The 141,403-nt window shown below is 53.5% G+C and overlaps 2 protein-coding genes and 5 non-coding genes across 8 annotated transcripts; all 7 read right to left on the bottom strand.

Annotated features, from left to right (window-relative positions):
• Nucleotides 1-42,008: 42,008 nt before the first annotated feature.
• On the bottom strand, nt 42,009-65,341 carry PDGFB (platelet derived growth factor subunit B). Of its 2 annotated transcripts, none has more exons than XM_032646681.1 (7): nt 65,209-65,341; nt 56,326-56,422; nt 53,905-53,994; nt 52,176-52,381; nt 50,632-50,773; nt 46,760-46,913; nt 42,009-46,379 (listed from the first exon to the last, which is right to left on the bottom strand). In XM_032646681.1, the coding sequence occupies exons 1-6, from the start codon at nt 65,269-65,271 to the stop codon at nt 46,786-46,788; spliced, it is 726 nt and encodes a 241-aa protein (XP_032502572.1). In that variant the 5' UTR covers nt 65,272-65,341; the 3' UTR covers nt 42,009-46,379; nt 46,760-46,785. The 2 variants fall into 2 exon arrangements, with proteins under 2 accessions (XP_032502572.1, XP_032502573.1); XM_032646682.1 differs by having other exon boundaries at nt 44,771-46,379; nt 46,760-46,910.
• A 54,352-nt stretch (nt 65,342-119,693) lies between these two features.
• On the bottom strand, nt 119,694-119,823 carry LOC116761404. The gene has a single exon (XR_004351975.1). It is a non-coding gene; the product is annotated as a small nucleolar RNA SNORA2/SNORA34 family (small nucleolar RNA).
• Nucleotides 119,824-122,431: 2,608 nt separating this feature from the next.
• Nucleotides 122,432-129,776, bottom strand: RPL3 (ribosomal protein L3). The gene is made up of 10 exons (XM_032646325.1): nt 129,620-129,776; nt 127,939-128,131; nt 126,961-127,129; nt 126,282-126,417; nt 125,045-125,231; nt 124,382-124,542; nt 123,739-123,840; nt 123,230-123,325; nt 122,784-122,903; nt 122,432-122,532 (listed from the first exon to the last, which is right to left on the bottom strand). The coding sequence occupies exons 1-10, from the start codon at nt 129,620-129,622 to the stop codon at nt 122,488-122,490; spliced, it is 1,212 nt and encodes a 403-aa protein (XP_032502216.1). The 5' UTR covers nt 129,623-129,776; the 3' UTR covers nt 122,432-122,487.
• Nucleotides 123,448-123,541, bottom strand: LOC116761416. The gene has a single exon (XR_004351984.1). It is a non-coding gene; the product is annotated as a small nucleolar RNA U83B (small nucleolar RNA).
• Nucleotides 124,893-124,985, bottom strand: LOC116761417. Its single transcript, XR_004351985.1, has one exon. It is a non-coding gene; the product is annotated as a small nucleolar RNA U83B (small nucleolar RNA).
• On the bottom strand, nt 126,418-126,472 carry LOC116761424. Its single transcript, XR_004351991.1, has one exon. It is a non-coding gene; the product is annotated as a small nucleolar RNA U82P (small nucleolar RNA).
• Nucleotides 129,072-129,136, bottom strand: LOC116761396. The gene has a single exon (XR_004351967.1). It is a non-coding gene; the product is annotated as a small nucleolar RNA SNORD43 (small nucleolar RNA).
• Nucleotides 129,777-141,403: the final 11,627 nt, after the last annotated feature.

Below are 141,403 nucleotides of genomic sequence, written 5' to 3'. Positions count from 1 at the left end.
ACTTGATATCATCAGTCTTTTCCATTTTAGCTATTTATTGCATGTATACTGATGGAATGTAGAGAATTTGTGTTTCTCTAATGACTATTGATATTGAGCATCTTTTCATGTGCTTTTTAAAATTTTTTATTTATTTATTTTTGGCTGTCAGGTCTTAGTTGCAGCACACAGGCTCCTCTCTAGTTGTGGTGCGTGGGCTCAGTAGTTGTGGCATGTGGGCTTAGTTGCCCTGTGGCATGTGGGATCTTAGTTCTCTGACCAGGGATCAAACCCGCGTCCCCTACATTGGAAGGGAGATTCTTAACCACTGGACCACAAGGGAGGTCCCCTCATATGCTTATTTGCCATTCACATATCCTCTTCGGTAAAATGTGTTTTCAAATATTTTGCCCATTTTAAAAACCAGGTTGTTTGTCTTCTTATTTTCAAGTTATAAGAATTCTTTAAATATTCCAACTCCTTCATGAGATGTATGTTTTGCAAATATTTTCTCCCAGACTGTGGCTTGTCTTTCAATTTTCTTAATGGTGTCTTTCAAAGAACAAAAGCTTTTACATTTAGGTATATGATTCATTATGAGTTAATTTTTGTATATGATATGAGGTAAGGATCAGGTTCACTGTTTTCCATATGGTTACCCATCTTGTCAATTTCTACCAAAAAAAACTGTTAGAATTTTTATTTAGATTATTTTGAATCTGTAGTTCAATTTGGAAATGACTGACATCTTAACAATATTGAATTTTCCAATCATGAAAAAGTTATAACTCTCCATTTAACAATATTTAATGCTTAGTTCTCATTTGATTTTTTTAAACAATGTTGAAATTGTCAACAATGTTCTGTAGTTTCACAGGTGCAGTTGCTACCTATCTTTGTCAGAATTATCCCTAAGTGTTTCATGCTGCTGTAAGTGGTATTTTAAATTTCCAACTGTTCATGACTAGTATATATAACTAAATTTAATTTTTTTATATTGACCTGTATCCTACAACATTGCTAAACTCACTTATTAGTTCTATTAGCTTTTTTAAAATTCCATCAAGTTTTCTATGTAGATGTTCATGTCTGTGAATAAAGACAGTTGTCTTTCATTTCCAGTCTGTATGCCTTTTTTTTTCTTGCCTTATTGCACTGGCTAAGACATCCAGTACAATGTTGACTAGAAGTATTAAGAGCAGACATCTTTACCTTTTTCCTGATCTTAGGGAGAAAGCACTCAGATTTTTTCATAGACACCCTTTATTAGACTGGGAAAGTTTTCTTCTATTCAAAAGTGTTGAATTTTGTCAAATGCTTTTTCTGCATCTATTGGGATGATCATATGGTGTTCTTTGTTTAGTTAATCAATATGGTGAATTAACATTTGATTTTTAAATCAATAATAAAGTTAAATATATTTTTAATAAAAAATGCATATTCTCAGACCCTGAGGGGTGTCCCAGACCCTCCTTCTGACTCACCTCCCACCCATCTCTCAATGCCATCTCCCAACCCCTGTGGTCACCACCACCACCCTCCCTCCCAGACCAAGCCACCAGCACCTCTCACTTCAGTCCCTGACACCTCTTCCATCTGGCACTTGTAGCCTGAGTGACCCTGTCATTCCCTACTAACCACTTGTGATATTGTGATTATAATAAGAAATGTATATTTGGTTTTCCCATTTCTGGCACAGAACTCCTAAAACCCTTGGAATTTCCTAAGTGAGAAGAGTGATAAAGGTGTCTTGAGGGCTTCCCTGGTGGCACAGTGGTTGAGAGTCCGCCTGCTGATGCAGGGGACGCAGGTTCGTGCCCCGGTCTGGGAAGATCCCACATGCCGCGGAGCGGCTAGGCCCGTGAGCCATGGCCGCCGAGCCTGCACGTCCAGAGCCTGTGCTCCGCAGCGGGAGAGGCCACAACAGTGAGAGGCCTGCGGACCGCAAAAATAAATAAATAAATAAAAATTTAAAAAGGTGTCTTGATATTCATAACAAACCCCTTTCAACCACATCTGAGTTTGTGTTAATAAGGTGACTTTCGGAAAGCGACTAAGGGTAGGGGCTGGTTCAAGGGAACCAACCAGATGCTTAGAGCATTGGAGCTTTCAGCTCCAAGGTGAGGAGAAGGGCTGAAGTTTGAATCAATAGTCAGCGGCAAATGATTTAACCAACCATGCCTATGTAATGAAGCCTCCATAAAAACCCAAAAGGAGGGGGTTCAGAGAGCTTCTGGCTTGGTGAACACCTGGAGGTCTTGGGAGAATGGTACTCCCCGAGAGAGTGTGGAAGCTCCACACCCCTTCCCCATACCTTGCCCTATGCATCTCTTCCATCTGGCTGTTATCTGGTAGGTAAGCTGTTTTCCTTAGTTCTGTGAGCTGCTCTAGCAACTTAATCAAACCCAAAGAAGGGGTTGTGGGAATCTCCAATTTGTAGCTGGTGGCACAGAAGCACAGGTGACAACTTTGACTTATGATTGGCTTCCAAAGTGGGGGAGGGGGCAGGGATGGCTGGCCCTGTGGGACTGAGCCCTTAACCTATGAGATTTGACACTATCCCCAGGTAGAATTGATTGTTTGGTGGTGTTGGAAAAACATACCGGACCACCATTCAATGGCTCTCAGCTCAAGGCCTCCATACTCTGCATATGCTGTTCCCTTCATGACTTTTTTCCCTGTCCCTACTCTGATTACTGAGGGCCTCTATCAGTCGCTATTGTTTCCATCCTTCAAAATGAATCTGAAACGTCTCCTCCTCCATGAAGCCTCCTGGGCTACTGTTTAACCTGCCCCAGCAAAACCTCCTGGGCTTCGCTCAGTGACAGCTCTGATTCTGCTGTCAGTCTGTGTGCATCTCCCTCATCGGAACGGGACCTCCTCCAGGACAGGGAACAGGTTTGATTCAGGTCACCATCCTGGCACTCTGCCCGGGGCCAGGCACACAGTAGAGGTTTTGCATTTGTTGAGTGAATAAATAAATGCTCAGTGAGAGGCTGGCCTTCAGCAAGGCAAGGGGAAGAGGACACTAAATTGGGGCTACACAGCAGGAGGTGGGAAGGCTGTTAAGAGTCAGCCTCGATTGAAAAATAATTGCATTGGGATGGCTACAGGATGCCAGGAGCCCAGAGTTCTCGTCTTAAGCCCCAGAACACAGTGGGATGAGCTCTGACCACCAGGTGGCACCAGGCTCCCAGGCGTCTGGCTGCCCAGCACATGTTCCCTCATAGGATAGAGGCCCAAGGAGCCCGGAACCAGAACCTGCATGTCCCACAGCAGCAATGCAAGAGGGTTCCTCTAGGCCAGCCCTTGGTGTCACCTCAGGTCTTCAAGGGGTCCTGCCCCATCTGCTTTTCTGTGCCTGAGATTCCACCCTCTGGGGATGGGATGCCTGCTCCACGCTGCAAACTGCACGCACCCCCCCCACACCCACCCCCCGCTACCGAGGAACGCCTTGGACGATGGATGTGTCACAAGAACAGTGGAAGAGAACGGGACTTGGATCCAGGGTCCCTGGGCTCAAGTCCCCGCTCTGATACTTACTGGCCACGCGGCAGGTACTCCTAGGCTGGGTCTGGCTTATGTGCAGGCACATTCTGAACGCTTCACTTGTGTTACTCCATTAATCCCTCCACTGCCCTATGATGTAGGAACCACTGCTGGTTCCATTTTACAGATGAGGGAACTGAGGCACAGAGAAGCTAAGTAGCTAAAGATTATGCAGCCAGGAGGTGGGTCCTGCTGGGGAGGGATCAGGTGTGGATGCGACGGCTGGGACTGGGAGAAGAGAAGAGGGTGGACGCAGAGGCACAGGAAGGAGGCCTGAGGGTCCAGGCTGGCAGGGGAAGCCAACTAGACTGAGGAGGAGACGCCAAGGGGTCGGAGAAGAACGTCAGGGGGGCACCTTGGAGCCAAGTGAGAGAGAGACTGGGAAGTGCTGAAGACTAATGAGAGATGTGTCAGGCTAAAGAGTGACCACAAAGGTGCAGAGGTGGTGTGGACACAAGGAACAAGGGAGACGGAGAGGTGGGAGCCGGGGGTCAAGGGGCTTGTCTGTTTCAGGGCAGACAATTGAGGACAAGTCTGGGCTGTGAGAGGAGAACCAGTAGCGATGGGGCAGCTGGTGGAAGGGAAGGAGCTGATGGTTCTGGAAGGGAAGGGAAGAGGAGCAGCATGGGGGGCACCTCCTGGGTGCAGCGGCCCCCACGTGAGGGGTGTCCCTGGGTCCTCACGCTTCCAGCTCTCACTTTACAAGGAGCACGCTGAGGCCTTCAGTGATTCACTGAGAAACCCAGGCCATGCACTCTTCCCCAGGCCCCAGTGCCTCCTGGGGGCTTCTGCTGTGTGCCAAACCCCTGCCCAGTCCAGGGAGAGAGACCCACAGGGCAGGACCCGAGGGCTCGACCCCACCCATGATAATTGTGATCAGGGCCAGGGGGCAGAGGCTGAAGGAGACAGCCCCAACCTCTGGGCTAGACAGTTTCCCACTTTCTCTCCCTGCTTCTCCTCTGCCTGTTCCCCTCTGTCCTGAGGGCCAGGCTGGGCACAGAGCCTGGAAGTGGAGCTGTCTCGGGGATCCCCAGTTAGAAAGCATCTTAGGATGGTCTCTGGGCCCATACAACCTACTTAGTGTTATTCTGCCTCGATAGGTGTGTTAACTCTCTGGGTCCTCCAGCTCCTCAGGACGTTCGTGTTGTTACAACCTTCTTTTTTTTTTTTTTTTTGCTGGACGCGCAGCCTCAGCGGCCATGGCTCATGGGCCCAGCTGCTCTGCGGCATGTGGGATCTTCCCGGACCGGGGCAGGAACCCGTGTCCCCTGCATCTGCAGGTGGACTCTCAACAACTGCGCCACCAGGGAAGCCCTACAACCTTCTTCCTGAAGGTGAGAAACAGCACAGAGACATTGGGCATCTTGCCCAAGTCACACAGCTGACAAGTGGTGGAGCCAGAACATTGCCACACTGCAGACCCTATTGGATTCTGTGTTATTAAAACCCCACACCCTTGGGTCTGTCTGGCATGACTTCGGAGCCAGGACTGAGCCCAGGTGGTCCAGGTGCCGACACACTCTTAAGCACTAGGCCAGCCTATTGCCTCTCCCGAGAATGAGAGCCCTCACTTCACAAATGGGGAAACTGAGGCCCAGAGGGGAACAACTTGACAGAGACCCCCAATGTAGAACAGGACTCTTCCTCAGCCATCTGTGATGACCCTCTGTCGCTTCCTGTCCTAGGAGACCTGTCGCATTCCCGTGGGGCCCCCGGGGCCCCTCCCTGCACCGCCCAGCCTCCTCTCCCTCCTTCACTCCGGGCACAAACCACCCACAGACTGTATCCCCTTTCCTGTAGCCCATTCAACAGCCCCCAGGAGGATTTTCAGCAGGCCCCGGGGCAGGTGCGTGTGGGGCACCCGGATGAGGAGGCAGGAGGACAGGTGTGGGCGGGAAGTCCTTTCCGGGTCCCACCTGAAGCCCTCAGGTGCAGCCCCAAACCCCAGATGTTATGTTTGGGGCCCGGCTTCCGGCTGAGCAGGCCTGGGGCCCGAAGGCCAGGCGCCGGGACTGAGATTCATTTCCTCCCGGCCCTGAGTGCACCTGTCCCTGCCTCTCACCACATCTGCTTCTCCTTCCCCCTCACCAAGCCCCGGTCTCTGTTCCTTTTCCTGAAGGACACCCCGCGGTTATCTGATCTCCTGAAGGCTCCTCCTTCTCTCCTCCATCTCAGCCTTCCCTTCCCCCCCGGGCCTGATGCCGCCTCCCTGCCCTCCCTGGTGCCCATTTGGCTGCCCCTTCCGTGTAGCCTCACTGGGGATGGTGGTGGGAGAGATTGGAGGGGCCTGGGCCTTCCCCTACCACCCCTCAGTCTATGGCTGGGAAAACTGAGGTCACTAACCCAGGGGCTCCTCAGAGGCATGGCTGGGGCTTGATCATCTATGTGTCCCCAAGGCCCAGCATGGAGTCAGCACAGGGCAATACTGCGGTGTGGCATGTCTGAGATGGCAGGTGGAGTCAGATGGGCTGGAATCCAGCTCCATTACATGCTGTGCAGCCTGGGGCAAGTCACTCAACCTCTCTGAGCCTCCATTCCTTCATTTGTAAACTAGGAAGAATGAGGCTTACTTCATAGGGTTGTAATGAGAATTAATAAAACAATGTACGCAAAACAAATATCTCAGTATAAGGGGGTTATCACTCGTTCGTTCAATAAATACTGACTGAACACTTACTATGCGTCATTACTATTGAGTTCAAAAGAAAAGAAACCAAGTCAGCAGACCCCGATTCCCCCATCTCCCATCTTGTTCTTTTCTGGTGTGTCCCCACCATTCCTAATCTGTCCAGGGATACCTCCCTAAATTATCCAATTGCACGTATCACTGCCCTGCTCGGAAGCCACCGGGGCCCCCTGGTGCCTGGACAAGGCCCAGGACTAGACTGTATCGTCCAGATAGAGCCGCTGGGCCAGAGCCCTCAGCTGGTGGGAGGGAGAGAGCCCCGAGGATCGTCCGCTGCACCCTCCCCTACCCCAGGGCTCAGCTCCCTCTATAAGATCCCACCAAGTCTTCCCAACCTCTGCTCGTCCACCTCCACTGACAGGGAGCTCTGTCCCTCACAGGCCATCTTGTCCATCTCTGACTCTTAATTTGTACTGAGCTGAAATTGACTCCATGAACTTCCGCTGATTCATTCATTCCTTCACTCGTTCATTCAACACGCATCGACCACCTACTGTGTGCCTATGGATGTGCCAACTCATTGAAGCTTCACGACATTTCAGAGACGAGGGGAGGGTGATGCTGACGACAGTGAGGACAGCAAGGGTGCAAACGAGGGAGGAAACTGAGGCTCAGGAGAGATCATCGCTGCACAGAATCTCCCGGCACTGGGGCCAGGAGTTGTTTCCATCTGAGTGGCCCAGGCCTCTGGCCTTTCTTCCCCTGAGCTGGATGCCACCCGGTGAAGGACTTGGGGAGTAATAATACCTGGGGTGGGGGCGGGGGACTAGCCCATCTGGTCCTCAGAAGTTGGGGGGCTCAACAGAGGAGCCACTGGGAAGGACCCCTCTTCCCCCCAGGAGCCTTCTGAGAAGGAAGTATTATTTAACCGACATTGTGTCGGGAGGGGAAACACGGGGTCCTTGGAGCTCAGCCAGCCTCCCGCCTTCAGGCTGTTTGGCCTTGTTTGTTTTTTTGGCCTTTTTTTTTTTCCTTTTTCTTTGGGCTAATTGTTCTCATTAAATCTTTTTGTCCTGTTTTGTTTTTTACTGGACTGACAATGCTGCACGGTGCTCAGCGCTGCTTCCTGTGTTTCTGCCCCAGCTCAGGCCTCCGCGGGGCCTTGCTTCCTGTTGTGAGCTGTTGCCATGGCGACTCGAGGCCCGGTGGGCTCCACGGGGGTGGGGAGGGGGAGACAGGGTTGACATCACCGGGTGAGGAGGCAAGGGGCCGGGGTCTGAGGGGGGGTGAGTGGGGACCGGGCAGGCAGTGGCGGGAGCCTGGCGCATCGCTGAGGGGTGACTCACAGCCTGGGAAGGGGAAGAATGCCCTCACATTCTTTCGGGAGGTAAACAAGGTCAGGGAGTGCTGGCTGGGATCCTGTTTACCTGACCCTGGCCCCCCGGGGGACCAGGAGCCAGTGCAGGACAACACACTGGAACAGAACCAGCCAGGCCTCAGGGGCTAGGGGACCAACGGAAAGGCCAGGAGAAGGTAAGGGGCCAGCGGCTCCAGCCAGGATCCCCTTTGGGAGGGCTGGTGGACACCAGAGCTCTTCTGGGTGACAGCTCTGTGACTTCCAGCAGGCCCCCTGGCCCCCTGAGCCTTGGTTTCCTCTATTTCTAATGGGTCAACCCCCTGTGTAGATGGGCTCTTGTGCTCCAGTCACCTGGGCCTGGGTCTGGGCAGCCTCTGCAGCCCAGCCCAAGGCTCTGTGGTCTGTCCGCACCCAGCAACAGGGCCTGGCCCAGGTGGAAGGATGGGAAGGCTGCACCTGATCCGGCAGGGTGGTGCCCCAGAGGAGCAGCCCAGACAAAGGGCCAGAGGAAGCTGGGCTCAGGAGGGACAGATGGGTGCTCAGCCTGGGGGTGGTGGGGGCACCTCTAGAATCACAGGGCTGGAGTCTGGTATAGCTCATGCTCTCCCCCCACCCCTACATCTCCCTACAGCCTTCCCGAGCCCTACCTCTTTTCCCTGCGCCCACACCAAGTGACAGCCCACCTGCCCATCACAGAGGGTCCAGAAAAAGCCCCTCCTGGAGCCGGTGGCCTGTAACCTGGTCAAACCTCAGGATTCCCCCATGCTGGGCCCCTACAAGAACAACCAGGGAGGGGCCAGAGCTGAGCCTCTAGCCCCTGCAGCTCAGGGACAAACCTCCCACCTTGACCCTTTGCCAGCTGCAAAACAGACCAGCTGCCAACAGGAAGGGGCTGCCTCTCTGTAGCGTGCCCTCCATCCTCTGCAGGTGTCATGGAGAGACCCCAGGAGATGGCCCCCAGTGGCCACAGTGGAGATGAGGCCACCCAGCTTAGTGGCTAAGAGCGAGGGCCTCAGGGTCAGTCTGGCCTGGTTCAAGTCTGGCTTTGCCATTTGCCAGCTGGTACCCTCCGGCATGTTCCCTGGCCACTCTGAGCCTCGATTTCCTGATCTGTGAAAGAGAATCTCCCAGGATAGCTGTGAGATTAAGTGTGTTGATACACGTGAAGCACTTAGCACATAGTAGGTCCTCAACACATACCGAACCTGCACAGACCTGCTGTGTCCTCCCCAGCGGTGCCAGACCCCCAGGCTCCCCTGCGCCGAGTGCCCATCCCAGGGCGGGAGCAGTGCCCACCACATGCTCTGTGGTTTTCCCATAAAGGGGCTGGACTCGGGCTTCCCTGGACAGGGAATATCCTGTTCTTGGAGTGGGGGGGGGGGGGGGGGGGGAGGAGCGGGAAGGACACAGCCGCTCTACATTCCTGGCATTCTTGGCGGCAACCCGTCCAGCTGCCTGGAGCTACTGCTGCCAGGGGCACGGGCCCAGTATCACGCTGTCCCGGCATGGCAGAACAGCATCCCACTTGGGGTGCCCCTTGGACTTGGGGTGATGGGGACCCCTCTTGTACCAGTCCCACTCACCCCAGGCTATCAGAGAAGCAGACAAACCCCAGCCCTGGAAGGAGAGATTTGGGGCGTCTAGGGCCAGTTAGCCAAAAGGGGAGGGGTTTCTGCTTTCAGTTATACCTTGTGGGGCTCCCCAGCCTGTCCCCCATACCCAGGGAAGCTCTGGAGAATGGCCAGGGGACAGGGGTGGCTGGGTGGGGAGAGGGCGGGGAGAGGCAGATGGCTCTTAGATTCTAGTCTTTGGTACCTGGGACAGTTGCTTTCCCTTTATGAGACTCAGTTGCTCCATCTGCAAAATGGGGGTGTTGTCTCCCTCCTTTGGGCAATCTCAGCATTGCTACACTGTGGTGTCACAGTGTGGTAATTGGCTCTTTGCAGAGCCTCTTCTCTGCACCGAGACTGCCCTTGTGCAGGTAATGACCGTTTCCACTGCTTATCTAGGGCCAACTCCACCTGTAGCAACCGTCTGCAGACTTCTGAGACTCAGAGGAGAGCTGGAAACAGTGCAGTCCCAGGGTGGTCAGTCTCCAGAGCCTCCTGCATGGGTGTGTCTTGGGGGTCCTGGGAGGGAAGTGACTTGTCCAAGATACCACAGTCAGCCACATTGAGCTGGCTCTGGGCCCCATGCATTCGCTGTTCTTCCCCCAAACCACCCAGAGCTGAGTTCATTCTTTTTCATGTTTTTCTGCAAACAGCCTCTGGTTTCAGACCCGTGAGAGCCAAACTCTCTGGGAAGGAGCCGGGACATGGTAGCTCCCCAGGGGTCTGCCTCAGAAACCTCCTCTCCTCAGGAGACCACGCCCGAGAGCAAGTGACCCCAGACACTGGCCCCTGCGCCTCTCTCTGAACTGCCCTCTGCACTTGGGGGACCCGGAGGGATCCTGCAGGGATCCTGCGCCTGTCTCTGAGCTGCCCTCTGCACTTGGGGGACCCGGAGGGATTCTGCAGTGCTCGGTGGGGGAGGGGCAGGAGGGGCTGTGCTGGAGTGGACACATCTGGGGTCAAGCCTGGGGCGCCAGTGTCTGGACTTCTTCCCTCTCTCCTGCAGCTCAAGGGCCGCCCCAAGCCCTTCCGCCCTGCCCTAGCGACCCTCCTGAGTGGTCTGCCCTCCACGTGCCTTCTTGCAGTTCAAAAGCTCGTTCCGGCTCTGGGGACAGAGACCAGGGGAACCTGGTCCAGGCCACACGGGGAGGCAGAAAAGGCTCTTTGCCAGGGTCAGGAGCCCTGAGAGGTCCCAGCACTGGGCCTCAGCGCCTGCATTGACCATTGGAGGGCAGAACCTCCATGCTCCCAGGATTCTGAGGTTCAAGTTTTCCATTCTGTGACCTCCCTCTGTATAGCCTTGAGAGTCTTAAGCAGAGGAAGCCCCGTTCTGTCAGCTGCTCTTGTCTGGGGCTTTCCCGTCGCAGTGCAGCCAGGGCCCTGCTGCCCACGACGCCACCTTCCCCATCCCCCCGATCCCCCTGAAAACCCGGACACCCCCAAAGCCATTGTCTCCTCTTCCCCTGACCTCTTTCTGCCTCCTGTCTGCTCTCCCTGTCTGCCTGTCTTGTGTCTGTCCCGACAGCTGTCTGTCTGAGGGACAGTAAGAGGAAAAGGCTGGAACCCCACCCTGCTGGGTTCACGTGACCAGTGCACTGTTCACCCCGTGCTGGGAAATCACCTCCATTGTGGAGACTGGGAGCCACGGGAGTGTGTGTCAGGGTGTTTATCAGACAGTGTGCTCTCAGGGTGTGAGGGTGGATGGGAGGGGTTGTGTATGTGTATAGAGGACAGGGGGGTAGTATGTGTGTCATGAACATTTGTGTGTGAAACGCTCGATGAAATAAACTATGATAAACTGACACAGTGGAATATTATGCAGCCATTAAATACGATATCTTTGAAGAACAGTGATGACGTAAGAAATGGTCACAATATAAGATTTAATAAAAGAAAGAAATGGGGGCCCAGAAGAAAAAGTTGAATGTTAATAATACTTATCTCTGGATTATTAGCAAATAAATGCTGATAATGATCATCTCTAGATTGGTAAATTATGAGTAATCTTGTCTTTCCTTTATACCCTTGCATATTTCAATGTTTTCTGCAGTAAGCACGTGTCAGTTTTATAATCAGAAAAAGCAGAATTAAGGTAATAAAAAATACTTTAAAGATGAACTAGAAAATAAATAAACATGATTTAAAATATAATAAAAGAAACTAAGACCTAATGGAAACTATTGACCATAAAACTAAGCCAAATGTTCAACTCAAGTCAGCAAACACTGTGTGCTGAGGCTGGGCGGAGTGACGGATTACAGAAATGCCCAAGACTCAGCCATCCCTGGTGAGTGCACTGTCCCTCGGGAGGGTGGGACAGTCAGCAGCCATAGATAACGCTGACACAGGTGGAATGTGGCTTCCCTTGGGAGGGCACCAGAGAAAGAGAGAGATGGGTGAATCAGGAGGACTTCAGGGAGGAGGTGACTGCTCACAGGAGGGCTTCAGGGAGGGCAAGGGGTAATGCAGAGAAGTGTGGCAGGATAGTGATTGGGGACCTGCCCTTTGTCTGGAGCATCATTTAACTACAGAGCAGGAGTGGCAAACAGGCTGCAACTCACTAGAAGCCTGTAGTGCTAGGTTGAGAGAGACTCTGAAGATAAGTGGGCATTCCTGGAGAAAGAATGCAAGGGGGATGGATAAAGGAAAGGGAAAGCTGATTCCAAGGTTTGGGTCCCAGCCCTGGGAGCATGGCCGGCTGGGCGGGGCAGGTTTGGGATGGGTGGCAGCAGAGAGGGCAGGCGCTGAGCTTGGACAAGTTAAGGCTGAGGTGCCCAGAGGTAAATCCGAGCCATCCACGGGGAGCAGTGGAGCAGGCAACCAGATCCGGGAGCCTGAAGTTCAGCTGGGGGCACACATTTAGGTGTTATTGGCTTGTGGGTGGTAATTAACCCATGAGATAGGATGAGATCACCCTGGGAATGAGTGTAGACACAGAAGAGATCCAAGGATTGAGCCCTGGGCTTCCCTCAACATTTAGAAGTCAGAGAGATGAGGAGGGACCAGCAGAGGAGCCCAAGAGGAGCAGTCACGGAGGTGCAGGCCCAGGAGAGCAGGGGGCCTCCGCCAAGGTGCGCAGCGCTCAGCAGCATGGAGGTGGACGGGGACACGACGGATACAGTTTCTGCAGAGTGGTGGAAGTGAGCCTCTTAGGAAAGAGAGGGTTTGGGAAAGAATAGGGGAAAGGAAGTTAAAAGGGCAAGTCGAGACAATGCTTCCCAGGAGTGTGGCTGAATAGGGGAGCAGCTGTGCTGCTCTGAAACCCAGGCAAGAGGCTCAGAGAGCCCCACAGGAGCCTCCGCCCACTGCCCTTGCAAGTGGTGACCAAGGGGCAACTGTTTGCTGCAGGGCTGGGGGTGGGGTGGCAGTGGACAGAGCTTGGTCTGGGCTGGGTGTCCACACACAGGTCCTCAAGGCCATTCAAGGTGTGGATGGAGCCACGGGTGAGACAGAAGGGGGCTGGGCTGGGGGACCAGGGCCAAGGCCAAGGCCAAGGCTGGCTGTCCCCATGCCACCATGTTCCAGGAGTGGGAGAATTCTGAATCCAAAGCCTTCATTAAGATCTACTTCTCAAGTAGAAAGAGAGAGCATATGTGATTTAACAGTTGGTTAATGTGTTTATACCGTTTTGATATTTAGACTTAGAGTCTGTGGGCCTCCCTCTGTGTTCTTGTCCCAGGCTCTACAAATGTTAAGGCTGACCTGGGAGTAGAGAACTTGAGAGGTGGGGTGAAGACAGGGTTGTTTTTGGGTTTAATTCATTTTCTGTTTTGTTTTTAAGGTGGGAGAAGAGTTAGCATTCTCTCCTGAAGAATGATCCCAGAGAGAGAGAATTGGTGGTGCAGAAGGGGATGCAAACTGCAGGAGGGATGGGATCCAGGGTGCACGTGACAGGTGGGTCTTAGGGAGACTCTCAGATACTCCACCCACTAGACTGGAGGGACATCAGTGTGAGCGGGTGCAGGGCCCAGTGGTAGGAGCGTGTGGGAGTTCGCCCATGATTCCTTCTCTTATTACAGTGACAAAGCAGCAAGGCACTGGCTGGTAAATAAGGGAAGAGGGCCCTGGATGTTTGCAGAGGAAGGAGAGGGTGTGAAAGAGCCCTCTCACATGGAAGGGGAAGCACGTGGACCAGAGAAATGTGGCAGCATCACCCATCGACACTCTGGCCAACTGCATTTTCCCAAGATGGGAACATCTCCCACCCCACAAGCTCTTCTAGAACCTTCCACCCCTCCACTAAGAAGTGCAGTCTAGGGCTTCCCTGGTGGCGCAGTGGTTGAGAGTCCGCCTGCCGATGCAGGTGACACTGGTTCGTGCCCCGGTCTGGGAGGATCCCACATGCCACGGAGCGGCTGGGCCCGTGAGCCATGGCCGCTGAGCCTGTGCGTCCGGAGCCTGTGCTCCGCAGCGGGAGAGGCCACGACAGTGAGAGGCCCGCGTACCACCGAAAAAAAAAAAAAAGTACAGTCTAATTACCTCCTCTTGAACCTGGGCAGGATTGTGACTCGCTCATTACCAACAGAATGGATGGAAATGACAGTGTAACACTTCTGAAGGTACGTAAGAAAAGCTTCCACCTTGTAGGACACCCATACTGGAGCCCTGAGCAGCCATTCTGTGAGGAAGCCCAAGCTAGCCCAGGAAGAGACCACATGCAGAGGAGAGAGGTCCATGGAGGGAGAGAGATGCCCGACCAGGGCTCAGATCCTCCAGCCCCAGCCACTCTGGGAGACCTAGAACAACCCAGCTGAGCCCCTCCCAAATCCATGACCCACAGAATTGGAAGTGATGCACCCCTTCCGCTCAGTGGTATCCAACACATTTTTGGCAGGGACAAAGCCTGCACAGTTGCCACAAGTTTCCTCTCCTTGCCTCAAGGGAGGAGTAAAGAGGATGAAGAAGAAAACGTAGAGGGGATTGGGTCTCAGATGTCAGGATAAAGTGTTTGGCCTTGACCCTGTAGGCTACTGAGAGTGCCCCAGCGAGAGCTACTTACATTCTGTGCACACGCAGGCCCACTCTGGTTTTAGCAATATAGACTACAGCCACCATCCTCAGAGGAACTGGAGTTGGGGCAGGAAAGGCCTGGAGACTCTGGGTACGGCTGGATCCTCAGCTCCTCCCATCTGCCTGAGGCCTCGGCCGGTAGACCGGAAAAAGAGTAGGGAGTGGTGAGCCTCAGTGCTCCCATCTGAAAAATGGGGGCCTTGGACTTAAGGCCTCTAAGTGGTCTTCTGGCTCTGAGACTAAAGACGGGACAGGGACATTTTTGGTCCTGTTTCCACACAAGCATTGCCTGCGGTTTGAACAGGCCCTGGGCTGGGCCCTGGGCTCCATCCTGTGAGCAGGACATGAGGAAAAGGACTTGAGGCCTGGCCCTTGTCATGCTATAGGCCTTGTTCAGGATTTCTAGGTTCCAAGGAACAGAAAATCCAACTTAAGGTGGCTTTAAAAACGAAAATCTATGGGCTGTGTAGTAACTGAAAAACATAGGAGTTTTGGAGGTTTCAAGCAAAACTTGATCCAGCCACGCAAACAGGGTGACGGGACCTGGTCGCTCTGCCTCCGTCTCTCAGCTCGGCATTCTCACATCTGCTGCTCTCCCCTGGGGGTCTCAGTATGTCCCCCAATCAGGTCTGGGTCTACCTGTTTCTCTTCAGGTTCAGTGGAGAGAAAGTCTACCTCCCGAAGACCTCAGGGAGAGGCGTTTGCTGTGATTGGCCTAACTTGAGTCATGGGTCTATCCTTGAACCAATCACAGCAGCCATGGGATGGGATGTAGTTACTGGCTTAAACCAATCAGGGCCCACTGGGAGCTGGTATGCTGTCTACCCCACCAACCATGGGCTGGGAAATGTGGGGTCCTGGCAGGAGGGAGGAAAGGGACTGGGTGCCAAGAGGAAGCCACCCAATGTCTGCTACTACAGGACATTGGAGAACAACGGACAAGGGCCCAACGCAGGTCCCTCTGTCCACCCAGCAGAACCTTCTGGAGACTGCGTGCTCTGTCAGAGAGGAAGTGGTTGAGCACCGGAAAGGGGTAGGGGGGAATCTCCCATCAAGGCTATTTCCAGTACCAGCTGCCCATCTGGCCAGCCTGGAGCCCTGGGATGGGGACAGCCACCATTGGCCGGAACCCAGGGCCTGCCTGGGACACTTGGGCAGCTGGAGACTAATTAAGCTGGGAAAGTGCAGGCTGGAGAGGCCTGGGGTGGGGAAGTGATCTGACTCTCCCTAATCCCAAAAAAGGAAACAGGAAAGGTCAGCTTAGGCACCAGAGCAAACAAGTAGCGTGTGACGGAAACAAACAGCCCCTTCCACTTGGGCTCAGCTCTCCCGGGTGCTCCCTTACCTGGCTCGCCCAAGAAGCCCAGGACCAAGGCTGCGTAGGGATGCCCTCGTCGTCTCAGATGGGAAGGTGGAGGCCCCGAGAAAAGTGACTCACCCTGAGAAGCAGGGCAAAGCCAGGGTACAAAGCACTCTCAGGACTCCCCCTCTCTGCACGGCACCGGTGAGTCAGGCCCATTCCCACGCACAGAGTAACGTGATGGTGAGGCCACTGGCTGGGAGGGCGTCCAGATCCCCCCACGACCCCCACTATCCCAGAGGCCGTGGACATAGAGGAAGGGGGCTGCAGGGTCCAATCGGCCCAGGTTGGCCCAACTTCAGATCCTGCCTCTGCCACTCTGGCTGTGTGAACTTGGGCAGGTCAGTGTCTTCATTTACCAAGTGTAACGAGCACCGGGCTTCTGTGGTGGCGCGGTGGCTAAGGACCTGCCTGCTTTACATCGCGTGTGTAAAGCAGTTGGCACAGTGCAGCCCGTGGTGAATGTTCCATGCCTCACGTCACGGAAGGAAAGAGTTTGTCAGGGTTAATTATCATACAACCGCAGAGATGCCATGATCCGCCGAACCCAATGCTGCAAGATGCAGAGGGTGGGGGGCTACCCCGAGTAAACCCTGAGAAACAGAGTTGGGGTGGGGCATTTGTCAAGAAATTAACCAGGGCGACACATGTGGGAGTCCTGTCTTTCTGGGAAGGGACTCAGAGCGCTGTCCCTGCTGCTCATCGGAAGCCCAGACCTTGCAGGATCTGTTTCCACTCTTTCCCCGGGGACTGGACTAGGACCCTTATCCCCTGAGCCTGGGCTCAACAGGGGCGAGGAAGTTGCAGACAAGGGGTCATTTGTCCACCCTGGCTGGGCCCAGATCCTGCAGCTGCCAACTCCTCTGGGACTCAGAATCTTCTTGGACCAGCCCAGCCATGTGTGTGTGTGCTGGGGGGTGTTTATCCCCCAGTTGCCATGGGAGACCCAGATTCTATACTGGGCACTCTCTCCAGTGTCCCGACAGTGACCCCAGAGCATCTCTGACCAGCAGGCCTGGGTGGGGCCTGGGAGGACAAAGCAGCCTTTGGCTGCCGTCGGGCGGGTGGGCAGAGTGCGTCAGCTCGTCAGCCAGCCAGACAGACCTGGAAACCAGCCTTAACACCCCCTCTCTCTGTCACCACGCATATCTTGTTTTCGTCATGACATGACATGACAGATGTTGCTTGTCAATGCTGCCTCTGAAGTATCTCTAGACCCTGGTCCCTGCCATCCAGCCACGCAGCCGCTACCCTGGTCAACTCCACCACTGCACCCCTTCCTCCCCGTCTCACGGACAGTCTGCCCTGCATCCACGGCCAGGGGGAGCTTTTAGAAACACAGTTCGACCACGTCAGTCCCCTGGTGTTGAATCCTTCAGTGAATATTTGCAAAACACGTACCTGACAAAGGACTCATAACCAGCATATACAAAGAACTTCTACAAATCAATAAGAAAAAGGGAGGCAACCAGTAGAAAATGGGCAAGAGACTTTGAACAGTCCTGTCATAAGAGAGGTTCTCCAAGTGGCCTATAAACACATGAAAACATTATTAGTCATCAGGGGAATGCAAAATAAAACCATTAGACACCACTACATACCTACCAAAGTGGTTAAAATAAAAGTCATAGAAAATATCAAGTGTTGGTGAGGATGTGGAGCAACTGGAACTCTCGGAGCACTGCTGCTGCAGGGAGCATATTTGGTACAACAACTGTTTGGCATCGTCTTACTGAAGCTGAGCATATGCCCACCCTACTTCCAGCAATTCCATTCCTGGGCATAGGTCCAACAGAAATGCATGCATATGTCCACTGGAAGACATGTACAAGATGTTTTTCTTCTGTTTTATTCAAAGCAGCCACAACCCAGAAATAACCTGAATGTCCGTCACAATGGAACGGGATGGGATTAGATGCGTGTCACACAGTGTTGTGGGGAAGAAGCTGGACACAAAGAAGTATACACTGTGTGATTCCACTTATGTGAGCTCCAAAAACAGATGAAGCTGCACCAAAATCAGGACAGCGATTATCTTTGGGGAAAAAGGAGGAATGAGGAGAGGCACAAGGGAGATTTCCTGGGTGTCAATAATGTTTTCTCTCTTGATCTAGGTACTGGTTACACAGGTGTGTTTAGCTGGTGAGAATTCATCCTGCTGGACGCTTAAACAGAGTAAGCACTTTTCTTTACATATATTACTCTTCAGTAAAAATTAAAACAAAACAAAACCCTCCACCTACATTGCCCAAAGTCCTCTGTGGTGGTTCCCACCAGCTTATCCTCGACATGCCATGTAGTTCCCTGGACACGCCATGTAGTTCTCTCTATCTGGAATTCCCGTGTCCAGTTGGTAAACACTCTGCTCTGGGCCATCACCACCAGGAAGCGTTCCCTTCTGGCCACACACAGAGGTGGTTTCTCCCGCCCCAAAAAGCCATAGCTACCTTCATTTCAGACCTTATTCATCTGACAGTCTCTTCACAGTATTTACTGAGTACTTGTTATGTGCCAGGCACATACACTTGTGAATAAGCAGGTTAGATTAAAAAAATTTTTTTAATAATTACAGAAATAAATGGACATGGACAAATTGCAATAAATGCCCCCAAAGGGAAGTCCAGACAAGCAGTGGAGAATAATGCAGGGCATGGGGGAGTGGGAGGGGCCGTTTACCCTGGATGATCAGTGCAGAAGCCCAGATAACAAAGGGAAAGCCAGGCCAAGATTACTCCGGAGGAGTATCCAGCCCGAGGGCACCATGCTAATGGAGAGCAATAACCTGTGAATGTCCTGGGGTCACGACTGTGCCATTCAGGCGCTTAGCGCAAGGATTGGCCCATTAGGTGTCTGGGAGTATTTTGTGAATGAATGAATGAATGACGGGAGGCTGGAAGAGATGGGCAGGGCGATCATAGGAAAGGGTTTGGTGGCCTCAAGGACACAGGTTATCCTTTCACAAGTGTGCACCTCCAGCTGGCAGAGCCAATGTGGGAAATAAAGTTTGGGGTTCCCAGAAGAACAGACCCCACCCCCAGCAAGTGTACAGAGACACAGGCCAATCACTCCTTCATTTATTCATTCATTCAGTTGATACATATTAACTGAGTGCCAGGCCCCATACTAGGGGCTGTCCCCTTTGCCTCCCAGTGATGCCAAATTCCCAGCGGCTATTTTAACTTCTGGGAGCTCTGGGGGTTCAAGGCTCTCCCTGCTTCAAACTGTTTCCCCACCTCAAACCTCAGTCCCCCTCCATTGCCCAAGCAGGACTCTCCCCTGATCACCAGGGGAGATCCAGGGGAAACTTGGTTATACTACCTAGTTATTTACAAGCCCAAACATGATTTAGTGGGGGCAGTGCTCACCTTGCCAAAACAATGTCTGCTTTACCAAAGAATTCTCAAAGCTGTTTTAATTAGTTTTCCCAACAGGATTTCTCAGACACTGTTGGCAGCTGCATAAACAGGCACCGCCCTCCTAGAAGCAATATGCCAGGATTTGGAACAACTATGATAGCATGCGCACGTGAACTAACCACCCTCACCTCAGTGTAAAGCCTGGAGCACCTCACACCCGGGTCCGTGGGGGCACGCCCAACATATCCCTGGCAACACTGTTGCAGCAGCTGTGAAGCAGAGGCAACTCAGATTTCCCCAACTAGGGAAACAGGTAAAGGTGGTGGTGGATGCACGTGGTGGTCAGAACTAGCCCATCTGTAGGACAACATGGGTCAAACCAAAAAGACCTATTTTGGGTAAAAAGGGAAATCAATCAAATGGGATGTCTGACGTGTTACCATTTTTGTAAACTTAAGACACATGCATACATAAACCATAATGGAAAAGAATATTAAAAAAAAAAAGAATGTCTATTTGTGTATAACTGATTCACTTGTTGCACATTGGTGTAACATTGTAAATCAACTATACTTCAATGAATAAATAAAATAAAATAACACACATCAGAGCTTTTGGAGGGAGGGGAATAGAAGTTGGTTCAGGGATGAGCAGAGATTTTTTTATACATAGACACACACACACATGCACACGCATGTGTGTACTTTATATAAAATAAGGGAGAGCCTTGCTTGGACAATGAAAGTATACTAAGGACCAAGGATTTTGATTAATTCAACAATCTCTACTTGAGGTAAAAATAAAATTTAAAACTTTGAATTTTAAAAGTTTACATCTTCTGGGAAGATGTAGGAGGCACACTCTTTTCCCTATTCCTCCCACTAAGTACAACTAGAAACCACAGACATAATGTATAAAACAAGCACAAGGAGACTCTGAAAGGAGGGAAGAAGAAGGCAGATTAGCTCAGGATCAAAGAACCCAAGGAACAACACAGTGACGAGTTTCCTCGTTGCTGTTGTTTTCTTTCTTTCTTTTAATTTGTCTCATACATCCCAGACTTTGAGCTGAAGAAGACAGCAACCTGGAAACGCCAAGAGGCCTAGACAGTAAACGCCCTCCATCCCCCCCAAAAGCCTATTCTCTCTAGTCAAAAAAGAAAAGAGGCAGCTTAGCAAGATGGAAAAAAATTAGACATTAATTGCTCTATTCCAGCCAAACACCTCAGAAAAATCTGTAGCCCCATCCATGCCAGCAAAGAGCAAGTTTGGAAATTAGACTTCCACCCTCGAAAGGTTACAGTAGGTGCTCCAATCTCCCCACAGGGGTGAAGGTCAAGTAGGGACCTGGGACTTTCACCCTGACCTAAGCAGTAATAAGGAGCCCCATTGCCTCGTATATCAGTAGAGGTCAAGTGGGGAAGTTCGACTTCTATCCCTATCTGGCAGCAGTGAGGCAGCATTCCCACTTCCCCTGCTGGAGCAGCATCAGAGGAAACCAGCTAAAGCAGAAGGTTTAATAAGATACAGAGTTATTATAACATAATACCTAAAATGTCCAGGTTTTAGTAGAACATCACTCATCATGCCAAGAACCAGGAAGATCTCAAACTGAATCAAAAAGACAATCAACAAATGCCAAGGGGGAATTCCCTGGCAGTCCAGTGGTTAGGACTTGGTGCTTTCACTGCCAGGGCCTGGGTTCGACCCCTGGTCAGGGAACTAGGATCCCACAAGCTGCGTGGCACAGCCAAAACAAACAAACAAAAAACACACACAAAAAAACCAAAAAAAAAAAAAGGTTGCCAAAACTGGGATAATAGAAATGTTAGGAACACACTTGAAACAAATGCAAAAAGCAAACTCCTCAGCAAAGAAATAGAAAGTATAAAGAAGACTGTCAACCACAGAAAGGAGGGGATAGAGGAAAGAACCAGCAAAAGACAGATCTTCCCTGACTTATGATGGGGCTATGTCCCAATAAACCCATTGTAAGTTGAAAATATCACAAGTCAAAAATGTATTTAATACACTTAACCTACCATCATAGTTTAGCCGAGCCTACCTTAAGCACGCTCAGAACACTTACATTAGCCTACAGCTGGGCAAGATGATCTAATACAAAGCCTGTTTCATAATAAAGTGTTGACTATCTCATGTAATTTACTGAATACCGTACTGCAAGTGAAAAACTGAATGGTCTGGGTCTGGAGGATTGTTGTAAGTATATCAGTTTTCTACTCTCATGATCACATGGCTTACTGGGAGCTGTGGTTTGCTGTCACTGCCCAGCTGGACCATCATAAGTTAGGGACCATCTGTACAGAACAATAGAAATTACTTAACTTGAACAACAGAGAATAAATAGAACAAAAGGGAAAAAGTCTCAGGGAGCTGTGGGACTATGACAGAAGGTCTAACGTTTGTGTCATTGGAGTCCTGGAAGGAGAAGAGAAAGAGGGCAGGGCTAAAAATGTGCTCAAAGAAATAAGGGCTGGGGCTTCCCTGGTGGCGCAGTAGCTGAGAGTCCGCCTGCCGATGCAGGGGACACGGGTTCGTGCCCCGGTCTGGGAAGATCCCACAGGCCGCGGAGCGGCTAGGCCCGTGAGCCATGGCCGCTGAGCCTGCGCGTCCGGAGCCTGTGCTCCGCAATGGGAGAGGCCACAACAGTGAGAGGCCCGTGTACCGCAAAAAAAAAAAAAAAAGAAAAAAGAAATAAGGGCTGACAATTTGGCCACAGATGTAGGCCTATAGATTCAAGAGGCTGAGTGAACACCAAACAGGGAAAACCTAAAGAAATCTACACAAAGACATCACAGTCAAACTTTTTCTGAAAACTAGAAACAAAGAAAAAGTCTTAAAGGCAGCAAGAGAGAAATGCCATGTTACCCATAGAAGAAAAACAACTTGAAAGACAGTGGATTTTCTTTCAGAAACTATGGAGTTCAGGAGGTGGTGGCACAACATTTTTCAACTGCAGAAAAAAAAAAAACTTTCAACTCAGAATCCTATATCTAGAGAAAATATCCCTTAGAAATGAAGGGGAGGAACTTCCCTGGTGGCGCAGTGGTTAAGAATCCGGCTGCCAATGCAGAGGACACGGGTTCGAGCCCTGGTCCAGGAAGATCCCACATGCCACAGAGCAACTAAGCCCGTGTGCCGCAACTACTGAGCCTGCACTCTAGAGCCTGCGAGCCACAACTACCAAAGCCTGTTTGACTTGAGCCTATGCTCCGCAAAAAGAGAAGCCCGCACACCACAATGAAGAGTAGCTCCCACTCGCCACAACTACAGAAAGCCCTCACACAGCAACGAAGACCCAACACAGCCCAAAATAAATAAATAAATAAATATGCTTTTTAAAAAAAGAAAGAAATGAAGGGGAAATCAAGACATTCTTATGTAAAGGAAAACCAAGAGAACTTGTCACCAGCAAACCCACTCTAAAGGAATAGCTAAAAAAAATTTCTCTAAACAGAAAGGAAGTGATAAAGAAGTAATCTTGGAACATAAGGAAGGAAAAAAGAACACAGCAAGCAAAAAATATGGGTAAACACATTAGAATTTCCTTCTCTTCCTGGGTTTGAGAATTGAAGCAGAAACTTTTAACACTGTCTGACATGGCTCTAAATGTATCTAGAGGAAATACTTAAGACAATTATATTATAAATGGGAGAAAGTAAAGGGACTTAAAGGGAGGTATGATTTCTATACTTCACTGAAACTGGTAAAATAATGACAGTGATATAACTGTGATATATTATGTATATATAATATAATATTTACAGAAACTACTAAAAAGCTATACAAAGATATACACTTAAAAACAACATAGATAAATCAAAATGGAATGCTGAAGAATGTTCAAGTAACCCACAGGAATGCAGGAAAAGAAAACAGAGAGATGAAAAACAGAACAAACAGAAAACAAAACAAAACAAAATGACAAAATTAAGCCCTACCACGTTAATAATTACATTAAATATTAGCAGTCTAAGAACACTAATTAAAGACAGAGATTGGCAGAGTGGATCAAAAAACATAATCCAGCTGTGTGATATCTACAAGAAATTCACTTCAAATATAATGATACAGGCACTTTGAAAGTAAAAGGATTGAAAAAGACATATCACACAAACATTAATCAAAAGAAAGCAGATGTGACTACATTAACATCAGATTAAGTAGACTTCAAAGCAGAGAAAATTGCCAGAGACAGAGAGAAACATTTTGTAATGATAAAAGTGTCAATCCAGCAATCCTAGATAAAAGAAATCACAGCAATCCTAAACATGCATGCACCAAAGAGTAGACTGCAAAATATGCGAAGAAAAAACTTACAGAACTAAAAGGAGAAAATAGACAAATCCCCAATTATAGTTGGAGACTTCAACACCCTTTCTCAATAAGTGATAGAACAAATAGAAAATCAGCAAAGATATAGAAGAACTCAACAGCACCATCAACCAACAGGATCTGATCAACATTTGTAGAACACACCACCCAACAATAGCAGAATATACATTCAAGTACCTTTGGAACATATACCAAGATAGATCATTTTTTTAAAAACTCAGTAAATTTAAAATAATTGAAATCATGCAAAGTTGTTCTCTGCCTACAATGGAATCAACTAGAAATCAATAACAGAAATGAAACAGAAAAATCTCCAAACAGTTGAAAATTAGATAAAACACTTCTAAATAATCCACAGATCAAAGTGGAAGTCTCAAAGGAATTCCAAAAATACACTGAACTGAATGAAAATGAAAACACAACATAGCAAAATGTGGGGCACAGCTAAAGCAGTACTGAAAGGGAAATTTATAGCACTAAGTGCACACATTAGAAAAGAGGAAAAGTATCCTATCTCAAGAACCTAGGAAAAGAAGAATAAAATAAAACCAAAACAAACAAAGCAAGGAAATAACAGAGATAAAAATAGAAATCAGTGAAATTGAAAACAGAAAAACAGTAGAGAAAATCAATGAAACAGAGAGCTGGTTCTTTGAAAAGATCGATAAAATTGACAAGCCTCTGGCAAGACTGACAAAGAAAGAGAAAAAAAAGAAGAAAAACGGAGATGCAAATTACCAGTATCAGGAGCAAAACAGGGGATGTCACTACAGACACCATAGACATCAAAAGGATAATAAGGAAATGCTATGAACAACTCTACACACATGAATTTGACAAATTAGATGAAATATATCCATTTCTAGAAAAATACAAACTACCACAATTCACTCAATATAAAATTGATAATTTGAATAATCCTATAACGATCAAGGAAATTGAACTTGGAATTTTAAAACTCCCCTCCCCTCCAAAGTCTCCAGGCCCAGACGGTTTCACCAGAGCATTCTACCAAATGTTTTAATTAACACCAACTCTACATGATCTGTTCCAGAGAATGGAAGAGGAGGAAATACTTCCCAATTCATTTCATGAAGCTAGCATTATCCCAATGTCAAAACCAGACAAAGATAGTACAAAAAAAGAAAACTATAAGCCAATTCCCTTCATGAAAGTAGGTGCAAAACTCCTTAACAAAATATCAGCAAATATAATTCAGCAAAATATGAAAAGAATTATACATCATGACCAAGTGGGGTTTATTCCAGGATGCAACCATGGTTTGATATTTGAAAAGCAATCAGTGTAATCCACTATACTAACAGGCTAAAGAAGAAAAATCACATGATCATATCAATCAATGTAGAAAAAACATTTGACAAAATTATGATAATTCATGATAAAAACTCTCAGAAAAAAATAGGAATAGAGGGGAAAGTATCTACAAAACCCCTACAGATAACATTATACTTAATAATGAAAGACTAAATGCCTTTCCCCTAAGATCAGGTACAAAACAAGGATATCTGCTCTCACACTTTTATTCAACATAGCGCTGGAAGTTCTAACCTATGCAACAAGGTAAGAAAAATAAATAAACGATATACAGATCAGAAAGGAAGAAATAAAACTGTCTCTTTACAGATGACATGATTGTTTATACAGAAAGTCCCAAGGAATCTACAAAAAAACCTCCTAGAATTAATAAGTGAATTCAGCAAGGTAGCAGGATACAAGATCTATGTGCAAAAATCAACAGTATTCCTATATCCTAGAAACAAGTATGTGGTCACCAAAATTTAAAATAACATTTACAGTCGTTCAAAATAAATAAATAAAATACATAGGTATAAATCTAACAAAACAAGTATACAGGACTTGCATGCTGCGAACTACATGCTGGTCACATAAATCAAAGAAGACAAATAAATGGAGAGACATACCATGTTCATTAATTGAAAGACTCAACATAGTAAAGATGTCAGTTCTCCCCAGATTGACATACAGATTTAATGCAATTCCTTTAAACACTTCAGCAAGATTTTTTTATAGCTATAGACAAGATTATCCTAAAATTTATATGAAAAAGCGAAGGAGCCAGAATCATTTAAACAATTTTGGAAAAGAAGAACGGAATGAGAGAAATCAGTCTACTTGATTTATTATAACTTTATATAAGGCATATAGGATTTATTATATACCTATTGCAATCAAGACTGTGTTGTATTGGCTGAGCGAGTAGAACAGGTTAGAGAACCCAGAAACCACACAAGTATTCCTGACGGATTTTTTTACAAGAACACGAAAGTAATTCAGTGGAGGAAAGACGAACTTTTAAACAAATAGTGTCGGACCAATTGGATATCCACAGGAAAAAATTAAAAATAAATAAATAAATCAAAACAAAAAAACCCTCAACCTAAGTCTCAGGCCTTATACAAAAGTTAATTCAAAATGGACCATGGGCTTAAATGTAAAATGTAAAGCTAGGGACTCCCCTGGCAGTCCAATGGTTAAGACTATACATTCCCAATGCAGGGGGCACAGGTTCGATCCCTGATCGGGGAACTAGGATCCCACATGCCACACGGCATGGCATTAAAAAAAAAAAGGAAAAGTAAAACTTTCAGAAAAAATACAGGAGAAAAACTTTCTCACACTTGACACCAAAACATAATTGATAAAAGGAAGGTTGATAAATTGGACTCCAACAGAATTTAAAACTTTTCCTTTGTGAAAGAACCTGTTAAGAAGATGAAAAGACAAACACTACAGACTGGAAGGAAATATTTGCAAACCACTTATCTGACAAAGGACCAGTGTCTAGAACATGTAAAGAACTCTCAAAAGTCAACAGTAAAAAAAGAAAAGATCCAACTCGAAAACAGAAAAAGACATGAAGAGACACTTCACTAAAGAGGATATTCAGATGGAAGATAAGTACATGAAAATATGTTTAACATCATTAACCGTTAGTGAAATGCAAATTAAACGACAACGAGGTATCATTACACACCTATCAGAATGGCTAAAATAAAAAATAGTGACAACACCAAGCATTGGAGAGGATGCAGAGAAACTTGATCATTTATACATTGCTGGTGGGAATGTAAAATGGTACAGCCACTCAGGAAAAGTTTGGTGATTTCTTTAAAAATTAAATATGCAACTACTATATGGTCCAGCAATTGCACTCCTGGGCATTTATCCCACAGAAACGAAAACTTATGTTCACAAACAAACCTGTCCTGAGATGTTTATAGCAACCTTATTCATAATAGCCAAAAACTGGAAACAACCCAGATGTCCTTCATCGAATAAGTGGTTAAACAGACTAGGGGACATCCACACTATGGAAAACTACTCAGTGACAAAAAGGAATGAACCATTCATGTACACAACAACCTGGATGACTCTCCAGAGAATCATGCCGAGCGAGAAAAGCCGACCCCAAAAGGTCACATACTGTATGATTCTGTTTATATAACATTCTTTTTTTTTTTTTTGCGGTACGCGGGCCTCTCACTGCTGTGGCCTCTCCCGTTGCGGAGCACAGGCTGCGGACGCACAGGCTGCGGACGCACAGGCTCAGCTGCCATGGCTCACGGGCCCAGCCGCTCCGCGGCACGTGTCATCTTCCCGGACCGGGGCACGAACCCGTGTCTCCTGCATCGGCAGGCGGACTCTCAACCACTGCGCCACCAGGGAAGCCCTGTATAACATTCTTGATATGGCAAAGTTCCATGCTTGCCAGAGGTTAAGAAAGGGTAGGGACTAGAGGGAAGTGGGTGTGGCCATAAAAGGGCAATAGGAGGGATCCTCGTGAGGGTGGTAATGTGCATTACCCTGACCGTATCTATGTTAACATCCTGGTTGTTTTTGTCCTACAGTTTTGTAAGATGTTCTCATTCGGGGAACTAGGTAAAGGGTACATGGTATCTCTGCATTATTTCTTTTCTTTTTTTCAAGATTTTTTTGATGTGAACCATTTTTTAAGTCTTTATTGAACTTGTTACAATATTGCTTCTGTTTTATGTTTTTGGCTTTTTGGCCACAAGGCACGTGGGATCCTAGCTCCACCACCAGGGATCAAACCTACACCTCCTGCATTGGAAGGTGAAGTCTTAACCATTGGACTGCCAGGGAAGTCCCATCTGTATTATTTCTTTTTTTTTGCATTATTTCTTAAAACTGCATATGAATCTACAATTATCTCAAAATTAAAAGTTTGAGATAATTAAAATTAATTTAATTATCTCAAAATTAAAAGTTTGAGATAATTAAAATTAATTTAATTATCTCAAAATTAAAAGTTTGAGATAATTAAAATTTAAAAAGTTTAATTTAGGGCTTTTTTCTTTTTTTTGTATTATTTCTTAATTAATTAATTAATCTACAATTATCTCAATCTACATATGCACATGAATCTACAATTATCTCAAAATTAAAAGTTTAATTTAGGGCTTCCCTGGTGGCGCAGGGGACACGGGTTCGTGCCCCGGTCCGGGAAGATCCCACATGCCGCGGAGCGGCTGGGCCCGTGAGCCATGGCCGCTGAGCCTGCGCGTCCGGAGCCTGTGCTCCGCAACGGGAGAGGCCACAGCAGTGAGAGGCCCGCATACCACACACACACACACAAAAAGTTTAATTTAAAAAAAAGAGACTTTAGCCAGAATTGCCTCCCTCTTCCCCTCCCCCAGCCCCCACTCCAGGAGAGTGTCGGTGATGCTCAGCTTCCGGGGACCAGCTGTGGCTGGGGAACCAGAGCGCCAGAACCACTGTTGTCATCTTTGAGGAAGCTTAGAGAAAGGGACTGAAGCCAGGTGCTAAAGGCAGGCAAATGTGGTTTCACATGAAAACAGGGGAAATGATACCAGAAAATATAAGCTGGAGGTCTTGACACAAGCCCTGGCAGACTTCCAGGATGGGTGAGGACTAGCGGGGACACCTAATCACAGGAGCCAGCTCGAGTTCTGGGTGACGGGCCAAATATTTGGGTCTGTGCGGGACCGGCTGGCTGGGGATCTAAGGAGAAGTGAGGGACCCTGCGTGGAAATTTTGCTACAGCACGTGTATGTCACTCTCAGACATCCTTGTGCTAAGATGAAGAATTGGGGCTAACAGTCCAGCTTGGGGTGGGTTGGGGGGTTATAACTGTTGAAAATGTGAGATCGAATTGTGGGGATGGTATGAACACTGTAGCCATGTTTGGTGTGTGCTGGTCCATGTGGGACCTCACACATGCTCTCCGTTGATCCATCATTACCATAAAACTTCTGCATCTGCAAGACACTTGGTTTGCGGCACAAACTGTCCCTCTGTCCCCTTTGCCTCTGGGCCCTCCTTTCCCAAATCTTTCCTCTGGATCCTCAAGCTAAAAAGGACCTCAAAGAATTGAAGATGCTGGGACTTCCCTGGTGGCACAGTGGTTAAGAATCCACCCGCCAATGCAGGAGTCATGGGTTCGAGCCCTGGTCCAGAAAGATCCCACATGCCGTGGAGCAACTAAGCCCGTGCTCCACGAATACTGAAGCCCGTGCACCTAGAGCCCGTGCTCCGCAACAAGAGAAGCCACCACAATGAGAAGCCCGTGCACTGCAACGAAGAGTAGCCCCCTCTCACTGTAGCTAGAGAAAGCCTGCGCAGCAATGAAGACCCAACCCAGCCAAAGCTAAGTAAATAAAATAAATTTTAAAAGAATAAAAAGAATTGAAGATGCTGTCTGAGACCCCAAAAGTGTGACGTGACATACCTCCGTTTTACAGACAAGAACACTTATGCTTAGAGAAGGGAAGTGACATGCCCTATCACATGGCAGGTGCGGATAAGAGCCCAGGCATTCGGCCATGCCCAGCTTCACCTGGTCAGAGTTGGAGGAAACAAGAGGCCCCACTGCACCGGGACAAATGATGGCCAGAGTTCTCTGCCCCTGCGCCCTGTCTTCATGCCCACAGCCACACCACAGCTCAGTCATCACTCATCCAACAATACATGTTGGGAGCCTACTGTGTGCCGAGCACTATTCTAGACTCTGAGGAAAGGACAGTGAACAAAATAGACACAGATATACTGGCTCCTTGGAGCTCACATTCACGCCAAGCATCTGGTACCTCCTCCAAGCACCTGGTACCCTCCATTCCCCACCCTCCATCTGCATCCATCCCAGACTCCTGGTTGTACACAGAGGCGCCTGTCGCCGGTGAGGGTAAGGAGACCTGTGGGTTTAGGCCTCATATTCAGGGAAGACCTACACTGACTTTTGAGATTATTTCTAAATAAGGATCTACATACAATCATCACAGGGTAGGTTGTTTCATAAGTGTTAGTTTGATCAATGTAAAATATTTAAAACACAGCCTGACTTTGCTAACCCTATTTGGATATTCCTTTTTAAAATATTTATTTATTTTATTTTTATTTATTTTGGCTGCGCCAGGTCTTAGTTGAGGCATGCATGCGGGATCTAGTTCCCGGACCGGGATCGAACCTGGGCCCCCTGCACTGGGAGCACGGAGTCTTACCCACTGGATCACCAGGGAAGCCCCTGGATATTTCTTCATGCATTCAGTATAACCAAAAGCCTCAATAAAATGGAAGTTTTTAGGCCTCTCTGGACCTGCATGTGGTCCAGGTCGCCAGCTTCCTCCTAATCTGGCCCCAGCCGGCCCTGCCATGGCCCCCGTCCCTCCCCTGAGCTCTCTTCTGGGGACGGAAAGAATCCTGCCCCAAGAGCAAGAGGGCTAGGGTTCAAATCCTGGCTCTGTCAATTACTCATGAAACTATGAGTCTACTACCGCCCCCATGACCTCGGTTTCCCCATCTGTAAAATGGGAGCAGAGTAGTAGCCTCAGTGGTTCCTGCCAACACCGACTCCAGGAGCTCCCCTACCAGATTTCAACTCCCAAGGTCTGACTCCCCCCAGCTCATGCCCCTCAGGTGCACCTGGTAGGTCTTCAGGAAACTGGTGCAGGACACAGAGTTTTCAAGTCACCTAACCTACTTGCTGTCAGGGCTCAGTCATAGAACAAGCTGCTATTCTCTGGGAACTCTGGCCACCTTCATGGCTCTTGAGCTAGGACCCCTGGACCTCAGGCATGAGCTGGGTGGCCCCATCCCACAGCTGTGGTACAGGGCCTGCTGGAAGACTCACAGGGCCAGGCGCTTTGCTGAGCTGACCTAGACTTTCCCTTCCTAACACTCTGCCATTGCTTTCTTTTTTTTTTTTTTGGCTGCGTTGGTTCTTTGTTGCTGCGCACAGGCTTTCTCTAGTTGCGGCGAGTTGGGGCTACTCTTCGTCGCGGTGCGCGGGCTCCTCATTGCAATGGCTTCTCTTGTCGTGGAGCATGGGCTCTAGGCACGGACTTCAAGAGTTGCAGCATGAAAAAAAAAAAAAAAAGAGTTGCAGCATGCGGGCTCAGTAGTTGTGGCACATGGGCTTAGTTGCTCCGTGGCATGTGGGATCTTCCCAGACCGGGGCTCAAACCGATGTCCCCTGCATTGGCAGGCGGATTCTTAACCACTGCACCACCAGGGAACCACCTCCCCCCCACTTCCATTCTTGTCTGTCAAAATGCGGTTCCTGGACCAGCAGCGTTGCCCTCACCTGGGGGCTTGCTAGAATGCGGAGTCTCGGGCCCTGCCCAGCCCTGCTAATGCAGAATCTGCATTCTAACAAGATCCCCGGGGGATTATTTTGTGCATTCATGTTTGCAAAACACTGCCTTATAGCGTAGAACCCCAAGTCCCCCTACGCGGCCCCATCATATTTGTTCAATCGATAGATTAATCAATCAGTAAAATGCTTGTTAAATGAATTCTAGCACCTCTTATTGCCGGTGCCTCCCATTGGGGACGAATCCAATATTCCCCAGGCAACCATCCAAGCAGCCACTGGGCTCCAACGTACACAGGGTCAGCCCCTGCCTGGGCAAAACAGACCTGGTACCCAGGCCTCACCCATCTGCTGGAGGTGACCATCCTGTCCTAACTGTGACCAAGTGACCCCCTAAGTGGTGGTCTAGCTGCAATGACCTCAACTATTTTTTCTTCTTTTTTTTTTTTTTTGCAGTACGCGGGCCTCTCACCGCTGTGGCCTCTCCCACTGCAGAGCACGGGCTCCGGACGCGCAGGCTCAGCGGCCATGGCTCACGGGCCCAGACCGGGGCACAAACCCATGTTCCCTGCATCGGCAGGCGGACTCTCAACCACTGCGCCACCAGGGAAGCCTGACCTCAACTATTTTAAAGGCGAGAAAGCCAAGACTTGTGCCCGTCCCACCCCAGATCAGGCTCCTCCCCCTAACACGTGAACACACACACTTGCCTGAATGCACACACATGCAAACACACTTGCCCTAGTGCACACACACACACACCCCGCCCAGGCCCTGGTTGTGCCTCCGTGAGTCACGGGGTGACTCACAGGCACATCTCCCCTCCCTGACTGGGAAAGGGAGAGGGAGAAGAGGTGTTTCCGAGCCAAACGTGAGAAAGTGACTTCGGACCAGGTGGGCCAAGGGACTGCCAGGGTCAGGGCTGGGGCTGGGGCTGCGTCCCCAGGGGTCCTGCCTGGGAAACCAGGCAAGTCACTGGGTCAGCAAGTCCCTCCCTCCCTCACGAGCCCACAGGACTGTGTCAAGACAGTTTACTGGATGAGTGGGGGGAGGGCGACAGGTAAGAGAGGACACACACACATGCGTACATACACACACACACACACACACGCACATACACACACACACACAAGACACCAGAATCACGCCCCACCTACAGCCTCCCAGTGGCTCCTGGGGGTGGGAGCCATTCAGACTGGCCACCCGGCCCTCAGTTTACAGAGTCCTCACATATCTGGGGCCCACATCCGTCCCCAGGGATGTGTGCAGACAGGGCAGGGAGTCGCCCGTTTCGCGGGTGAGTGGCGGGGGCCTAGACCACACTGGTCTGGGGGATCGCGTTTACAGCTGCCCCTACTCAGCACGGAATCTTCATGGGGACCGGAGCAGGAGAGCCATGGGGTTGGGACAACAATGCCACCCCCTTGAGACCTGGGGTCACCTCAGTTTCCCTATTTGGGTAATTTCCTGGCATCACGGACTGTTCTGGGGTTCTATTAGCCCAGGACTCAGGCAAAAAATGGGGGAGGGGGGCGGGCTGGGGGGAGAGGGCTCACACATAGGAACCGTGGAAAGATGTACACTTTCCTTCCCTTCCCCGCCCCCATCTGCTGGGGCCCAATGTCCCCCTCCCCCACTCAAAACCCCCTCCAAGTCCAGATCGTCCTCTGGGCTGAACCCTCAACCCCATTCTCCCAACTGCCCTGGGGGAAGCTGGGGGCCGGCCAGTGGTGTCTGAGTGGGGATGCAGGGGTGGGCTGCCGGGTCGCCCTAGGTCTGGGAGCTTCTCCCTCGTGTCGCCCCCCTGCTTCCCAGGCCCCAGACAGGTGGCCATGGAGCAAGGCTGGGCGGTGGGTGGAGCTCAGGCGACCCCCACGCCCCTGCTTTCCGCCTTGATTAGCAGAAACATTCCTACATCTGTCACGGGAAGACAGCCTGATCTCCATCGTCAATCACCCAGGAAACGCAAACACATTCTGACTGTGCCAAGACCGTCTTCCTACAAAGTCATGGGCACCATGGGGGCCCCCACCGCCAGGGAGCAGACATGTGGGAGAAGCTCCCCACCAGATCTCAGCTTCTGCCACAGCCAGGGAAGGTCTGAGTCACGCCTACCTCCTTACATACACACACACACACACACACACACACACACACACTCTCTCTCTCTCTCTCTCACACTCACGAATACACAGAGCTGCCAGCAAAACACGGATCCACTCACAGCCACACCCACAGGCAGCTGTGCACACACACACAGACACACAGACCACTGACCACAGACCCACAGAGAACGGGGTGCAAATGCACACACACGGTTTTGTGCCTGCCGCAGAGATCTCAGCTCTCCCATATCCGGCACACAGTAGCGCACAATAGGTCCACATCAGGTGGCCCTTCGGCACTCCTCACCTTTGGACCTCTGGTGTAGTGTACCTGTTTCTTCCACCTGCTTCCATTGCCCTCTCCCCCCACTAGGATATGAGCTCCGCGTGGGCAGGATCCTTCTCCCTTTCACAGCTGTGTCCCGGCATCCAGCACAGGGCTTGGCACACAATAGGTACTCATTAAACATTTGTTTGTTGAATGAATGTCTGGGCAGCCCCACCCCAGGCCCAACCCCACCCAAAGTCCTGCAGTCATTGCCTTCCTCTCCAAGCCAGGCTCCCAAGTAGCTGCCTGATTCTCCAGGAGAGCAGATGTAACCTCAACATCTTCCCAGAACCCAGGATGCCCCAGCCCCTCCTCCATCACCTGGCTCGGAGGTGCCACCATCTGACCACCCCCGACCCCTCTATCCTCATCTCCCCTGCCTGCCCCCAGCCCTCCCCCAGGACATTGTCCTGCCCACCCCACCTCCTGCCCCTGGCCACACTCAATTCCCAGCAGTCCTGATCCACAGATCAGGTCCTCCCCAGTCAAGCCAGGCCATGTCAGTTTCTCCCTCCGGGCTCCAAACTCCCCTGGTCGGGGGAACAGTACATCCTCAGTCACTGCCTTAGGGCCCCAGGGCAAACAGGCTATGACAGTACAGGATGCAGATGAGTGCCACGATGGGGGACATGCAGGCAGCTGTGGGGTCCTGCAGAGGTGACACCCAGCAGAGAGAGCTCACTTCAAGAGTTACTTTGCCTCTTCCTATGGACTGCTTCGCTGAGCCCCTACTTTGCGCGTCCGTGAGTGTCATGGCATCTCCCCCGCCCCCACCCCCGCCTCCTCCTACCCCTGGCCCTCCAGCCACGCAGGACCCTGTTCCCCAAGTTCCTAAACGTGCATCTTCTCCTTCTCTCCCTCTTAGGTGCCTTTGCACGTGCTGTCCATGTCCTCTTCCTCTGTCCACTTGCTTAATGTCCGCCCCATCCCCCAAAGCCTACATTTAGGCGTCTTTTCTCTCCCCGTTTCTCCCACCCCCTCCATCCTTTGGCAAAGTTAGAGACCATCCTGATATGCCCACAGCTTCCCTGCGTCCCACCATCACAGCCCTGTCTCTTCATCTGGAGTTGGTTTGCCTGCCTGTCTACCCCCGTGGCCCGTGAGCTTCTTGCGGGCAGGACTCTGTCTTGTTGGTCTCCATGTCCCCAGTGCCAGTGAGGTCCACCGAGGGCTCGGCACATAGTGGAGTTAAATTAATGTTGGTGTCAGGTCCTCAGGGGTGGGCAGGGTAACGGTGTCTTCACTTAATCTTGTCTCTGCTACGGTTCCTCACCTGGTCACCGGAAGCTTCCTGCTATCCCAGTGCCCACTACATGTCATGCTCTGTATGACACGGCGAACGTGCCAGACTGGAGTGCTGGCCTTAGCTCTTACTGCCCTGGAGCGGGGCTGCATGTCTCCCCTGTGCCATGGCTTCCCTGCACCTGGATTGTGGGCTTGGCCACGGGACTTGCTCTGACCAAAGGGATGTCAGTGGACAGGACATGAGCAAAAGTCTGAAACGTGCTTGACAGTTATCCTCTTGCGCTCCTGCCTTTCGCCAAGGAAGACCAGATGGCCACTGGTCCAAATAGGACGAGAGACAGGGGGAGGGAATCCAGACCCGACCTGCAGCTTGGAACCAAGTCTAGTCGTCCCTCGGACCGGTAAGGGAGATGCACATGCTCAGTGCGCTATGACACTGAGTTTGGAGTTTGTTACATGGTGTTAGCACGTCAGCTGCTGACTGAAACAGCTGATGTTGGCTGAACTCACATGGACTTTTTCACTTGATTCACTAAGCTTATTTGATTCACTATTACCATTAGCCCCCTTTTTCAATGAGGAAACTGAGGCACAGAGAGGGCACCACAAGGCTAAGGGAGGGGCAGAGGCAGCTAAGTTCCAGAACTTGAGGGCTTAACCACCCCATCATGCTCTGTCATCAAACCTTCTGCCCCAGAAACAGGGGTGAGGCCACCCACTGGCTGGGGCTGGGCTCTGCTTTTTCTCTTGTTACAGTTAACTTGTTCCTCACCCAGGGGAGCCGTGGTCTCCAGGAGAGAGGCCCACAGCAGCCCCCCTTCCCAGCTGAAGCTTTCACAGTTCACAGAGTAATTTCACAGCCTGTGTCTCATTTAATCCTCGCAAGAGCCTGGGGAGACAGGTGTCTAACCTCCGACTTACACGTGATGAGACGCTCAGAGAATTGTACATCTTGCCCAAGGATAGAAAAGAATATGAGGTTAGATAAAAGCTAACATATATTGGGCTATGTGACAATGTGTATTCTGTAAGAATAAATTTAGTTGTAAGTAAAAGAAAGAAAAATCTAATTCATATCAGCTGAGGGAAGAAAAGCAGGGGTTTAATTTTCTTCCATCATAAGAAATCAAGAGGTAGTAACAGTAACCCTGGCATTGTTCCACAGCTTGACAAGGTCAGGGCTGGAGTTTCTAGTCTTCCCCTGACCTTGTCATCATCCTCATCACCTCATTACTGCAAAATGGCTGCTGATCCTCTAAGCATCACATCTGCATTCAAAGCAGGAAGAAGGGAGAATAGGGAAGGGTGCTCTCCCTCGAAGTCTCTGTCTTTTTATTGAGGAAGAGCCTCCATTGTCACCCTCCTTCCATACTTAACACACTTCCTCTTACCTCTCAGTAGTCAAAATAGGGTCAGCTGACCACACTTAGACCAATCACTGATCCAGTGGGATCAGATGTCCATGATTGGGTTCGACCAATCACAATTCACCTTCTGGTGCTGAGATCACAGCATTTCTGCCGGCTCCATAAGCAGATCAGAGTTCTGTCTATCGGGAAAAGGGAGGATGGCCGCTGGGCAGGTGAGGCGATGGGCAAGGTGTGCTCCTCCAGACATGACGCCAAGCAGTTTACGTACGACATCTCACTTGGTCCTCTTACAGCCTCATGAAGCTGGGACTGTTTTTTGCAGATTTATCAAATGAAGAGACGAAGCTAGCAAGCTGCAGAGCTGGCCTGTGTTCTTAGCTACTCTACCAGACCGCCGGGCATGGAGGGACTCGAATGCCAGGAAGGCAGGAGACTGTCCAATGGGACCACATCAGGCCCCACTCACCACCAACCTCATCACACACCCGCCCTCCCTTGGCTCCGAGTGTGCAGGGTTAGAGTACCTGGGTGCCCAGGTACTGACAGGTGACTGCACCCATGTCTGGGGGTTGGTTCCCACAGTTCACTGCAGCCACTGTGCTTTGGCCAGAGGCATAGGCTGACCCTCCCCCCCCCATCGCCCCCATCTTGTTCCTTCATCCATCCAGCATCTGTTGGTGCCAGGCACCCAGCCAGACCTCGGGGGGAACAGATGGGTGGCTCCGGCACAGATCCTGCCCTCATGGAGAGACCTGGCTACCCTGTCTCTCCTACCTTAAAGAAATCTTGGGTAGAATGATTAAGAGATTGAGTGGAGAAAAAGCTCACTTCTGGCCACAGGGACAGTCTTTTTTGCCTCCGTTTTTTAAAAATTTTTTAAATTGTGGTAAAGTACACGTAACATACAAGTTACCATCTTAACTATTTTTCAGTGTACAATTCAGTGCTTTTAAGTACATTCAGATTGTTGTGTAGCCATCGCCACCATCCATCTCTGGAACGTTTTCATCTGGTAAAACTGAAGCTCTATACCCATTAAACACTAACTCCCCACTCCCCCTTCCCCTGGCAACCACCATTCTACTTTCTGTCTCTATGAATCTGATTCCTCTAGGGACCTCACTGAAGTGGAATCATACAGTTTTTGTCTTTTCGTGACTGGTTTATTTCACTTAGCGGAATGTCCTCAAGGTTCGTCCATGCTGTAGGATGTGTCACGATTTCCTTCCTTTTCAAGGCTGACTATGGGAATTCCCTGGCGGTTCAGTGGTTAGGACTCCACGCTTCCACTGCAGGGGACATGGGTCCAATCCCTGACTAGGGAGCTAAGATCCCACAAGCTGCATGGCCAAAAAAAAAGTGGCTGCCTAGTAATCCACTGAGCGTGTGCACCACATTTTACTTATCCGTTCATCCGTTAGCGGACGCTTGGGTTGCTTCCACATTTTGACTATTATAAAATGGTGCTGCTGTGAACGTGGGGGACAAACACCTCTTCGAGAATGTGCTTCCAGTTCTTTTGCGTGTATATCCAGAAATGGAACTGGTGGGTCAGACGGTAATTCTGTTTTAAGTTTTTGAGCAACAGCCGCACGCTTTTCCTCAGCAGTGGCACTAGTTTACATTCCTGCGGGGGCAGTTTTACAGCAAATTTGAGGTTGACCTTGAAGATGGTCAGTGAGGTTTAGATGTGGGGAATGACACGGCACAGGAAGGATGAAGGGAGAAGGTGCAGCCCAAGTTGTGGGCAGGAGGGCGGGCTGCACACAGAGCAGCTGGGGAGGAAGAGGCCGGAACATTGATCAGGGCGGAGGCCTTTGCACGTTGTATGTGTTAGTGTGACTCTCATTTGGGATCAGGAGCCGCGGAAGGCTTTGAGCAAAGCAGGGACCTGATCACTCTGCCCCCAGCGAGCTTCACAGGCCAGCTGAGGTGAGGTGGACTGTGGCAGAATGTTCTGGGGGTGGGGAACCCAGGAGGAGCGTTCTGACGGTTGGTGCAATAGAAAGTGACGATAGGAGACCAAGTCCCCAAAAAGAAGAAGCAAACGTGGCTCCACGTTTCTATAGAAACGTGGAGCCAGCACAGCAGGGTTAGGACTAGGGTGAGGCCGGTGAAGTACTCACCTTGGGCACAAAATTTTAAACAAAAATATTTATATTTAATTTAAATAAAGGATCTGACTCAGCCAAGATTAAGGTGAGGCGGTTGAAGCATCGTGCGAGTGTAGGGCTGGATCCTGTCTTTAATCGAAATTTGATATTTGGTTCACCATGGATATTTTTTTGCATTCATTTTGATTAAAATTTTTTTTTTCTCTTAACAAGCGTATCTACCAAACAGAAACAGACTCACAGATATAGAGAACAGACTTGTGGTTGCCCCGGGGGAGGGAAGGATTGGGAGTTTGGGATTAGCAGAGGCAAACTAGTGTGTCTAAGATGGATAAACAACAAGGTCCTACTGTAGAGCACGGGGAACTATATTCAATATCCTGTGATAACCATAATGGAAAAGAATGTGAAAAGTAGTATACATATATATACATATAACTGAATTACTTTGCTGTACAGCAGAAATTAACATGACATTGTAAATCAACTATACTTCAATAAAATTTTTTAAACTTGTGTTGAAATATTACTTACCTTGATCATTAAGTCTTGGGTGCCCCCTGAAACTTTGCACCTGAGGGAAGCGCCTCACTCACCCCACCCTGGTCCGTGGGACAGATTCATCCAATTATCCAACAGTACTTGCTGTGAGCCTGTGATGTACCTGCAACTGTGATAGGATCTGGGGATCCAAAAGTCAGTGAAATAATTGTAGTTCTCTGTCCTCAAGTTTAAGGCCAGATGGAGATAATAAACCAGAGGGGAGGGAGACTTGGGCAGGTAGGCTCCTCCTGGGCTAGCCTGGAAGAGATGAATGAGGTGTGGTGCAGAAGGAGACAGATATTTGACTTTTTATCTGCTTCAATGTTTTGCCCACCCACTCTCTGAACCCATGGACCAGCCCCCTCTATAGAAACTAAAAATACCAGCCACCCACATTCTCAGACTCCTTACAGCTGAGGCCTTCAAGGCTCACCCATCAGATGCACCAACCCAAGATTTAAAAACAAAACTCGTGCTCCCAAGAAGCAGAGCCCCTCCCTGCTGAGCGCCTAGGACAGCAGTACCCAGGGCTGGGTGTTGCGTGCGGGACGTGCAGGTCACAGGGGCTGTGGCATTCAGCAGGTGTTTGGAGCGCTGACCTCATGGGCCATCTGGGAGTATTGATCCTTTTTGCATACCACAAGGTCCACTCTCCAGTTCATTCATGATTCATGAGTCACCCAACATTCTTTGAATATCCTTTTGAGTATCTGTTCTTTGAACATCCTTTTCTGCTTAAGTTAACGTGAGTTGGTTTCTATTGCCCGCAATGAAGAACGTTGCCTTATATAGGAACTGGTGTCAGGAGGTTTTACAGGCTATATGGATGTTGGAGGATATTTAGAGAAGCTGAGGTTGGTTATCTGGACTGCTTGGGACTGGAGACACTAAAAATTCAGAGCAGACCTGGAATCCTACAGCGCGCAGAAGGAAATGGGAATTGCAACCTGCCACCAGGAATCACCTGGAACGAAGAGCCCTTTGAGAGCAGGGGTTTTGAGACTGAGACTCCATTGCCTTAGAAGAGAATGTGAGGAATGAGGAAATAGACTGTGGGAATGGGCTGCTGTTTCCTACAGTGCTGGACAGTTGAAGGAACAGAAGACGATCTCCTAAATCCTAAATTCTTGGCTCAAGACCCAGATCAAAACCCGAGGACTTCTATACTGAAAGTATCTCAGTTCTTGCAGCCATAAGTGTGAGACAGCCAAAAATGACACTCAAAATTTGAGCCAGCAGCATGGCAAGTTACATCATTCCCTGATGCCGTGGCTTCACCAGCTCTGCTCCAGGCTATCAAGGAGAGGATAGCCTCTCCTTGCTATCTGATGATGCTGGCCCTGCCCAGGGCCCCTTTAATGAGCTCCCTGTGTCCCACCATCCCTCAGGGTCTTCAGATCACAGTGGGGTCCCCAGATGGCCAGTGGGATGGGGCAGGATTGAATATCAAGCCCAAATCAAAATCTGGGCAAAGCTTTGCTATTACATATCATCAAAAATCTGGAGACAGGGCTTCCCTGGTGGCGCAGTGGTTGAGAGTCCGCCTGCCGATGCAGGGGACGCGGGTTCGTGCCCCGGTCCGGGAAGATCCCACATGCCGTGGAGCGGCTGGGCCCGTGAGCCATGGCCGCTGAGCCTGCGCGTCCGGAGCCTGTGCTCCACAACGGGAGAGGCCACGACAGTGAGAGGCCCGCGTACCGCAAAAAAAAAAAAAAATCTGGAGACAATCTGTGAATGGACCGACTGAGCTGAACTTAATACGGACGTACCAAGCAGCAGTTTTGGATTCAGGGTGTCAGGCTGATCCGCTGGGGCGGCTCTCATTGTCTCCAGGGTTAACTTATTGGTTGGCAAGTACGCTGAAGCCTGACTCAGCGGGGGCCCACGCTCGCTGAGGCAGGGATAAGAGAAATGCCGAGGTGTAACGTAGAGACAGAGTTGTAGGAATTAACCACGGGTGACCTGCTGCTCCGAAACACGCTCCAAAATGCCATCGTGCCTTCCTTCACCGAGAGGGTAAGAACCGTGACGCCAGGCAGCCCAACAGCCTTCAAAGGCCTCAGCGTCCAGGTGGGGGTCCTACCGGTGATCCGACTCCTTATTTCCCGGGGTGGGGGGGGGGGGATAGAGCCCGTCGGAGGGCAGAGGCCACGGCAGCAGTGACAGGCAGGGGTGGGGCGGGTGCATTACCATCACAGCAGGAGCGGGTGGTCATGCCAGTGGTCTGATCAGCGAGGAAGGGTGGGGCTAATGGATTCCAAAGTCCCCAGGGTAAAAATGGATCAGCAACCCACAAGGACCTAACGCTTCTATAACCGGGTCTGACTTGACAGGAGACAATGTGTGGTCCCTCCCCCATCCCAAACCTGAGTCCCTTCGCAGACCCAGAGCTCCCTGAGTGAGGAAAGGACCTGACACCACATTCCAAGTCTGTCCCCATCAAGCTCCCTGCAACATTCCCCCCAAGGGGACCATGGCCATTTGTGGAAGAACTATGCCCTGGGGAGCAGTGCGGGGGCGGAGGGGGGGGGGCGGGGGGAGGTCTGAACCTCGCTGAGTCTTTGTTTCCTCATCTGTAACGGAGGACAATGATATCTGCCTGAAAGGATTGTGGGGTTAATTGAGTAGAATAATGGGGCAGTGCCTGGAATATAAATGCACGCGCTGGCTGCAGCTGAACTTTTTATCCCTGTGTGATTTTGTGCTCATTCTTTCTTTGTTTCCATCTCTACTCCACTGTAGTGGAATATGATCAGCCATTTGCTGAGAGTTAATAACACCCCTGCCATTGGCAGAAGTGCGGCACGTGCCAGGAGCAGTGCTCGGCTCTAGTGTCTCTAACCTATGCAGCTGCTATCTATAAGGCCATGCAGCGGGGTTAGCGCTGCTGGGATGGGGCTAGCTGTGTTCTGTTCTAAATCTCTGTTCTCTTCACTGGCACCACACTCCTCGGAAGGTAATAAAATGAGGTGGCAAGTACAGAGCTTGGGACATGGTAAAAGTGAGAAATAGGAGAGGAAGGAGGGAGATGGGTGGATGGCAGAGTAGATGGATGGATGGGTGGGTGGATGGATGAATGGATGGACAGATGGATGGATGGGTAGATGGATGGGTGTGTGGATGGGAGAATGGATGGACAGATAGATGGGTGAATGGATGGATGAGTGAATGGATGGATGGGTGAAGGATAGGTAGATGGATGGAAGGGTAGGTGGGTGGATAGATAGACGGATAGATGGATGGAGAGATGTAGATATGGAGAGAGATGATGGCTGGATAGTTTAGAAGATGGATTCGACATGACCCCAGCTCTCAACGATCTTCCAATCAAGGAAGATGCTGCACTAAGCACGGAGCTGGCTGAGAAGTTGAAATATCTCATCTGTAGTCAGTGCAATTTCCCAGCCACACCACAGCATGTGCGATGAAGCCAGGCAAGCTGAGATGTGGGGCAGACACACTTGATTGCTCCAATAACAGACCTTCATGTTCATTCATTCAACAGGCATTTATTGAGCACCTACTATGTACCAGGCACTCTTCTAGGCTCTGAGGACAGAGAGGTGAACAAAATAACTCCCTGGGGGGAGGGAGGAGACAGGAAAGATGTACAGCTGACCCTTGAACAATGTAGGTTTGAACAGTGTGGGTCCACTTATACACAGATAGTTTTCAATAGTAAATACTACAGTAGTACGTAGTTGGTTGAATCCACGGATAAGGAGGAACCGTGGATGAAAGGCAGATAGGGAGGGCTGACTCTAAATTATATGTGGATTAACCGCCGTGTTGTTCAGGGGTCAACTATACCTGCAGAGTGAGCCCAAAGAGGATAAGTCCTATGGAGATAAATAAAGTGGGTAAGAGAGGGGGGCTATGGGACAGCGGTCTGCTCTTTTGGAAAGGTCAGAGAGGGCAAGCCTCACCGGTGGGTTGACACTTGCACGAAGGTCTGAAGGAAAGGCTGAGATCTGGAAGGAGCAGTGACTTTCCTAGGATCACATGGTAACTACATGCCTGAATCAGGACTATACCCCAGGTTATGTACAGGTGTTAGGATTCTGGGGTTCCTGGTCTGAAGCTACAAAACAGCGGTAACACACCAGATGTGGTGTCAGCAGAGGAGGACAGGGTTGGGATCCAGCCACTCAGGAGCTATGTGGTCCTCGGCAGGTCACTTCATCTCTCTAAGCCTGTTGGCCATCGCTTTGCCCTTCCTTTTCTCCTCCGTTCCTGAAAACAATCCTGAGAGTATTAAGAGGTTATAGATATTTTACTTTATAAGTGAAAGAGGCCATTATTTTGTTATTTTATGGAGGGAACCGACACTAAGCCTCCAAAGGGGGCTACAGTTCTGCTCTAGTTGAGAGAGGAGGATTGCTGGCTGGGACAGAGAAGGCTCCTGGGCCGGGCAGAGGGCAGCGGGGAATGAGATCTGACATCTGAGTGGGCCTTGAATAAAGGAGAGTTCATAATATGATGCGAAGCACCCAAGGACTGTGGAAGACAAATGAACCAGCGTGGGGGCCACATCGTCTCTTTCCCAGAGTGAATGGGTCTCTCTATTAGGATTGGGTTTGGTTACAAAGGACAGAAAACCCCAAATAAGAGTAGCTCAAATACAGACATTTCCTCCTTTCTTATGTAAAAACTCCTGAGCTAGGCAGTCAGGTGTCAGGGACCCCCGGCCCTTTCCACTGTGCTCCACCAATCTCAGCATTTGGCCTTCACCTCAATGCTCAAAATGGCTGCTTAAGTGCCAGACATCATGCCTGTATTACAGCCAACAGGGCAGAAAAAGGGATGAAGAAGGGAATGCCTTGTTCCCAGCAGAAGGGATTCTGGAAGAATGCCATTTTAGCTTGGTGGTTCTAAAACCCAGAGAGGGCCCACCAGGACCCTGGAGGCCTACAGGCTGGACACTGCTGCTGCCTGGTTTGGCACCTGCCTGGGATGGTGTCTGGGAAAGGGAAAGATGCAGGCAGCTCTGCCTGTTTCACCCAGGAAGTTCCTGCAGCCATCCATGGAACAGCACAGCTGTTTGCAGATGTCAAGATGCCACATGCACTGGCTCCCCAGCTGCCCTCTAAATCCCATCCCCTCCTCCCCCCAGCCTGAGCCTTCTCTAGTGCCCTGGAACCCAGAACCCTGGGGGTTTGGGGAATGGGGAGGGTCCTAGAGACAGGTCGGGCAGGAGGGGGTAGGAGTTTTCAGGTAAATCCCTCTGATCGGCACTGCCCACCACCACCACCTCAAGCATAGGGCTATGAATCCCAGGATGAATTTACACCAAATTGCTACAAAAGCCACTGGTAGAGACAGACACATGGTAGGGGATCAAGGTGAGTGAATGAATGAATGAGTCAGTCAATCTATCAATCAACCAATCAATCAATCACGGGGAGCCCAAATGTTATTCAGTTTAACCTCAGCCAACTTGTCTCCCAGCTGCCACTTACATACTTCCAGTGACAGGGAGCTCACTACTTACAGGGGCAAAATGGTTTTAGTTTTAGATTGTCCGTATGATGAGTCAGATTCTCCACCTCCTAGGTTTCCCCGTCAGCGCTAGTCTGCCAGCAGGTAAGACCCAGAATACATCTGGCATCTTTTTCATGGAATCAGACCCAAGTCTTCGTGGATGAGGGGAAGCACAGAACCACACAGCTGGACCTTGGAGGCCACAGGTCTCCTGGCCATCTTCTTCTGTTTCAGATGGTATTCTGACCAGAGAGGGGCTATGACTTGCCCAGGGCCACACAGCTGGCTAAGGGCTGAGCCAAGATCAGACCCCAGCCCCAACTTTCAGCTGTGTTCCTTCTAAACCCCACAGCCCCTCCAGGACCTCCTCCAGCCTTCCCCACGCTTGGTAACCCCTCCCCACAGCCAGTCCCACCCCATAAGGCTGAGGATCCATTTCCCTTGTGGAGACCCTCAGGCTGGAGAAACCCATCTCTTGTCACTGCCAGTGACAAGCACAGGGACGTGGGGTCCGGGTATCAGGAGCTGCAAGTGGGACCAAGCCATACAGAGTGCGCCGTCTGGCTCTCACCGGCTCCCAGACAGAGCCTCTCTCAGAGCAGCGGGCCGGCGTGTGCGCATGCATGTGTGAACGTGTGTGCGCGCGCGCGTTTGTGCCTGAGTCTCCCAGAGCGAGAGGAACCCGTTGTAAGCTGTCGGCAAATCCTGCCAATGCGCAAAGGGTAATTGTCACATGCAGTGCCAACAGACAGAGCTCCAGCGGATTCATCTGGTTTTGTTTTGTGGTTATTTTTTTTTTACAACTTTAAATACGGAATATAAATAAATTTTACATTTAAAAAATAAAAGGAAAGCCCCCAAAAATATAATCACCAACTTTACAAACTGAAGGAAGCAGATTTGGGAGATGGGGGGAGGGGGGAAAGTGCAGTAGAAGGTGGAAAGGGAGGTGGGAGCTCAGACCCCACCCCTAGGGGGCCCTGGGGATCTTTTCCCTTTTCTCCCCCACTCCCAGCCCAATAGCTGGTTTCCTGGGAGGAGCCACCAGAGATGGAACTCAAAAAGATCTAAGAAGAGGGGCGTGTGCAGGGGCGGAGCAAGGGCTACCCCCTACCCTTGGAGACTTTCTCTTGGGTTTTTCACACCCACCTAAAGGGGAGACTGCTTGAGCTGAGGACTTGGGGAAATGGAGGCCACAGGGACAAGTGTTGCTCCCCTGTCCGCCACCAAGGGCTCAGTCCTGTCTGACCGCTCCAAGTTGTGGGCTGGGTCAGAGGCACAGCCAGTCCACACAGAGCTTTTGTGTCAATTAGGAAAAGGATCCCTTTCCTCAAGACACTTTACCTCCATCTGCCAAAAAATTGTCATAATAAATATACAAATTGGCCATGTCTACAGTTGTGTGTGACCTGTGCTCCCTGCATGCAGTGCCCTTGTGCAGTAAACACCCTGTACAACCTTACATGGCAGTCTTGGCTGGGCTGGGATATGACAGGCAGGCCCCCTGCTGCCCTGGGCCCTGGTCTTCTGTCCTACAGAGCAGTGACTGGGGTTATCTGCGGCCTCAATAAGGGGTCCAAGAGCCCCTTGGTGGAGCAGACTGAAGGGTCAGGACAGGAGGAGACACAGGGTGGAGGTAGAGAGATGAAACGGAGGAAAAAGTGAACAGGGGGAGTGGAAGGAGGCACTGCATGCCCAGGTCACCATCTCCAACCACCTCCGGAGCAAACTTCATCTCTAACCCGTCTGAGAGGGCACTCGGCTGCCTGGTGCTCTGGCCACCCCTGCCTGGAAGAGTCCGCATCTTCAAAGAATTCAAACGTATCAAATGAAAAGAAGCCACTGTGAGCAGAGGTAACCAAGGGGAGATGACCGGGCCTGGGCATCGCAGGAGGGGGTTTTCTCCAGTCTATGCTCCCCAACATGGTCTCAGCCACAGGAGTACGAGTACCCTGGCCTGCCTGGGGGTGCTCCCGTCAGAGCTGGCTGCGGGTCCAGGGACCAGGCAGGCCATGCTGAGAGGTCCTCAGGCCCACGTGCAGGGTTTCAGGCCAGTCCACAGCGCTGGAGAAGGAAGCTCCTTTCCCCCAACAGCGACCCCATCAGTCTCTCTTGCACTTTCATCCCATTTTCTCCAGGTCAGGAGAGGAAGACAGCGATGGAGTCCAGGTCCTTCAACTCCTTCTTGAGCTTCTGGGCAAGATGCTGGAGGCCACTGAGGGGAGACCCACTGGTGGAAGTGTGGACAGACACGTGGAGGGGTGGGGGAAGCACCATTGGCCGTCCGAATCAGGCATCGAGACAGACGGACGAGGGGAACAATATTATCACTCCAAGGACCCCATGGGGGCGATACAGCAAATACCATATTAAATAACCCTGTAGGCCAAGCAGAGGAACACGGGGATCAGACACAGCCTAGGGCTCCATTCCACTCTTACAGGCAACCGGGGGCAGGGAGCTGGGATCAACCGGCTGCCCCTGATTTCCAGCAGGGCTCAGGGCTGGAAGATTTGAGGTTTAGACCTCCCATCCTCTTAGGGCATACTGAGACGCAGCTGGGCAGGGGTCCCTAAAGCCTCTCACCCAACCTGTACCGTGGAAAAACTCCACTGATAACTGGAAGAGGAGATCAAGGCTTAGAGCCTGGATTTTGTACGGGAAAATGCCTCTCCCCCGACCCCTTCCTCAGCCAAAGCCACAGGCCAGGGAGAAGGAACACAGGGTGCTGGGCCTCAGTTTCCCCGCCGGGCCCTCACCTGCCCGCACTCTCCTGCAGATGCCCCTAGGCTCCGAGGGTCTCCTTCAGCGCCTTCTTGCCATGCATGTGCTTGAACTTCCGGTGCTTCCCCTTGGGGGGCCGGCGGACTCGCACCGTCCGAATGGTCACCCGAGTTTGGGGCGTCCTGGCTGCTTGAGAGAAAGAAAGGTCTGGTTAGCAGGTGGATGAACAATGGCGGGCATTTGGGGGTGTCTATCCCCTTGACTGAGGCCTGCCACAGACCTCCCCATATCCTCTGGGCTGAGAGAAGGGGTGGGAGGGGAGTCTAGATTTGAAGCCAGCCAGACCTCCTGGGTTCAAATCCCAACTCCACCGCTCACCAGCTGTACCTTAGGGACAATTACTGAACCATTCTGTGCCTCCGCTTCCCCATCTGTGAAATGGGGATAACGAACTGCCCACGTCACAGGACTAGTGGAAGGAATAACTGACGATATGCTGGCAAACACAGAGGGGAGCAGATGAACTCTGGCCTCAAGCTCTTTGTCATTACCCCACTGATATGCCCCTGATTTCCATGCCCCTTGTACCTGGACTGGACTTGGATCTGTTAACCAATTTAATGAGGCAGACGGGTGCTGGTCAGTTCCAGGCATGAGCCCTAAGCAGGCCTGGCAGCTCCCACCTTTGCACTTTGGGGAACCCTGTGCTATAACATAAGAAGTCTGGTTCGCCTGCTGGGGTTGTCACATGTGGGAGCCACACGGGGAGGAGAGGCCCTGGACTACAGGGAGAGGGATAGAGGCCCAGCTCTCCTAGTGCAGCCTCCAGATAACTGACTGCAGCTGCAAGAGATGCCACCAGGACCACCCAGCTGAGCACAGCCAACCCACAGACGGAGAGAGCGTAGAAAATGACTATTGTCCTAAGCCACTAAGTTTAGAGAAGTGATCAGCAAACAGCAGCTGCTCTTATTCACTTGTTTCTTTTTTCCTTCCTTTGACCCCCTACAGAGGTTTCCTCCCACCAACCTCAGCCTCTTCCGGTCATGGGATGGGGGAGCCACTAGGCTTCGGGCATAACCATACCCCTCCACCACTGACCTGGGCCTTTCCCTCCATTGTACCTGTCGTCTGCCTGGCCCTAGCCACTCCGAGAGGCAGTACAGTGGGGCGGGCCAGACCACCTGGGTCCAAACTGGGCTCTCCCAGGTGTTAGCTGTATGCTTTGGGGAATGTCACATACACTCTCTGTGCCTCAATTCCCACATCTTTAAAACTGAGAACAGCAGCCCTGGCCCCCTAGGCTTAGGAGGTAATACATGGAAATCGCCAGAAACCCTTAGCTAGCACGCACCTGTCAAAGTCCTAAGCTTATCTATCCTCACAGCAGGTATAGGTTTGTACAGTTAACAGATGAGGAAACTGAGACAGAAAGTCTGGGGTTTGAATGCAGGGATCTGCCTCTGGAATCACCACTGGGCTGTAAATCACAGTGCCTGCCAGTCTTGGTCAAGATGAGCACTTATGTCTCTCTTCCTCCTGGGCTCCTAGGTAGACACCCTAGCAATGAAAGTCTTCTCTGCCAAGCTCAAGGCCTGGCTCTTCCTGGGAGCCTCCAGAGTTCTCCCCAGCCCGCCCAGCTACTTTGGGGCCAACACCTGACTTCCCACCTCACAGACACAGGCTCCCATGAGGCAGTTACCCCACTGCTGCAAGTAGGAAATTTAGGAACTCAGTGGGGTCTCAGGTCCTCACTTGAGGGAGGCTGCCCAAGAGGGCCATTAAAGGGCCAGAGACAGGGCCGCCAGCAGGACACTGGGCTGGGAAAAGCCTGAGCAAAAGCTCAAGGTCATCACTCAGCTCATAAGTGACAGGGCAGAGATTTGAGCCCAGGAGGTCTGACACTGACTATCACACGTGCCACACCACCAGCTGCCACAGGAACTGTCGCCCTGGGCCAAAATGCTGAAACTAAAATGGCAAGACCTACACGTCAAGTGGTTGAACATGCCTCCTAAGAAACTGGTTCAGAAAATCACATGAAACAAAGGCAGTGAAAAGAACCCCATTCTAAACATAAAGAAGAATATAATTTTTCCTGAACAGCAGTCATTCTCCATATTAACTCTACAAGTAATTTACAACATGTCAGTTTGAAGCTGTCGAATTCTCAGCCTTCCTAGGTCATCCATGACTCAGCTCAGCTCTTAGAACAGGAGGAAGAGGCTGAGATGGCCCTGTCTTCAGGAGGCTCGTTAGTAAGAAGTAACAGTGAGATTGTCCTGTCCCCTAACCAAAGAAAGTTATTGAAAATCCAAACAGTCACTTGCATGATTTTTTTATGCTCATCTAATCCTATTAACTTAATGAGTCTCATTTGATCCTTACTTTTCTCCTAGAAGGAGAAAAGGCAGCAAGATACAGTCAAAAGAACCCAAAACTAGGGCTTCCGTGGTGGCGCAGTGGTTGACAGTCCGCCTGCCGATGCAGGGGACACGGGTTCGTGCCCCGGTCCAGGAAGATCCCACGTGCCGCGGAGCGGCTGGGCCCTGTGAGCCATGGCCGCTGAGCCTGTGCATCCAGAGCCTGTGCTCCGCAACGGGAGAGGCCACAACAGTGAGAGGCCCGCGTCCCCCCCAAAAAAAAAGAACCCAAAACTAGATGTTCCAAGACCTGGGTTCCAGGCTCAGCTTTGCCGCTGTGCTACCTTCATGAAGTCCCTTAACCTCTCTGTGCTCCAGCAGCCCCATTAGTAACAGTGAAGGACTGACTTGTAAGATCATCTCTAGCTCTAAAATTTTTAAATCCTTAAAAAAAAAAAAAAAAAAAAGACGAGGCAAGTTAAGAGCCAGTGACAGCTGTCAGGGTGAGGGAAGAGCCAAGAACAGAACTTCAGGATACCTGAATTCTAGCTATGGCCCTACCTGGAACTGGCTGTGTGACCTTGGGCAAGACCTCAGCTTATCTGGGCCTCAGGTACCTCCTCCATAAGATGTAGAGGAGGCAACTGGACCATTTTTTTAGTCCCTTTCAACTCTTTAAGTCAAACTTACCCCTGAAATTGTGAATTCGTGAAATCTAAGGACAGGAACAGAATTCCAGTTCCAACTTATCTGTGTGTTTGAACCCTATCTGTCACATCCCTGCTACATTGTTGCCCAGCCTTTACTTGCATACCTCCCGGAACACAGAACTCACCACCTCACAAGGCAGACAATTCCATCTTGGACTCCTGACTGATCACCAGCTTTTGCATATATGTAGTTAAAATCTCTCTCTGGTGATTTTCCCCCCAACTGGTCCTAATTCCCTCATCAAGGCTACAAGGAATTAGTTTGATTTCTCCTCCCCAGGACAAGTCGTCAAATATCTGGTTACGATATATGCCTTAGGGTGTTCTCTCATTCAGGCCATGGTTCCTCCCACCATTTCATGCACTCACAAAACAAAGTAGGGGGCTACGGAAGCAAGACTGGGATGGGGGCTGCTCTGGATGGGGCGGCCGGCAGACCTCTCAGAGGAGGTGACTTCTGACCTGAGACCCAAGTGAAGAGCAGGACCTAGGCTTGTGAAGAGCCAGGAGGAGTGAATTTCAGCCAGAGTGACGTGTACAAAGAAAGGCCCTGAGGCAGAAACCTATTTGGCCACTCAAACAGGCCAACCTGGCTGGGGTGGCATAAGTGAGGGGGACTGGTTGGCAGCAAGGCCAGAGGGCCAACAGAGGGCTACATCCTCACATAAGGCCTCCCAGGCAGGGGAGGAACCTGGATTGTTGTCAGTGACATGGAAGGCTTCCGGTGAACTTAACCGGGGGCAGGCCAGATCCAGTTCCCCCAGCGTGCCCCCGGCAGCTGCCATAGAAGAAGGGGGCTGAGCAATTAGAGGCAGACCCTGGATGGGCGGTTACCTCGCTGCTCCTGGGAACTCCCGGGACTTCGGGTCACGGGTCGTGCCACCACCGTCTCACACTTGCACGCCAGGTGGTCCTCCAAGGTCACCGTGGCCTTCTTAAAGGTTGGCTTCTTCCGTACAATCTCAATCTTTCTTACCTGGAAGACAGAACCACCAAAGTGGCTCCGTAAGACCACACAGGCAGGGGCCGAGAGAGCTGCCTGCCCGCTCTGCCACCCAGCATCCCCTGTGGTGATCTTTCCTCGAAAGCCTGGATTGCAGCAGGGTAGACGCTTTGGCCCAAACAATGGCAGGACCTTGCCCTCTGCTCTTCTCGTAGCTTTTCCATCAAAACAAGCCCCCCTGACCTGGTCTCCGGCAGCCCCCCTCAGATCCCCTAGAGAGGGAGAAAGGCATTTCCCGGTTAAGTGTGGGGCCTGTGGTGTCCTCATTCCCTGAGCGCCAGCCAAGGTCAGGGGCTGCAGCAGAGGCGGGGAGATGGTTGTCTGGAAGGAAGTGGGGGGAGGCTTTATCCAGGAGGGAGGCGGGAAGGGGGAGGTCAGCTGTCAGGTGTCCATCCACAGAGCTGGCAGTGTTGGGGACAGGAGATACCATGACAGTAGGCGCCGGGGTAGAAAGTGACATTGGTAATCTTGGGCCCAAGGCCCAGGCCTGGGATGGAAGGCAGGCGCAAGGCAAGGCCACGGCTGACCATAGGGGAGGGGAGTGTGAAGAGGTAGGCAGGGCACTTGGCAAGAGTAGGTGGGGAGCACCAAGCCGGTCCTGAGCCCTGGAGAGGCGTGCCCACCGCCCAGCAGCAGCTCGGCCCAGCCTGAGCTGGTGTGTGGGCGAGGCTGCCCCCAGGGGTGCAGAAACCTTTCCATGTAAATCAGAAGACAGCTGAGACTTCTCTGGCCCTGCCCCGTGTGAGACCAGGAGCTCCCCAGGACGTCCTCTACTCTAAAATTTCCCTTGAGTCAGAGTGTACACCCAATCTTTCCAGAAAGGGGACAGGATTCAGCATTCTGTCTCTCTGCTAGGGGCTGCCCCAGCTCTTGCAGGGTCTGTTGCCTGGCGGGGGTCTCTCTGCCCTCCTTGCTAAAGACACGACCTGTCAAAGGGAGATGGGCGGGTGTTAAAGATGCTGGGGCACCTAGCTGAGCCTCTCTCTGTTTGGATTGAAGAAAACTGAGAGCCCTGAATAGGGGAGATCTTTGAGGGAAGTTGAACAGCTGCCCAGAATGTTCTGAGTGTACGATATGTTTGTGGACCTGTCTGTTCCAGGGATGTTTGGGGATTTGATCCCTGTAAAGGAGGAGGCAGCATCCTTTACATATGGCCCCACTCCAGGGGCCTGTCTGTGCCTCATGGTCACTGCAGCCTGGATGGCCTCAGCGGACCCATGGGCGGCCTTTGCACACCTGTCGGGAGGGAGCTTCTCGAGATCGGCCCTCTCTGGACGGAGCCCCGGAGCCCGCCAGGAAGGCCTTTGGACGCCCCCCGAAGCCTGGTCAGCGAGTCCCGCGCCCCCTACCCTCGGGCTGGCTGAGGCCTGGGTACCTGAACGGGCCGCAGCTGCACCTGCGTGGGGCGGCACTGCACGTTGCGGTTGTTGCAGCAGCCGGAGCAGCGCTGCACCTCCACGCAGGGCGGCCACACCAGGAAGTTGGCGTTGGTGCGGTCTATGAGGCGCCGCGAGATCTCAAACACCTCGGTGCGTGTCTTGCACTCGGCGATCACGGCTGGCTCAGCGACTGTTGGGGAACCTGGAGGGAACGGGGACCTCCATCAGGGTGGTAGGCCTGTCCAGAAGCCCCACCAACAGGAAAGCTCAGCGCGGAGCCCCTCTGGGACCGCTCGTCCTCAGAAACGCTGGCCTGTCCCATCTCCTTCAACCCCAGTGTGGAGGGTTACCAGCCACAGGACTTGGGCAGGCTGCTGACAGGCTTGAGGCCTCAGTTTCCCCACGTGCAAAATGGGAATGATCAGGGACTTCCCTGGTGGTGCAATGGTTAAGAATCCGCCTGCCAATGCAGGGGACACGGGTTCGAGCCCTGGTCCGGGAAGATCCCACATGCCGCGGAGCAACTAAGCCCGTGTGCCACAACTACTGAGTTTGCACTCTACAGCCCGGGAGCCACAACTACTGAGCCCGTGAGCCACAACTACTGAAGCCCGAGCGCCTAGAGCCCGTGCTCTGCCTCAAGAGAAGCCACAGCAATGAGAAGCCTGCGCACCGCAACAAAGACCCAATGCAGCCAAAGAAATAAATAAAAATGGGGATGATGAGATCTACACCCCAAAACCACTGTAAGGATCAAGTGAGATCGTTCTGAGAGCGCTGGCGTGGGGTACGCGTCAGTTTCCTCCCACCAGCCCTCAAGCATTTTATTCGATGATTTCACACATTTATGAGTTTGCCTGGCATGTGGCCCTTACTTGTGTATTATCTTGTAGCCACTCTCACACTGCTGTTTACACTGTGATCTATTCTTACGTTTTTGCTTCTTTCAAGCCTCAGTCTCCTCACCTATGAAATGGGAAAATAACAGTTCCTATACTGTACTTGCCGATAAAGGAGTGAGTGAAACTTGGCCTACAGCAGGCTTACAGTCAATGCTGTCATTATTCACATATAGAGGAACTGAGGCTCGGAGAGCTAAATTAGCCGCCCAAATTCACAAAGAGTGAAACTCAGGCCACCTGACTCTTACGTGGCGGGCCCCCCAGCCACGGTCTATAGAATTTTGGGGACTGCAGGTGGGCAGAGAGGAAGAGGGGCTTGGAGCGGGCACCCGCCTCCCTAAGAAAGCTTCTGTGGGACCCAGTGACCTGCGCCCTCCTCTGCTTCACGCCTGCTGCCACAGGCACAGCACTGCAGAGGAGGCGTGCAGCCTGCCAGCGGCACTGCGTTCAAGCAAGAAGAGCCGCTTAGGATCCCAGCCCCACCACTTGCTAGCTGTGTGACCTCAGCTGCTTTTCTACCCTCTCTGGGCCCCAGTTTTCAACTCTATAAAGTGGGGTTAATAATCTCTACCTCCAAGGTTGAACTAATGAACCAATGAGGTTTTAACGAACTATATTTAGAAAACAGTGTGAGTCGGTGGGGGGAGGATGATGACTTAGCTGCTCGGTAGAGGGTATTTAAGGATGGTTGTGCTCCTTCAGTTCCACTCGGTCCTAAGTGTCAGCACGAAGGAGCAGGCCCTCTGGCCTCGGGCTGGCTGCATCCCCAATTCTTCCCTGGCTCCCACCTTTGAGAGGCCACCGTTCTCACCCTCAGTCTTACCCAGGCTCCTTCTCCCGCGGGATAAGCTATCCAGCTCGCCTCCAGGATGGGACCGGGTCAAATTCAGGTCCAGTTCAGCCCCGTCTTCATCTGTAAGAGGAGGTCAGACACACTCTGCAAACTGTTGGCTGGCTCGACCGCGGCTCTGGGGGCTCGGATGTGGGTTCCAGGGCAGGCGGGAGGACTGCTTCCCTCCCCGTCCCCGCGCTGGCACACCACTCCAGAAAACAGTCTCCCCTTCTGGCTCCCCGTAAACCTGAGGGTCCTAGCTCTGAGGAGGGGCCCCTCCAGACAAGCCCCAGGGTGGCCATGCGGCCCAGAGGGTGGTGGGGCCCTGACTGCATCGCCAAGGGATCATCAGCCCCACTCCGGGCCCTTCAACCACATATTTGGACAGAACCCATGTCAATGGAGTTAAAAATAACCCACCCCCTTTGCTACTGTAAGAGAACCCTCCTTGGCCTCCAGGGCAGGGTGAGGACCCAGAGCTCTGAAGGCCAGTTTCCAGTGCCCCTCCACCCAGCGTTCCCATAGGAAGTGCTGAATGGAGAAATTCCCAGAATCCCCAGGGGGGACCGGCATGCCCTGGACACAGCCCCTCTGGAGCCCCGGACAATGGCCCAGTTGGGCGGGGAAGAGGGAGGGAAGGAGAGGGATGGGGGTGGAGGCTGAAGGCAGAGACAGGGGGTGAATAGCCAGGCCTGGTGGGGCAGGGGGTGGGTGTTGGGGGAGCGCTTGCCCTGCCCCCTTTTTGGCCCTAGTCTCTCTCCAGCCCCCAGTCTTTCACCGTGTTTGTCCCTCTCCCCCTAACCTTTTGCCCCACTTCTGCCCTAAGTTGTCCATTTATTCCTAAAGTCACAAACCACAGCTCCCTTCTCTATCCTGGGTGGCCCTCATCTCAGCATCATTGGCACTCCTTGGACGCATCCCTCTCTCTAGAGATGGCGGCCGGAGCAGCTGCGGGAAGTGAGGGTTGCAGAGACGTGGAGCTCCTCACCGAATTGTGGGCAGCCCCTTCTATCTCTTGACGGCTGCAGCGCCAGCAAATAAACTACGAGGGTTGAGGACAAGCCCTGCTCCCTCCATGCAGCACCTCACGCTCCCGCTGTCTCCCCAGCCCACCGGCCCGCTGGCCCTGCCCAGGACAAAGCTCCAGCTCATCAGTGCAGGCTCCCAGTGGGTCCTGTTTGGAGGAGACTGTGCTATAACTGGTGCCTTTCCGTCTAGCCTACTGCTCCTGCGTCAGCACGTCTGTCTGTCCTTCTCACTCCCTTCCTTTCTCTCTGCCATCTCTGGAATGTCCCTGGTGGGGAGGAGATGGGGAAAAGATGTGCTTTGTGGAAAGGTTAAGTTGATTAGGAAAAAATAGCCACACGGTTGCCTTGAAACAGGCCTGCTATTGAAAACCTCATCTCGGAGCTCCCGACTCCCACCCGGGGTACACAGGGGCTGCCCGAGGGTGAGGGCCAAGGGCCTTGGGAAGAAACAGCAGAGAGGCTAAATTTGGAAGTTGCCCCATTGTGTTGACCAGGGCTGGCCAGTCGGGCATGGGGTGGGAGGTGTGGGAGACGTGGGGCGGGGGGCCTGGTGAACAATAGGTGGGCCCAGCTGGGGCCCCCTCCCGCTTGCCTCACCAGCCCCCAGCACAGGCGGGTTTGAAAGGGCCCGGGAATGCTTTTGAGAGGGAGCCAGGGGCCCAACGGGGAGAGGAAACAAAGGCAGGAAATGCTGTCCCCCGTAGATAGCAGTCTGGGCAAGGATTACAAAGTGACAAAGAGACAAAACCCCAGAGGGAAGGGGAGCTGGGGGTGCAGGGGGGCTGCCGACCAGGGCTCCAGGGAACAGGCCAGAGGTTAGAATAGAATGGAATTTGCTCTGAAGGCAGCGTTTATAAATACATTCCCGACCCAGCCCGCCAGCCCCGCCACGTGTGTGCCACCAAGCACGTGCCCATGCGCTGAGCGCGTTCTTGGGCAAGGGCAGGGCTGCCCACTAGTGTGGGCCAGGTGTCCCCCGGAGACCTTGGAGACCGGGCCCTCGGCCGGAGGGGCAGGGAGAGGCCCCTGGCACCACCCTCCCCGGCTGAGTCCACACCCGGATGCACATTCGGCAGATGCCCTGGGTACCTTCTCCCCGGCCCCTCCTCTCGGCACCCCACCCTCTGCACCCCGCCAGAGCCACATGTGGGAGCTTCTCCCGCCACACCCCACATCCCAGGTAGCAACCCGTCCGCCTACTCAGCCCTGCCTGGGACAGGTGTGGCCAAGCCCTGCGGGGCTGCCACAGGCCTCTGGGTCTCTGGATGCCAAGGGAGCGGGGATGCCCTTGCCAGATGTCCTGCCCCCCTTGGCAGCGGGGATGCCCGCCCGGCTCCCCAGGACTCAGCGGAGGGCCAGAGCATGGGACGAGGGTTCAACTCACCTCCGGAGTCTCCGTGCAGCAGGCGCTGGAGGTCATCGAAGGAACGAATGGAGTGGTCACTCAGCATCTTGTAGAGCTCCTCGGGAATGGGGTCCCCCTGCCAGGCAGACACAGGGGGGCCAAGTGAGCTGGGAGCAAGGGCTTCCCAGCCGTGGCCCTCTTCCCCCCAGCACACACACTCCCTCCTATGGCAAGTTCCCATAGGGCCCCTTGGCCACGGACAAATGGACAGTCAGGCCGGGGGCAGGCAGGGGTCGGGGGGTGATTCCAGGTCCTGACAACCAGGACCACAAAGGCCCGGGACCAGAACCTGCAGAAGCCTCTAAGATGCAGCTCAGATCTGCATCCCTCCCCGCCAGACAGAACCTCAGCTTGCTTTAAGTTAGATTTGATCGCGTGTATCTGTCCCCCCATCACACTACAGGTTCTGGAGGCTCCAACATTCTGATTTCTCTCTGCTTCCCCTCCACGCCTGACAGCTAAAGGCAGCCAGCATTTGTCACGGGAGATCGAATAATCCCCATTTGACAGAGGTAAAAACAGAGGCTCAAATAGGCGACATCCTTTGTCGGAATCCTACAGCCGATTATCAGCAGAACCTGCTTTCAGATCCAGGTCTTTCTGAGGGCAGAGCCTGTACCCCCAGCCTCCTGGGTACACAAGGTGTTTAACAGATGCTTGAAGAGCTGGATGGTCTCAGGAGGCCACATGTACTAGCGTTATCTATTCAGTCTCTCACTCAAAAGAGGAGGGAAGGGAATCCTCAGATACAGCGGGGAACCCTGAAAGCTCCCCAGTGCCCCGTGCCCAACCAAACCCTATTTTTAGAGCCCCTCTGGCCTGTTGCCAAAAACACTTGAAACTTAATAAGCACTTTAACAGGCCCCATTTGGAGCCCGGGCTTCCTCCAGGGAAATCACAGGTCCTACAATAACATGAGAGCAGCCCTCATAGGAATGTCACGGCCCCGTCCGCCATGGTCCAGGGAGACCTGAGGGGCTGATGCCAAAGGTCTTGAAAAAGAGGCGAGGGCCTCTTTCTTGTGCCTCGGGGCAAAGAAAATGCGCGAGATCTGCTGCGTGTCCGAACTCACACCCATGCAGACACACGCACGTGCACACGTAAACACACAGGAGGGCTCCGCCTTGTGGGAGGAGCCCCCGGGGGGGGGGTTTCAGCAGACCTGACTTACTACTGCCTGACCTTGGGTTACACAAGTCTGTGCCTCAGTTTCCCTGGATTAAGAAGGGAGGCGCCCCTGCTCCAGCTGGTGCACCGAACACTCCAAAGACTGGAGTGCTGAGAGGCTTCCCAACGGCTGCCTCGAGGAAGGAACGCCGCCCTCCCCCTGCCTCGTGGCCAGTCCCCGGGGTGCTCCCCGAAAGGTCTGTTAGGAGCCTGGTGACTGATCAGGTTCTAGCACTTATCAACACCTCCTCCAGGGGTCCCACCACACGTGGGCCTGGCCACTGGAGTCAGCCCTGGAGTCAGAAGGCCAGGGTGGAGTGTGGCCATGTCCGCTCTTAAAGCAAATTCCTTGAGAGCTCTGAGATGAGTTTCTTCATTCGCACGTGGAGCTTATAAGCCTGCCTGGTGCCTAGGGCGGTCGGGAGGTATGAGGGAGAGAAGGGTAGGGGTCTAGCAGGAAGCTTGGCTGGGAGCTGGGGGTCCACAACGGCACAGCCGGGAAACCAGGGGATGCCTGTGTGAGATGGGGAGGGATGTCAACTCAGCTGCCCCTCACTTTCCTCTCCCACCTCCACGTGGCCTGCCTCCTCCAACCCAGAGACCACGCCTTTGGTGGTCTCCAAATGTGGACACAGGACCCAACCCGCGGAACGGTAAGCGGCTGGCTGGTCTCCAGTAGAGCCCAAGGGAGGCCACTGCTCCTGAGGGTTTTGTCTGCCCCAGATCTGGTAGTCCAAAGAGCAGGATTTCACCTCTACCACTACTAACCTCCCCGTGAACTCAGGTTGGCCACCGCCCCTCTCTGATCCTGGCTCTCAGTTGCAAATAGAAGGGGTTGAAAACATGCGATTCAATTCTAATTCTGCCTGGGGGTCTCTGGAGAAGCAGCAGAGGAAAGCCCAGGGTGGGGTCCCCAGCCAGGTCTGCCAGGCTGCGTAATGATTCAATTAACCCCCCGGGAGAGGGGCCCAAAGGCCCGGGACCAAATGGCACATAGCACTCGTGCCAAGACCTCCTTGCCCCTGGAGAGCTGGCTGCCGCTGCTGCTGCCGGCCAACGCAGAGTAGGCAGGCTCCCAAACAGGCCTACCTAGCAGATGCCCCGGACCCAGCCTATGATGCAAAGGAGATGCCGTCTCATGGAAACAAACCCACAACCTCCCAGGCTGAGTGGGGAAGAGCCCAGGATACAGACAGGAGAGGTGGGAGAAGCACACAGTAGATGCTCGGTAAATACTGGTAAAATGCATGAAAGACTCTCCCCTTGTCTCTGGAGTTGTCTCCTGTATGATTCTCCCCCTCCTCCACCAGGAGGACCACCCCCGAGCACACTGCCTCCTAAAGGAGAAAGCACACTTTCTTTCTTCTAAGCAGAGATCCCATTCCTGCACGTGCTTTTCAGTAATTTGGCCACTGGATGCCCAGAACACCCTGAGAGCCCCTGGATTTGACACTAAAACCACAGCTAACTTCTGTGAAGTGCTAACTACAGGCCAGACACTGAGTTAAATGCTATACCAACTACCAACCCCAAGAGGCTGGACTTTTTGTATTCCCATCTTCCAGATGAGGAAGCTGAGGCTTAGAAAAATTCAGTAAACAGCTACAGGTCTACACGACTCGTAAGTGGCAGAGTGGGCCCCTCCCTCCCAGTGCCATGGAGCTGCCTGGACATTAACCTCAGTTTCTGTCAGCTCCCCACCCTGCAGGGGTCATGAACAGCAGTTCTCAATCAGGGGCGGGTGGGCCCCCGGGGGACACTGGTCACGTCTGGAGGCATTTTTGGTGGTTATAAATAGAGGAATGCTACTGGCATCTAGTAGGTGGAGGCGAGTGAGGCTGCTAAACATCCTTCTATGCACAGGACAGCCTCCACAATAAAGAATTCTCTGGTCCCAAACACCCACAGTGAAGAGATGGAAAAGCTCCATAGAAGACAAAGCAAGGGCTTCAGCTGCCAGGGAAACCTGGGTTCTTGGAGTCAAGCTTTTAACAACCTAAAACCTCAGCTTCTTTTTTTTTTAAGTCAAACTTTTTATCGAAGTGTAACATACACACATTAAAGTACAGAGGTCCTAAGTATACAGCTTAATTAATTTTCACAAAGTAAGCACATACCTTGAGAAATAAACAGACCATCCCAGCACCTGAGATGCTCTCCTTGCATCTCCTCTTAGTCACAACTCCTTTTAAGGGTGGCCACTATCCCATTTTCTATTACTGTTAGGTTTGTCTGATTCTGAACTATGTTCTCATTGGTAATGGGCTTCTTTGTTCAACATTATATCTGCGAGACTTATCCAGGTTGCCGTATTTAGTAGTGGTTCATTCATTTACATTCTATTAAATAAGTATTCCACAATTTATTTATACGTTTTACTCGATATATTTTTGGGTTGTCTCCATTTTGAGGCTATTATGAATAGGGCTGTTATTAAAATTCTTATATTTCTCTTTGGGTGCATATCAGTATTATTAAAATTAAATAATGGGTGATGGTTGCATAACCCTATGAATTCTGAATTGCCAATTTCTGCAAAGAAGCCAGCTGGGATTTTGATAGAAATTGAGTGGAATGTGTAGATCAATTTGAAGATTAATGCCATCCTAACAGTATTTACTATCCTAACCCATGAACGTGGATGTCATTTTTATTTAGATATTTTAAAATTTCTTTCAACAATGCTTTGTACTTTTCAATGTATAAATTTTATACTCCTTTTGTTAATCTTATTCCTGACTATGTTATTCTTATTGATGCTATTATAAATGGAATTGTTTTGTTTTTTTTAACATCTTGATTGGAGTATAATAGCACAGGGAGATCAGCTCCGTGCTTTGTGACCACCTAGAGGGGTGGGATAGGGAGGGTGGGAGGGAGACGCAAGACGGAGGGGATATGGTGATATATGTATACATATGGCTGATTCACTTTGTTATACAGCAGAAACTAACACAACCTCCGCTTCTTTATCTTTTAAATGGGGCTAATAATACCTCAGCGGCATTATTGGGAGGCGGAATCGCACCTAGCAGAGCAGCCCGCAAATGACGGGTAGTTAATGAGCCCTGCTGTGATCCCCATGTAGTCCTTCAGTGTGGCTCCTTGAGGGCAGCAGCGAGCAGCACGCATGCGCGGGGCCTGCAGTGCAGGACATTTTTGAGGATGATAGTGGGTAGGTGGAGAGCATGTAGCTTTGCATTATCCCCTGTGCCGGGCCACAGGAAATGACACCTGAGCCCCACACTGGCACTTGCCTCGGGCCTTGTGGGCTGGTGGGTGGGTCCCTTCCGGGGCTGGGGGTGGCTGAGAGGTGGGCAAATTCAGCCTGTGGTCAGCTCCAGGATGCAATGCCCTGGGAGAGACTCACATGGGCACCTGCTGGGGGTCAGAGGTTACTCGAGGTGTGGGAGGGTGAGCAGCCCGGAGCCCGGCTTTCCGGGGCACAGGTTCTAGAAGCCTCCTTAAGGTGGGCAGCTCCCCCTCGGAGATAGGAAAGGAGGCCTGGCACCCTGATGAAGCTGCCCCAGATCTCAGGCCTGGGGTTCCTGGCAGGGCGAGGGCGTGGCAAGAAGGCAGCTGGGGCACAGCCAGCCGTGGGAGCCAAGGCAAACAGCCTCCTCCCCACCTCACCCCTAACATCAGCTGAGCGAGGTAGGAAGGGCACAAGCTAGCTGAGGCCAGGTGAATTACCTGCTCCCAGCCGGGCTGGCGGATTAAAGGGGCTTGGACCCCACCCTCCGCCTGGGCCCCAGCTGTACACACAGATATACACTCCCCAGCCTGCCTGCTGTTCAGCTGAGGGAGACAACACGGGCTTGGCCCAAGCAAGCAGGGGCGTTGTCCGTGGCTGGCAGAGGGAGAAGGCCTCAGAGCGCCCGCCTGCCTGGGAGTCTCAGGCCTGATTTAGAGTCAATGCCAAAGCCAAGCCCTTTGAAGAAGCCTTCTCTGGGCAGACCGCAGAAGCCATTTAGAACCAGCCTTTCCCACCTAGTATTTCCCTGCCGTATGGCTCCTGGGACCCTCCGCTATTACTGTTAGCCCAGCCCCCCATTGGGCTCCCGCGTCTCCCTCCAGCAGAACTGTTAGACCAGGAAGACAGAGGCCAGGACAGCAATTACAATCCTGGCAGCGCATCACAATCGCTGACCCCAGCCACCCCCGGTCCCCACTCCCAGCACCGAGTGGGGCCCAGGAATCTGCATTTTCAAAAGGCCAGGTAATTCTGCTGCTCTTGGGGAACTCTGAGCTGATCCAACCTTCTCATTTTTTTTTTTTTTTTGTAGGTGGTATAGACTGAGGCCCAGCTCAAGATACCCAGAACCTTTGCGATCTAATTTTCCTTCTGTTTCTTTCTCTCTATCCAGTCTAATCTTAGCAGTCCAAGTACCAAGACATGGAAAAGAAAGAAGTGCTTGTCTCTCAAGAAGGGGGTGGGGGGAGGGAGCGATGCAGGGGGACTCAAACGAAGATGCTTCTACTGGAGGGCAGCACGGCTACCGTTGGCTGCCCAGCGGGAGGACTGAATGAGGCCGCGTTTATAAAGCACTTAGCAAGCCCTAGATACGTGTCTGGTCCTTCCCTCCCCGCCCCCGCAAGGATTCACTGTCCTTTCCACAAATATTTACAGATTATGCACCATGGGCCAGGCACCGTTCTAAGCAGGGGAGACAGTGGTGACCAGGACAAAAGCTCTCTAGGGGAGTTTATACTCTGGTGAGAAAAAACATATAATAAACAACTAAATAAATCAGAAAATGAAAATAGTTGCGCTAGAAGGGCATTTCAGTGGGGGGGGGGTGAGGGAAGACTCTGAAAGGGACTTATGAGGCCGATGGCAAGCACCGCTTTACACTCCTGCTGAATCAATCTCTCTCTGTCTCACGTACACACACACTGTTCCTAGGTCTTGCACCAGAGGCTCCAAATTCTGTTTGATCCTAACCTGCAGCAAGTCAGTCTCCCACTACCTAAGGCCATTAGCAAACCAGAAAGAAGCTGGGTGACTGAAGGTCTGCGGGCCCCTTCACTCCTTCTCGGCAGAAGGGTGCAGAGACCAGAGACATCACATGACAAGGAGAGTCACCCTCCCGGAAGCCAGCTCAGCTGATGGAGATGGGACCTTATGGGCTTCAGCCGACCCTCAGCCAGGCCCCACCTCAGAGCTCCCCGTCCCTCCTTCCCAGCTGCTGAGGTCTCCACCTGAAGCTCAGTACAAGCATGCCAAGGACATGGCCAATCCCAAGGCGACCTCCACCAGCGAGCCCTCCTGGACTGGCTCCCGTGTCAATAGGTTTCCCTTTAGGTCTCCTCCCTTAGAGACTCCTGAGGCTTACTCAGGCTCTGCAGGAAATTGCTTGGTAAACTGCAAAGCACTAACAACTGTGGCTTCCTGAAGGCCATGTTCAAGGATGCTGTGACTCACGTGAGGAGAAAGGCACCAGCTTCCGTGCCATAGCCTCCCCACCAAACACACATACCCCTGGGGCTCTGGAAAAGGAGGAGGAGTTGCTGGATGAAGCTGGAAATGGAAAGGGCAGGCCTGGGAAGGCCTTCCCCAGCTGTCACCCAGCCTCTCCAGAGCGGGCTGGGATCCCCAAAGAGGATAGAACAGTCAGGGGTGGGAAACCCCCTCAGCCATTCAGGGTCATCCAGTCTTGGAGGTTCAGAGAAGGGCTTATTTGAAGGGAGAAACACTCTGAACATCACAGCGCCCCCCATTATCGGCCACATGAGCATGGTTTTAAAAAGCAGTCACGGAAGGATAATGCTTGAGGGGCTTCGAGCTGACCTGACCAGGCAAAAAAACCAGTGGGTGCTGTGGAGACGGGACCTGACGGGAGGGTCCCTGTTTCCATTCCCTCAGAGTACCCAGGAAGGAAACGGGGTCGCTGCAGAGACAACTAGGTTCCAAGGCCCACGGTGGGCTCACCTGTTGCGCGGGGGTGGGCACCTGGTGCCTGGGGGTATAGGGGCCGTGCGTGCCTATGTGCGTGCGTAGGTGTGCGCGCACGTGTGCTCAGGCTGCGTGTTCGGGGGCCGTGCGTACGTGTGTATGCGGTGCGCGCGCGTGTGCCCCGCGTGTGCACGGGCGTGGCGGCGGCGGGCGCGCGACCCGGCCGCGGTAGTGCGTGCCCGTCGCTCTGCGCACCCGCCCGCCCGCCGGAGCGCAGCATCGCCTCCGGCCAAGAGTGTGCATGCGTGGGGTGAGTGAGCGAGTCGGTGGGCCGGGCGGGGTGGGCTGCGGAGAGCAGCGACGGGGGCGCCGCCGTTCCCAGGACGCCCTGGCACCGGGCCCAGCCCCCAGACCCTGCGGCGAGGCAAAGCGGCAGCTGGGGCCGGCCGGCGCCCCCCTTCGCAACAGCTGGACGCGGCCCGGGGGGCTGCGGGAGCGGAGAGGAGGGGGCGTCGGGAGGAGCCTGTAGGCTGCCGGGCTGAGCCCCGCGTCCTCCCTCCCGGGTGCTGTCCGCAGGGGGTGGCCGCGGAAGGGCGGGGCCCCAGGGCGGGCTGCCGGCGGCCCTCGAGGAGCCCCGAGAACAAAAGGAGACGGCGACGGCTCCTCCGTGGTCAAAACAACCTGCGCTGGCGGCGGCCCAAGGCCCGGCCGCGGCCTCGGAGCTCTTCACCTTAACCCCTTCGCCGCCGCCTCCTCCTTCCTAAGCCTCGTTGGAGGCCGAGAGGGGCCGGCCCTCCCCGGGAGCAGGCGAAGCGCGGGCTGCCGGCCGCGGCCGAGCAGAGGCGGGACGGGACCCAGGCACGCCGCGCTCCCCGCTGCCCTCTTCTCTCCGGCACCTCGCGCTTCCTCCCTGCCCCGCCCCCTTTCCCACCTGGATTCCGGGTAGACTTGCCAACTCACTGCTACGTGAGGCTGGGAGGGGTGCGGGGGACTCAATACAATCTGATAGCTCCCGCAGACGTTTTTACACCCCAGCTCTGCTAGGCTTTTACAGGCGGCGCGCTCCGCACCTTGCGCGCGGGGGAGAGAGGTGCGTTCTCTCGCAGGGTGCGGGCGCAGGTATGGCGCGACCTCAGGCACACACCGCCCCGGGGGCTGAATTCCCTAAGACCCCCACTCCTCCCCTAATCCCAAGTGCCCAAAACCTGTCTCGGCACCCACTGCGCCCAAGACACAGGCTGCTCCTGCACCGCACTCTGGGGCCGGGCAAGACCTGCACGGGCCCCGAGGGCACCCAGCCCGACCGGGAGCTGGAGCCAGGGTGGCACGGACACCCCCGCCGAAGACTGGAGTGGCTGCCACCACCGGTGCGCGAGCTCGCACCTCCCGTGCAAGCCGGGTCCGGGACAGGACCTAAGCTGTAGTCGGAGTGGGCTCGGGAGGACGCGCTGCCTGCTGCCTCGGCACCACCCCAGCCCTCTCCCTTGGGCTAGAAGGGGGCTTATTCTCGGGTTCCTGAGGGGTGGGAGACAGGACCACACACACCTTCCCCTGACGCCTAAAAGCTCGGAGATCTGAGATCGCCCCTGGGAAAGAAAGGCACCGCTGCCCCCTCCTCTTAGAGCCTGGCACCTCCCGGACCTCGCGTCCCAGCCCTCGGAGGTCACCTAGCGCCCGGCGCCAGACCCAGGGGCTGCATGGGTCCAAAGTTCACTGCAGTGAAAGGAGGGGGCGATCTGGGGGTAGGGGTCGGGGGTAATGAATGAAGCGAAGCAGCCCCAGCCGCCGTCGCAACTCACCTCGGCGCTGACCAGACGCAGGTAGCAGCAGAGAGACAGGAAGAGCGCCCAGCAGCGATTCATGCCGACTCCGGGCCCGGCCCCGCGGGGCCCCGGACGCGTGGACCGAGCGCGCCGCCCCCGCGGCCAGGGTGGGGGGCGGGGGCTGGGGAGGGAGGTGGGCTCTGCTCGGGTCTGCGGCGATCAGGCGCTCAGGCCGCTGCAGCCGCCGCCGCGGCTCACCCGCATGGCCCCCGGGCGCCGCCGCCCCCAGCCCGGGCTCCGTCGTTGGGGGGTTGGGGAGGACCTGGGCGTCGGACCAGGGTCCGAGGCCGCTACCTGGGCGGATCCCGAGCCCGAGCGAGCATCCACGGCCGGGGGGCTGCGTCGCGAACCAGCCGAGGCGTCTAGCCGTGTGGGGGCGCCCAGGGGACTCCAACCTCGAAGAGGAAAAAGAACACGGCAGTCGATGGTTCGTCTTCGCTCGCCGGTTAAAGGCGTTTTCCTCTGCCCGCCGGCTTAGGTTTTTTGCAACATTTTCTGGAAAGGCCCCCGAAGTCGGAAAGCGCAGAGCTGGGCACCTCAAAGCCAAAGTCTCCCCCAAAAAACTTTTTCCAAAGTTGGCTTTGCAGCGGCGGCTCGAGTACCCGGGCAGGGAGAGGTGCAAACTCCCGCCCGGGCCGGGTGGGGGGGCCGGAGCGTGTGCGCCCTGGCGCGGGGCCCGGGCGGCGGGCACGGCTGCTCCGCGCGCGCGTCGTGCCCGCTGCGCGCTGGACCGGGCCCGGCAGACAGGTGGACGCGGCGCGAGTCGGTCGGTTCGTCTGCCCGCCCGCTCGCCGCTCTGGGCGTCCTCTACGGGCTGCGAGTTGCGGCTGCTCCGGCTTTCTCTTTGCAACGAGGCTGGAGGGTGGGCTTTTTTCCCCCTTTTTGCGCGTGTGTGTCTGTGTGTGCGCGCAAAATATCCCTATCTCGGGAATGAAAGATGGGCGCTGGCGGCCAGAGGGGAGCCCTCAGGGAGGCAGCGGGGGAGGCTGCGGGCGCACGGGGAGGCTGGCGGGCTGCTCCCAGCGGCAGGAGGAGAAGTTGCCACCCTTTCAGCTGTTCCGGCCTTTATAAAGGAGAAGGGAGAGTGCGAGAGGTGGGTGGAGACAGCCTTTCCTCTTCTGGCCGAGAGTCAGTACCGGGAGGGGGGAAGGGGGGCGGGAGCTCCTGGAGGGCCTGAGGCGAGGATGGGGTGCTTAGGGGTTTCCAAAAGCCCAGCAGCTCCTCCGCCCAGAAATCTGGTCCCTGGGAAGGTAGAGCTAGGAGCAACCAAACGCTGGGCCTCTCGGCACAGTGTCTGTGGCCTGGTTTCTAGCCCACGTGGTTGGGGGCAGGGGTGTCTCCAAGGCCGCTGGCTTGCAGAAGTGCAAGCCCGCACCTCCAGGACCAGACATTTGCACCGCAGCATAGGCATGGTGGTGAAGGACTCAGGCTCTGCCGATCCTGCCCTGGTGCTGAGTAGCTGGGTCACCTTGGGCAAGTCACTTCCTTTCTGTGCTCCTCCATCTTGCCTCAAAGTGGGATAGGGTTATCGTGAGGACTTAATGGCAGAAAGGGCCAAAAGCATCCAGCCCCCAAAAAGCCACAAGGTGATCACACAAACCCTGCAGCCAGTACCATTCGGCTGAAAGCTGGGTGCACGTCTCCTCCTCCTAGCTGGTTGCCTGGCACACAACAGGCGTTGCTGCCATTGGTTGAATTTGAATTTGTTGAACTGCGGAGCCGCACAAACCTCCACAACCCTGCAGCATCCTTGCAGAGCCGCCATCATGATCCTCCAGTCACCCTGATGTTTACTACCTCTCTCAGCCCAGAGCTTGGAGACCCAGGGCCCCCCACCCATGCCAGCATTCACACAGTTAACGCCTTCCGCCCCCCAGCTCCGGGAGCTGCTACGTCCCTTCCTTCAGCAGTCACACGCTGACAGTCACAGAGTCACACGCTCGCACGCTGAGCCCAGCACCCACCACGAGACCCACTCGCCGCAGCGCCCGGCTCCTGGCTTCAGGACACCCTTATCTGGTCCCGTTGTGCTGTCTGTGTCATCTGCCCTTTGTACCCAAACATCCCTACGGGGTGGCAGCCTGCTCCTCACATGTGCACGCACCCTTAGTCACTGAGACAGGCACACTCACCGTCTCTTCATGAATTGTCTTCTTGGCCCTGAGCGGGGGCAGCAGGGAGGGCGGATGTCCCAGGAGGGCCTCTCTACAAACAGCCACACGCACCCGCCCTCTGCCCATTACTGCCTAGGCAGCATGGCACAGTGGCCAAGAGGCGGGCCAGGGGCAGGTCACCTTGGTTCAAATACTGCAACGGCCACTTGCTGGCCAACTTCTCAGTTCCTCGACTTCCTTCCCTGTACACCGGAGAGACAACTGTAATTGGAGGGAGGGAGGGATTTCCAAGAGGCACGGGGAATTTTTAGGGGTCGTGGAGATGTTTGTCATCTTTGCTGGGGATGATGAGTTCACGAGTATTCACACGTATCTAGACTGATAAGTGCTTTATTGTAGCCCAATACAGTTGTCGAAAGATTTCTATCTACTCCATAGCGCGGTCTGGAGGCTCAGATGAAGTAATCCGTGTGGAAGCACAGAGCAGGGTGCCTGGGACACGGAGTACATCATTCCTTCGACAAAGCTTTTGCGTGTTCCCTCAGACACCGGAACAGACACTGTTCCAGGCGCTGGGGAGACGGCATGATGCCGTTACTGCCCTGGAGGAGCCCCCATGCTGAAGGACAGGCAGATGCATAAACGGATAAATTAGGAGACAGGGTGACAAGGGAGATGGGGTGGGGGAGATAGGAAGATAATCCCCAAACACAAGATCTGAAGTCTAGAGACTTAGAGATAAAAGCCTGCTCCACTGGACAGCTAGGTGTTCTTGACTTTGATCTTCTGTATCCTTATCTATAATTGACAATAGCCACCACCCTTTGAGGTGCCTTATGGCTGGTAGTGTTCTTCTTACTCTGCACGTGGTTTCTAAATGCTCCAATGAGATATGTTTACTCTTATGAATGGAGACATCGAAGCACAGAGAGGTGAAGCAACTTGTTCAAGGTCACATAGCCACAGAGTTCGGGGTCACACAGTGGTGGAGTCAGGACTGGAACCCAAGTAGTCCAGCTGCAGAGCCCACACACTTGCTTCAGCCACCATGCTGTGCTGTGTCCTGGCGGCGATGACGATGACCGCAATGACGCTTCTTACACAGGGCTCCGGTGAGCATCAAACACACGAATACCTGCAAAGCACTTGGCCAGCTGAGGGTGCTGGACCGATGTGAGCTCTGACTTACATACAAAGTGCTGTAGGAGCACAACGAGGGAGCACAGAGCTCGGCCTCGGGGGGGATGTGATGGGGGAGGGCTCCTGGGAGCGGCAGCATCGAGCACCTACGGTTTGCGGGCCCTGTGTCAAGCACTGGGAAATGGAAAGGGGAAGGAGAGCCACTCCTGGCACTCTGGGACCGCCCGGCTCTTGAGTGAGGCAGACGTAAATTGAGATGGCTTTGCGCACTGGTTAGAAGCGGCAGGACTGGGACGGCAGAGGCAGCAGGGACCACATGGCACCTGGGCCTGAGTGCCGTGCTGAGCAGTACCCCTTTCCTGTAGCACCTCTCCTTGCAGACACCACGCCCGTGTTGAGGGTGGGGGAAGAACACCCCCTCCTTTTCCTCCTGTCAGGCTCGTCTTAGCCGACACCTCCTCCAGGAAGAGCCCCCAGACCCGGTGCTCGCTCTGGGTCCCCAGAGCACGTCCCCCACAGTATTGTCATTGTCCGTATATGGGTCTAGCACTAGACTGACACCCATTCCAGCTCCTACCGTACAATAGTTGCTCAATAAATGTCTGCTGAAGGAACGAATGAATGAGTAAACATCTTGCCTGTTTCTTCCTGGCCTGTTGGTTCCACCCGCCTGAAGGGTGGAACGAGTTGCGGGGCGGGGGTGGGGGGTGGGGAGCTTGTAACATGAGCCTCTAAACTGAGATGCACAGGATATCTGAGGGGCACTGCCCTCACAGACCCCGGGAAGACCCCAACCCATCTATGGCACTGGGGCTGCTGAGGAATCAGGCTTTCCAGGAGGGCTGGGAGCAGGTTTTGCAGGGTGGGGGGCCACACTCCCATAACTCTCACCCCTTCCACTCCCAGTAGGTCTGAGCCACGTGGAAAACCGAGGGGCCACAGCCCTCAGTTAGGTGCTGGAGGGGGCCTGCCCAAGGCTGGGGGCTTTTGGACTGCGTTTAGAGCAATCTAAGCTCTCGTCCGTTTAAAGCATCTCACACCATGGGATTGGGGGCCAGGGGCTGAGGAAAGAGCTGGCTTCAATCCCGCGGGCAGACTTGTGCCCTCAAGTCCAGAAGGGTGGGAATGATGTGCCCTGGGCATCGCCGCTCTGCTGCGGGAGCCCTGGAAACACCCATGCCAGGCAAGTTTGCTTTTCCCAACTTGATGGAAGAGGAACTGGACCTCCAAACTGGGAACAGTCCAAGGCCAGGCCACAAATGGCCTGAGACCCCAGCCCAGGCTGTATGATGGCAAAGTGCATCCTCTACGCCCACGCCCTGTAGCTGCCATCAGCTCCCCCAGCCCCCTCACTGGCCGGTCCCCTGACTCCCCATCAGCAAGGCCTTTGGCCTTGCTTCACCCTCACGGTCACCCAGGGAGAGAGGTATTATATCGCATGTGCTCATTTTACAGATGAGGAAACTGAGGCCTAGAGAGGGCAAGGGACTAGGCTTCCCAGCAAAGACTGCCTGGGTTCAAAGCCCCCGCTCTGCCATTTACTAGCCTGTGACCTTGAACAAGTCACTCGACCTTTCTGAGCCTCAGTTTCCTCATCTGTAAAACGTGGATGACTATAGTAATTACCTTATGGAGTGAACTGAGTTACAACACATCCTGTGTGGAAAGCAGGAGTGGGCACTCCAAGTATGTTGTCGGTTATTCCCGTGATCCTTATTATCACTCCAAGCTGCACGCGTACGTGCACGCACACACCCACCTGTGAGTTCCAGGGGCAGGGCTAGGAGCGGAGCGCACAGCTGGGAAGGCCACAAGCCTGTCACCTTGGGGCGGGGGGCGGGGGTGGTGTCCTCACCTAGTGCCCCACCACTTCTGTTAGAGACCCCCCACCCTGGCGAGGCCCCGGCCACTGTGGCCGTGAGTAACAAGGAGGCAGAGGAGACCCCAGGAAGGCAGATAGACAGACCCCCCCGCCCCCAGGCCTAGGGAAGCCTGGAGGAGCCCACCACACTGCCTCTGCAGCCTTGGGCCTCGTGTCCTGTATACAAAGGCAAGGGAAGCGTCGTGTTTGTTTTCCCGGGGCCAAGGCAATGCATTTTCAGCTCCTTCAGTCTCCAGACAAGGAAGAGGATGTTTGGACGGGCAGCTCTGATCTACCTGTCCTGGAAGCTGGCTGGAAATGGAGTGAAGCGCCCCAGGGTGAGGGGAGCTGGGCCAGACAGGCTGGGAGATGACCCTACCCGGGACCTGGTTGGCTCTCCCTTAGAGAAGGGTCATTCTCACTGCACCTTTTGGTGCTCACCTGCTGGGCCTGGAGCGCCCTGATAATTGTGACAACCTCACTTCCAGAGCGTTCGCCCTGGGCCAGGCCCTGGGCCGAGAGTTTTACCAGAACTGACAGTATTGAGAGAAGTACAGCAATTGTTACCATTTTAGCAGCAAAGGAACAAGGCTGGCTGTGTCCTTACCTGCTTCCTGGAGGGCTGGTGCTCTTGTCATCGTGTTCATACCTGGGGGAGGGGGCACTAAGGCTCAGAGAGGGATACTAGCTTGCCCAGCATCACCCAGCAAGGAAGTCACAGTGCCAGAATTTGAATCCAGGACTGTCATGCCAAAACCCACACTTTTGCCATCTCCCCGTTACATGATGCCTCCCTGTATGGCCTGGATCAGAGCCGCCGAGCTTTTCATGTCACTTTGCATGCAGAAAAGTAAACAAATTTCGCAAGCTAGATGAAGGAGGCTGTGCAGGGCTGGACGCCGTGGCCCCCGGAACCCACCCACCACCCCAGGGCTGGGAAGCTGCCTGCAAGGTCTGGCTTAGCCAGCCCTCTCCGAATCAGGGTGTCCTGGCTGCCGGCTGCTGAAGATTCGACTAGGAATTCCGGAAAGGATGGGGACGGGCAGGTAACAGGCAGCCCCCCTTGGTGGGGGTCCAGCTAGGATAGCACACAGACCCTTACCGGCTTTCCAGAGGAATATATTTGGAACTGCAGGAAACATAAAGGGCCTGTGCAAAGAATGGGAACCCAGCCACAGTGTAAAAGTCACACGTTTTTCATCAATATTTATAAGAGCAAATGTTTACATGGCACTCACTTTCTTGGCAACTCGCTCCAAGCCCTTCAGGTGTATTCACTCAGTTAAGCCTCAAGAGGGGAGCCGTGATCACTCCCATTTTACAGATGGGGAAACCAAGGCCTGGGGCAGCTCTGCAACATCAGGGATGAGTGGGGGCAGAGCTGGGATTTGAACCTCGGCAGCTGGTGCCAGCACCACTCTCTGGATATCTATGCCCATCTGCCAGCCAGGCGAAGAGGAAGACACCCAAGTGCCCAGTTCACCTGAGCCCTGCCCTCACTCACCCACAGAGTTTGGCCTAGCTCCACCCCTCTCTGGGGCGGGCCCTCTGGTGGGCATCGGTCTGGACCCCTTGTTGAAGGAGCCTCATGAATGATGCCCCGCCGTACCGGGCGGGGGACTCTAGAGGCTGCTAGAAAGGGAATGCACGTGGGAGGTAGGCATGGTCCTGTCCTGGCCCTCCTCTCTCCCTTGCCTCAGCTTACCACCCGCATCCCCATCTCCCACCACTGCCATCAGGAAGCTCCCCTTTGGGAGGAGGTCTGACACGGCTTCGATGTTCAAGACCTTGACCCCGCAGTACAAGCCGCGGGCGTTCCCAAGGGACGTCTAAGGTTCAGAGACATCATGTGACTTGCCCAAAGTCACGCAGTGAGTCAAGGACAGAAATGGGTGACAGTCTGCCATCTCCAGGGACCCCCTGGCCCTCCTCTGCAGTGGAGAGGGCCCCCGGGGCGGTGATTCTGGAAGGTGTTCCATGGGAGAGGACCGGAAGCACATGGGTGGGAGGGAAAGGGCTGGGTGCGGTTGGAGTTCACAAGGAATAGCCGATGGCTTATTTTTACCCCAAATCACACCTTTACTCGTGGTGTCCTCTTCATGCTCCTCTCCATCCCAGGTCTCACCCACTTCCTCACCCAGTCTGCCTGCCCGCTGGGAGCTTTTCCTGGGGGTGAGTTCTCTTCCCTTCCCCTAGCACGTTGTCCCTTCCCACCACTGCCTGGAGGTCACTTGAGGCTATTGCCACGTCCCTAGGTGTGCCTTAGGTCCTCACCAGGGCGAGTTTCTTGAGGGCAGGGACTGTGAGCCGGGGGTGGGGGGGTGTGCGGGAGGGAAGGGTTTGGATTGATGGACAAGGACCCTGCTGGGTAAGCCCCACAGGCCTGTCTTTGAGACCCTGCAGATGCCAGTTACTGGCTGTGTGTAATGGGCAGGGCATCGACCTCTCTGAGCCTCAGTTTCTTCGTCTGGAGTCTGCCTTGCAGGGCTCCTGTGAGGATGGAATGGGAGAAATGTTGTGAAGGCGCCAGCCCAGTGCCCGGCACCGCGTGCTTACTCAGCACGCTGTGTAGTACCTTTTCACCGCGGCCTAGACCTCCACCGTTGCTCCTCACATGAGGCCCACCAGCCAGCAGCCGTATCCCCAGCGGGCTTGTTAGAAATGCACAGTTCCAGGCCTACCCTATACCTGCAGAGTCAGAATCTGAATTTTAAGAAGAGCCCTGGTGATCCATGTGCACAGTTTGACTTAAAGCATGACTTAAAGCATGGGTCCGAAATGGCCCAACATCGTGATTTCACTGCTCAACCCCTGAGCCACCTGACAATCCAGGGAGAGCAAAGTATATTATCCCCATTCTACAGACAAGAAAACTGAGTCCTAGAGAGATCACACAACTTCCCTGATTCACATGATCAGGAGGTGGCCAAGCCAGGTGTAAACCAGTGCCGTGGGCTTCAGAGCTACACCTGCTGGGGTAGCCGTCCTGGGCCAGTCCAGTGCTGGGCTTGGAGAACAGTCTAGGACCTCAACGTGCTTATCTGCCTAATGGGGTCCCAACACAACCTGGCTGTGGGGAGTATGTTCAGACGTGCCCCGTGTGGTGCCCCGGAGTTGTCCTCACAGGGAATTGGGTGTTGCATTGCTAGCTCACCTCTCTGGAGCCCCCTGCCCTTGAGGGGCTTACAGGCTGAGGCAGGCAGGTGGAAGACAGAAAGACGGAGACAACTGTACAAACACCCTCAGGCAGTGCTTATGTAAGTCAACAAGCAAACAGAGGGCAGCCCGGCGGGAGTGACTAATCGCCTTAATAGTAACCACCACGGCAGCGGGCATAATGCTCCCTGGCCACCAGGCACATCCCTGCTGAAGCCACGGAGTTGTCATCAATGGACCCAGTGGCAACTTGAGGCCCAAGGAAGCTGGGCCACCTTCCTCCTTCCTCTCCTCCTCTCCCACCCCTTCTTTGGGCTCTGACCGGATCCCTTTCATTCTTCCTTGGATGTGAACCGTGCTGAGGAGCCCAGAGTTCACAGCCAGCCTCCACCACATCCCAGCTGTGTGACCCTTCGCTAGTTCCTGCCCTCTGGGCCATAGATGAGGATGATTCTGGAACCTTCCACATTTGGTCGCGAGGTTAATCCAGCGACCAAATGTAGGTGCTTAGCACAGAGAGAGCGCTGGGTAAACGGGAGCTGTAGTTGTGATTCCCCTCACTTGGACAAGGCGGTCCCCACAGGTTGCCCCAGAGGGAAGGACCGTGGGGATGACCATACCCTTATTACAGATGAGAAAACTGAGGCTCAGAGAGGGAAACTGACTTCTCTAAGATCACCCTGCCCGTTAGAGTTGGAGCAAAGCAGGATTTGAACTTTAGTCACAGGACTCCCAGGGCAGTGCTCAAGGGGAGGGAAAAACAAAGGTCAGAAAGGCAGACCCCTCCCCAAGTTCCACCCACCCAGAGTGAGATCTTTTCCCCTGTGGGCTTTGGTGGGGGGGCGTGCGGAGATGGGCGTGTGTGTCTGTGTGATGTCGGGGGAGGACATGGGTCTGTGTGCATGTGGGCATCCGTGTGTGTCCATGAAAGCACACAGGCCTGGGAGTCAGGGAGGACAAAAATGCCCCGGGGAGCCGGCGGTGGCCCACATAGGGGACACTCAGCACCAGCCCCCAAGGTCACTGGGGCCCTGTGTGCAGACATCCGGGGGGCTTCCCCTCCCAGAAGACCACCACAGGGTGGAGGGTGCATCTCGGCCTCCACCTATCATTTCTCCGTCCATCCCCCACCTCTCCCAGCTCCTTCCTGTTTTGATGGAAGGAAAAAATTTCAGCTTTTTCCTTCTTTATTTTTCCAGACGGGTGACTCGCTCTGGAAAGGAATTCCCCCCTCCCCAAACCATGGTAATACCTATAAATCGATGCTATAGATACAGGCCCATCCTGTTGTGCTGGGATAGTCACCGCTATTTTTGGGCGCTTTATGGGGGTGGTACCCCAGGGGAGGGGATATGGTGGGAGGGGGCTCACGTGTCTCTTCCCAGTCCGCATTCCCCCTCCCAGGTTCCTCCCCTCCCCCACCCGTCCTGCCCGCCTGCGCTCTGGGAGGAGGGAAGGAAGCCTGCTTAGCCAGGGTATAAATAACTCAGGTGGTTACTCAGCTCCTGAGAACACGATAACATGAGTCATGATGTGAAATCAAGAGGAGCAGTGAACAGCCTTGGGCCGCCGCCCCGGGCAGGGCAGTGGGGCTGCAGGCGGAGGAGATCTGGTGCCCGCAGACCCGCAGTGGACAGAGCCCAGGAGAATGGGCAAAGCTGCCATCCCACGCATGGTCTCAGACAAGCCTCTTCCTAGCTCAGACCCTCAGTTCACTCACCTGGAACATGGGGCAAGGTGGACTGGGTGGGCTTCATTGCCGAAGCCCTCCCTGAGCTGGGAAGAGGACGGAGAGCAGGGGCCAAGTTCTGAGCATCGAAGCATTGGGTCCTTTCCCTTCACCTGTCACAGTCAATGGGAAGAGCAGGTCTCTTGGAACTTCTGGTCTCCTTCCCCCATTTCCAAGGCAGGTGGCCCAGGGAGTTCCCTGGGCCTCAGTGGGACTTGCAGGATGGGTGGTGGGAGTTTAGACGGGAGCACGAGGTTCCTGGACACTTGGGCGGCTGAGCCTTCCCCCACCAGGGTGGCCGTGACCGAGGGACAGTCCCCACCCTCTTTTGGCTGCCCGGCCGCGGTGTGGACATGAGGCATGGGTTCAGAAACAGGACACCCTCAGGGATCACCGGCTCAGCCAGTGTGATCAGTCCAGGCAGCTAGGCCAGGCTGCTGGCCCAGTCCCGGGCTCTGGTAGGTGGGGGGTCAGATGGCAGCCCCAGCCCACACTGCCTGCTAGCCCAAGGAAGTCCTCAGCTTCAGGCTCGTCTCCAGAGCAGGGCAGGCCTGGACTCCGCGTTGCCATGGCAACAGGTTCTGGAGCCTGCGCAGGCTGAGCCACCCTCTCCTGTCCCCCTGTGGCTGCCTGGCCTGCTGGGGAGAGGGCTAAGCTGGGGAGGGGGCACTTGTCCTGGTGGGAGGGCCGCAGGCTGGGGGTACAGCTGATTGCTGTGGACCCTGGATGGGAGTCAGGATACAGGGCATCTATGTGGCCTTCGGCAGCTCATTCCTTAAATCTGAGCCCCACCCCGGCTGTAAAGCGGCAGAGCAGTGGGGAAGACTAACGGCGGCCCTGGCTGCTGAGAGGGTCTCACGGCGGAGCAGCTGCCATCAGGGTTACCCAGAGCTCCCTTCTCATCTGTGAGGCACCCTCCTTCCCACCTTTGGCCTTAATCCCAAGGGCAGCACCCCCAGTGTCTGCACCCCACCTGGCTCTGCCCTGCTGACCCTTGGCCTGGTTTCTCCTCCAGTAGGGAGGGGGCCACCGCCCCCCCACCCCTGCATGCCCAGACAGCTTGGCATGGCTCAGACCCAGCCATTCAGTGGACAGCTTGCCCTCTGGCCCCTCACAAACAATGGGGACTCCAGGAATATTGTCCTGCCTGGGCTGAATCAAATGCTCTAAATTTAGCCCATCTGATGCGTCCTCTGCTTCCTGCCCCTGCTGCCCTCCTTTCAAGGCGATGAGGTCACCCCGGAACCGCCTGCCCAGCAGCCAGACCCAGGGGTTTTCCAGGTCCAGGGTTGCGCTTTTGCTCTTGGGGAACGAAAAGCCAGGGGATCAGGGGTCATGAGTCCTAGTTCCCTCACTCCCTCCTGTCCTGCCCAGCCCTTCAGGCTGCTTGGTCCAGAGCCGAGTCTCCAGGAACTTTACCACAAGCCTGGGCTGGGGGAGGCCTCGGAGGGAGGGAACAGCAAGCACCCAGGGAAGGGGCTCACATTGACAAACCAGGGGCTTGGATGTGTTGGAAGAAACACAAAGTCTCATCACCCCGTTCAAGAAAGACGTATTGAGTGCCTGCTCTCTGCTGGGCCTAGTGCTGGGAAAGAAGATAAGCCTCTGCCCTCCTGGAGTAAACACATCAGAGGAAGAAGGGTAATCAGCGAGTAAACAATAAATGACCAAGATCGTCTCCATTGTGACACATGTTATGAAGGAAAGAAATCAGAGAGATGTGATCGCAAAACATGGGCAGAGGGCCCAGCTTTAGAGAAAGGGGGCAGGGAAGGCCTCTCTAGAGGTGACATTTGAGCTGGGTCTTGGATGACCAGAAAGAGCTATTCGAAGATCTGGGTGGTGCCAAGACCTCCAGGCTAGAGGAAGGACAAGGGCGGACGCCTTGCAGAGAAGAAACTTGTAGAGTTGGGATAGCCAGGGGGCCCGGAGACCACTCCCAGTAGGGATAAGGGTGGGCAGTTGCAGGAAAAGGAGGCAACAGGGGCCAGATGGAGAAGAAGCCAGGGTAACATTCCCTGTGTGAGAGGCGCGCCCCTCCCCCAGGACGATGAGCCACGTGCCTGACTCACAGATTTAAGAGAATCTGTTGGCTGCTGGGTAGAGACGGGACAGCAGGGAGACCAGGGAGGATGCTGAAGCCTGACGTCTTGGCACAATGAAAGCTGTTTTCTAGAGGCACCTGCAAAATTTACCTGCTGTGGTCCTCTCATGGGTCTCTGAGGCCCAGAAAAGGTATGTGTCTTGCCCAAGGTCACACAGCAAGTTGGAGCTCTGCCTGGAAAACGTTTTATAGGAGGTAGTAAGAGGTGTCTTGCCACCTGAAAAGGATGTGTTTTTCTCAAGAGCATCCTGTCTGAGAGGCCGCCCTCAGCCCAGTTCTGCCAGTCTGTAGGCTGTGCCGTGGGCCCTGCCTGCTCTGGTTGGGGAGGGGGTGAGTAAACTAGGGATGGCCAAGCCCCTCCCACAGTCCTCCTCCACCGCAGCCCTCTCCCCTCTCAGAAGCCCCCGCTCTCCTGCTCTGCCAAGACTCTGGCGTTGGCAGGGAGTTGCGAGGGCCTCTGGAATGTGGCTTTCCGGTGCCAGCAGCAGTGTGCCAACCTTGGTAGAGGCCTCGGGGGCGGATGGGGGAACCACCAGATCTTGTCTGGAATGGGGTGGCTGTCAGGCGGGAGCCGGCGGGGGCTGGGCCCTGCCTGCCGCTTCTCAGGTGGGGGACATCCCGCACTGGAGCAGCCCCCGGGGCTCCCAGAACTGCTGACCTGCTGTCTCTCTACTCACCATCCCTCCAGGAGCAGGGAAGCTGGTTCCCTAGCAACAGTGCCCCTATCCCACTCTTCCCTCCAGGCCCACATCCTCAGTGCCTCTAGGTTTACCCTGCAGCCCTGCTGGGGGTGAGGGGAGAGAGCGCTCTTTGAGATTCCTGTTACACCAGGAGTGAGGAAAAGAGCTCTGGGCCGAAGCTGATCTAGGTTCAAGTCCCATCTTGACAGTGATGGACTTTCTGGGCCTCAGTTTCCTCATCTACAAAATGAAGATGATGCCCCAAGGACTTGGGGTGAGAATGTAATAAGGTAACCCCCACTCCACCCCCAGGGCCTGGCACTCTCCAGCGCTCCTTGTCTGTTGGTTCCCTCCCTCCTCTCCCCTCTCCTGCTCGGTTTCCCTATCCCTGTGTCCCCTGGCCCCCTAGGGGGAATAGCAAGCTTCTTTGCTGTGCTGGGACCAGAGACCGGGAGAGATGGGACACCGGAGTGGCCAGGGGCAGTGCAGCACCTGGTTAGGGTCCTGGCTCAGGAGTCAGACAGACCTCTGTTGAGTTCTGGCTCCTCCACTGATGAGCTGTGTGGCCTTGACCAAGTTACTAAACCTCTCTGAGCCTTGATTTCCTCACTTGTCCAGTGGTAATAATAATAATGCCTTCCCCACCAGGGCCATCGGGACATAGCTATCATTGTTAGCGGGTAGGGGAAAGAGGGTATTGGGGTGCTAGTGTATCCCAGCAGCCCTAGGTTGTTGGAAGCATCTGATGAGGGTGAGAGGCACACCTGAGTGGCTGAGGAGAGAGCAGCCAGCACCCAGACACCCACCCTCCTGCGCCTCTCATGGCAGGAAAGCTGAGGGGCCAGCAATTCTCTGGGGACCCCCCGCACTCCCAGCTTTGCTTGTGGTGGAGCTGGCGAGGTCTCCTTTGCCAGCCAGACGCCCTTCAGGCCCCCTCCCCCCCTCTGCCAGCAGGGCCCAGGCCAAGATGCCTTTATTTTTAAACCTGCAAACAATGCTTGGCCAGGCACGGCCTCCTGCAGAGGACAGAGAGCGAGGATGGGCTGGAAGCCGCACTTCCGAGGCCGGCACTCCTCACCTCCAGACAGGTGCCAAGGGGACGTGGCCCTCCCACTGACAGGGGCACAGAGTCTGCTCGGGTTCCTCCCACCCCAGGCCTTGACCCTGGACCCTCAGGGGTCCAGATTCCAGAGTCTTCCGTAGTCCCTGTTCCCCTGGCCGGGACAAGCCGCCACCGTCAGATGGGCCTGGATGAGGCACACCTGCTGTTTTCGGTCCCCACAAGGGCCAGTCCCAAGAATGACTGTAGGACCCAGGACATCCGGCCCCTCACAGGGGCTGGCTCAGACTCCCGTTCCAGCCCAGAGCCCCCTCAAGACCAGGCTGGACATTCGGCATCTTTGGAAAGGCTCCCCGCCCAGTGCCCTTGATCCACCACTGCCCACTCCCACCTCCCTCTGCCCACAGCTCTGCAGAAAACTCCTGCTGAGTCTGTTCAGCAGGAGGGCGGCGCACTTGGCAGTGACCAGCGGCTCAACACCCCTGGAGGGCGGGGCCAGAGCAGTGGACCAGGAGTCAGGGAAGTGGGGTCTAGTCCTGGTTGTGCCATTAACCTCCACGTGACCTTGAGCAAGACCCATAACCATCCCTCTGCCTCAGTTTCCTCTTCTGCAGAACAGGGGTAATCGACCCACCCTACTCCCATCTCAGGGTGGGAGACAGCTTTGTAAGCTCTGAGGTGCTGCATATGTGTGGGACACAGGGCCTCTGGATGGGCAGGAGACACTGGAAACCGGTGTCCCCAGTACCTGCTGGTCTCTACGAAGAGCCACAGACACCAGACCCCAGAGCCTGGCTTCAGATCCCGGCCCTCTGTGGTCAGGCTCAGTCTTTAGGTGGGGCAACTACCCAGGTCCCCATCTGTAAAATGGGATCATGACCTGTCTCCAAGGGCTGCTGGGAAGACTGATTCGCATCAGCTCTTATCACGTGTGTGGTAGAGCCAAGAGGTACACGTGTGTGAGTGTGCCCGGGTGTGCACGTGTCTCCTCCTGCTGGCATCTCCTCCCGCTGGGACGCTACTCCCAGAACCTGGCTCCACCCCGGGCCACTGGGGAACGGCCTCAAAGGGAGACCTCTCGAATGCATAAAGAAGATGTGGTACATATATGCAATAGAATATTACCCAGCCATAAAAAAGAACGAAATAACGCCATGTGCAGCATCATGGATGGACCTAGAGACTGTCATACTGAGTGAAGTCAGTCAGAGAAAGACAATTGTCATATGATATCACTTGTATGTGGAATCTGAAAAAAAATGGTACAAATGAACTTATTTACAAAACAGAAATAGAGTCACAGACGTAGAAAACAAACTTATGGCCACCAGGGGGGAATGTGGGGAGCGGGGATAAATTGGGAGATTGGGATTGACGTATACACACTACTATATATAAAATAGATCACTAATAGGGACCTGCTGTATAGCACAGGGAGCTCTACTCAATACTCTGTAATGGCCTATATGGGAAAAGAATCTAAAAAAGGAGTGGATATACGTATATGAATAACTGGTTCACTTTGCTGTACAGCAGAAACTAACACAACATCATAAATCAACTATACTCCAATAAACATTTTTTTAAAAGGGAGACCTCTGGGAGGGAGCAACGGTGAGGGGACAGGTCACTGAAGGCCTCAAAATGGGCTGTCTCTCCTGTCGCCCAGGCAGCTTTGAAGTTCCCCATAGCAGCACTGCCTGTTATAGTTCCTGTAGTTATTTCATCTGCCGTCTCTCCGCACCCATGAGGAACGAGATCTTGTCTGTTTTGTCCACTGCTATGCCTCAGTGCCTAGACCAGTGCCAGGCACACAGTAGGTGTTCAACAAGTACGCGAATGGATAGTTTTGCTGTTGTCAGCTCTATCAAGCCGTCAGGCACATACACGAAAGTCACCAGTTGTCCAGCCTCAAACGTGTACAGTGGTGTAACCACCACCTCCATCAGGACGGAGAACATTTTCTCACCCTAAAGGTCCCTTCAGGGCCCTTCCTAGTGAATCTCACCCCTCGCCCCTGGCAACCACTGGCCTGCCTTCTAGTACGGTAATGTTGCACTTTCTAGAATTCTGTGTAAGCAGGGGAGTGACGTGATCACACCTGCATTTGACGAGGCAGTGCCAGCTGCTGTGTGGGTCCTGGCGAGGAGGGCCGAGGGGGATGGAGGGACCCGGCAGGATGGAGGTGACGGTGACAGGCCTGGTCCAGGAAAGGTGGAGGGTTTGAGAAGAACCCTCAGGACCAGGTGAGCATCTTGTGGCGGCCGAGGCGAGGTTTCCACTGGAGCAGCTGACCAGAGGCTGAGCGGACCGGAGACTGAGGGGGCCGTCACGGAGCACGAGCTCAGGAGACGTCGCTGGCTTGCCTGGGAGAGAGATGCGCCCAGAGGCACCTGAGTGCGTGGGTGTGCATGCACTCCCAAGCACAAGCACACCTGTGCACACACACAAGGAAGAGGGCAGCCCAGCCTCAGGCAGATGGCGCAGAGTTAACAGCCGCCGAGAGGCACAGCCGCTCAAAGCCTGGCTGTTTCCATCTTCCCTGCAGGGGAGAACCTCTCCAGGCTGCACAGAGAGAAGCGAACATGGTTGGCAAGAAGTGGGGAGGGGAAGCTCTCGTTCACTGAGGCCCGGCCCTGTGAGAGGCATGGCTCACGTGGAAGGAATCCCATCCTTAGGATGTAGCTGCTCCCTCTTACAAATGAGGAAGTGGAGGTGTGAAGATTCTGAGTGATTCGGTATCCTTGCATTCGGTATCCATGCTCTTCTTACAGCACAACCTTGACCCTCCTCCCGTGGAGACACACTCCTCCCGTGTTCCCTCTCCTCCAATCTGGATGGACTTGGAATTTGCAAAAGCAATGCTCTGTGGTTTCTGAGCGAGGTCAGAAAATGCAGTGCACCTTCTACAGGGTTCTCTTGGGACACTCATCTCTGGAGCTCTGAGGGTCACCATGCTGGGAGGAAGCCCAACCAGCCCACATAGAGAGACCAAACAGAAGGGCCCAGAGAGGACAGGAGGAGGAGAAAGACACCTGGCCAGCACACACTGCAGCCACTGGCTGCAACTGCATGAGGGACCCTAAGCCAGATCACCCAGCCAAGCCCTTCCCAAATTCATGACTCACAGAAACTATGAGAAATAATAAAATTGTTCTTGGGCTTCCCTGGTGGTGCAGTGGTTGAAAGTCCGCCTGCTGATGCAGGGGACACGGGTTCGTGCCCCGGTCCGGGAAGATCCCACATGCCGTGGAGCGGCTGGGCCCGTGAGCCATGGCCGCTGAGCCTGCGCGTCCGGAGCCTGTGCTCCGCAACGGGAGAGGCCACAACAGTGAGAGGCCCGCGTACCGCAAAAAAAAAAAAAAAAAACCCACAACAACAAAATAATAATAATAAAATGGTTCTTGTTGTTTTAAGCTGCTAAGTGTGGAGTTCGTTCGTTATGTAGCTGTAACTAATTAGAACACGACCCATTGCAAATCCTGTTGGACTGATGTTCAAAATAATCCAGAATCCGGGCTTCCCTGGTGGCGCAGTGGTTAAGAATCTGCCTGCCAACGCAGGGGACATGGGTTCAAGCCCTGGTCCGGGAAGATCCCACTTTCGCGGAGCAACTAAGCCCGTGCGCCACAACTACTGAGCCCATGTGCCACAACTATTGAGCCTGCACTCTAGAACCCGTGCTCCGCAACAGGAGAAGCCACCGCAATGAGAAGCCTGCGCACTGCAACAAAGAGTAGCCCCCACTCTCCGCAACTAGAGAAAGCCCACGCGCAGTAACGAAGACCCAACACAGCCAAAAATAAATTAAAAAGAAAAAATCCAGAATCCAACTGCTTCTCACATCTCCACCCACCACCCTAATCTGGGCCACCATTACCTCTTGTCTGGACAACTCAGTAGCCTGCTGACTGGTCTCCCTGCTTCTGCCCTCGACCCCGCAGTCTGTTCTCTGCACAGCAGCCAGAGCGCACCCGTGGAGCACAGACACCTCTTCTCAAAGCCCTCCAGTGTCTCCCATCTCCCTCAAGACCTGACGGCGACCCACAGGCCCTACACGCGCTGCCCCCACGACCTATCTGACCTCAGCTCCCCCGATTCTCCCCTCCTTCACTCCACTCCCACAGTTTCCCCAAACTCATCAAGCACATTCCTTCCTCAGAGCCCTTGCTCATGCTATCCCTTCTGCCTAGGATTGCTTTTCCTCCCAGAGGTCTTCCTGGCTCGCTCCCTCACCCCTTCAACTCTCAGCCCCAGTGCCACCCCCTCCCTGCTTTCCTTTTCTCCATTGAATTTCCACCTCCGAATGATGGTGATAAATTATGCCTCCTTTTTTTGTTGCGTGCCTTCTTCATTATCACACGAGCTCCCTGTGTTTTTACTGCTTTATCCTCAGTGCCTAGTGCAGGGCCTGGCATGTAGTAGAGCTTCAGATGTCCAGGGAATGAACAAAAGAATGAATGGATGAATGAATGAATGACTCCAGAATCCTTCCACTCAGCTGAAACCCCTGATAGATAAGAGGATAAGAGAAGGGGTGTTGAGCTGCCCTCCTGCCCATCCAGGGTACATCCTCATGCCCCAAATGAGGAAACTGAGGCCTGAAAAGGGAAATCATTTGTTGAAGGCCAGCCAATCATTTATGTGTTCAACAAGTGTAAAAGCTTTATAGCATCCAAACCTTCCAGTCTTCGAATCCAGACTTCCTGAGTTCAAATCCCAGGGCTGCCACTTGCAAGCCTAGGGGGCAAGTAACTTCACCTCTGTGCCTCAGTTTCCTCACATGTAACATAGGGATAATCCTCCAACCCAGAGGCAGGGGCACATTTGCCCTGCGGCAGGTGAGCTTTAAGCCCCAGAAGCCCTCACCTGCATGGCCCCATCCAAGGCACCATTCCTGTTTCATGTTCTTAATCATATATGTTTTCCTGAAAGATCCCAAGAATGATTCAGCTTCAGGCCCCACCAATCCAGGACTGCCTCCCGCACCGCCCATGGCGTTTTCAGAATTAAATGAGTTACTGCCCCCAGGGTGGTGCCTGGCACATAGTGAGTGCCTGGTGCTATGTCGTTGAGGGCCCACTGTGTGCCAGGCACAGCGCTTGGAGCTAGGGATTCAGTGATGAACAAAACAGACCAAGCCCCTGTCCTTGTGGAGCTTATGTCCTGAGAAGGGGAATAGACAAAAAACAAGTGAGCAAATAGGCGATAAAATGGCAGGCAGTGGGGCTTCCCTGGTGGCGCAGTGGTTAAGAACCCGCCTGCCAATGCTGGGGACACGGATTCGAGCCCTGGTCTGGGAAGATCCCACATGCCCGGAGCAACTAAGCCCGCGAGCCACAACTACAGAAGCCCGCGAGCCACAACTAACGGAAGCCCACGCACCTAGAGCCCGTGCTCCGCAACAAGCCGAGCACCGCAACGAGATGCCCGCGCACCGCGACGAAGAGTAGCCCCCGCTCGCCGCAACTAGAGAAAGCCCGCACACAGCAAGGAAGACCCAACGCAGCCAAAAATAAATAAATAAATTTATTAAAAAAAAAAAACAACAGGCAGGCAGTGATGCGGGCAATAATGTACAATCAAGTGGTCCTGGGTTGGGGAAGGGGGGTGGGGAGGGGGCAGTGCAGTGCAGAGGGGTCGGGTGTTTTCTCTGAGCAGGTGACATTTAAGAGGTGAATGATTAAAAGAAGAGAGCCATTTGAGGCAGAGGGAGCAGCAGGTGCAAAGGCCCTGGGGTAGGAAGGAGCTGTATGCATTGGAGAAACAGCAACAAGGCCAGTGGGAAGTGAGTGAGGAAGCAGCAGCAGGAGATGCCGTCAGAGGAGCCCGGCCGCTGGGTCCACTTCCCTCTCCCCTTCCTGCCTCTGACAGACCAGCACTTGCAGAACTGCCCGTTCCACCCCTAGGCCCGAGCTAGGCTGCCGCTCTGCCACCACCCCTCCTGCCTTGTGACCTCAGCCCCACCCAGCCCCAGTCCCCAGCCCCCACTTCCCCTTCCACTTGTGACCTGGGAAGGCAGGAACCGCATCCTTCATAAACTGCATCTCCTCTCCCTCACTCCTTCCTGGACTTCCAGAGTGGATGGCAGTGGACAGAGCAGCTGGCCCCCAGTCAGTGGCTGACTCCCTTTTGACTCCCATCTGCCTTCCCACCCCTCACCACCCGCTGGCCCCCGGTGGCGTCAGACCCTGGTAGCCTCCTCTCCTTCCCTTTCAGCAATCCTCCTAGAAACCATGGGGGTTCCCCAAATGCATCAGCCGTTCCCTGGGCCCAGAACACCCTTTCTTCCCTCCTCCCTCTGACCGAATCTCCGCTGTCGCCTCCTCCTGGAAGTCCCTGGGTTATGAGCAGAAGATGGGTCTTGCCCATCTCTATACCCCAGGGCTGGGTGTAGGGCCTGGCACCAAGAAGGATCTTAGTAGATGGATGAATAAGTGAATGGACAAACAAGGAAGTTACCTGGGTCCACTTGGTGTGTTATCCACTGGCCTGTGCTGGGCACAGAAGTTAGGGATGACGATGACAGACCCTCTCGCATTCAAGTGCGAAGACTCCATTCCCCAAAGCCAGGGTTCTGGAGCAGGTCTGGGCTCTGCACTCATTTACTGTGTGACCTTGGGAAGCCACTGGCCTGTGCTGAGCTCTCCTCATTTGCCAAAGCAGCAGCTGGAAGAGGCTAAATGATCTCACAGCATCAGGGTCACAAGTGTGGACTCGAGCCAGGCGGCCTGGGCTCAAATCCTGGCCCTGCCCCCATGCCAGTTGTGTGACCGTGGGCGAGTTTCTTAACCCCTCTTATCCTCCAGCTCCCCATCTGTAGGTGCTGAAGAGCTTCAGGGCCTGTCTCGCAGAATTTGTCTGAAGATTCACAGCACTGGACACGTGTTAACCATCAGGTTAATTAGACCATAATTTGGTCTGAGGTCCTTGATCTGCGTCTAACGGGATGTGACAGGTTTGTTGGACACACCTACTATGTGTCAGAGTAGGAGGCTGGGAGTGTCCAGGACTGAGGTTCTGAGGTCTCTTGTGGCACCAAGGATGGGGCGACTGTCACTCCTGGCTGGAAGCGTGGTACGCATCACTCATATGTGCGGGCTGCGCACACAGGCGCTCTTTTTCGTGTACACGCTGCCTGCCCGAAAGCAGCCTCTGCCCTTCCCCACACCGCTGGACCCTCTGAGGGGTCAAATGTGAAAGTGGGTGCTGAGGGAAACTGAGGGTAATCCCATCGTGCAGACTGAGCTTCCAGAGACCTGCTGGGACATGTCCCCCCAAACCACCCATCCTACCCCATACTCTCCCAGGGAATGATGGACCGGAAATGAGGTCGCAGGCCACACATGGGAGGTTCCAGGGACCCCAGCCAGTAAGGGGCTGCCTCTCAGACTCTTGTGTCCCTGCCCCTGAGGGCCAGGGTGAGATGACCTCATGTGAACAGAGAGAGTTTAGGAATCTTAGTGACCTCTGTGTCCAGAGCCCGTGGCATAGGGGAAGCTGAGGCCACGAAGGCTGAGTGACTTGCCCAAGGTCACACAGCAGTGGGGGCAGAGCTGGGATCAGAACCCAGAATTCCAAGCCCCTAGCCCTGCTCCGCCTCCACACACTGAAGCATTTCTGGAAATTACCCCAGTTTTACTTTCCAAAATGAGTCAGGAACATCTGTACCTCAGGGGCCAAAAATACTCCCAAGGACTCCCTAACAAAGACACTGACATCTTCCCGAGGTGTCTGAAAGCAGAACTGGCCTTCCCAGGAGCTGTTAATAACGACGCCATTGCGTTCATTCGGCCAGAGTTCCGGAAGTCCTTAGAAAGCCACGTTCTTGTGCTGTTCTTGCTACTGTAAAGTAGGGAACCAGGCCCCATTTGCCAGGGGACACCACTGAAGCCCAAAGGGGTGGAGTGATTTGCCCAGGGTCACACAGCCCTGGTTCTGAACTCGGGTTCCAACCCCAAGCCCAGAACCTTCTCTGACTCCCTGGAGGTGAGTTGGACCTTCCCTCTCAGCGATCTCGGCAGATCTCGGCTGCATAGACTCCCACTCCCAAATTCAAATTCTTTTTCATTTTTAATGTCTTTACTATAAAAGCAACATGTTCACTTACGAAAAATGCACAAAAGTCAAAATAAGGAAGAAAAATCACCACTCACAGCCCCACCACCCAGGACAATCATTGTTAAGGTTTGATGTATTTCCTTCCATAGTTTTTTGTTTGGGACCTTTTTTTAAACCTGGCTGAGATCATACTGTATATTAAAAGAAAAAAAACAAAACGGTGGTATCCTGCCTTTTTGACTTGCCATTATATCACGGGCACTTTTCTGGTTATTTTACTCCCTATAACCTCGTTTCTTTTTCCTCTTCTCTGAATCTCATTTTTATTGGCTGCCTAATATTTTGTCAAGTGGAAGTTCCATAGTTTATTTAGCCATTCCCTTATTGTCGGACATCTCAGGTATTTCCAGTTCTTCAGTGTTATAAATAATATATTTTGCTTGGGCGTCCCTGGTGGCGCAGTGGCTGGGAGTCCGCCTGCCGATGCAGGGGACGCGGGTTCGTGCCCCGGTCCGGGAGGATCCCACATGCCGCGCAGCGGCTGGGCCCGTGAGCCATGGCCGCTGAGCCTGCGTGTCCGGAGCCTGTGCTCCGCAGCGGGAGAGGCCGCAACAGTGAGAGGCCCGCGTACCGCAAAAAGAAAAAATATATATATATATTTTGGTAGATCATTGTACATAAAGCTTTCCTTTTTCCATATTTAGGGATACCTCCTTGGCTGCAATGGAATTACTGGGTCAGTGAGTCATATGGGTTTCTTGCACGCTTGGTCAAATTGCTTTTCAAAGGCCCTGAGCCACGCCCATTCTACAGGTGAGCAAAGCGAGGCCCCAAGAGGTGATGTGAACTGTCCACAGTCACTCAGCCAGTCAGTGATGCCTGCAGTTCTTCCTCAGTCCCTCACCTACCTCCTCCTCCATCACACGTTCCTCTAATCATTCACTCATTCATTCATTCATTCAACAGAAAAAGTACACGTACTTTGTGCCAGGCACAGGTCTAGGTCCTGGAGATACTGTAGTAAGCAAAACAGACAAAACCCCTGCCTTCAAGACGTTTCCATCCCAAAGGCATAGAGGGAAGGAGGGAACAGGAAGACTGCCTTGGCATTTGGCTCTATGCAAATCAAGGTGCTCATTTGCATCTCAGAGTCCGGAACAGAGAAGGCAGAGGGTGACATCTGGCAGCCCCGAGGACAGAATCCAGCCCAGCTTCCCTTGACCCCAAACTGTTTTTTAAAATTTGGGCTTTCCTTAAAAATTGAGAGATTTCTTGGATTTCTGGCATCTCCTGGATACACTGCAACCCAGACCCTGCCCCAGCCACGCCAGACCCGGCCACCTCGGCCCACACTGGGCTCGGCTCCTTGGTCGTGCTTCCTGCACACATTCAGTGCACGGGCTTTTTGTGATGTGAGCTGGGCTGGAGGGACTCGGTAATAAGAACAATAACAATAGTAACACTGAGACCAGTAACAAGGAGGCAAAGTCACAAGGGCAGGTGACAGAGCTGCAGGTGAGGGACAAGATTTGAACGGGGCAGTTGGGCTCCTGAGTCCAGGCTCTCAACTGCATCCAGCTGACAGTTTAGTGCAGAAGCTGTCAGGCACCAGAAGGGCCCCCAGGTGGACAAACAGCCCTGCCTTGGCCAGAGGAAGCTCAGAGGGGTCCCCAGGGCCAAGAAGCAGCGCTGAGAAAATGGGCCTAGGATGGGAACTGAAAAGTCAGGTTGGAGATTTCCCGTTTCTTTGAACCTGGGGTTCCCTCTGCCCAAAATGACCTTTCCCCCTTTCCTTTGCCTGCTTAATGTTATTCTTGCTCAGCTGAGATGCCACCTCCTCCAGGAAGCCCTCCCTGACCCAGGGAGGAGTTTGCAGCTGGTTCCTGAACCCTGGTCCAGGCCAAAGGGGGCACAAGACCTGGCAGGGTGGGAGAGACTGGAGCACCAACAGCATCCAGGTTCTCAAGTTCCCACAACTCCCCTCCCACAGCCCCTGCAATTCTCACCCTTCAACTGCCAACCCCTGATCCAGCTCCTCGATGCAGGTTAGGAGAGAAAGGAAGAGTGAGCAGTGACTGCAGGACAGTGTGTGTGGCTGGTGGCCTCGGGGTCCGAGTCATGTGTGCACATCCCAGATTTACTCTCCCTGGCTGGGTGACCTTGACATTCCTTAATCTCTCTGTGCCTCAGTTTCCTCGATGCTTTTTTTTTTTTGGCCACGTAGAGCAGTATGTGGGGATATTAGTTTCCCCACCAGGGATTGAACCCACAGCCCACGGCAGTGAAAGTGCTGAGTCCTAACCACTGGACCGCCAGGGAATTCCCTCCTCACTTCTAAACCAGACTGTAAAGGAGTGCTTAGCTCCCAGTCACTGCGAGACTTAACTGGAAAAGACCTGATGTGGATGCCCCAATAAGTGCTCACTCTTGTTGTTATGAGTGAACAGGGAGCGTGCACCCACGGAGTCAGAGGCTCACAGAACGCCGGGGGCCTACAGCGCCTCAGCCCCTCTCTCCCATTCTACAGTTGAGGCAACTGAGCTCAGAGAGGGAGGAGGCTATGCCTTAAACAAGAGCCTCTTACCCCCCACCCCACCCAGTTGCTGTCACCAGCTGCCCTTGCTCCTGGGTCCACCCCCCTTGAAAATGTTTCTGATAACGGATTCAGTGACCCCGGGGCCCTGCCCTTAAAGGGCCAGTGTGTGTGTCTTCTGCCCTGGGCCCAGCCAGGGCCTGCTCCCTGAGCGTTCACCTCTCTGGGAAGGAACTCTTCCCCCCAGAGACCGCCTCCCCTGGCCATCAAGGGAGGGGGTGGCTTCCTGGCCTGAACAATGGGGCTGGGCTGTCCCTCAGCCTCTGGCATGCAGGGACGTGGGGATATTTAATGAGGATGCCATTCCCATTCAGGGAGCACAGGGAATGTGGAGATGGGGGCAGGAGAGGGGGCTTCAGGCCCCAGTTGGACGCAGCAGCATCATTGGGAAACACTCCCCAGCCTTGTCCTGGTGACTTGGGCAAGGGGTTCCATCTCACTGGGCCTCAGTTTCCTCACCTGTAAAACGGAGAATGACAAAGTCATCTATCCCATAGGGTAGTTGTGAAATTAACCAAATCCTTGACATAAAGGGCTTAACACCGAGTAGGTGGAGCCAGAACTCACACACAAGGTGAAGCCAGGCAGTGAGGGCAACAGCTACACACACACACTCAGCTGTCACCTGCCTGGGGGAGAATCCCACTCTGCCCTTCCGGCTGTGTGGCCTTGGGCAAGTTACTTAACCTTTCTGTGCCTTGGGTGCCTCATCTGTAAAATGGGAATACTAACAGTCCCTCTGCAGAGGACTGTCTGAAATTAACTGAGTTAACGAATGTAAAGCACTTCAAGAATGGTGCTGGGCCCTTTCTAAGCGCTTGTCGTTGTGGCCGTCATCATCACCTCCTTACCTTCTTCCGAGCTTCCTGTGACAGCTGTAACAAACCACCACTCACACGGTGACTTAAAACAACACAACTTTTTCATCTTACGGTTTTGGAGATCCAGATGTCGGCAGGGCTGTGTTCCCTTCGGGAGGCTCTAGAGGAGAATCCGTTTCTTTGCCTTTTCCAGCTTCTAGACGCCGCCCTCATCCCCTGGCTTATGGCCCTTAAGCCAACAACAGCATCTTCTGATCTCTGCTTCTGCTGTCACATCTCCTCTCTGTGACCCACTTCCCTCCCTCTGTTTTTTTTAACTTTTTACTTAGAACTCATTTTAGCTTCACGGAAGTAGGAAAGGTAATTCAGTGAGTTCCCACATACCTTCACCCAGATTTCCCTGTTAACATTTATCAAAAGGAAGACCTTAAAAAAAAAAAAAAAAAAAGGAAGACCTTAATCTTGATACATGTTAAATGCATGTATCATACCTGTAAACTGCAGACTTTATTCAGATGTCACTAGCTTTACCACCAGTGTCCTTTCCCTGTTCCGGAATCCATCCAGGATCCCATGTGACATTTTTCACCTTCATCCCTACCACCTGTGATGTTCCTCGGTCTTTCCTGACCTTGACACTTTTGAGGAGTGCTGCTTGGGTATTTTGTCCCTCCATTTGTTTTGTGTTTTGTTTTTTTTTTGCGGTACGCGGGCCTCTCACTGCTGAGGCCTCTCCCGTTGCGGAGCACAGGCTCCGGACGCGCAGGCTCAGCAGCCATGGCTCACGGGCCCAGCCACTCCGTGGCATGTGGGATCTTCCCGGACCGGGGCACGAACCTATGTCCCCTGCATCGGCAGATGGACTCCCAACCACTGTGCCACCAGGGAAACCCATTCCATTTGTTTTTTTTAAAAACAGCTTTATTGGGAATTCCCTGGTGGTCCAGGGGTTAGGACTCGGTGCTTTCACTGCTGTGGCCCCAGGTTCAATCCCTGGTGGAGAACGAAGATCCAGCAAGCCGAGTGGCGCGGTCAGAAAAAATAAATTAAAAATATAAAAACAAAAACAGCTTTATTGAGATGTAATTCACATACCATACAATTCACCCATTTAAAGTATACAATTCCATGACTTGTGGTTTATTACATTATTTTTTAAAGTATTTATTTATTTTTTGGCTGCATCGGGTCTTAGTTACGGCACACGGGCTCTTTCGTCGCGGTGCGTGGGCTTCTCTCTAGCTGCGGTGTGCAGGCTCAGTAGTTGCAGTACACAGGCTCCAGAGCGTGTGGGCTCTGTAGTTGCAGCACACAGGCTCTCTAGTTGTGGCGCACGGGCTTAGTTGCCCCGCAGCACGGGGAATCCTAGTTCCCTGACCAGGGATCGAACCGGCATGCCCTGCATTGCAAGGCGGATTCTCAGTCACTGGACTACCAGGGAAGTCCCAGATGCAGTTCAGCTGTTTCCCTCTGATAAAGACCCTTGTGATTACATTGGGCCTTGCTGGGTGATCCAGGCTAAGCTCCCATCTCAAGATCACATCTGCAAAATCTCTTTTGCCCTGCAAGGCAAATGTCCGGGGATCACGACCTGGCCATCATCATGGGGGTCGGGGGAGACGCTGTGGCTCTGTCTGCCACGCCTCCCTTGGAGCCATCAGCCACCCCATACCGGCAATTACCTGTCCACCCACTGGCCCTGCGCTCTTGCATGCAGAGTCTGGTCGGCCTTGCTCACTGTCGTGTCCCCGGTACCTGGAACGAGGCCCTGGGAAATCTGAATTCCTACATTCACCAGCATTCACAACAGCCTGAGCACAGGAAATGGCCATTTTTGTCAAAAATGGTCAAGTAGAAATTTCCGTCTGGTCACTCTAGTTTGTGCTGGCAAACTAGGCACGGAGGACCTGGCTTCCACCTCCACTGTCTGTGCAGAACGAGGCATTCCCAGACCCGTTTTACAGATGATCCGGTGGCACATTAGCCCCCAGGTGTCTCTGCCCCCAGGCTCCTCCCCTTGACGCTGCAGGCTGGGAGCCACGGGGGCCTTCCAGGCTGCTAAAATCCTGAAATACACTCAAATTCACCGGTAACCAGTCTCGACTCCAGGCCTCTAGATGCCCCCACGCAGCTCAGACCTCCATCCCCCCACCGAGCCCCAGCACGTCCTCGTGAGCTGGTAACTAGTGGGTCTCACCTGGCCCAGAAGGGGGTCCTCGGACCTGCTCCCCCGGTCACCTGATTGGCCGCTGTCTGGGCCGCACTGGGCGTGAACGCTTTTCTATCTCTCCCCTGCTCCGGCATATAGTAGGTGCTCAATGAGCCTGAAAACCCTCTCAGCCCCTTGCTTCCTGCCCAGTGCTCAGTCCACTCAGCCTCACTTCTGGCCCCCCCACCATGGCCTCCGTGCTGCCGGGGAGCCCCCCCACTTCCCAGGGGACCGCTGGGTGTGAGGGGGGCTGAACAAGAGGGCTTTGAGGCAGCCCTATCTCCGGAGGGAAGTCGAGGAGATAACACAGCTTCTCACTTTCCCAGCCTGTCTCAGACCAGAGATAACCCAGGGGAGATGGGGTGCCCAGAGCCCTACTAGCAACGGGGCCACCCACCTGCCCCCTGGGTCTCCCACGTTCCCACTATCACAGACTCCGGGCTGAAATCTGAGGAGCCACTCGGAAGAACTGCCTGAGACAGGCAGATGATAAGCCAGCCAGAGCTGGTGGGGAGGGGGACAAGTCTCCAGTGTCCCCTGGAAAATGACCCATAGGCTGCAGCCACCCTTCCCAAAGCCTGATTCCACCCATACCTCCCCCAGAGAGCCGACCCTGACCCGCCGCACGCTCTCCAGAGCTGCCCTGAGACACAGCCCAGCCAACGGCCCTGCAAAAGCACCGGATCCAGTCCTCTGGCTGACCAGTGAAGAAGCCGAAACCAGAGAGGTTGGGAGGCTAGCCCGAGTCACACAGTGTCTTGACAGTGGAGCAAAGGCTTAAACCCAGATCCCTCAGTTGCTGCAAGTTCCTCTTCAGCACACCAGCCGTGGAAGGCCAGCGCCCAGGTGGGCTGAGTGTCTAATGAATGAATGAGCGAGTGAATGGCTCAACCTGCTCAGTTTCTTACCAGAGGAGCGCCTCTCGGCCTAGTTTGCTCACCAGCCTGACCCCAGCTCAGCACCCTTTTGAGCTTCCTGACTCACCCACACACCCCAGTGGAAGCGGCAGGTGGAGAGGAGACGCTCACGCAGGGACAGGTGTGCTGCTTCCCGCACACCAGCAGCCCAGGCACTGCTGGCCTGCTCTCTGCCCATCACCAGGCTGAGCGAGGCTTTCCCTGCAGGACCGGAACCCCCCAGCATTTGGGGCCCAGGAGTACAGGCTGGCCCAAGACCCAGAACACAGACCCCGGCCCCCAGCCGGCCCTGGCAGGCCAGTGACTAGAGAGTGAGCCCCCCTGGGGGTCTGGAAGGCCCCCCTCTTGCTTTCAATGAATTCACTTGTAGCACCAAATCTGATGCTCACGGCAGAATAAATTTTAGTTGGGGAAACTGAGGCCGGAGCAGATATCTTGTCCAAGGTCACAGAATGAGACAGAGGAAGACAGAAATAGGACTCAGGGGTCATTTCTTTGAGCCTGCAGCCCCAGGGGGGCTCCATTTTTTTTTTTTTTTTTTTGTGGTACGCGGGCCTCTCACTGCTGTGGCCTCTCCCGTTGCGGAGCATAGGCTCCTGACGCACAGGCTCAGCGGCCGTGGCTCACGGGCCTAGCTGCTCCGCGGCATGTGGGATCTTCCCGGACCGGGGCACGAACCCGTGTCCCCTGCATCGGCAGGCAGACTCTCAACCACTGTGCCACCAGGGAAGTCCCTTTTTTCTTTCTTTTATTCGTCTATTTGTTTATTTATTGGCCGTGCCATGCTACTTGCAGGATCTTAGTTCCTCCACAAGGGATTGAACCTGGGCCCCCAGCAGTGGAAGCGTGGAGTCCTAACACCTGGACCTCAGGGAAGCCCCCAGGGGACTCCTCATACCTCCTTGTCCCCCCATCACCTGTGCCCTCCACTCCCATGATTTTGTGATGCACAAGGCCCTCCTCCCAGATTCTGTGCCCCAGTGTGGTGGGCCGAAGCTCGCCAGCCCTGTCCCCACCATCTCTCACGATTTCCTCTGAACCTCGATTTTCTCCTCTGCCATCAGGGGAGCTGATAATAGTACAAATTTCATGATGTTTTTGTGAGGATTAAATGAGATGCTGCCATTTGAATAGACATTTCTCCAAAAAATGTATGTGAATAAGCACAGGAAAAGATGATCACGATTAGTGGTTAAGGAAATAAAAATGAAAACATTACTCCTACAAGGATGGCTATAATCAAAGGCAGACAGAAGAAAGTGTTGGTGAGGCTGTAGAGAAATTGAAGCCTTCCTACATTGCTGGTGGGAATGTAGCATGATTCAGCCACTTTGGAAACAGTTGAACAGTCCCTCAGAATGTTAAGCAAAGAGTTACCATATGAGCCAACAATTCCCCACCAAGAGAACTGAAAACAGATGTCTACACAAAGACTTGCACAGGAATGTTGGTAGCAGCATTCTTCCTAAGAGCCAAAAAGTAGAAACAACGCGAGTGTCCATCCATGAATGAATGGATAAACCAAAAGTTATATATCCATGCAGTGGAATATTATTCAACCATAAAAAAGAATGAAGCATTGGGCTTTCCTGGTGGCGCAGTGGTTAAGAGTCCGCCTGCCAATGCAGGAGACACGGGTTCGATCCCTGTTCCGGGAAGATCCCACATGCCGTGGATCAACTGGGCCCGTGAGCCACAACTGCTGAGCCTGTGCCCTGGAGCCTTCGAGCCACAGCTACTGAGGCCCGTGCACCTAGAGCCCGTGCTCCGCAACAACAGAAGCCACCGCAATGAGAACCCGTGCACGGCAACGAAGACCCAACGCAGCCATAAATAAATTTATTAAAAAAAAAAAAAAAGAATGAAGTATTGATACATGCTACAACATTAAAAGACCACATATTGTATGATTCCATTTATGTGAAATGTCCAGAATAGGCAAATCCATAGGGAATAGATGCGTGGTTCCAGAGGCTGGGCCGGGGGTACGGGAGTGACTGCCAATGGCTACTGGGTTGCTTTATGGGACAATCTAAAATTAGATTATGGTGATGTCTGTGCAACTATGTAAATATCCTAAAAACCACTGAACCAGACACTTTAAGTGGGTGAACTTCACAGTACATAAATTACATCTCAATAAAGCTATTTTAACAAATGAGATACTCCAAGCTTGCCTGTCCAGCATGTGGTTAGACTCAGGGGTGGTAGTGGGTAGGATTGGTAGCCTTGTTACTTGCACCATCATCTCTTTTGCTCTTCACAACCCCATGAGGTGGGCATTTGGCGGGCATTTGAGAGCAGCGTGTGGGATAGAGGAGGCAGCCTTTCCAGGGGAGATGGATTGGGGCACCATTAGCTGCATTTTCAGGTACCAGGCTCTGTAGTAGACTTTGTGGGGAGGGAGATAACAAAGGCCCCCGGGGTCTGGCCCTCCCACCCTTCCCCACTCCAGGCCTCTGCTTTCCCATCTGTCAAAAAAGGCTTCATCAGTGGTTTTCAAACTGTGTTCCAAGGCACCCTGTGGCCAAGAAGAGATTTCAACCGCCCCTGAGAAAGGATGCCCCTGAGGTTCCCGCTGGGACTCCAACCCTGTCTCTGTCTCCCCTTCAGGCCTGGCCCACACCTACAGGATGTGGCTGCCAAACGTAGGTGGGGAAGAGGAAGGCGTGGGGGGTCGTGCGCAGGAATCCACATCCTGGGGACCAGGAGATGGGAACTCCAGGCGCCTGTAGCCTAGCTTCCGGCTCCAACCTAGGGAAGAAGCCTCAGCTGCCGCCTCCCAGGATGCAGCCGCCTGGCTCAGAGTCCAAAGCCCATCCCGGACATGGTGCCGGCACTTCCGCTTCCCTTCTGGTAGGGGAGACCCTCTGGAGCCTCTTGTTCAAGGCCCAGGTCCCCAGGCCTGGATTACTCACAGCTCTGGCTACCGAGTCCCAGACAACCCGAGAACCTGGCAAGAGGGTAAAGCTGAGCCTGCGCTGGGCACTGAGGACCGTGCCCTTGGGGAATTCACAAAGCCCCCGTTATGTTTGCATGACTCTAACCCCAGCATCAGAGACCCTCCTGTGGATCAGATGGGGAGTTAGTGAGCGAAGCAGAACGGCGGGTCCTACGGCTGAGTGGAGCTCCCTTGCCCTGTCCCAAGGGCACAGCTGCTACTTGGCTGTAGGCAGCTGTTGCCAGCCATTTTGTTTTTTAAGAGAAGCCAGATATCTGGATTTTAATGTGAAATCTGCAGATTTGGGGAAAATTGGGAGAGCAAAACACATCTATAAACAGAGACAGCCTGTGGGCCACCAGTTAGCGATGCTACCTCGTTGACGGAAGCAACCACCACCTTACAGGTGACGAAACTGAGGCTGAGGGAGAGGAAGTGAGACGTGCAAGGCCCCCATGTGGTGCAAAGCAGAGCTCAGGCCCAAACCCAGGTCTCCTGTTCCTGACTCGAGGGAGGACGCTTCCATTCCGCTGTACCCTTGCTGAAAGAAAGAAGGAAAGAAAGAAGGAAGGAAGGAAGCTTCTGTCTGTGGTCTGGTTGAACATACAAGGGAACACCTGCAGGCCAGCCATAGAAAAGAACGAGGAAGCTCTGCAGGGACCGATAGGGGCCACTCTCCAAGGTGAGAAGGAGAGAGAGAGCTCTTCCATTTATGAGTCTGTGTTTAAGGAGAGGAAAGAATATAAACTTTTCTTGCATGTGTCTGCCTAGGCCATCCCTGGGAGAGGAATGGAGAAATGGACTAGGGGATGGGGTCGGAGCTTTTCACTCCACACCCTCTGATGTATTTTTTTCCCCCTTTGGTGTATTTTGATCGCTGGACCTGTGAGCAACAATCTTCAACAAGTGTATTGTTTTTGGTTTGTTTTCATTGCCCCCTCTTCTTCCCCTCGTGTCAGTCTCTGAGCCTGGGACCTGAAGGGGGATTTGCAGGTGTCCTGGGGTCTGGGGCCAGCTCCCTGGGAGCTAGAGAGGGTCGGGGAGGGGAGCTACCCCCATGAGGCCTGCTATGTGCCAAGGTCCTGTGCACTCGAGCCATTCAGTGCTCACAACTCTGGGAGGTGGGACAGTTATGTCCCCATTTTACAGATGAGGAAACTGAGCCACATGACCAGACGTTATGGAAGCTGGCTCAGAGTTCAGGGCCCAGGTTCCCAGGGTGTCCCTGCTCCTCCCTAGGCCTTTCCCTTTCTCCGCTGAAGATCCACAGCCTGAGGTCTGCCATGGCCCAGCCCAGGCCCCAGGCTCCTTCTTCAGACTCCTTCCGAGAGTTAGTAGGGCAGTTCCTGGCCCCCCAGCCACACCCTCACGCTCCTGCTCATCAAGCTGGGCTCAGAGCAGCTAGTTTCCTTCCGGAATGGCTCAACCCCAGGTCTGGAGACCATCTGGGTTCCAGCCAGAAGCATTTCCAGCCCTGAACCTCCGGTCCAGCTGGGGGCTACACAGCCCCCAATGGAGCCTGTGTCTGGGATCCCCCATTACAAACTGCCCAGGGTGGGATTTGCAGGCAGGATACCTCAAGAACTCATGGTGTCCCTTAGACAAGACACAGGATCGCCAGGAGATTAGCGCCCCACTGATTCCTCTGATAAAGAGACCAGAGAGGTTAGGCCATTTAGCCTAAAGTCACACAGCAAATGGGGACTTTGGACCAGTCACATCCTAGCCAGGTCTCGGCTTCCTACCCTGTAGAGGAGGATAGAATGACACCTCGTAGTCTGTGACGGGGAAGAAGTGAGGGTCCACATGTGAACACAGAGATGGAAAAGATATGTTTCCCAGCCCTTAGAAGTTCAGGTTCCAGAGACAAATAAACAGGTTTGACTTCGAGAAAGGGAGCCTGAGCCCAGAGGACACCCCAGGCCAGCCTGAGAGTCAGCGAGGACTTCCTGAGAAAGGGGCATATGGAAGGCCCGGGGACAGTGCAGTTAAACCGGGAAGCGTCCTTCTGCGGGGTGGGTGTAAGCCCTCAGGAGGCCAAGCGGATGACCAGACCAGGGCAGGAAGCCCCCAAGTGGGGCCTTCTGGGCAGAAGTGGAGGTGGGGTTTCTCAAGGTGGAGAATGAGGTCAGGGCTTGGCGATGCCAGCAGGTGATTCCTTCTGGCCAGTTCCTGCCCTGTCCAGGGAGGCCAGCCCACCCCCAGGGCCTGCCCCACCACCAGCAAGTGGTCAGGCCTGGGCTGCCCAATGCCCCCTGTGCTGACTCATGTCCGCCCGGTTGGCCCCCGCTGGAGGGAGGGGGCGGACCCCACTCCATGCTTGACCTTATCGGGCCTTGCTTGTGTCCAGCCGCCTGGATGTGGGCAGGGCCTCGGCACCTCCCCACCCCCTCCCTGGCCTGGCTGAGCAGAGCCTGCATGAGCTCATGGGAGACCGAGGCGGGGACGGGCAGGCAGGGCAGTGGCCCAAGAAGGGAGGAGGGCAGTAAGCTGGCTAGGGTGCCCTGTGGGGCTGCCCGTCAGCCCCCTGCCTGCTGGGACAGGGTTGGGCATGGGCTATTTTTAGTTCCCAAATGAGGAACGGTGAGACCTGGATGTAGCAGCTGCTCCAGGGAGGATTTTCACTGCCACAACCTGCCCCGGGAGCACACACACGCACACGCACACGGACACACCCATACACTCAGCACTCATGCAAATCCATGAGCACATACGTACAAACATGCTCACGTACAGAGGTGTGCACACAGGATGCGCCCACAGGCATGCACAGAGATACACCCCCGTATAACTACAGACGTGCGCACACGTACCCTCATGAGCACAGGTCTGCCAAAATGCAGAGGCCTGCACCCGAGACCCACCCCGGTGCACACTCGGGGTGCCCAGGCTGGCTGAGCCTCACACAGCTGTGCAAGCACCCCCAGGCCCCCACCTGTGTGCACACATACCTTGTCCTCGCTTGGGACACCTCAACCCCTTGCCGGCCCATCTAGGCCGTGACCACACAGTGGGACCCACATAGTGGCAGGGGGAAAATAGGGGGCTGTAGGTGCACAAAGGAGGTGGCATCTCGGCCTGGGGTGGCCAGGGAAGGCTTCCTGGAGGAGGAGGCTCCTAAAGGAATGATCAGTGAAGGATCTGCCTGTTTTAATGAAGTCTGGAGAGGGTGATTTTCTAGTGCCTATGAAAATAATAGCAACAGTCAACAGCCATAGCAGCTGCCAAGTGCCGTGGCTCTCTCTATGCCAGCCCTTCCACCCTCTCAGTGCCTCGCGGGACAAGCGCTGTTATAAACACTATTTGCAGAGGAAGAAAGAGGCCGAGAGAGGTCTTGGCATACGGCTGGTGGGACTCACCCCAAAGCCCATGTTCAGGCCCTGGTGGTGACTTTCTTGGCCATCAGGGTGTCCAGTTATCTATCACTGTGTAACAAGTGACCCCAAAAGTTGGTGGCTTAAAACAAGAGCAAGCATTTGTTTTGCTCACAGATCTGCAAGTTAAGCAGAGCCCAGCAGGGAAGGCACACCCCTGCTCCAGATGGCATCAGCTGGGGCAGCTCGACTGGGGGCTAGAGGACCCACTGGCTCTGTTGGGGTAGAGGCTGGGGGCCTCTGTTCCCCTCAAAGTGGCCTTTCCATTGAGCTCTCGGGCTTCCTCACAGCATGGTGCCTGAGTTCTAAGAGTGAGCATCCTGGGAGATGGAACGTGGAAGCTGCTGTTTCTTACAGCCTGGGTCTGACACAGCATCACTTCCATCATTTTGCCCAAGCATCCACAGAGCCCAGATTCAAGGGAAGGGGACACAGGCCTCCACCCCTCTGTAAGAAGACTGTCAAATAGCAGGGGGCAGGAAATATTCTAAAACCACCAAAGTAAAGATGGAGGTGGCCCCAAAGCAGGCAACCTCTGTCTAGCCCAGATGCCCCTGCCCTGCTCCAGACCTCAGCCCTCCAGCCAGGGCTAGCAGATCAGTCCTAGAGCGGATGGTGCCATTTCCTCCATCCTCACCCTGCCCTCTCCATTCATGTCTCCTTTCGTGCCATGAACAGAGGGACCATTGTGTGTGGCTACAGAGGCCCAACTGGCCTGGCACCTTGGCTGGAATGGGACAGCCTCAGTGGGGCAGAGGAGCTGGGTGCCCAGGTTGGGGAGGTGCCTCACTCCTGCCAGAGCTCTCCCAGGGCCCCACAGGTTTCCCCCAGTTCTAGCTCCTCTGCTTTCTCCTTGCCCACCCCAGGCGGACACAGGGTTTGGGAGTGGTTGCTCCTGGGTCACCCCAAGTGAGACTCCAGTATAGATGTCCTTTCCAAGGACCCCTCTCCCTATGCCCTAAAATTTCATGATTCTGGCGTTGGAAGTATTCAACACTATAACCCGCAAAAGTCTATTTCCATGCTTCTCTCCTTCTCAGGAATCTAAGTTTCTAATACATTTCGACTCAGTTTGATAAAACCAATTGAATTGTAAAGGAGCTCACACTCTGACCCAGTAATTCTCCTTCTAAGGAATCTTCTGTGCTCCAGAAATCCTTACGCATATGCAAAAGGGACAGTGCAAAGATGTTCATAGTAGCGTTGCATATCATCGAGAAAAGCTGGAAACTACCTGAACGTCCGTCCACGAGAGCTTGTTAGATAAGGGATATAGAGTCACACGGCGGACTACCTGCAACCACTAGAAAGGATGAAGTTGCTGTAGGAGTAAAAACCCGGAGCCCTCTCCCAGCTACAGAGGGCAGGGAGTGATAGCCATTTACAGAACATTACGTGCGGCGTGTGCCTATTTAAGTTTGAAGGACTTCCCTGGTGGCGCAGTGGTTAAGAATCTGCCTGCCAATGCAGGGGACACGGGTGTGAGTCCTGGTCCAGGAAGATCCCACATGCCACGGAGCAACTAAGCCCGTGAGCCACAACTACTGAGCCTGCGCTCTAGAGCCCGTGTTCCGCAACAAGAGAAGCCACCGCAATGAGAAGCCCGCGCGCCACAACGAAGAGTAGCCCCCGCTCGTCACAACTAGAGAAAGCACGCACGCAGCAACGAAGACCCAACACAGCCAAAAATTAATTAATTAATTTTAAAAAGTTTGTAAAGCACAGTCTCTTGTATACAAGAGAGTTCTGTGTGGGGGAACAGAGAGAAGCCGTGGAGGGACAGACAGGGAACTGGGAAGGGCCCTGCAATTGGAGTGTGTGTTGGTTTCCTGGGGCTGCTCTAACAACCACAAACTGGGTGGCTAAAAGCAACAGACATCTATTCTCATAGTTCTGGAGGCCAGAAGTTGGAAGCTAGGTGTCAGGCTAGCTTCCAGGCTCCCTCCGAAGGCTTAGGGGAGAACCCTTCTCAGCCTCTTACAGCTTCCGGTGGCTCCTGCCACCCTGGGCTTGTGACAACATCCCTCCTGCCTCTGCTCCATCTCACGCTGTCTCTCTGCTTCCTGCCTCCGTGTTTCCATTTTCAAATCCTTCTCCTTTCTCTTATAAGGACATTGTCCTTGGATTTAGGACCCACCCAATTCCAGGATGATCTTATTTTGAAATCCTTATTTTAATTACATCTGCCAAAGAAACAAACAAAAAAAACCTTATTCCAAATAAGGTCACAGTTTGAGATTCTGGGTAGACATAAATTTGGGGGACACTATTCAACCCACTCAGGGGGACAGGTGAATGTGCTTTCCTTTCCTATGAAGGTGTGTTTATGGACTTAGATTTTATGTGTGTTATTTCATTTTAATTTAAAAAATTCTAAAATCCCAGAAGACCAGATGTCTTCCAACATCCCCTGTCTCCCAGGGCCAGCATCTCAGGTTTCCTGGGAGGCCCAGTCCCCCCAGCAATGGGGTAAAAATGGTCACCGTGGACAGGACTGTGCTCTCCCACATTGGCCCCGGCTGACCAGGCTGGCAGTCACCGGGGGTCCTCAGACCTCCAGATCATGAGCCTCCCGCGTTATTGGAGAGATGGCCACTGGTGTTCACAGCCCAGCACCTCCTGAGGGGGTGAGCTGAGCACCCAGGGTGTGGTGGCGGCAGGGAGGGGAGTGGTGGGCTGGGGGCTCCACACGGCACGAACGACCCACTCACCCATTAAAAGTCTCCCCAGGGTCATGGGCATTCATTGATCCCAGCCCCTCATTTTATACATGGGGAAACTGAGGCTGGAAAAGAAGAAAGGATTTGGCCAAGGTCATCTCCTGAACTAGAAGCCATGTGTCCCATCCCACTCCTTCTCAGCAAGGACCTGCCCCCAACTCTCCACGCCCACCAGCTGCAGCCCCCAGTGTTTCCACTGGAGATTCATTCTTCCCAGTTGATCCTGTGAGGCAAGCAGGACAGTGAGGTAGGTGAGGGAATCCGAAGCTCAGACCAGTGAGGGGCAGAGGGAGAACCAGCTGGACCTGTCCTGTCTGGTCAGCAGACACTGACTGGGCTCACAGGGCCCTCGGAGCCAGCGTGGAGCTGGGCGCCAATGACACCCATCTCCCAGTGTGCACTGGGGCTCAAACAGACCCACATAGCAGAGGCTGGAAGGAGGCCCCAGCAGCCCTCTTCACCCTGCCTATCCTCGTGGTCTGTCCTCCTTCCTCTGACAGCCCCTGCCCTGCCCCTTGCCCTGTCCCCTGCTGACTGCAGGCTGTGTGATGGCCAGGGCCCAGGACAGAGCAAGGTTTGCCAACAGTAACGACAGTTACACCCCTACCTGTGTCTGGGACTCTGGCGGGCCCTGCCTGTGTGTCCCCCTGCTCACACTGGGGGCGGGGGTGCAAGGGCCGAGGAGAGGGCTCCCCAGTCACAGGCTCCCGGTGCACTCGACCGAGCCCTTTTGAGTCTCGGTAGTTAATTAACCATCAGGCTGTTTAAAAGTTAACGACAGCAGAACGGGGTGGGGGGGAAAGGCTTAACCCGTGATGGGGGCACAGAGGAGGAGATCACCCCTTCCCAGGAGACCCCTGGACCCTGTGATGCAGGTGGGGATGTGAAGGAGGCTGGCTCTGTACCCCCACCCCTCCCAGCCTCCCCTGGTCTCTAAGGAAGGGGGGCTGCACTCACAGGGAGGGCTGGGGGTGTAAGATGGGGCGAGAGGTTTCCTCCAAGGACAAGAGCCCCAGGCCTAGGGACTTCCCTGGCGGTCCAGTGGTTAAGACTCCTCACTTCCACTGCAGGGGCGTGGGTTCAACCCCTGGTTGGGGAGCTAAGATCCCACATGCCTCACAGTGTGGCTAAAAAAAAAAACGAAGCCCGGGCTTAGGTCAGACCTCCACCCACAAGCACTTACCTGGGCAGTGTGACCTTAGGTGAGTCACCCCCCTGACCAGCCTCAGTTTCCTCATCTGCAAAACAAGGGCACGAACAGCAGGTTGGTTTGCAGATTCTCTGAGATGATGTGTGTCAAGTGGATGCCACGAGCTGGGCACCTAGTAGGTGCTCACGACGTCCTCCTGGAGGCCCGACACCCTAAGGTCTGGCCCTGAGTCTCTCCACCCCCCACGGCAGGGTCGCTCTCTTCATAACAACAGTCAAGTTCGATTCCAGGGAAGAGAAAGTGGCCCTTCCTCTAGGGCCAGGTGGGGAAGGTGAATCAGCTCCCTCACCTGGGCTGATTCACACCTGTGCAGGGCGGGGAGGAGACAGGCAGACAGACAGACAGGGACATATTCCTTCCTTCCTTCGCGCTGGTACAGCCACATCCACGGTCCTAAACTGGCTGGTTCTGGCCTGCCCAGGCTGGAAGGGGGAATTCTCGATGACCCCCACAGAGGGGATGGTGTATTCCCGAGCCCGGCGGCACTCTACCCTCTTTCTTGTATCTCCCCCTGCACCGTTAGGTAACAGAGCCCTGCCCTGCCCGCCAGCCCAGCCAGCCGCCTCCTCTCCCTCCAAAAAGGTGCCCAGGAGGCCTGAGTGAGGTGTGGGTGACTCAGGGGTGGGAAAGGCCCATGAAGTCATCCAGCAGCCCCGGCCACCTGCAGAGTTCAGGAGCCTGTCTGGCCCCTGGACTCACCGGCCGGGGAGTTCCCCTGGGAGGGGGCTGTCTGCACCCCAGCCCTGTCCCCCCACCCCGGCTGCAGGATGGAGACGGCCCTTACGACAATCCTCTTCGCCCACCTAGCCTCCTTTCTTCACAGCCCCACGAGGGAGAGGAGAGAAAAGGACTCCTCTAACGGGCCCAGGGCCCGGGGCTGTGCCGGAGAGTCAGGGAACAGGACTCCGATTTCTTTTATTACTTGCTGGGCATTCCACCTGAGCATTCTAAGCTTTCAGTACTGTGATCATCAGAAAAGCTAAATAGAGTGTTGCCTGGGGCCAAAGTCCCAGACACTGGAGTAAGAGAGATGTGGGTTTAAATCCTGGCATGCCCTGGCCACAAGGCTTGGAGTCATTCATAGACCCTCTCTGGGCCTCAGTTTTCTCATCTGTAAAATGAGAGTCATGAAGCTACCTGGCCTGGTGGCTGGGAGGATAAAACGAGTGGACGTGTCAGAGTCCTGGCAAGAAACAGACGTCAGGGATTTTAGAAGAAATCCTGGGGAAGGGACCACTCTGAGCTGTGGGCTGATGAGGTGTGAAGCACATGGAGAGAGACATCCAAGGAGCTGTGAGCATCCCCAGAGCTGAGGAGGGGCAAGGAGGCGTAAGGGTCTGCAAGCCAGTGAAAGGGGAGGCAGGGCAGAAGGCCACACACAGAGGGGCTCCGGTGTGGCGGGCCCAGCGGGGACCAAGGAGGGAGCAGGGGACACATACACCCTCCTCCCTCCTCTCCCCCTCCCATCTGTGCCTCCCACTGGATGAAACCCACTGGAAGCTGCTGAGAACCCACTGCCCCGAGAACCCACTGGATGGGGCAGCCGACTGGCAAGCCGAGCTGAGCAGAGAGAGGGCCTGGGGGCAACAAGTAGAGAATAATCCAAATAACGTGAACGTGGCTTCATTCAGCAAATGTTTACTGAGCACAGCCATGTCCAGGCTTAGTTCTGGGCCTGGGGGACAGAGCGGTGACCAAGACAGACCAAGTCCCCACTCCACGGAGGGGAGTGAGGCAGAGTAAGGGAGGTGATTGGACCACAGGAGATGTTTTAACCCAAGGAGGTCCCTACCGGGCAGTCAGAGACCATCAGCACAGATGGGGAAATGAGGCCTGGAGGGAGGCAAGGGCTTGCCCAAGGTCACCCAGCAAGTCAGTGGCGCAGGGAAGCTCCCCCTCCCCCCCCATTCTTCCAAGGCCCAGGAGGTTGCTCCGGGGATTCCCAGGCTGCCAGCGCTTCGCCTGGCCTTCTGCTCCCTCTGGCCATTCTGAGCTCTAAGCCGAGTGTAGCAGGGTGGGCACAGCCAGTGAGGGAGCCCCCCATTGGGGAGTGGGCCGTGTAGGGAGTGACGTGCTTGCATTCCCAGACAGGCCGGCACGTTCCTGCTGAGGAGCCACTGCCAGCCACCCTGCCCTGCCCGCTCCCCGGCACACAGAGCCATTGTCTGTCTGCCACAGACGCTTTGAGCAGCCGCTGCCCCCAGCCTCCAACACCACCCCACGCCCGCCGGTTGCCAGGTGAGGCTCCGCAAGCCGGAGCACCCCTGTCCTGGTCCCGGGCCCCAAAGGGCAGCCACATAATCTATCTTGGAACCAAGCAAGGATCAGAGAGGGGAGACAACTTGCCCCAAGTCACAGAGGCCAAAATCCAAATCCCTGGACCCCCAGTTAATTACACTTCCTTAAGAATCCCTCCCCCCTGGGCTTCCCTGGTGGCGCAGTGGTTGGGAGTCTGCCTGCCAATGCAGGGGACATGGGTTCGAGCCCTGGTCCGGGAAGATCCCACATACCGTGGAGCAACTGAGCCCGTGCACCACAACTGCTGAGCCTGTGCTCTAGAGCCCGCGAACCACAGCTACTGAGCCTCCGAGCCACAACTACTGAGGCCCGGGCGCCTGGAGCCCGTGCTCTGCAACAAGAGAAGCCACCACAATGAGAAGCCCACGCGCCACCACAAAGAGTAGCCCCCACTCGCCACAACTAGAGAAAGCCCGTGTGCAGCAGCGAAGACCCAATGCAGCTAAAAAATTAAATAAATGAAAAAATAAAATTAAAAGAAAAAAAAAAGAATTCCTCCCCTGGGACTTCCCTGGTGGCAGTGGTTAAGAATCCGCCTGCCAATGCAGGGGACACGGGTTCGAGCCCCGGTCCGGGAAGATCCCACATGCCGCAGAGCAACTAAGCCCGTGGACCACAGCTACTGAGCCTGAGCTCTAGAGCCCACGAGCCACAACTACTGAGACCATATGCCACAACTACTGAAGCCCACATACCTACAGCTCATGCTCCACAAGAGAAGCCACTGCAAATGAGAAGTCCCTGCACCGCAACGACACTTGCCATGACTAGAGAAAAGCCCGCGTGCAGCAACAAAGACCCAACGCAGCCAAAAGTAAAAATAAATAAATTTATAAAAAGAAAACAATAGATGCAGATGGGGGGGGTCAGATAATAAATGTTCTATGGGCAGTAGGACTACCCTGTCTAAAATATCAACCCCTAGGGACTTCCCTGGCGGTCCAGTGGTTACGACTCTGAGCTTCCACTGCAGGGGGCACAGGTTCGATCCCTGGTTTGGGAACTAAGATCCTGCATGCCTCGCGGCGTGGCCAAAAAGAAAAATCAATCCCTAAAATGACAACCTCCAATCCCCCTCCCCTGGTTTCTATTTCTCCTCAGCACTCACAACGACCTCTTCTAAGTCCTGCAGTGTAGATCAGGACACGTGTCCTTATTTCCCTCCTAAGAGGCTTTGCACGCGCTATCCTCCCGGGACCCCTCACAGAAGCCTCCAGGCCCCTTTCCTCACTTCCTTCAGGGCTCATCTCCCTGACCCTGCGTCCATGGCTTCCTAGCTCTTCCCTTTCTGATTTATCACACATGTACTTGTCTTTCTTGTTTAATGGCTGCCCGCCCCTGCTAGATTGGAAGGTGTATGAGAGTTGGGATTTTACCTCCCGCTGTAATGAAGCAAAATCAAAACTGACAATTAGATTTTTTAGCTCAACGTACCCTCAAAACCGGCTCCAAGTTCAGGACACAGGTCACTTCCGGCCCCCAGGAGCATCCTTCTTCTCCCTCTGGTCAGTATCCAGTCCCTGCCCGAGGGGAACCATCCGCCTGCTCTTGACCTTTGCACACTTGGAGCCACAGCGTGTGCTCCTTCCACGCCCTAGCTTTTTGCCCGCCAAGTGAGATTCGTCCGTATAGCTGTCTGTGGGCAGTAAGGGGGACCGGTGGGTTTTAGCTTAAGCAACTGTGTGGGCAATGGTGCCATTTACTGAGCTGGAGATGGCCGGGGAGGAGCAGGTCTGGGGGTCCCAAGCTCTGTTTCGGGCCATGGGAGTAGAGGAGGCAGCCCGGCATGGGACTGGGTCAGACAACATCAGCTCATCGATGCCGTTAAAGCCTGAGAGTAGGGAATGTGCGAGTTGGCCCTGCTACTGAGGGAATCATCTCTTTCTGCCACAGATTCAGGACCACCTGCTCTGGGTCAGGCCTTCGCAACCGCTCCCCACTGGGAGGCCCCGGAAGGACCCAGTTTGGAAACTGACTCCTATTTCAGGAGAGGAGTTGGGGCCCAGCAAGGGAGAGTGGCTCGCCCAAGATCGCACAGCTGGTTAGGGTTCAGCCGGAACTCCTTGCTCTGCCCTGAAGACCCCTGCCCAGCATTCTACGTGTGCCAGATCAACTGGGAGCAGCCCAACTGGCACCCAGGTGAGTGTCTAGCCCACAGTGAGGGTCTGGGTTAGCTGGGAGGTATTCAGAGTAGCAGAGTAACCCATGAAGGCTCCCTGTAGGAAGCAGGCCTGGTGCAGGGCCAGAGGAGCCGGGGGCAGGGTAACCCTCACCTGAGGTCATTTCTCCCCAGCACTGACATCGCAGCTCTGGGCCACACAGCTGGAGGACTAGGCAAGCCGAGGCGGAGCCAGGTAGGCGGCTGGAAATAGGTCACCAGCCCCAAGGCCAACCGCCTCCAGCAGCCAAAGGCCCCTGGAAAATGATTGGCTCCCGTGTGCCTTGGACGCCAGAGTGAGAAGCCATCAGGGTGGTGAAGGTGACCATTGCTGATGGTCCAAGTGCCTCATTTTACAGATAGGGAAACTGAGGCCTGGAGAGGACAACACCTCCCCCCAAGCTTACATAGCAGGTGAGGGGCAGATCCTGGGAGGAGCCCAGCCCTCCGAGTGTATTCCCCTGGACACTATGCCCAGCCGAGGGCCACGGTCCCCAGTCCCCTGTCAGGTTATGGTGGTAAGGGAGGCATGAGGGATGGAGGAGGGCTGGGTTCAGGCGAGGGACCTGGAGGCTGCAAGGCCAGGCAGTCCAGGCTCCCAGGAACTCACAGTCTGTTGGGGGGTGGGGGTTGAGGGATTACAACTCAGATTGTATCTGCATTTATCATCTGTCCTCACACAGGATGTAAGCCCCCCGTGGGCAGGGTTTCACTTAAGGCTGGAGCCCAGGACTTAGTACAATGCCTGGCACATAGTAAGTGCTCAATAAATACTTGAATCAGTGACTGAATCCATAGAAGGGCAGAACAGGACTCTAAAACTGTCCTCCTCTGCACACATGATGGCATTGAAGACCCGGGATGGGGGACTTGGTCAGAACCCACTCCCCATTCTTCTCCTACCCCCATCAGCCTGCCCTGCTTTGGGCGTCCCCAGACCAAGGCCCCTCCCAACTCAGTCCTGACTTCCAGCCTGTTCTCTGCCTCTTCCCACAGCTCTTCCTTCCCCGGGGGCTTTTTGGGAGCAAGCGGGAGGAATTCCTGGCCACAAGTCAGGGGAGTTGCCCCAGCAGGCGGAAGGCAGCGAGCACACGCCAGGGACCGCTCCAAATTCCAGCTCCCACGAGCCTCTGGGAGTGAGCCGAGCGGGGCTCCGGGAGAGAGGAGGGGAGGCCCTCCCTACAGGAGACAGGAGGGCATAGGGGAGCCTGGGGGCTGCAGAAGCAGACGGTCAGAGTGAACGTGGTCAGGGTCCCACAGGAGGATAGCTCACCGCCTCCAATGCCCTGATGGGAAGACTGAGGCTCCCTTTTATCAAACTCTGAGGTCCTGACCCAGGATGCTGTGGGGCAGGGGGTGGGGGGGATAGTCTATGACCAGACACCAAGTGTCTGGGGGAGAAGAGGGGTGTCTAAGGGGCTGGATAACATGAGACCCCGTGGAAAGATCCGTGGACTGGGAAGTTGTGGGTGAAGGGTTCTTGGACTGCCCCTGTCCTCAGTGGGTCCAGGAAAGCCCTCCCTCCCTGGCTGCGCCCAGAGGCCCCACTTGTTCATGGGGGCGGGGGCGTTGCCCTCGGTGGGCCCAGCAATCTCAGTCACTGTGAGTTCCGTGGGCAACGGGGCATCCCAGGGAGGGAAGGGGGTGGCAGAGTTTGTGGAAGGCTATTAGCCTGGCCTCTTCTGGGTCCCCCTTGCAGTCCCGGGTCAGGGCCAGGTGCCATGAACTCAGACAGCGGCCCCTGCCCATCTGTCAGCACCAGAGCTGCCACCAACACACACACCAGCACACCTGGCCTGCTACCTGCTACGGCACTGCCCCCCCCCCCCCCAGTGGCTCATCCTGCCCCACTCCCGACTCCTGTGGCATCCTCAACACAAGGTGTGGCATCGGACCTACAGGCAACTGGATCCAGACTTCCAGGAACACAGCATCTTGGAACTAGAAAATTCTAGAACCATGGGTTCTTACAATCAGAAAGTTCCAGGACCATCAAATATCGGAACATTTTCATCCCAGGCCCCCAAGGCTCTTAGAACCAAATAATTTCAGAGATGCAGTATCTTGTAACCAAAGATCAGAACCACAGAAACTTGGATTTCCATGGTTTGGAGTTCTGGGAGCACGGGCTCTTAGAAGCAGAAAATTCCCAAACAACAATCTCATTATCCCAGAGGACACGAGCCCTGGGTTCTTCCCACCACCCAGGCTAACAGACATCCAGGAACCAGCCAGGCCTTGGTGGGGTCGTTCCACAATCCCCTGCCTTGGGGAGGTCTCTCTGCTCCTGGAACAGCAAAGACAGGAAGGGAGACGGGGAAGAGAGGGGGCGCTTCTGAGCAAACCGAAGGAGAGAGGGTTTCTCCTCCAGGCCCTGACTGGCTTCCTTTGCTGAGAGAGAAGCAGAAGAGAAAGAAAGTCCTTGATGCCACAGGTTTGGGCGGCGGGTATGTGGTCACAGGGGGTGGCAGGATCTACCCCCTCCCTGGCTGCAGGAGCTTGGAATTTTCTCCTGGCAGGAAGGGCCCACCCTCCTAGGAATGGAAAACAATCCTTGGCATCTGGCCCCCAGGCATACAAGATTTTGACAATCAAGCATTATTATCCTCCCTGCCTCACCCCAGCCCAGTGCAGAGGGGAAACCGAGGCAGGCAGGGTCTCTGTCTAAACCAAGAACCTGAATCTGCCCCTGGCAGATTCCAGCTGTCCCCTTTCCTGACCGTGGAATGTCAGAGCTGAGACAGCCACTATGGAGAGGCCTGGGTCAGGGCACATGGGTGCCCTGGGATCTGAGACCAGAGAGGGCAGCCATTTACCCAAAGTCACCCAACATGGTGCAGCAGAGTCCCTTATTGCTTCCACTAAGGCTCACTTCTAGGGCCTCCTCCTCCAGGAAGTCTTCCCGGGTCATGTTCCCCTGGGCCTCTTTGCCCCTTGAGACTTTACTGTTCCACCAAGCAGAGTGCTCTTAATTACCCAGGCTTTGTTTTCTAAGTATTTTGTGCAAAAATGTCTCATCTTCCCAGCCTATGCTGTGATGGTGTCTCCCCACTGGCCTGGAACCAGAAGCCTTGAGCTGAGGCCTCCACGGCCCCACTCAAATACCTCCATGGCTCCCCACTGCCCAGAGACAAAGTCTAAGGCAGGCTGGCACTCAGTTAGAGCTCTGTGGCTACACTCCAGCCTCAGCCCTTGATCCCACCAGGCATGGGTCTCACTGAGCTCCAGGCAGCCCCCGCCAGGCCATCTCTCTGCTGCCCACTCCCCTCCCCACCCCGTCCCCAACCAGAGCATCCTCATCTCTAAGGCTTCAGCAAGGCCGCCTGCCTGGGGCAAGTGCCTCCTCTGTGCCACCTTGGGTTTCCCCTCTGCAGCCTCACTGCACTGCCAGTGGCAGCCTCTGCCCAGACACCCACTCCCCGAGGCTGGGGAGGCTGGGCTGGGTCTCACCCAGTCTGGGTCTTAGGCCGACACCAATAGTGAGTCTTTACTGAGGGCCCACCGCTGGTCTCGGCCCCTCACATGCCTTTGCTCATCAAATCCCAGCAAGAGCCATAGGAATAGATTCTGGTCTGATCATGCCCATTTTTCAGATGATGAGACGAAGGCAGAGTGTGCCTGAATTGCTTCCTCAGAGTCACAGTCAGTGGCAGAGCTGGGATAGGTGCCCTGAAAGCCCAGCTCCAGAGCCCATGCACTGTCCCGTTAGGTTGCATTGTCCAGGGAGAGGGAAAGACAGAAGCGCTGGGTGCACAGCACTGGGGAGTCTCAGGGCATCCTGGAGCCAGAGACCACCTAGCTCGACTGCCTAAAGCTCCAAGAGGGCATGGCCCTTGATTCAGGATCCCCTTGGCCCACATAACTGTACACAGAGAGACACACAGAAAGTCACACATACGCACACAGACTTGGACGCAAGCCCCCGGCCCCTGGGACCGGCTGCAGGAAGTCCTCAGCTGCCCAAGCCTTTTTCACTTCAGCTTTTCCTAAATTTGCTTTGAGGAAGTTGCTGCCGCCTTGGAGTTCTCCCCTCTCTCTCACGCACTCCAGACCACATCCCTTCCCACCCTGACTTCTCTGGAAGCCAGGAGAACAGGGAGTGGAGAAAACAAACAGCAAATATGATGAATAATTCCATTCTACAGATGGTGGCAGGGAATAGGCAGTGGAGGAGAGAAAGTTGAGCCCAGAGGGGCATCAGGAGTGCTGGGGGAGCAGGTTGCAGGGGCAGTTAGGGTGATCTCCTCACTGAGAAAGCAGCATCTCTGCAGATTTCTAGGCGAGGGGCATTCCAGCAAGAGGGGAGAGCCAGTGCAAAGGTCCTGAGGCAGGAGTGAGCCCGCCATGTTAGAGGAACAGAGAGGAAGCCAGTGTGGCTGTGGATGAGTATGAGTGAGGGAGGGGACGTTGGGGAGGTGAAGGGCCTGGCCCACTGTGGTGGCCTGGGCTTTTCCTCTGGTGACTGGGTATCTGATGGGAACTATGCAGGGTTTGGAGCAAAGGAGGGATGCTGTGTGTGTGTGTGTGTGTGTGTGTGTGTGTGTACATGTAACAGGGCTACCCTGGTGGTGCAGTGGTCAAGAATCCGCCTGCCAGTGCAGGGGACACGGGTTCGATCCCTGGTCCTGGAAGATCCCACATGCCGCAGAGCAGCTAAGCCTGTGTGCCACAACTACCGAGCCTGCGCTCTAGAGCCCACGAGCCACAACTACTGAGCCCACGTGCCGCAACTACTGAAGCCTGCGCGACTAGAGCCCGTGCTCCGCAACAAGAGAAGCCACTACAATGAGAAGCCCGCACACTGCAACCAAGAGTAGCCCTCGTTTGCCGCAACTAGAGAAAGCCTGCATGCAGCAACGAAGACCCAACACAACCAAAAATAAATAAAATAAATTAAAAAAAAATACATGTAAATACCAACTTAACCTTTTTGGGATTTTTTGGCCGTGCCGCGCTGGATCTTAGTTCCCCAGCCGGGGATCGAGCCCTCCTCCCCTGCAGTAGAACTGTGGAGTCTTAACCACTGGACCACCAGGGAAGTCCAACTTAACCTTTTTTTTTTTTTTCAACTTAACTATTTTTAAGTACACAGTTCAGTGGTATGAAATACATTCACCTTGTCATGCAGCCATCACCACCATCCATCCCTGTCACTCATCTTGTAAAACTGAAACTCCATATGGAGGGATGCAGCCTGACTTGAGTTCTAACAGGGTCACTCTGGTTGCTGGGTGGAGACTAGACAAGGGCACCCAGACAGAAGCAGGGGAACCAGACAGAAGGCAAGAGGCAGGAGCCCTGGTTTCCATCAGGGCCACGCTTCACTGACCACCTGGATGACCTTGGGCAAATCACTTCACTCATTCTGAAGTTTTTTTTTTTTTTTGTGGTACGCGGGCCTCTTGTGGCCTCTCCCGTTGTGGAGCACAGGCTCTGGACGCGCAGGCTCAGCGACCATGGCTCACGGGCCGAGCCGAGCCGCTCCGTGGCATGTGGGATCTTCCCGGACCAGGGCATGAACCCGCGTCCCCTGCATCGGCAGGCGGACTCTCAACCACTGCGCCACCAGGGAAGCCCCTGAAGTTTGTTTATTCATACCTTTGGTCAATTAGTCTTTCAACAAATATTTATTGAACACCTACTACGTGCTCAGCACTGTGCTGGGTGCAGAGGGCACAAAATGAGCAGAGCAGACCCAGCCCCTGACTCGAGGAGGCGCCATGTGGCTGGGAAGATGGACAGCAGCAAAAATAATAATGCAGTGATAGTCCTGGTGGGGGTGGTGAGGGAGCAGCAGAGACAGCGAGCCTCAGAAGGAAAAGCATTCCCAGCAGGGGGAACAGCCTAGGCAGACGCTCTCAGGGATCAGCCTCCCGCTTCTAGGAAAGGCTTCCTCTCCTTTCCCTCCTCTAGATAAAAGAGGCCCAGAGGAGCCTGGGGGTCAAGCCCAGATTCTTCTTCTGTGAAATGGGGGTCCTCGTCGTACCTGCCGGCCCTAGATGTGAGGAGTACATGAGCCAATGCACGGCAGGCTCCAGACATAGTGCACAGACAGGCCAAGAAGCCAACTGCCCCGCTCCCACCCACTCCAACCCGGTGTGGAGAAGCGGGTCCCCTGTGATGAGGTGTGGTGGAGGGTCTCAGGGAAGACCTCCCACAACCCACCCCCAAATCTCTCCTCAATTTGTTTCCTGCTGTGCCTGAAATCCCTCTATTACAAACTCATTCCTTTGAACTGTGCTTTCCCACCCTTCCAGAGCCATCCACTCCTATTCAGGTTAGCCCTGGGCTGGGTGTTGCTCAGCCTTCACAGTTCAGGTCAAGCCTCCCTCTTTCAGGAAGGCTTCCCCGATTGCTGCTGCCCATGGAATTCTCTCTCTTTCCCTCCTTTCCTTTCTCTCTCCCCTCACTCTGCACTGGCCTTTGGCTTTCACAGTCCCAGCCTCGGAGCTGAAAGGGCCCTGAGAAATTGTCCAACCCAGACCTCCCTGAGCCCCCATGCTTCAGATGAGGAAACTGAGGCCCATATACTGTGTTCTCAGGGCAGCTGGGATGAGGGCCAGGCCAACAGCACAGATCAGACTTATTTGTTTTTAAATGAAATGTAAAATATTTCACACATACCAAAGGAACTGTGGAGGCCTGCCGCTGCGTGCAGGGTCCCTCAGGGAGGTTTCCGTGCAGCTGGGGCTGCTTCGTCCACCTGCCGAGACGCACTCCCCAGGCTGTGGGAACCACTCTCCCTTGGCAGCTCTCAGATCATTGCTTCCGGGTTTGTGCTATTGATCAGGTTTTAAAGATAAAAGCAAAGCTATGAAGCTCACCCTGAGGGCCAGACTAAACATATCTGTGGGCTGATTTGGCCCTTGGGCTACCAACTGCCACTTCTGTGGGCTCTGTGGACATTGGCGCCAGACCAGTCAGCACCATGTACTGGCTGTGTGAGCCTCGGCGAGGCAGCGGCCTTCTCTGAGCCCTGGTTTTGCCATCTGTGAAATGGAAGTAAAATACTGCCTCTTCAGGGGGCCGTCCGCACATTCAGTATTTACTGATGGAGACTGTGTGCTGGACATTGAGTGAAGACTACAGGGCAGGGGCACATCCCATGCAGGACCCCACTGAATCCTCCCTCCGGCCTCCGAGGGCTGTCGTGGTGCTGGGAAGAGACTGAGCCAGGATCCAGCCGTACTCAACGCACGGGTCACCGCAGCAGACCCAGGAGGCCTGGGCTGAATGACTCTGGTGGTCCCACATGACCGAGGCACAGCAGCTTGTGACGAGCTGGTAGGTAGACTAGGGCTAAGTTGCCACGCGTCTTGAACGCCACACCAAGGTGCCTGATGCGTAGGAGGTGTTTAATACATGGTTTCCTTATATGAATGAATGGATGTGCAGCGGGGAGCCATGGGAAGCTCTTGACTTTGATGGGATGTATCTGTGCAGTGCTTAGCTTAGTGGCTGGCCCTGAGGTAGCAAGCGGGCATGGTGTCTCAATGGGCCTTCATGTAGCCGTGCTGGGGAGTTCACAGGCCCTGGCCTGATGGAAACGGTGTGGCTGGGTCAGTGTGGAGGTGTGTTCATGGGCACTGGTGTGTGAATGGGAGCTGCTGCCCCCTTCTGCTTGGGCTCCCTGCCTATAAAACAGGGGTGAGGACTTCCTAGTGGCACACTGGTTAAGAATCCGCCTGCCAACGCAGGGGACACGGGTTCGAGCCCTGGTCCGGGCAGATCCCACATGCCGCAGAGTAGCTAAGCCCGTGCGCCACAACTACTGAAGCCCGCGTGCCTAGAGCTCGTGCTCCGCAACAAGAGAAGCCACCGCAATGAGAAGCCCGGGAAGAGCCCACATGCCGTGGAGCAACTAAGCCCGCGAGCCACAATTACTGAAGCCCGTGCGCGGAGCTCGTGCTCCACAAGAGAAGCCACCGCAATGAGAAGCCCGCGCACCCCAACGAAGAGTAGCCCCCACTCGCCGCAACTAGAGAAATCCGCGCACAGCAATGAAGACCCAATGCAGCCAAAAATAAATAAATAACGGGTGATAAAAATAAATAAATTTATTAAAAATAATAATAATAACAGGGGTGACAATAACGCTCCTTTCCTGTCGGGGGTACTTCGAGAGTGGACGAGGCACATCCTTGCCCGGCCCAGTGCCCAGAGGGTGGGTAATCTTCACCTCAGGACCATTGCCTGGGTCCCTGGGTGCTGCCCCAGGCTGGGCAACCAGGCTCTGAGGAGTGGCTGCCATGGGGTGGGGACCCACTGGAGGAGCCCACGGGGGACGAGGTGATGGCCAGTGAGGATGGGGAAGTCGGCGAGTCGGCTATCTTTAGCTCCTTCCCTCACGGTCCTTTTCCTCTGCCTGGAGGCGTGGGGCGGGGGCAGGCGCAGGCAGCAGCCGGGAGGGGCTACTTCTCCAAAGTCACATGAGGCCCGGTGGCCCAGAGGCCAGCTGCGGGGCTGGGACAGGAGGAGGTGGGGCCGGCTGTGGTACCTGGCTCCCCCACCCCGACCTGTCTGCTGGCAGCCCTTAGGGTAGCGTCCCCTGGTGCCCCCATCTCTCAAGCAAGCAGGGGCCCAGGGTGTGCGCCTACAAGAGGTGGCGGGCGAAGGAACATTAGTGCCGCGGTGGCTGCTGGGATGAGGTGTCCCTCCTGCCCCTCACTGGGAGCCTCCAGGCCCCAACTCGGTGGGGGGAGTGCGGTGCAGTGGTTAGCGCTGAGCTGCTGGTGCCTGGATTTGACTCTCTGCTTCAGCACTTCTGAGTGAGAGGCCGTTGCTTGGTCTCTCCGTGCCTCTGTGTCCTCATCGTGCAAACAGGAGTGTCAACAGGATCCTGGATCCACGACTCACGGGGCTGTCATGATCACTCAGTGAGACACGGCACCTAAGATGCCTGGCAGAGTATATTCTAGCTCTCTGACCTGGGAGGATTCTCTGAATCTCTCTGGGCCCCCATTTTCCCCATCTGTGAAATGGGAATAGTGATTGCAAGGATTAAATAAGATGGCTTTGAAAGGGTCCAACACAATGCTTGGCACACAGTAGGTACTCAACAAATAAGCACCCTTGGGGACTTTCCTGGCAGTCCTGTGGTTGAGACTCCATACTTGCACTGCAGGGGGCATGGGTTCAATCCCTGGTCGGGGAGCTAAGATCGCGCACGCTGCACACGCGGCCGAAGAAACCAAAACCAAATAAGCACCCGACTCTCTCCCTTGAGCCAAAATATACTTTCCTGGCCCCTAGTACCATAGGTTCAGGGTGAAGTAATGCCCGGGCTCAACTCCCAGCCCTGCCAGTTACACACTGTGTGCCCTTGGGCAAGTGGCTCACTCTCTCTGAGCCTCAGTTTCTTGTTTATAAAATGGGGTAATAATAGAAGCTGCCTCAAGGGGTGATCCTGAGTATTGAGTTTATATATATAAAGTACTTAGGACAGTACCCAATAGGTATAAGGTATTCACAATTACTACTACCTGTCAGCCTGGGCACCACCCTCCAGAGGCATTCAAAGTCAACATGAGCGCTTGTTATCAAGGGCCAGGGGCAGGTGAAGTTGGGCCCTGGGCAGCATTGTGAGTCCAGGGGGCCGATGGGTGCCAAGGACACAGGTCATTCAGACATTTAATAGTTCTGATGTATTAATAGGCCCTGGAAGTTTCCTGGATGCCACCTCTCTCATTCCTGGGCTCATGGATGTTGCTTTCTTGCCTCCAAGAGTTCGGGTCAGGCCCCTCTCCTCTCAGGGGTCCAGACCTGGCTTCAGAGCCTCTGCTGAAAGGACAGGGAGAGCTATTTGGGCTCCTGGGGGCCGCCCAGGAGTCCGGACCCCGGGAGGCACACAATACTTGTGAGGGCGGCAGGTCCCGAGTGCCAGCCTGAGTGCCAGAACGTCGCATGCAGGGCAGGGGCACCACAGAAGCTTCAGACAAGTAGCTTCCTGCCAAGAGCTGATGGGAGGAGGGTGAGGCCGCCGGAAGCCAGGGCTGGGCCCCCCCGCCGGGGTGGGGGGACAGGGCTGGAGGCTTTGGGGGATGAGGACTGAGGGGCGAACACGCAGCCCCCACTGGCAAGGCTGTCAGTGAGGATCGGGGGAGAGCACTTTGGGGTGAGCCCTCGAGGTGGCAGCAGGCTGTCCACCCCCTCCATCCCCCAAGGCCATCCCAGGTAAGCTCCTCGAAGTCACTGGCTCTGCCTTTTACGGCAATGGTGGCTCCTGGCACCTCCCTGTTCCCACGTGCTCAGAAATTCCCAGCAGGTTTGTTTCTTTTTTCCAGGAGGAATGTAATGAGGCTCCTTGTTCTGTCACCACAGGATCCCAGAGAGGTCTGTCTGGGGATTCTGGTGACAGGAAGCACACACCGCCAGGCACTTGGAGATGCACTCTCTGTGACACACACAAACAAGGTCCACAGGAGGCCCAGACCGCTGCCCAGCCCACCACAGGCCCACGGAAATGCCTGGGGACCCCCTCATGGGACACCCAGACGTACACAAGAACGGGCGACTCCCAGAGACCCTGGGAACAACATTTACTGAGCACCTACTATATGCCAGGTCCTGGCTATGGAGGCGGGGCTGGGGGCGGAGCTGGTCCCACCTTCGTGGAACTCACTCAGCTGCCTCCCTCAGGAGTTCAGATCTGAGCCCCAAAGCCTCATTCCCACCTCAGGGCCTTTGTGCCTACTGTTCCCTCCGCGTGGGGTGTTCTCCCCTTAGAGCTCCACCAGGCTGCATCCTTTTACACCCTCAGGTCTCAGAAAGGACCCCTCTGCACCATCACTCGGCATCCCAATGTCCTGTCTTATTTCTTCACAGCATTCATCACTTTTTTTCTAAGAGCATTTAGGGGAATTCCCTGGCGGTCCAGTGGTTAGGACTCCGTGTTTTCACCGCCGTGGACCCGGGTTCAATCCCTGGTCAGGGAACCAATATCCTGCAAGCCACGCAGCGTAGGCAAAAAAAAATCTTTTTTGTTAAGTAAAAAATAAAGTGCATGTACTATGAAAGTAACTTTCTCAATGTCCATAATACAGATGCACTTTCACAATCCAATATACGACTCAAAAAGTTTTACAGCCCAAACTTACATTCACTAAGCTTCCAATGTGAATGAAGTCTAAAATATACAAATCAGGGCCCTGACCCTACAAAAGGATAATATTCAAAGAAAGCTCAGTTCAGAATCAACCTGTTTTTGGATCCACAACCACTTTTGTAGTAACTAGACTTAACAGTAATATAATTCTAATGAAGAAAGTTAAATCAGGGATCTCTAAATTCTGACCCACATCTACCACCAATGACTCAGACGTTTCTTTCTAATGAATTAACCATTTCATGCATAAAGTTCTGAAATGGCCAACAGACCACAGGAACTTTACGCTCCTGCTTAAAACCAAAAGCTTCAGCAAACTGCTGGCCTTGATTCAGGGCGAAAGCGTTATCATTTGTATTACCCAAATATTATCTTAGCAGACCAATGCTTTCTTTCTTACTTTAGGCCACAGGGCATGTGGGATCTTCAGGGATCGAACCCACACCCCCTGCAGTGAAGAGCAGTCTTAACCCCTTCATCACTTCTGAAACTGTCTTGTTTGCCTGTGTCTCCTGTCTGCCCTCCCCAACTAGAATAAAAGCTCCTTGAGAGATAGACCTTCGAGTTCAGCACTGCTTCCCCAGCACCTGGAGGAGTGCTCTGTCCACCGCGGGCGCTCAGGTTTCTTGAGAATGAAGCTGATCCCACACATGTGGCTGAGCTTTCCGCTGCCCCTGGAAGCCTAATTACCCGTCCTGACCAGTTCCAGGCGTTCTGTGCACGCGCTGGGGCTGTCTTCCACACTGGGTCCCATAACCACCACCTCTGAGGTGGCCAGTCACCACCCAGATGAGGCTGAGGCTCAGATCCGTGACCTTGGGTAGGCCTCAAAGCACTCACTGGCCAGGGGCAGGGCGGAAACGAGGATGGGGACGTGGGGATGGTCAACAGATAAGGGCTCAGCCCTTGTCAAGCAAGCCTGCCCCTGAAAAGGCTCTTTGTGTGCATGTCACATGAGTGCGGACATGAGCGTGTGCTCTACCTGTGCTGTTGGAGGCACATGTGCACACCCTCAGCCTGTTCTCTGGACCCACATCCTGAGTCATCCTGGCCATACCTACAACTGGGCAGAGTCCTGAAAGGGAGTGAGGCCCAGCCAGGACCACTCAAACCAGCAAAGCCTTTCGTACCTGGGCTGGGTGGGCAGCTGGGCTCCAGGGTTGGCCTAAGGGTCTGGGGAGGCCCACAGGCTAAGAGGCCAAGGGCAACCAGTTTGAGTGAGGGGATGCAGTGGGGCCACTGCCCAGCTCAGCACCCTCCCCAGGATATGACTGGACAGAAGTTCCCACAGTGAAAAGAACCCAAAGACCAGGAGCCCAGCTCCCACGCCTAGCTCTGCCACAGGTGCCTGGTGGCCTTGGGCAGGTCCTGACCCCCTCTGGCTGTGGGCTTGACTCCCAGGATTATGGGGCATCTGAAGAGACCCCGGTTGGGGAAGGGATTCTGCGCCCCCCGCAAAGCCCAGAGGTCCTCCTGCAGGGCTGCCCCAACTGGGTGCTGCCCACTCTCGCCCCCTGGTGGCTCCAGCCTGAAGTGCAGCTCTGGCCAGTCTAGGCCTGGATCCTGCATGGGGTGGCAGATTTGCCCAGAAGTTGGCTGAGGCCCACTGCCCCACAGAGGTCAGAAGGGACTCCAAAGAAGTGGGCAGACAGACGTTGGGGAAGGGTCCCACGCCAAGGGCTCTTGCTCAGCCCCTCCAGACCTCAGCCAGCCTCTGCCTCAAGGCCCACATGTAATTCCTGCAACCTCCTCTGTGCCTTGACTGGACATCTTAGGGCCTCATGCGAGTCATGAGGATACCATGCTCATAGGGAACCAGAGGTTCAACTTGGCCACCTCCAGTTATCTTGAGACAGCACCGTAAGTACGGGACCTCCATCTCTCCCCAGCTATCACTACCCCTTTCAAAGAGGAAACTAAGGCTCAGAAGATGCCAGAACCCAAATGATTGATTGGTGGGCAACCAGCCGTCTGCCAGAAGACTGGGCAGGGCCACTGGCGCTGCTGCAGCTGTGCTCTCTGCCCTCCGCTTAGGTGGGGCTAAGGCAAACACACCACACGGGCAGATGTGGCGTGGGGAGCAGCTGCGGCCGGAAGGGGGATAAGCGGGGGCATCTTGTACACCTGGAATGCCAGGGACTGGACTGGGGTTCAGTCACCCCACCGAAGGGTGGGCCAGACATCACAGGACTGGACGCTGGGCTCTAGCAGCCAAGCTCTCACCAGCCTACATGATGCAGGTACACAACACGGCACGGGACCGGGGGCTGAGCCAAGTTACCGAAGCAGACCTAGGCCAGAATGGGAATTGGGGTTCAATGACCTCACCCAGCCAGGTGAGTCTGGTCAAGGCACTCGACCTCTGCCGGTCCACACTCTCACCTGTTTTAATGAGGTCCTGGTTAATCACCAGGGCTTTCCTCAAAGCAAACATTCCAGCGTTTTCCCGAGTCCCAAGTGCCATTCAGGGCTTCTACATGACACCCTCTCCCATGGCCAGAACTCTGCCACTGGCTACAGAAGAACCTCCACAAGCCCTAACTGGAACCCCTCCTGCATGGATTAGTGACTAAATTAGCGACTAAATTACACTCAGCAGAGAGCCAGGTTCTGCCCTGCCCTGCCATGCCCATGGGCAACAGCAACACCAGATCCTTCCTCACTGCCTCCTTCCAAGCTGCAGACACAACTTCTACAGCAGAGACCCAGCTTCCTCGCCCTGTGACAAACATTTCACAGAGCTCACTCCCCAGGCTGGCCGTACAGTGCAGGGCAGACCAGGCTGGCTGGCTCTCGCCTCCCACTTCACCTAGTCTGCTCCAAGCATGGGGCCCAGCAAGTGGCAGGGGAAAGAGGCAACCAAAGAGGTTGGGGGGACAGCACACCCCTGGGAGCATGAGGGCCGAGGGAGGCAGCCAGGACCGGAAAGGTGAAGTACAGGCAGATGGATGTCACTGGAAAATAACTTTATTGAGATTCTACCAGTCGTATAATCTGTTCTGACATTAGGCCCCTTCTTCCTTTGCAATTCGGTCCTTCTTAAGTGGTCCCTGTAGAGAGAAATGCAGCAGACAAGGTTAGAGATAGAAGGCAGTTAAGAATAACCGCCAAAAAAAAAAAAAAAAAAAAAAAAAAAAAAGAATAACCGCCAACTGCAGTGCCATAAGATTCCGGGCTGGTCTCCACAGCCCGAGGCACAAGGTGGCCCCCTCTGCATCAGCGCCAGATGGGCAGGCTGACAGGTGACAGCAGCTGAAAGCCACCCCCACCCCAGCCTAAGGGCAGAGAGGTAGGTGCTCACCATGAATGCTTTCTTCTCCTCCACAGTCTGGAAGCGGCCATGGCCAAATTTGGAGGTGGTGTCAATAAACTTGAGGTCAATCTTCTCCAGGGCCCGCCGTTTGGTCTGTACCAGCAAGGACTGTGGACCAAGAGAGCAAGGGTACAGAGCCACGCCTTTCTCTGTACCATCTTTGTTCACAGGTCCCTCATCTTAAGAGGGCAGAGGTCAACTCCATCTAAATCAGTCCTGGAATCAGGACACCCACCCACCCCAAACACCACCAACCAGCCACTACCAAGGGGCTTCCTCCTGCCACCAGGCGGATGAGAGTACACTTAAGAACAGAAGCAAAGAGCCGGGCCGGGCCAGACACGGACTCCCTCCTCCTGGGCCTTCCAGTCAGGAGTAGCTTCCCTCCCAACCCCCAAACAGAGCTCAACACCCCCCCCCCCCCCCAGCCTCACCTTGCGAAGGGTGAGCACTCGCTTCTTGGTTCCCACCACACAGCCTTTGAGCATGACAAAGTCATTGGTGACTTCACCGTAGTGGACAAAGCCACCCTGGGACGGAGGAAGGCCATCAAAGTTCAGCACAGATCAAGTATGGGGCTGGAGACAGGTCTGACCGCGCACATGACACCCCCCGCCCCCGCAGGTCCTGGTGGTCCCACCACCTGACCAGAGCTGTTCTCAGAAGGAAGGCAGCGAGGAATACTTCCGCAGTCTGACTCGGGCGCCGCACCCAGCGCTCATTCCAGGGCATCATCACTGAACAGCTGGGCCTGCCACCCCGCTCCTCACGAGCCAGTCTCCCCACCACCAATGACAAAGGTTGGACAGACAGCTGGATGCTGTACAGACGTCCAGTTAACTGGCTGTAGAAATGGCCCCAGCCCCATAGGGGAGGCCTGGAATCGGAACTACCCCCCAGACCACATATCTGAGGCTTTGCGTGGATGGCTCCCATTACTCACCAGAGGGTTGATGCTCTTGTCAGACAGATCGTAATCAGTAGAGGCATTGTTCTTGATCAGTTTGCCATCCTTGATGAGGTAGCCCTGGCCAATCTTGTAGATCTGAAGGAGGAAATGAGCATAAATACTTGAGAACAAGAAACCTGGTCGGAGAGACAGCTCAGAGGCCTCTGGAGCTGGCTGGACGCAAGGACAGCCATTAGGGACAAATGATCCATCTTGGGGGTGGGCTAGCAGCCTACGAAGGGCTCTGGGAAAGCAGCTATGACCTCGGCCCTAGTGAGGGGGCGTCCCAGGCTTTGAGCAAAGAAAAGGTGGCTGGGCCTGAACTGAAAACGCCATCCAGTGAGACAATGGATGAGGTTTCTCCAAACACTGTGGAACAGGAGAGGGTAGACAAAGCTCACATCCTCAGCCCCGCCAAGGGTCAGCTGCACCAGAACCACACTCAAGGACGGCACTTTACTATCATGACACCTGAGAGTCAGAACTGTGCCACCAGACACGAGCAACTAAGTCCACGGGGTGCTCCGCCACAAACGGACCGATGGTGACGGGGACTGGAAACCCCAATTCCCAATATTGGGACCACCCTGCCCCTCGTAGGGTTAAAGTCTCCACAGGACCCCCTTGGGCACCTCACCTTCTTGTTGATCTCGGTGCGGTGATGGTAGCCTTTCTGCCCAGCCCGAGCCACAGAGAAGGCCACCCGTGCGGGATGCCACGCCCCAATACAGGCAACCTTTCGCAGCCCTCGGTGGGTCTTACGGGGCAGCTTCTTGGTGTGCCAACGGCTGGTGACCCCTGGAATAGACACATGCTATTACTGAGGTGCCTGGCACCCATGCCATCGGCCCTTTCTTGCTATGAATGCCCAACTTGAGTTTGTGGTACTCTGTCCACAGAACATGCAATGCAACATGATTGCCGTGTCCTCTCCCTTCTTCTATCTCCATGCAAGCTTGAATACCAGCTGAGACACAACCCTTGAGTTATAATCAGCAAAGAACAGGCCTTGGAAAATCAGCCCTACTAGCACGTGATCATGCCATTTGAGAGCATTCAGGAAGCCTCCCAGCGCGTTTTGCAGTGTGCTCAAAGCGCATGTATGTCATGCCGGGTCCCACATGCTACCCCAGCCACCTGACCACAGCACTGTCCACAGAAGGAAGGCAGCAAGGAATACTTCCGCAGTCTGACTCGGGCGCTGTGCCAGCGCTCATTCCAGGGCCTCATCACAGAACAGCTGGGCCTGACACCCCTCTCCCAGGTTAGCCACAGCAATGTGGGCCACTGCGAAGCTCACCTTTGTAGCCTTTGCCCTTGGTCACTCCAATGACATCAATCATCTCATCCTGCCCGAACACTTGGTTCACAGGGACCTGCTGCTCTAGCCTCTCTCGGGCCCAGTCCAGTTTTTCGGCCACAGTGCCTCCGTTCACCTGGATCTCCATGAGGTGGGCCTTCTTCTGGCGTAGAGGAAGCAGGCGCATCTAAAAGGAACAGATGCTTCAAGGTGAGAGGAACTCAGGCTGGGCACGACAGGCAACAGTTTTGCTTTCTAGTGTTACGACTCCCCACTGGGCACCATTCCCCTTTCAATTCTGGTGCCTAAATCAGGTCAGAATAAGCTGATCCTTGACAGACACACCAGGCCCACCTTAAAACAGGCTGATTTAACCAGATCCTGGGACCAACCTGCCCAATGTTCCTGCTCACTGTCCTTTTGGCCACTTCCCTTGGGGTATCTGCCCTGGTTTACCCTGGCCATCTACCTTGCTCTGTTAACTATCAGTAAGCCACTTATTTTGGGAGCAGGAGAACACTGTTGAGTGTACAAGCTGTGATTAGGGAATGAATCTAAACAGATTTTAGAGCTGTCCAGTGTTATCCTACTGACCCGTCTCCAGTAATGGACACACACCACAAATCTATGGTGATCTGGTCGCCACTAACCACACAGGATTACTGATCACTTAGAATCATGGGTATACACCCAGGATAATCACCCAGACTGACAGCAAAGGCGGCACCCATTCCTACCCAGACAACCAAGAGCTAGTTCAGCTTACATGTCAGGTTTGAAGTGCAAACAGCCAGCACCTCAACACTATTTTCAGTTAGGGGCTAGACAATGTTAGTTATGACTCACCGGTTCCTTCAACCAGTTCTCCTAAGATGGGATATGGTTTTCCCTAATTAAGAACCATCGGGGACACAGTGCCCTCTGCTGGCAACAAAAAAAACAACCCTATGTGAGGAGACCTGGATGCCTTCTCAAGCAGACAACTGTCCTTAATATGGCCCCAGGAACCCAGGCCTCAAGGCAGGGCACTGGCTGGACTGTGTTGCTTTTAACAACCCCTTCCTCCTCCAGGAAATAAGTATAAGAACCTCAAAGTCTTACCATCCCTAAAATCCTAAGGCTTGACACAAAACCAGTGTGAGCTGAGGATCAACTCAGAAGGTAACTGAGCCCCACAAAGGCCACAGGTGGTCATGTAGGTCATCACCTCCATTGACAATAAGCAGTGGGCGCTCACCTGGGTGTGGGCAATGACACGGATGACCTGGCAGTACTTCTTCATGCTGCTGAAGTCCCTCTCCAGCTGCTTCTTGCCGTCTACATCCTGCCACTTCTTGCAGTATTTGGTGAAGGCCTTCTTCTTAGATTTATGCCTTCAGGAGCAGAGCAGAGTTGGGGAGGGGGCCAGGTGCCAGCCTTCATCACCCTCCAAGGGGTGAGCGGAAGACACGGGCACCGTGTGGGGACGGGGCTCATTGCCGGCTTCTAAGGAGCCTTTTTCACCGGCAAGCGGAGCCTGGATGGAGCTCATCGGGCAGAGCCGAGCGGAGCTGAGCAGAGGTCCACAAGATTAATGATGCAAGTCACATACATTCAGACACACAAGTTCTTGCTCCAGGTTATCCATTAACCAGACCACACAAGGGGGGTGGTAAGGTCTGGGGGCATTACTGCTATCCCTCAGCTTCTAAGTAGACTCAACACTTGCCAGCAACTCAGGAAATACTGAACTGACTCAAGGTAACACTGAAGGAAATGCCTCAAGATGCTGCTTCCAGCTCAGCAAAGAATTTTTCTGTTCTGTTCTGCAACTAAACCTGACACCAGAGCAGCTCCTCCCACCCCGGCTATGGAGCTGAGGCCCTGACCCTCCTAGCCAGCCTCACCCAGGGCGAGGGCGGCATCGGCTCCCTTACCAGTTCTTATAGAAGCGCCTTTTGCATTCATCACTGATATGCTCAGCAAAGATGGTCTTAAAGGTCCGGAGGCCTCGAGGTGTTTCCACGTAGCCCACAATGCCCACAATGACCATGGGCGGCGTCTCCACGATGGTGACAGCCTCCACAACTTCCTTCTTGTTCACCTCTGCAGATGAAGCAGGCAGTTAGACCTGAGCGGGCTGCCTCAAGTACCCGGCAGGAGGGCTGTCTTTTGGAAAAATGTCGCGTACCCTTCCAGGCCAGCAAAGCAAGTTGCTTCAGATGACAGGAAGGTTTGTGGGGAAGTCTGCACCGCAGCCCACACTCCCTCACTGCTGAATGCTCAGTCTGTGTGCATTGACCTTTTCAGCACAAAACTATCTGGACCCTATGCAGCCAAGTAACAGCCTGGTTTCGGTGCTGGTTTATCATAACCATCTCCAGAGACAAACTCCTTAGTACCTAGAAAATACAAGACTACTAAGTATAGTGAGGTAGTAATTCCTCAGCATAGACCATTTTAACCGTCTATTTACTGTGTTTCAATCACCAGCACCGTGTTCTACTTAACGCCTTTTCTACTTCGAACTTCACAACCCAGGAACACGGGTAGTATTCAGGCATTCAGGTGAGGCTCACAGTTCAGGGCTGCCACTAAAATGTGAGTGGAGTCTCTCTATTTAACCCTCAATGGTTGCCACCTCCCATGTTAGCATATTTCTCTGTGCTGCAGCTCTTGACAAACTTCCTCATCACGCTCCCCTACACCATTACCTCCCTCTGCCTAAATCAAGCAGTGCCAGCCACCTGAACCCTGGAAGCATTTATCGATCCTAAAATATATTTCCACTGTGATATCTAGAGGTTCTGTTGATCTCTCCAAAGCCTGCTCTCCTCTGAGAGCTTGGCCCCATCTAGTCAGTTCCCACCAACTCCTACCCTCCAATCAGCTGGGAAGATGCAGCATGTACTTACTGGACCCTGGCCTATCGACCTCCCTCACAATGTGGGTCATGCCAGCCTTGTAGCCGAGGAAGGCTGTGAGGTGCACGGGCTTGCAAGAGTCATCCTTGGGGAAGCTCTTCACCTTCCCGCGGTGCCGGCTGCTGCGCTTCCGAGGCAGAAAGCCCAGGGACCCATGCCTGGGAGCGGAGAACTTCCTGTGAGACTAGGAGAAAATGATCGATCAACGTTAGCACCTTCTAAGTAGCTCACGCCTCTTCATCCCCAGAGGCCTAGGTTCTAAGATTCCCAGCAATGCTGGATCCACACCAGGAACCCAGGTAACAGGCTTATGTGCTGGATTTACTTTTTTCGGGATCACACATCTAAAAGGCATTATTCAGCCAAATGAGTTAAACACGTATCTCACACCCTCACCCTATAATTTAAAGAACATGAACCACCCACCTTTTCCTCTAAAGAGGACAAAGGCACACCAGGTGATGGCATTAAAAATCGCTTAACAAGCAGCCTTATGTGCGAGTCAGTTAAGATTCTGACCACGCATGTATATACAATGGAACGTTACTCAGCCATAAAGAACGAAACTGAGTTATTTGTAATGAGGTGGATGGACCTAGAGTGTGTCATACAGAATGAAGTCAGAAAAAGAAAAATACCGTATGCCAACGCACGTATACGGAATCTGAAAAGACGGTACTGATGAACCTAGTGGCAGGGCAGGAATAACGACGCAGACGTAGAGAACGGACTTGACGACACGGGGGGTGGGGAGAAGCTGGGACGAAGTGAGAGTAGCATGGACATATACACACTACCAAATGTAAAATGGATGGCTGGTGGGAAGCTGCCGCATAGCACAGGGAGATTAGCTCGGTGCTTTGTGACCACCTAGGATGGGATAGGGAGGGCGGGAGGGAGGCGCAAGAGGGAGGGGATATGGGGATGTATGTATACGTATAGCTGATTCACGGTGTCGTGCAGCAGAAACACAGCATTGTAAAGCAACTGTACTCCAATAAACATTCTGTCCACAATAGGGACTCCTGGTCAAACGGCTGGGTGGCAAGTAATGGTAGTAAAGGTTCCTCATGCTCCCAACGGGAGCTAACCGGCAAGCGGAGGCCACTAGAACTCGACAGAACCAAATCAGAACATGACAATCAGCACACAAGTCTCTGTCCGCCCGTCAATAAGTTCATCATCTCTGGTTTCTGATAACTCTAGAGACCCAAGGAGTTGTGCCAACCGTCCCGGACGTTTCAGAATGAGAATTCAACAACCCATACACAAAGCCTCCCCTGCCGCCTGCGGCCTAGATTTCTGCACCTCCCACTTTCACAACAGTGCCAAACGCTCCCACCCAAGGTCTTCCTGGCGAAAGTGCTCATGACTCGGATCTCGAATGCTGAGGCCGAGATCTAGGAATAATCCATGGCTTGAAGATTGTCGGGCCTGGGCCACCCAACCCAGCTCCCGTGGCAAGGCCTCTCGCCAGCCGACCGGCAGGCCCAAAGCCAACCTCAGGCCTCGGACATTTTCAGAAAATACACCTGACTGCGGATTCTGCTGAGCGCCCCATGCTCCTAGAGCAGAACCCCGGCGCCGGGTGAGGCGAGATGGCGGGGATGTGCCGCGGATTGACTCATGCCACCGCGACAGACAAGGAGAAGTCCGCCATAACGTCCCTTACCATCCTGCCGTCAGATGCTGCCGGTAGAGATCGTTCGACTCTCGGCGCGCGATATATAAATTCCAGTCTGGCTCCGCCCCTTCCGGCGTGCGAGCACGAGCCCGCGGTAGACGTCGGGTCGGGGGACGGGTACTGGGTGCCGTTTCCACGCACGCTCGTCCTCTCCTTGCTTACGTCCCGACCGGGACGTCAGTTTCGTAGGCGGGACTTAGAGGCTCTACGGCGAGCGGCTGAGTTCAAACTTAGTGAAAAGCCTCGGACTCGCCGGCAGAGAGTTGTCCTGAGGCGTCGGGCAGCAGCCAAATTTGATGAAACGGCTGTTACGGTGAAGGAAAATGGCTACGTCGGTTCTTTTCATATGAAATGCAGGTTTCATATGAAGCCTCTAGAATTGAGTAACCCTGTTGGGGCTTCAGTTCCAAGGCGCTTTCCCACGTGGTATCTCGCTTCCGTCCCACACAGCGTTGTTGCCATTTTGCAGGCGCATAGAAGTGGGAAGAGTCGCACCGCTTCCGCCAGCTCGGAGTTGGAGAGGAAAGACAGGAACCCTGGTTTCCTGGCTCCCAACCCAGAGCCGCTTCCCGGTACCAGCTTGTCTTTAATGCTTCTTGATTTCGGGCCCCCTCCCTCAAGCCCCATCTCGGCTATTACTCCGAGAATCTGGCTGTGGGGGCCCGTGCTTGGTTCTGAACGTCTTAGGCGACGGAACCACCTCACCGTCTAGGGTCATGGGTCCAAATGCCCGGCCTCACGGACCCTGGCCCTCCCTGCTTCCCAGACTCTGTATGAATCGCCCTTGCTGATGTCTGCTTGGGCTCGGGGTCACCTAGGTCCTAGGCGGCTCCTAGCGGCTCTACCTGCCGCCAGGCTTGCCCCTCCAAATCTTTATAAGAATCAAATCCCTTTTTGTTACTTCCCATGACCCTCCCCACGCCCACCCCCAACCCTTGTTTCCCGTGGATTAAGCCTTAACTTCTGAGCCTGCCAGCCAAGAAGCTGCCCTAACTAGCTACTCCAGCCTCTTCGCTGCAGGCGAATACACACACTTTTTCATAGATTACCACCTTCCACATCCATCCTACCCCGTCCTGTTCTTGGATTCTGGGACTGACCATTGCTCACACCATTGTTAAAAAACATTCTCTCGGGCTTCACTGGTGGCGCAGTGGTTGAGAGTCCTCCTGCCAATGCAGGGGACGCGGGTTCGTGCCCCGGTCCGGGAAGATCCCACATGCCGCGGATCGGCTGGGCCCGTGAGCCATGGCCGCTGAGCCTGTGCGTCCGGAGCCTGCGCTCCGCAACGGGAGAGGCCACAGCAGCGAGAAGCCCGCGTACCGCAAAAAAAAAAAAAGAAAAGTCTATTTAAAAGAAAAAAAAAAAAGTAAGGACGTGAGTGAAGGGAAATAAGATGAAGCCAGAGAGGGATTGATGCCGAAAGCTCAGCCTCTCTGTACACCCGTGCCGAGTCGAATCTTGGAGACAGTTTTGGGTGAAGCAGAAAAGAATAGCTTTGCCAGGCAAAGGGGGACACAGAGGGCTCCTGCCCTCGAAACTATGTGTCCCAACCCAGGGTGGTGTTCTTAGTTGCTGCACGTGGGGTCTTCGTCGCGGCTGGCGTGTGGGATCTAGTTCCCTGACCAGGGATCAGTGCCGGGCCCCCTGCATTGGGAGGGCGGAGTCTTAACCGCTGGACCACCAGGAAGTCCCTGGTCCCTTTAATCTTGCCTCAGGTGGTTTCTCGGGTGCTCCTCCCTTGATTAGCAACTGTTCGAATCTGCCCTTTGGAACTCAGGGAAGGTCAGGAAGGCTGCAGTCTTGCCGACAAGAAATGGGGGGACAAAAAGGCCTCCGTGCCCGGGAGCCCCACAGGGCCCCGGTTTCACGATCACACCCAAAACAAACATTATAGAGCTCTTGTTTGCACTAGAGTAGTTCTCCCACTAGGTTTCAAGCCTCTGTCCAGCTAAATAAGAAAGGTAAATATGATTAGTAACATGATTCACAACATCCACATGATAAAAACAAACCAGTGGCCAAAGGAATCCACTGTGCCTAAAATAAGGCTTGAAAGAAATTTCTCTGGGGAGATGGAGTTCTCCTAAAGGAGCCAAAGCGGGATGCAGCTAATGACACCCTGAACTATCACCCCACAGCGAACACACAATGGTTGAGCATACTTGATGTGGACCAGTGAAATCAAGGTGACTCACCAAGCCCATGTGTGCGAGCTCTTTACAAAAGGCCAAAACAAGGGGGTTGGGTTACCCGATCCCGGATTGCTGGTTTAATCCAAAGGTAAAATCCAGAGTCTGGAAAGAAATGGATTAACTTTGTTTACAAATGGTCCCCCATCGATACTGTTTTTCAAAATGGAACTTCTAGTAAGGAATGGAAAAGGGTCCAAGGTTTTGCTCACATCCCTGAAGGGCAGATGTTCTCTGCTGCCAGGGAAAACCAGAGACATGGACTAAACTCGGCAGAAGTTAGGGGGGCTTGAGGAGCAGAATGGGGAAGCATGGGGGAATTCCCCGGTGGTCCAGCGGTTAGGAGTTGGCGCTTTCACTGCCGCGGCATATGAAAGCACCAGGTTCATCCCAGGTTCAATCCCTTGTCAGGAACTAGGATCTTGCAAGCCACATGGTGTGACCGAAAACAAAAGAATGGGGAAGCACGAGTGATGCAGTTTCGTCACGAGGGCGTTTCAATGTCCATCCCTCTTGCTGGACGGGAAGCTTTGCGGTGACAGAGATTGCAGGTCCTAGCCCAGAGAAGGCTCTGGCTCACTTTTCGCGGTGTGCCCATGAACTAGAACATCACAGTTTCCAAGGCTGCCTCACTTGCCCGTTGAAGCAATAACGCTCTCTCTCTCTTTTTTTTTTTTAATTTATTTTATTTTTGGCTGCGTTGGGTCTTCGTTGCTGCGCGCGGGCTTTCTCTAGTTGTGGTGAGCGGGGGCTACTCTTCCTCGTGGTGTGTGGGCTTTGCATTGCGGCGGCTTCTCTTGCTGCGGAGCATGGGCTCTAGGTGCGCAGGCTTCAATAGTTGTGGCGCAAGGGCTTAGTTGCTCCGCGGCATGTGGGATCTTCCTGGACCAGGGCTGGAACCTGTGTCCCCTGCATTGGCAGGCCGGTTCTTAACCACTGCACCACCAGGGAAGCCCAGCTCCCTCTTTGACAAGAGCTCACATCCTGATCTTTTGTGCTGTCATTGATTGTTGCAAAGCAACCTGGCTCAGATGACAGGGCATTTGGGCCAGAGGCTCAGTTAATATGAGCTTGTGGCATGAGTGCAGCCCCTTGCCCCTGGAGCAGGAGGCTGGGCACAGAGCCTCTGGGTCACGAAGGCCCCCCTCCCTGCTCCTCCACCGCCAGCTGCCAAGGGGATGCCCCTCAGAAAGGGAGTCGGCTGGCCAGAGGCGCCTGGCAGCTTCTGCTCCTGTGCGGGCCGGGCCTGGTGAAATTCTATGCAGCCCTGCTGGGGCTGCAGGCAACCATGGCAAACATGGCTTCTCACTGCCTTTCTGTTTCCATGCTGGGCCTCTGCATCCTGTGTGGCAGGAGTCTGCAGGTGACTGGGGGGCTTATCCTGGCCTGGAAGCTGTGCGTGGATGTACTGCTGCCCATCCAGCAGGCCTGTGGCAGCTGCTGACTGTCGTGCAAGGCTAGGACCTTCAGCTGCTTGCCACACTGACGCACGGAGCTTGCCACTGCATCCTGTGGCGCCAGTGGTACTTGCGGTGGGAGGCCCCCCCAGCCCTGCTCTCTGTGGCCCAGTAGGCCTACTATAGCCTGGTCAGCTTCCACCACGAGAACTGCAAGGCCGTGGAGTTGCTGCTGTGGGCTGTGTTGTAGCAGGTGGCAGTGTCCCTGCTGCTCCACTGCCAGGACAGGCTGTGGGTGATCGCGGGACAGGTGGCTTAGGCCCTGCAGGGCAGTGGCCGGGCTGTGCAGGGCACCCTCCAAAGACCTGGATGCGGTCACCACCATCCTTCCAGCGACCACCATCCCTTTTAGCGAGCACTTCCCTGGACCTGACCTGGCCACCCTGAGGTGGATTCACGCCAGCCTCCATCAGCCTGTGCCTAGTGGCTGGGGACAAGGATGCCAGTGAGGGAGAGGGAGGCTGCAGACTGGGGGCCAGTAAGGTGCCCATTAGCACCAGGTTCCAGAGTAATAGCACAAGCAAGATAGCCTTCAGGTCTTCATCCAAGCAGGCCCTCGCACGACAAATCAAGGCGACCTGTATTCTCATCGTTCTTCTGTATATCTACGCCATGTGCCTCTTCGTGCAGATCTTAAAATAAATGACCAAGCGTGAGCCAGCCTCTGGTATGTCCATGACTTGCTTTGTCAAGAAGAGATTGAATGGCATCAGATCTGTCTACCAAGCCTTTGCTGGGCTGGGGGCAAGGGTGGGTGGTAACCAGTATGCAAGCCACATTACATAGCAGGGCCTGGGCTAGGGGACCTGGTCTCAGCTCTGTCACTTCTATGTGTCCCTGGGGAATTTCCTGGGCTTCAGTTTCCTTTTCTGTAAAATGTGGATAATAAGCCTCCAGGGAGAAGAGGTATATAAAACGGAGCCATTTGTAAGTTATAAAGTGCTCTTCCCCCTCAGGTATCCTAACAGAGCGTACAAGGCTTCCTTGGAGAACACTTAGATTCTATTAAAGGACAGAAAAAGAAGACCCGAATAAAGATAGATTCTATTAAAGGACAGAAAAAGAAGACCCGAATAAAGAGGGACATAATCAATTTACGGGTGAACTGGCCTAATGTCTTAAAAAAGTCAACTGTCTCCAAATTAATCTATAAAGTCATTAGGATTCCAACCAAAATCTCAAGGGAGGCTTCCCTGGTGGCACATTGGTTGAGAGTCTGCCTGCTGATGCAGGGGACACGGGTTCGTGCCCCGGTCCGGGAAAATCCCACATGCTGCAGAGTGGCTGAGCCCGTGAGCCATGGCCGCTGAGCCTGCACGTCTGGAGCCTGTGCTCCGCAACGGGAGAGGCCACAACAGGGAGAGGCCCGCGTACCGCAAAAAAAAAAAAAAAAAAAAAAAAAAAAATCTCAAGGGATTTAAGAACAAGAGAGGACTCATAAAGTGATTCTAAGATGTATATGGAAAGTCAAGGTCCTTAAAATTTTAAAGCATTTAAAAAAAAATGGAGCCAAGGTAGGAGACTTGCTCTACCAAATATTAAGACATAGTATGAAATCACAGTAGTAAAAACAATGTGGCAGAAAAAAACAGGCAGATGAGTGGAGCAGAATGCAGAGCCCAGACATAAGCTGTGGCTACAAATGGGAACTTGGTACATGGAAAAGGTGACATCACAAACCAGTGGGGAGAGCAGGAACTAGTTAGAAGATAGAGTTGGAGAAATTGGTTCACTATATGAAAAAATAAATAAATATGCATCTTCTAGTTGGTTGAATGGTGGTCCCCCAAAGATATGTCTATCTAGAACCTGTGAATGTGGCCTTATTTGGGAAAAGGATCTTTGCAAAGGACACTTTGAACTAAGGATCTTGAGATTAGATCATCCTGGATTAGGATGGGGGACCCAATGACAGGTGTGTTTATAAGAGAAGCTAAAGGGAGGAGAAACACAGAAGAGAAGGCCATGTGAAGCGGGAAGCAGATTAGCCAAGGAATGCCAAGGGTTGCCAATAGCCGCTGGAAGCTAGGAGAGAGGCATGAAACAGTTTTACCCTCAGCCCCTCCAGGAGGAACGAACCCTGCCGACACCTGATTTCAGACTTCCTGTTTCCAGAACTGTGGCAGAGTGAGTTTCTGTTGTTTTAAGTCACCAAGTTTTTGGTGATTTCTTACCGCAGCCATAGGAAACTAATACAGATCCTTACCTTGTATCTCAACTCTATACCTAAGGTCCAAAAATATTTGCGGCAATATACCGACTCAGAGGTTATTTTAATGTTCTTGAGGCATTTATTATTCTTGGGGAAATGATACTAGCTGCCATTTACTGAGGGCAGAACAGTCTTTTATTTCATCGGATCATCCAATCAACCCTTTGAGGAAAGCACTCTTTTATGTCTCCATTTTATAGTTAAGGAAATTGTCTCAAAAGAATTAAGTAACTTCCTGACATCGTACAGCAGAGTTCACACCTTCAACCACAAGCCTTCACCTCCTGCTCAGGTGTCATGTAGATGGGCTCTGCTGAGTTCCCTGCTAAAGGCCTAGAGCATTTATCTTATGAATGAAATCAGATGCAGGACTTCCCTGGTGGTCCAGTGGTTAAGAATCCACCTTCCAACGCAGAGGACGCGGGTTCAATCCCTGGTTGGGGAACTAAGATCCCACATCCCTCAGGGCAGCTAAGCCATGTGCCACAACTAGAGAGTCCACACAGCCAAAAATAAAAATAAATAAATATTAAAAAAAGAAAGAAAAGAAATCAGATGCAGTGTCCCCTTGTAGACTTTGGCCTGTGCCGTCCCCATTTGTTTGTGGTTCAGCAGATACTCAACCCTCAACTCACCAAGTCCAGGTCACGGTCACCTCCCACCTGGATTGCTGAACCAATCTACAGGTGCATCCTCTTGGTCCCCCTCCTGCCCCTTCAAGCCGTTCTCCACTCAGTAGCTAGGTAGGTATTATACTGAGAATCAGACCATTATTCCACTGATTAAGACCTCCAGCGGCTTTCCATATGAGGCCTCTGGGGACTGCCAGCTGGGTCCCAGCACATCCCTTGGTCCCAGGGTTTCCCCTCAAGCTGACCTCCCCCCTTCCACATGCAGCCCTCCCCGCAGCAGAGTCTTTGGACCTGCTTCTCTTCCTGCCCGGAACATGGGCTGACTTCTATTCTTGTTAAAGCATAAATTGTAAAAGATGATAAAATCACGACACTTGTACAGATATAAAATGAACATATGTGAAAGATTTTTATTTAGCTCATTAATTAACGAGGAAACCAGGCAGATGCTGCAAATGGTTCAAAGGAGAACACAGAACCACGTAGTTATATGGAGCAAAGAAATGTTGAAATGAATTTACAAATAGACATAAAACTGGCTTTTTCCACTGGTGGGGTGGGAGTGTCCTTCCACTGGACAGGATTTATTTGCATGTGTACAGATAAGGATTATGTGCATTGCTATCCTTTGTCTACAGTGTACAGAGATGCAAAATAGTTTAAGGGCAAAGAAGAACCTTTAAACTACAAAGAACTAGATAATCTCTGAGGCTCCAGCTTGTCATTAAAAGGATAGCCAGTGATCTCTTTTGTTTATTCCAAAAATCTTTAAATATTCCTATACTCTTCACATCTTATCTTGTATGTTATCTCTTCGGGAGCCTTCCTCAGTCACCTGATGTTATAAACTGGCCTCTCTCCCTTCCTCAGATCTTTTTTTTTTAATTTAATTTTTATTTTTGACTGCATTAGGTCTTCGTCGCTGCACGCGGCGGGGGGGGCTTTCTCTAGTTGCGGCGAGCGGGGGCTACTCTTCTTTGCGGTGCGCAGGCTTCTCATCGCGGTGTCTTCTCTTGTTTCGGAGCACAGGTTCTAGGCACGCAGGTTCAGTAGTTGTGGCTCACGGGCTCTAGAGTGCAGGCTCAGTGGTTGTGGCGCACGGGCTTAGTTGCTCCGGGCATGTGGGTCTTCCCTGACCAGGGCTCAAACCCGTGTCCCCTGCATTGGCAGGCGGATTCTTAACCAGTGCGCCACCAGGGAAGTTCCCCCTTCTCAGATCTTATCCTGCATTGTGGATTCTAACTTATCAGCTTCTTCAGAGATGGGGCTATTTTCTGTTTTGTCCAGCAGTAGGCACAGAGCAGGGCTGCATAAATATTTGTGGGTAAATGCAATGGTGAGCCTGTTTGTTTTGGGGATATGTAAGTATTGTCAGTGGAGCCTCAAGCTTGGACATCCTGGGTCTCTCTAACAAAAAGTGTAGTTGTGTGTCCTGGCCTTCAAGTCTCTGGAAACTTCCCTTTTTGCCATCCCCCAAACACGATGCCCATCGCCCCCAGCATTTTACTAATTCGACCAGCTAACTTAATAGCCAACTAAACCATTGTTTCCTCAGCTGTAAAATGAGAACAATCACATCTAAATCAAGGGGTCATTTATTCATTCAGTGAACACATAAGGAATGCCTGTTACCAGATTCCGTTATAATCATTACATATAATTCATTATATAATTATAATATTCACTATCTCAGTGATTCTTCAAAATCTCCTGAAACAGTGTTTTTCAAACTTTAATATGCAAACAAATCAGGCAGCTTGTTAGAATGTGCATTCCGATTCAGGAGGATTGGGGTTCCGAGGCTGCTGGTCCATGGAACACACTTTAAATAGCAAGGCCCTAAGTACATCTTATTAATTATACCCATTTTACAGCCCATTCCTGAGGCTCAGAGTGGTTGAGGGTCCCACAGCTGGCAAAGGTGGAGAGGGGTTTCAGGGGCAGAGTAAAGCAGAGATTCTTCAGCATTGGCTGAACATTAGAATCACCCAGGGAGGTTTTAGAAATTCTGAGTCCCAGGCTGAATCTCAGCACAACAAATTGTAGTTTCTGAGGGTGAGACTCAGGCATTAGACATTTTGAAAAGCTCTCCAGGTGATTCCAAGTATAGACAAAACTGAGAGCTACTGGGCTAGAGAATTCAGGACGAGGATGAAGTTGTAGGTTTCAACGTTATCCATTCAACCAATCTTTTCTATTTTCTGAATGTGTGCTATGTTCTGCCCTGGGGGGTTGGGGATTTGGAGATAAATCCCTTTGGTGTTCATTCAATTTACCTGGAGAGTGGTGGGGAAGGGCTGTAGGAGGGGAAGGATAGAGGGGGAGGAGGGGGGAAGGGGAGGGGGAGAGGGGGGCCGCCTTTCAGAAGGAGGCAGATCTCCCCTGAGGCGAGAGTGTTTCTGTGTCCTGCCCTACAGGCTCCTGGGCTGAGGTAAGTCTCTCCAAGTGCTGGGGTAAGTCTCCCAGGGACCTGAGGTGGACCTGGTGTGGTTCTTGGGCACAGAATCCCCTGAAAAATAAAAAATACATATCAGTCGGGGGTGGTGAAATAAATCACAGCTCACCTTACCCGACATTAGGACATTTCACAAAGTCACTCATTCAGCACATTTTTTTTTTTGTGGTACGCGGGCCTCTCACTGTTGTGGCCTCTCCCGTTGCGGAGCACAGGCTCCGGACGCGCAGGCTCAGCGGCCATGGCTCACGGGCGCAGCCGCTCCTCTGCATGTGGGATCTTCCCGGACCGGGGCACGAACCCGCGTCCCCTGCATCGGCAGGCAGACTCTCAACCACTGCGCCACCAGGAAGCCCCAGCACATATTTTTTGTGCACCTGTTGTGTGCCAGGCACTGATTTAGGCATTTGGGAAAAATCAGTGATTAAAACAACGCTTCCTGCCCTCTGGGTGCTCACATTCCAGCCTTAATGATAAAAAGAGCATGGAACCAGGACAGGTACAGACAAAGGAGTAAAGACAGAGCATGGAAGCAGATCTCCATGCACATTGGGACGGGATCCATGATTGATGAGCCACAGGCCATGGGGCACAGATGGACTGACAAGTCATATGTATGGTGTGGGGAGAACTGATTCACTGGGGGGAGAAAAACTATGGCATCTTCTACATATGCCGTATATGAAGGCAAATTTTAGTTAGATTAAAGAAATGTACGACTATAAAGATAGCTTTTTTTAAAATGGGAGAAAAATCTTTGTGACTTACAGATGCTGAAGGACTTCTTATATAAGGCCCCAAAGGGCTTCCCTGGTGGCACCGTGGTTAAGAACCCGCCTGCCAAAGCAGGGGACACGGATTTGAGCCCTGGTCCAGGAAGATCCCACATGCCGCGGAGCAACTAAGCCTGGGCACCACAACTACTGAGGCTGCATGGCACACCTACTGAAGCCCGTGCGCCTAGAGCCCGTGCTCCGCAATGAGAAGCCACCACAATGAGAAGCCTGCGCACTGCAATGAAGAGTAGCCCAGGTTGGCTGCAACTAGAGAAAGCCCGCGCGCAGCAACGAAGACCCAACAAAGCCGAAGATAAATAAAATAACTAAATTTAAAAAAAGAAAAAGAAAAAAGAATCCACCTGCCAACGCAGGGGACACGGGTTTGAGCCCTGGTCCGCGAAGATGTCACCTGCCGCGGGGCAACTAAGCCCCTGCACCAAAACTACTGAACCTGCACTCTAGAGCCCGCGAGTCACAACTACTGAGCGTGAGCGCCACAACTACTGAAGCCCGCGCGCCTAGAGCCCATGCTCCACAACAAGAGAAGCCACGGCGATGCGAAGCCCACGCGCCACAACAAAGATTAGCCTCTGCTCACCGCAACTAGAGAAAGCCCGCACACAGCAATGAAGACCCAATGCAGCCAAAAAAAAAAAAAGATTGACACCATTGTAAATCAACTTACTTCAATAAAAAAATTAAAAACAAAATTAAAAAAATAAAGGCCCCAGAAACACACATTATAAGGGGGTGATTGTATTCATCTATGTCAAAATTAAGGATTGCTTTCCATTGAAGGAGATTATACTTAGCACTTGCAGAGTATTTCCTAGGTGCCTGGCACTGTTCTATGTGTTCACAAATGTTAACCCATTTCATCTCCCAGCTCTATGAGCTCTGTTCCATTCATATCCTCATCTCATACATAGGAAAACAGAGCCATGGAAAGGTACACTTGAAAGTGATGAGAGCAGATTCAAGCTCAAGTAGTCTGGGTCCAAGGCCTGGGGTCATTAGCCAGGGATCCACAAGAGCTTTCTGTAAAGGGCCAGAGAGGAAATATTTGGGGTTTTGTGGACCATACAGTTGTGGGGATTCAAAATGCACTCCAGTGGCATTAAGATTATTTTAAGCTGAAAATGTCTGAACGAACCGCAGCCACAGAAACAAAAGTTACCTAAATGTCTTTGCTGCCTTAAGCAGGACCTCCTGAAAGATGCAGCCACCATAAATCCCCGGTCTGGGAGGTTCACGGTCAGAAAGGAGAGTAAGCATCATAACCTGAATATTGCTTAAACCAATTTTATCTGAAACTGTCACACCTTCCATTTGTTCATCCACAGAGGCCCTTTCTACCCACTCCCTATCCCCTTATTAAGGGGGTATATAAATTTATTTTTGGCTGTGTTGGGTCTTCGTTGCTGCGCGCGGGCTTTCTCTAGTTGTGATGAGCGGGGGCTACTCTTCGTTGCGGTGGGGGGGCTTCTCATTGCGGTGGCTTCTCTTGTTGCGGAGCATGGGCTGTAGGCTCGCGGGCTCAGTAGTTGTGGCCCTTGGGCTCTAGAGCACAGGCTCAATAGTTGTGGCACACGGGCTCAGTAGTTGTGGCTCACGGGCTCTAGAGCGCAGGCTCAGTAGCTGTGGTGCACGGGCTTATTTGCTCTGTGGCATGTGGGATCTTCCCAGACCAGGGCTCGAACCCTTCTCCCCTGCACTGGCAGGTGGATTCTTAACCACTGTGCCACCAGGGAAGTCCCTAAGTGGATATATAAACCCTTATCTTCCTTTCTTTTTCTTTCTTTTTTTTTTTGAAGTATAGTTGATTTACAATGTTGTGTTAGTTTCAGGTAGTACAGCAAAGCGAGTCAACTATACATATATACTCTTTTTCAGATTCCTTTCCATTATAGGTTATTACAGATATTGAAGAGAGTTCCCTGTGCTAGACAGTACGTCTTCCCTTTACTTTAATTCAGTAGTTCTTGAAGCAAATGAGAACAGTGGAATTGAAGCAGGAGGTGGCTGCAGCCCCAGTGGCCACCACT

Source organism: Phocoena sinus, chromosome 10, assembly GCF_008692025.1.
Source record: "Phocoena sinus isolate mPhoSin1 chromosome 10, mPhoSin1.pri, whole genome shotgun sequence".
Lineage (NCBI taxonomy): Eukaryota > Metazoa > Chordata > Mammalia > Artiodactyla > Phocoenidae > Phocoena > Phocoena sinus.
The sequence above is the reverse complement of the archived record's forward strand: the minus strand, read 5'-3'. Positions and strand labels throughout refer to the sequence as shown.

Coding starts and splice junctions, on each gene's coding strand:
- PDGFB (XM_032646681.1), bottom strand. CDS start 65,271: ATGAATCGCTGCTGGGCGCTCTTCCTGTCTCTCTGCTGCTACCTGCGT. Junction 53,995..56,325: donor GCTGCACGGAGACTCCGGAG/GTGAGTTGAACC, acceptor CTCCTCTTACAG/ATGAAGACGGGGCTGAACTG. Junction 52,382..53,904: donor CCGCGGGAGAAGGAGCCTGG/GTAAGACTGAGG, acceptor CGTTCCCTCCAG/GTTCCCCAACAGTCGCTGAG.
- RPL3 (XM_032646325.1), bottom strand. Junction 126,418..126,960: donor AGGCGCTTCTATAAGAACTG/GTAAGGGAGCCG, acceptor CTGCTCCTGAAG/GCATAAATCTAAGAAGAAGG. Junction 122,533..122,783: donor AGGAGAAGAAAGCATTCATG/GTGAGCACCTAC, acceptor TTCTCTCTACAG/GGACCACTTAAGAAGGACCG.